At 43.9% G+C, this 142131-nt stretch overlaps 4 protein-coding genes across 5 annotated transcripts; all 4 read left to right on the top strand.

The window, feature by feature from the left end:
• Positions 1–24380: 24380 nt before the first annotated feature.
• CPA2 (carboxypeptidase A2) lies at positions 24381–45628 on the top strand. The gene is given in 16 exon segments (XM_053743471.1): positions 24381–24395; positions 24398–24447; positions 26301–26358; positions 26360–26383; positions 27026–27044; positions 27047–27159; positions 27762–27848; positions 29604–29655; positions 29658–29704; positions 31613–31711; positions 33037–33151; positions 34273–34361; position 35284; positions 36068–36249; positions 38572–38671; positions 45465–45628. Coding segments are annotated over 16 exon segments (1215 nt in total).
• A 3405-nt stretch (positions 45629–49033) lies between these two features.
• CPA4 (carboxypeptidase A4) lies at positions 49034–71342 on the top strand. The gene is given in 15 exon segments (XM_047762973.1): positions 49034–49350; positions 54178–54259; positions 54687–54711; positions 54714–54820; positions 55910–55933; positions 55935–55980; positions 55983–56008; positions 59021–59122; positions 60401–60505; positions 61245–61296; positions 61299–61358; positions 63006–63095; positions 64530–64729; positions 66331–66415; positions 70691–71342. Coding segments are annotated over 15 exon segments (1260 nt in total). The 5' UTR covers positions 49034–49282; the 3' UTR covers positions 70879–71342.
• Positions 66354–120612, top strand: CPA5 (carboxypeptidase A5). 2 transcript variants are annotated; one of them, XM_047762970.1, is made up of 13 exons: positions 66354–66415; positions 94952–95162; positions 96343–96424; positions 97411–97545; positions 106571–106669; positions 107850–107951; positions 109139–109240; positions 109591–109701; positions 110130–110220; positions 114661–114860; positions 115097–115181; positions 115640–115841; positions 120550–120612. In XM_047762970.1, the coding sequence occupies exons 2-12, from the start codon at positions 95047–95049 to the stop codon at positions 115825–115827; spliced, it is 1311 nt and encodes a 436-aa protein (XP_047618926.1). In that variant the 5' UTR covers positions 66354–66415; positions 94952–95046; the 3' UTR covers positions 115828–115841; positions 120550–120612. The 2 variants fall into 2 exon arrangements, with proteins under 2 accessions (XP_047618926.1, XP_047618925.1); XM_047762969.1 differs by lacking the exon at positions 120550–120612 and having other exon boundaries at positions 115640–115958.
• A 5207-nt stretch (positions 120613–125819) lies between these two features.
• Positions 125820–132361, top strand: CPA1 (carboxypeptidase A1). The gene is made up of 10 exons (XM_047762974.1): positions 125820–126013; positions 126477–126558; positions 127030–127263; positions 127510–127611; positions 128148–128249; positions 128442–128552; positions 129149–129239; positions 129763–129962; positions 130488–130572; positions 132112–132361. Exons 1-10 carry the CDS (start codon positions 125949–125951, stop codon positions 132297–132299), a joined length of 1260 nt encoding a protein of 419 aa, XP_047618930.1. The 5' UTR covers positions 125820–125948; the 3' UTR covers positions 132300–132361.
• The last annotated feature ends 9770 nt before the right edge of the window (positions 132362–142131 follow it).

Raw genomic sequence — 142131 nt, 5'->3', positions numbered from 1 at the left:
TTATTGTCCAAAGAGCATGACAAGTGTTAAACAATTATTCTGATACATGAAAATGGCATGGAAGACTTTAAGGCTATTGTAACAGTCCCATCTAATGCAGTTGAGGAGAGAAAGCAAGCTCAACTCCAAATACGAACAAGGACAAGTAGTAGGGTAACGGGGGTTAGTGAGCAGTGGCTGGAAAATTACTAAGAAGGCCATTAAGGGTAGGGGAATTTCTGCTAAACTGACTTAGTAGGATTCTTGTTACGGACAGACCAAGGACTTCTACATCAAAGATGGAGGACGAGGAACTTGATCCCGTGTCAATGTCAGGGTGGGGGATTCTCACTAAACTTAGCAGGATTGTTGTTAAAACTGGGCTGGGCAGCCAGAGACAGGATGGGCACCAAGACTGAGATCTCTTGGAGAAGAGGGCTCAGAGGAGCCTGACAAAAATTGTCAGAGAAAGACTCTTTATTGAAAGTTAGCCATAGGGAGTTCCTGTTGTGGCTTAGCAGTAACGACCTGACTAGTATCGATTAGGTTGCGAATTGGATCCCTGGGCCTGCTCAGTGGGTTAAGGATCCGGTGTTGCTGTGAGCTATGGTGTAGGTCACAGACATGGCTTGGATCCCTTGTTCCTGTGGCTGTGGTTGTAGGCTGGCAACTGTAGCTCCAATTCGACCTCTAGCCTGGGAACCTCCATATGCTGCAGGGGTGGCCCTAAAAAGCAAAATAAAGATTAGTTACAACACAGACTTAGTTGGACCTGGGTTTTCCAGTTAAGTGGGGACCCCAGCGGTGGGGAATTCAAGCAGGCCTAGGTAGATGGGTGCCCATTCTGAAGGATGGCAAAACCCCAATTGGGATATAAAACAAGGCTCAGATCCCAGAAAAGAGGGCTGGGAAGGACAAAATAAGAGGCAGGGACTCTGGTCACTGGGCCAGAGTTCAAAGAAAGGCTTAAGTCCTGAGGAGGACTTTGATACAACTTTGATAAAGACTGCAGCTTAATGCTAAGAACTGAGCCTTTTATGGGGCTTTGGGAGAGATATCACGGAGCTATGACTTTGGGCTCAGGAGTTACTCCTGATAATTTCAAGTTCCTTAATGAATGGCAACAGAGACCTAGGAGACAATGTGGGAGCCCCAGCCCGGGAACTAGGCCTCTAGAATCCAGGACATGGGTGACATTTCCGAACTTATTTGTGGAGACTGTCTTACTCAGATTTCCTTATGATTAGAACAGGTCTGAGGTTCCAAGTGAAAAGCAGGACAACTTCAAGATTCAAATCAAGCATCAACATTTCCTTTCTTTCTTTCTTTTTTTTTTGTCTTTTGTCTTTTTGAGGGTTGTACCTGCGGTATATGGAGGTTCCCAGGCTAGGGTTCTAATTGGAGCCTATGCCACAGCCACAGCAACGCCAGATCCGAGCTGTGTCTTCTACCTACACCACAGCTCACGGCAACACCAGATCCTTAACCCACTGAGCGAGGCCAGGGATCGAACCTACAACCTCATGGTTCCTAGTCGGATTTGTTTCTGCTGCTCCACGATGGGAACTCCAGGCATCAACATTTTCCATGAAGGCTTCTTTTACTTTTTTTCAATAGTAAAATAATTACTAAATTTTTTTAATTAAAATTTTTTTAAAATTGAAGTTTAGTTGATTTACAATGTTGTGTTAGTTTCAGATGTACAGCACAGTGATTCAGTCATATATATATATTCCTTTTCAGATTATTTTCCCTTATAGGATGTTATAAAATATTGAATAGAGTTCCCTGTGTTATACTCTAGGTCCTTGTTGGTTATCTACTTTAAATGCATTTATATTTATATTTATATTCATTTACTTCTTGATACCCTCCTCCACTTTGTCCTCACAGAACTTGCAGTATCCTCCCTTATGCTTTGATATACCTTGAAACATTCTCTATCTCAGCACCCTTAACATTTTAATGCAAGTCTCTCTGCTGTATATATATAAATATATATGTATATTTTATCCACTCTTAAAGGTAGAGTCATGACTTATCTTTGTATCTCTATGATTCAGCACAACCTGAATCATAGAGACAACCTGACAGATAAATAATGCAATTGAATCAATATGAAGAGGGATTCATGAATGCAAAAGGGAGTTGCTGAGAAAAGCCAAGGTGGAGAAAACAGGGCAGGGACCAATAGCTAAAATTTAGTGAATGATTCTGATATTTCTAATTTGATATGATCGAGATGCTTGTTATCTTGTTTATTTAAATAGCACCAAAACCCAAATACCAAAAAACAACAAGCTCAAAAGTAGTAAGTTGCAGGGGCAGGACTGCAAGTCATCTGACTTCAGAGTTTGGGCTCTTAAACTGTGATCTTAGCCATTAGTCTCTGAAGGTGGAAGATTCTAATTTCAGAGTAAGTCAGTCATCACCTCCCATGCCCCAAGGATATCTGAGCTGATATAACTTCATCAGCAAAAGGAGGACAATGACTCTTTTCCAGATAACAGAGCAAAGACCACGCCCCAAATGTTTTGCTTATGGATCTAACATATAACCAATGAATTATTATCTGAAAAGTCATTTATGTCGAAGACTGCTGCTTTTTTTTTTTTTTTTTTTGGCTATACCCATAACATGTGGGATCCAACACAGGGATCCAACCTGTGCCTCAGCAGTGACGTGAGCCACATCTTTGATAATGCCAGGTCCTAAACCTGCTGAGTCACAAGGGAACTCTAAGACTGTTACTTTCCATCCATGGCCACATCCATGGGGTTAGAATAGATCAGAGTTGGGGGCAGGGAGATAGCTACCCTTTAGAGAAAGGAATCACAGATAGAGTTAAACCAGGGGCTATAAATATGAGGGGATTGACTACGGTAATTTGTAAATACATTAACTTCAAAACAAAGACCACACAACAGCTGGGAGGACAGCCAAAGCCAAGGAGAAAAATACGCTGAATCAAAGGAATAAGGGAGTTCCCGTCATGGCACAATGGTTAACGAATCCGACTAGGAACCATGAGGTTGCGGGTTCGGTCCCTGCCCTTGCTCAGTGGGTTAACAATCCGGCGTTGCCGTGAGCTGTGGTGTAGGTTGCAGACGTGGCTCGGATCCTGCGTTGCTGTGGCTCTGGCGTAGGCCGGAGGCTACAGCTCTGATTAGACCCCTAGCCTGGGAACCTCCATATGCCTTGGGAGTGGCCCAAGAAATAGCAAAAAAAAAAAAAAGAGAGACAAAGGAATAAGGCAAGGACTTGGTAGGATGAGGAGGAAAATCATGGCCAGGTCCATTGGAGCTAGATTAATGAGCAAGGTATAGAATATATGAAGTGGGAGCTAGTTCATGAAACTAGGGCTGCAAACACTAGTTGAGGCCTGGCGTTGATTTTGTGCAGAGCTTGGTATGAGCTGTCAGGGTGAGCTCCCTGGGCTGTGTAACATTGCCTTCTTCAGTCTTCCTTGCTGAATGGGATAAACTTGTGCATCCCTGGTTTTTATGGTAAAAGGTTGTAACTTGTTTATGTAGCTTGCTTGAGGGGAAGCATGGAATTCTTGGACTTGCCTCCTATCTGTGGTCCATCCATGCAGCTAAATGTTCAGAACTGACCTTTGCGTCACCAATGTTCACCTCCATCAAGCATCACAGTTCTTGTCAGGAACTGTGAAGGATGGGACAAGGCGATGCAGGAAAGATTCTGAGATAGCTATGTCAAAGAATGAGAGTATACAGGAGTTCAGGTGTGTCTCAGTAGGTTAAGGATTCAGGGTTGTCATTGCATGGCTCAGATGGCTGCTGTGGTGTGAGTTTGATCCCAGGCCTGGAAACTTCTGTATGTGACAGGTGTGGCCAAAAAAGAAAGAAAAAAGAGAAGTATGAGAGTATATACATAGGAAGTGTTTGGAGAGGGGCTGGGGAGTAGGGGAACTGGAAACCATGGCTACTTGGTAGATAGTCTCAAACTCTAAACCTCTGCCCTCCAAGACTGGGTGGTGTGGTTCTGGTGGAAAGAGAGACAAACCAGTAGGTTAAATTTAAACCAATAATAACAGCAATAATAATAATACCGATAATACATGACATTTAGAGCTCGCTATATGCAAGGCACCAAAGTAGGCCTTTTACAAGGATTAATTTACCCTTCACAAGCCTGCATCCAATCTTACGGGTGATGAAACTGAGGCTCAGAGAAATGAAATGATGTAATCAAGGTCATACAGCTGGTGTGTGTCAAGGACCGGGTCTTGGGATTTGTCTGATCACTAAGATTTTATTTTTGCCACGATAACACATTATCCATGTTCTCTTTTTTGTTTGCTTTTGTCTTTTCAGGCCTGCACCTGCAACATATGGAGGTTCCCAGGCTAGGGGTCAAATCAGAGCTACACTGCCAGCGTACACCACAGCCACAGCAATGCCAGATCTGAGCTGCATCTGCGACCTACACCGCAGCTCACAGCAATGCTGGATCCCTAAACCCACTGAGCGAGGCCAGGGATTGAACCCGCAACCTCATGGTTCCTAGTCAGATTTATTTCCGCTGTGCCACGACGGGAACTCCATATTATCCATGTTCTTTTTTTGTTTGTTTTTTTCTAGGGCTGTGCCTGCGGCATATGGAGGTTCCCAGGCTAGGGGTCTAATCGGAGCTGCAGCTGCCAAGCCTACACCAAAGCCACAGCAACGCGGGATCCGAGCCGTCTGCAACCTACACCACAGCTCATACAATGCCGGATCCTTAACCCACTGAGCAAGGGCAGGGACCAAACCCGCAACCTCATGTTTCCTAGTCGGATTCGTTAACCACTGCGCCATGACAGGAACTCCTATCCGTGTTCTTAATGGAGAACAATTAGATAAGAACTTGAGTTTTCTCATGGTACAACATGAGGGTGAGGATCGGACATTGTCACTGCTGTGGCTCAGGTTCGATCCATGGCCCCGGAACTTCTGCATGCTGTAGATATGGCCGAAAATAAGAGAAAATAACTTGAAAGACCAGACACGAAATACCAAACTAAGCCCAGAGACTAGTGAAGGACTGTTAATGGAAAATGGAGCCAAGAGTCAGAAACTGAGCTGAGATGGGAGCAGTTGAGTAAGGCTGGGGAGGGTTCACGCTGTTGAGTGGAGAGGCCTTACAGGATCATCTTGCCTCATCTGCAGTGGTTAAGCCTGGTCAACTATCGGTAGGTCAGGCAGAAACACAGCCTGGGCTTTTGAAGAAAAAAGGGGAAATGGAAACTTAGCTGGTAGGGTTGGAGAAGGCAAGAACGAGATTTGCACTGAATGTTGAGGAACAGGAGGCAGTAGTGACTAGAGCAGTGAGAGAGATGGCCAAGAATTTGAGAGAAGAATGGGGAGGGCACTGTGGGAAAACAAGATAGATACAGCTCTTCCCCACTGTTACTCACCCTCCCGAGTTGTGTCGGGTGTCGTCGGCGCCAATAGAATGAGACTGAGTTTGGTTTAGAAGGAAAGGAGAGCTTTACTCTTTGATCAAGTAACGGAGAGGTGCAAATCGCGCTCTAGAGTCCCCACGACCCTAACAGGCCGTGGGCGGGGCTGCTTTATAGGGATCTCTCCGCAGGGAGGGGGTTGGAGAGCTTGCAGCGGGGCACAGCTGCTCGGCCTAAGGCTCCAGATTGCGGTGCCGATGCCGGGCGCAACGTCTCTGCGCACCGCCCAGCATCTCTGCGCACGGCCCGCCGCCGCCGCCGCCGCCGCCGCCGCCGCCACCGCCCTGTTGACCTGCGGTTCGTGTGCAGCGCTTCTTCACACGGCCCTCCGAGCTGAGGCATCCCTGCTGCCGTTTTGTACTTGGAACTCTGGGCTGAAGTGCTGGGTGCGAGGTCCCTGCAAGCGGCGCCCTTTGAGCATTTGAAACTAGATTAAGCACAGCACAAAGGAAACGAAAGGAAAAAAAAGGTTAGACTTTATTACCCAGATTCTATTTTCATTTCCCGCGAATTTTTAGTGAGCTTTCCTGGTGAAACCACCACCAACCCTTTCTCTGACGAAAAATCGCTCAACAGATTCTAGGGTAGTGTTTTCAAAACAGCGACCCGTTAATAGGTTGTGAAATCAATTTAGTGAGTAGTGACTAGCATTTATTTAAAAATAAGTAGAAAATAACAGACCATCGCACGTAATAAGGATTAGTTTTGTTTCAGTGTGTGTGTACGGAGTCTAATCAGTGTAAAATGTGTTTCTGACTATGGTAGGCTGGAAAAAGTCACTGCTCTGGAGTTGTTTTCTTTGTGGACTTTCTGTAATAGCCAACTAGTCCATGAAGTTAGTGAAGGCAGGTGTGTCACTCCATGCATCCCTGATGGTTGTGTGCTAGTAATTAGTAAATCCTCACCCACACTGTAGGATGGACTGTCTAGATTAGTGAAAAGCTTGAATTAAATTGTACAACTTTAAAAGAACTTCAGATTTATTATTTTCCAATAAAGTGGAAGCAAGCTAACCAACTGTTGCCTGGTACACAGGGGTGGATTTTGCCTTGGTGAATAAACAAGAGTAATTTGTAAGTGACATTTCAAAGAAGCCTTAGAAACAGGCCAGCCTTTGTTTAAATCATAATTACCCTGTTTGTATGTAAAAGGATACTTCTAAAGCTTTTCAAAACAACTGGTTCTTTTAAGTAGATAATTATTCCCTTTCCAATCTTGTTTACACTATTCAGAACTGCAGTGAACTCTTTTTTTTTTTCCATAGATAGTACAAAGGTTAAGTTCAGCCAGCCCTTCCTCAAATTATCACAAATTCCCAATTAGTGAATTCTAAACAGGGTTTCCCTGTAACAATATACCAAAGACTTGTATGATGTGTTCTTTATTGCTTTGAATAACATCTGACAAGTTTCCAAGTACCAGGCCACCTGGATATTCTCTATCTGTCAGGAACATGTGGTCACGGAGGCGCAAGAGAGGGTAAGAGGAAATACAGTCGGGCACAAACATGCAGAGACAGTGAAGGAGACAAAAGGGAGAAAATGCCCCTCCTCTTTTTTTTTTTCTTCCCTTTTAAAGTATCTAATACATGTCAAGTGAATAGTACATTTATAGGCACTTTTTAGTATAAAAAGAGCTGCCCTTTCTATCTAAATTTAACAAAGCTACAGATGAAAATAGATAACTGAGCTTTTTCGTATGTAGACTGGAAGTTATTAGAGAGGCCAGAGAAGTTGGCAGAAAAAAGGTGTAATATGAAAAAAAATTATAATTGTCTTTTTTTGCTTAACTTATTTCCCACTGCAGATTTCCACTCAGGGCACTCAGTGCAAAAGGAAATGCATGAAATACTTAAAAAACAAAACCAAAAGTGTTATAGTCCCAGGTAATAGTGTTTTCTAGTTCTTTTATCTTCTGAGCTTGGCCTCTTTCACAGGCGGATCCTCAAGCTGCCTGATTACAGGGGCCTGTTGTCTATAATTGTCTTTGTTTATTAGGACTCTCTGTCACTATGAAGTTTCATGTGCTCAAAATCTTGATTTAACATCGAGAACATCAGGCAGGAAGCCAACTCTGCTGCTAATTAGTGTAAATCAAAAGGGGGAAGCAGGGAGATAAAAACCAGGTCCCAGTGGAGGGGTCTGCAGCCAGGGTTAGTAAGCCCAAATGGCAGGTCAGAGAGTTGAATGAGACAAAAGGGCTTGGAGAAAGGCGATTTAGGGCCAGAGTTTTTTTGGTCTCTTTTCTCTGAGCACACCCCCTTGAGATGCAGTAAGGGTCTGTGGTAGCCTCCATTGATTGTTTTCCTTCTGTTCCAGCAGCTCCCCCTTTTGTTCCATTGTTGCTCTTCCCTTCCAAGACTTAGGTCCCTCTTGGTCTAAGTCAACCAAGGCAGTGCCATTCCGCTTGTCAGGAAGTTGTTCATGCATGGGCATGTCATCTCATTCTGGAAAGTGAAGTTTGATGGTGGGGACATTCTGAGAAAAGTTTTTTCAAACTTAAAAAAGACCTGCACAGGAACAAAATGGTCCCTTTTCATTTGGTGGATGATATTGAGTCTGCACATGATAACTGCAACTGTGACAGCTACCTGTGTCCATGAGGGCGTTACTCTAAACCTGTTGTAGAGAATATGAAAAAGCCTAGGTCCTGAGCTATTGAATTAGCAAATTCTGGAATCATTCTACTTTTGTTTTCTTTTTTCATGGGTGCTCCTGTGGCATGTGGACATTCCCAGGCAAAAGGTCAAACTGGAGCTGCCGCTGCCAGCCTACGCCACAGCAACTCGGCATCTGAGCTACATCTGCTATCTATGCTGCAGCTTAACTCACTGAGTGAGGCCAGGGTTCGAAGCCGTATCCTCAGGGACACTATGTTGTGTTCTTAACCTGCTGAGCCACAACAGGAACTCCAGAAATCATCCTACTTTTATTTTATTTTATTTTATTTATTTCTTTTTGCCATTTTCTTGGGCCGCTCCCGCGGCATATAGAGGTTCCCAGGCTAGGGGTTGAATTGGAGCTTTATCCACTGGCCTATGCCAGAGCCACAGCAACGCGGGATCTGAGCCACATCTGCAGCCTACATCACAGCTCATGGCAATGCCGAATCCTTAACCCACTGAGCGAGGCCAGGAATCGAACCCGAAACCTCATAGTTCCTAGTCAGATTCGTTAACCACTGAGCCACGACGGGAACTCCTCATCCTACTTTTAAACTTCTTGTTGGGCAAGAAAATTTCCCTTATTAATAGTATTTTAGGAGTTCCTGTCATGGCTTACTGGTTAATGAATCTGATGAGCATCCATGAGGATGCAGGTTTGATCCCTGCCCAGTGGGTTAAAGATCTGGTGTTGCCGTGAACTGTGGTGTAGATCGCAGATGCGACCCGGATCCTGCATTGCTGTGGCTGTGGTATAGGCTGGCAGCTACAGCTCCCATTCAATCCCTAGCCTGGGAACCTCCATATGCCTCTGTCTTGGCCCTAAAAAGCAAATAAATAAATAAATAAATAATTTAAGTTGGCTTTTCTGTTACTTGAAGCTGTTATGGGGTCTCAGTCATCTTTTACACTCTATAATTTTTAGAGCAGCTCCTTTCGCCTATTATAAGGTGCTCAGATGTTAAATAAATACTGAAAAAGTACATGTACTCCTTTGATGGGGCCTGTGGTGCTTATGGTGAGAGCTGTTAATAACTGAGAAAAGGTCTTTATAAATGTGGACTTTTTGGATCGACTGCCTCATCCCATTTCTTTTCCAGGAGCTTCCCCCTGACCCCCCACCCCTATCATCATGCATGTTGTTACAGTGTGTTCCTTCCTGTTTCCATCCCTTCCTCCTGTCCAGGCATTGATTACAGTAGGACTTTCCGAATTTCCTTCCTTTCACATAGATTGGGGACCGGGGAAAGCAGCAGCAGAAAAAAATAAAGCAAAAAAGGACAGAGAGATGCCATGGAAAAGTTCTGATGGTTTTCAAGTCTCTGGTTCCAGTTAATTTCTAAGGCCCATCTCTACCCACTAGTAGGCATCATGACACTTCACTAGCAGACTCTTCTAAGTCCCCCTTTTGGTTTATGCTAGCCCAAGTGAATTTCTATCACTGGAAACCAAAAGAATCCTTAAAACAGTGGTGTGCTGGTAAATGTTTAACAATCAGTTCTGATTGTTAAAAGCCCTGATTTTATAGCCTTTGCTTATTTCTATGATATAAATACTCCCACTGTTGCTTATTTCAAGCTACCAAAGTGATATCACTGAACGTGGAGCTGGGAAGAGACGAGCACATTGGCTCTGCTGAGCTGGTCTGAGACAGCTCTAGCACACCACTGCCTAAAGAATACAGCATACAACATGCTTTTCAGAAAGTCCATGTTAAACAAGAGCTTCAGAAATATATACTGATGGCTGCTAAACTTGGAATTCTGGTGTTAAAATCTTTTGATTAATATTAAATGTACAGAGTCTTGGGGCTCAGGGAGTAAAGGAAATAGGATTAAATTTTTAAGTATTGAAAAAATACTTTTTTTTTTTTTTTAGTATAATAATAATTTGGGTGTATTGGGACTAGGTGAGAAGTATGGATCTTGGACTAAGGAAAGGAAAGAGGCTGGGAGTGTAGCCTGGAAGATGTGGAAGAAGGTGGCCAGGCCTTGACAAAAAGGAGAATATCACCTTCTGCAGGTGAGGAGGGACATTCTAGGGGTTTCTCATCCTAGCCGATGCTACCTGGTTGGTACCCCAGGCCACCACACCAGACAAAGGACTAAATTAAGTCATTTGGCTATCTCCTATAAAATCTCCTGCCCTGCCCTGCTTTTGTCTGGAGTTCCTTTAAAGAGGGAAAAGCCTTTTTTTTTTTTTTTTTTTTGGTCTTTTTGCCATTTCTTGGGCCGCTCCCGCGGCATATGGAGGTTCCCAGGCTAGGGGTCTAATCGGAGCTGTAGCTGCCAGCCTACCTACGCCAGAGCCACAGCAACGCTGGATCTGAGCCACATCTGCAACCTATACCACAGCTCACGGCAACGCCGGATCGTTAACCCACTGAGCAAGGGCAGGGATGGAAGCCACAACCTCATGGTTCCTAGGCGGATTCGTTAACCACTGAGCCGCGACGGGAACTCCGGGAAAAGCCTTTTTATTACACAATTAAAGATAAGAAAGTGTTACATGTATATGCAGAGTTGGAGTAACACTTTATTGTGAATGAAATCTAATCATCAGTAAGTCTGGCATCAGATCCCTCCTTTTGAAAAGAGGAAGTTGGGAAGGGTGGGGAAAGATGGTATCAGGATCTTAAGAAGCCCCTGCCAGCCTAGCCTCCTTCCCACATTTGATTCCTCTGCCTGAAATGCCAGTTACCAAGTCTTCAAATGTAGGACTCTTCAAATGTTGAACCGATTCTCAATTTTAAGACGAATCTTGAAGATCACCTTTCTAACATTTTCTGTAGATCTCCTAGAAAAGTTGGGTTCCCACAGTTGAGAATTCAAATAACACAATTATGTTAAAAATATAAAAAAATTCTACCCCAAATATGATAACTGCTGGCAGTTCAATGTATATTTATTTCTTTAGCCTATCATATCTTGTTGTCATGAACCCTAATCCTTCCTCTCATGCTTTTGCTATTCAAAAACTGGAATGTTTGAGGAGTTCCCGTTGTGGCTCAGCAGAAACAAGTCTGACTAGTAGCCATGAGGTTCTGGGTTTGATCCCTGGCCTCACTCAGTGGGTTAAGGATCCGGTGTTGCTGTGAGCTGTGGTGTAGGTCACAGATTCGGCATGGATCCCTTGTTGCTGTAGCTATGGTGTAGGCCCCTAGCCTGGGAACCTCCATATGCGTGGGTGCTGCCCTAAAAGGCAAAAACAAAACAAAACAACAACAAAAAAACTGGACTATTTGGACATTATTCACTGACACTCATGAATCCCAGAACTCGGATTTTTATATTTGGGCTCATGAGTGAAATTTCAGATAATTGCATTGTTTAGTTTCAGTGACATCAATAACTTTGTGCACTAGTGTTTGTACCTCTATTTGAATAGTTAGTCCTTGACATTTATACGTAGAAAAATGAATGTGTTGATGTTAGTGATAAGGAGAGTAGATTTTATAAATTTAGTTCACTTGAGACAAAGCTGGAAATCATTAGACATGCTGGAAGGGGTGCATTTTAATATCACATATTTGGCCTTAAGCCTATAGACTCTGTTCATTTGTGGGAAAAAAAAAGATCAAAATTAAAGAGCATATATAATATACTGAAAAACATATTCCTGAAGAATACATCTGAAAGGCAATGAGAACTAATTCCTTATATAAAAATTAATTCCAGATGGAACAACAATGAGAGATTAAATAAGGAAACTATAAAAATACTAGAAAATGCACTAGTAAAAAGTTTCTTGGAGTTCCCGTCATGGCTCAGTGGTTAACAAATCTGACTAGGAACTGTGAGGTTTCGGGTTCGATCCCTGACCTCGATCAGTGGGTTAAGGATCCGGTGTTGCCGTGAGATGTGGTATAGGTTGAAGAGGTGGCTTGGATCCCGGGTTGCTGTGGCTCTGGCGTTGGCCGGCGCCTACAGCTCCCATTAGACCCTAGCCTGATGGTGCAGCCCGACAAAAAGACAAAAAAGTTTCCTAATCTCAAGTAGGGAAGACTTTTCCAAGCACAGTATAAATATGCCACAGGTGCAGAGCAACAAAAAGACAAAAAGACAAAAAAAAGTTTCCTAATCTCAAGTAGGGAAGACTTTTCCAAGCTCAGTATAAATATGCTGCAGGTGCAGAGCAACAAAAAGACAAAAAGACAAAAAAAAAAAGTTTCCTAATCTCAAGTAGGGAAGACTTTTCTAAGCACAGTATAAATAAAATCCCAGAAGCCTTAAAAGAGAAGACCAATATTTGGACTGAATAAAAATATTTAAACTTTTGGAGAGAAAGAGGATAAAATAAATCTCAGTAAGTGAAGTGAAAAGACAAACTGGGAAAAATTTTTGTAACAAAATTGGGGCAACCCTAATATCCCCAGTATATAAAGAGTTTTAAAAATAAAACCAAACCAGTTAGTAGAAGGATGGTCAGGGTATGTGAATAGAAAGTTGACAGAAGAGGAATGACAGATGACCAAAAAATACATAAAAAGGTGCTCAACCTCACAAAGAAATACAAAATAAAATGGTAAAATATTTTTATTTTAGATTGGCATAGATCCAATATTTGATTATACCAGTATTGGGAAGCTGGGGGAAGCAGGCCCCTGCAAACAATGTTGGTGGGAAAGAAAATTCATATAATCATTTATATTCCTAGGTTTATTTGCAGTAAAACCTAGGAATATAAAAAAAATGCTCACACTCTGTGACCTAGCAGTTCCATTCATAAGAATTGGTCCAAAGGAAATATCCTTTTATATGTACAAAAAAATGTGGATACATACTTAAGAAATTTTTTTTGTGTGTGTGTCTTCTCTAGGGCTTCTCCCGTGGCACATGGAGGTTCCCAGGCTAGGGGTCTAATTGGAGCTGTAGCCGCCAGTCTACAGCTGGCAGCCCGGGATCTGAGCTGTATCTGTGACCTACACCATAGCTCACGGAAACGCTGGATCCTTAACCCACTGACTAACCCATGGATGCCAGTCAGGTTCATTAACCGCTGAGCTACGATGGGAACTCCCAAATAATTTTTTTTTTTTTTGGTCTTTTTGCCTTTTCTAGGGCCGCTCCCGTGGCATATGGAGGTTCCCAGGCTAGGGGTCTAATCGGAGCTGTAGCTGCCGGCCTATACCAGAGCCACAGCAATGCAGGATCCGAGCCAAGTCTGTGACCTACACCACAGCTCATGGCAACGCCAGATCCTTAACCCACTGAGCAAGGGCAGGGATCGAACCCGCAACCTCATGGTTCCTAGTCAGATTTGTCAACCATTGCGCCACAACGGGAACTCCCCAAATAATTTTTTTAAACAAATCAGGAGATTGTTTTTATTCTTCAAAAAACAAGTTTCTTGACATTAAAAAAAAATCTTGATGAAAATCTTCAAAGGAAATTTCTAATTACAAGCCATGTCACTATCATCTTTTTAAAAATTTTGATTCTGTAAACTGCGTATTCAAATGAAATGACTGCTAAATTCTACAGCTTTTTAAAATTACATACCTATTGCTATCATTTGGAAAATTCATTGAGAGAGTATAGATGAGAACTTACCCCAAAATTTAAAAATACATCTTTTTGGATTTTCTCAGGGAAAATAGCCTTCAGCATTGCATTTTCTGTTTGAGCATATATGGTATCTCCCCTGGGCCTGGTATTCTCCATGTATGACAGGAATAAGTGTGGAAAAGTAAATGTAGCAAGTATTTGTTTTATTGAAACCTTTAGAATCTATATCTGAGGCTAGGTTGACACTAAGCCCAGGGATTTGTAAAGGCCAAGCCTTCCCTCTCAGGTTTCAACCCTTGGTATTCCCTATGAGTTGAGAAAAATCATGATTTTGCCTTTGTGTATACGTAAATGTATGTGTTTTTTTCCTCTCATTTAAAAATTATAGTTGATTTACAATATTGTGTTTGTTTCAAATGTACAGCATAGTGATTCAGTGTTTTTGGAGATTATATACTCCATTATAATTAATTACAATATAATGGGTATAATTCCTGGTGCTGTATAGTATGTCCTTGTTGCTTACTAAATATATTTTTAAGTTAAAAAGCAAGTTGGACATTATGTATAGTCTCAAATTTTGTAAAAGAAGAAAATAAGCTAATTAATATAGGCACGAAACAATTCTGATAAAAATATATATACCTAGCTGGTAATAATCATCAGAGATACAGATTGGGACCAGGAGGAGGGGCAACAAGAGAGATAGTCACTTTTTTGCTATAATTTTCAGCAATATTTGAATGTTTTAACCATGAGAATATTACTTTAGAAGAAGAAATATAAAAATTATACAAAGGTAATACAGGAGTGTTCCTTATGCTTTAAAATAGTGAAAAATTAGATGCTATAAATAAGGAATTGGTTCAATAAGTTACAGTATATCCACATTGTGGAATATAATTTAGCTCTCCCTGAAATATGGTGTCATTTTGCACTTATAAAAATAACCGGTAATAACAGTATGTTTTTTTATAGCTCAAATTATTAATTATCTCTGGGGATAACTTAACATTCTGAGTTATTTCAGTAATGTTTCAATTCTTAATGAACAACATGAATTACTTTTGTAGTTGGAATAAAGGGCCATTATTTAATGCACATTGAAATTAGGGACTTTGGAGTTCCTGTTGTGGCTGAGCGGGTTAAAAGCCTGACATAGTGTCCATGAGGATGAGGGTTCTATACTTAGTCTTGCTCTATAGGTTAAGGAGCTGGTGTTGCCACAATGCAGATTGGATCTGGCATGGCTGTGGCTGTGGCATAGGCTGGCAGCTACAGCTCTGATTGGACCCCTAGCTAGAGAACTTCCATATGCCACAGTTGCAGCTGTAAAAAGAAAAAAAAAGATGAAAGTAAAAATAAATATAGAGAAGAAAAAAATAGGAAAAAAAATCAACAAAACCAAAAGTTGATTCTTTGAAAGATTAAATAATCAGAAAACCATAAAAAGAAAAAAATTAGGGACTTTTTGGTATTTTTTGGCTCTTGAGAATGAACTACCTCACTGTTTTATCAGGTTAAGTCTATTGTTTAATTTTTATGTATTAAGCTTTTATATACATTTCCAGGAACATATAATGTGTTTGTTTAGATAGCACTTTCTTTTTTCTCTAGACCAGCGCTGTCCAATAGAAATTTAATGTAGGCGTTCCCGTCGTGGCGCAGTGGTTAATGAATCCGACTAGGAACCATGAGGTTGAGGCTTCCATCCCTGCCCTTGCTCAGTGGGTTAACGATCCGGCGTTGCCGTGAGCTGTGGTATAGGTCGCAGACGTGGCTCAGATCCAGTGTTGCTGTGGCTCTGGCGTAGGTAGGCTGGCAGCTACAGCTCCGATTAGACCTCTAACCTGGGAACCTCCATATGCCATGGGAGTGTCCCAGAAATGGCAAAAAGATGAAAAAAAAAAAAAGAAATTTAATGCAAGCCACATAGGTCATTTTAAATTATCTAGTAACTACATTAAAAAATGGTAAAAGGAAACAAGTGAAATTAATTTTAATAATGTAATTCATTAACTCAGTATATCCAAAATGCTATCATTTCGACATGTAATGAATATAAAAATTATTAATGACATATTTTACCTTCTTATTTTCATACTCTGAAATCTGGTGTGTATTTTACACTTGAAGCATATCTCAACTTGGATGCTAAATTTTCAACCGTTAAGATGCCCTACCAAAACATTAAATTGTTTTTGAAGGAAGAATATTTTAGTCTGCTTCAGTTTTTAAATTTGAGTTAAAGGTAATTAAAATTAGTCATATTTTATTTTTTTCACTTTTTAATGATTTTTATTTTTTCCATTATCGTTGGTTTAGTGTTCTGTCAATTTTCTACTGTACAGCAGAGTGACCCAGTCACACATGTGCGTGCACACACACACACATACATATATATATACATTCTTTTTCTCATATTATCCTCCATCATGATCCATCACAAGTGAAAATTAGTCCTATTTTAAGTGGTCAATAGCCATGTATGACTAGTGGCTACAATCTTAAAAAAAAATTTTTTTTTAGAGTCGAGTTACAATGTTGTGCCAATTTCTGCTGTACAGCAAAGTGACATATATATATGTCACTCTACACATTCCTTTTCTTATAATATCTTCCGTCATGGTCTATACCAAGAGACCAGATATAGTTCCCAGTGCCATGCAGTAGGACCTCATTGCTTATCCATTCTAAGTGTAGTAGTTTACATATACTAACCCTGAACTCCCAGTCCATCCCATTCCCTCCCCCCTCCCTTGGTAACTACAGATCTGGTCTGAATATCTGCGAGTCTGTTTCTGTTTTGTAGATAGGTTCATTTGTGCCATATTTTAGGTTCCACATATAAGTAATATCATATGGTATTTATCTTCTGCGAGTCTGTTTCTGTTTTGTAGATAGGTTCATTTGTGCCATATTTTAGGTTCCACATATAAGTAATATCATATGGTATTTATCTTTCTCCTTCTGGCTTACTTCACTTGGTTTGATAATCTCTAGTTGCATCCATGTTGCTGAAAATGGCATTATTTCATTCTTTTTTATGGCTGAGTAGTATTCCATTGTATATATGTACCATATCTTCTTAATCCATTCACCTGTTGATGGACATTTAGGTTGCTTCCATGTCTTGTCTATTATGACTAGTACTGCTATGAACATACAGGTGAATGTATCTTTTTGAATGAAAGTTTTGTCCAGATATATGCACAGGAGTGGGATTGCTGGATTATATGATAGTTTTGTATTTAGGTGGTTGTTTGCTGGTGGCAGGTGAGGGCAGCAGAGAGCTGCAAGGGCGGCGAGCTCTGGGGAACCCCAATCTACAGGAAGGTGGGAAAATGGAGTGTTAAGGTGAACCCACACTGGGGACTCACAACCAAAATGAAAGCCAGGCTAGAAAGCACAGCATCAGAAGGGAATGACAGACCCAGCAGGGACCAAGGTATAAGGAAAGAGGCCAGGATCTGTGGTTTTCCACCCCACCTTAGAGGGAGGTTTCATCTTTTCTTTCTTTCTTTTGTGTACATTATAAGCAAGTTGAAGAAAATTAAAGTTACTGTTAACCACACAGAAAGGTATAGACAAATCATTGGTTTAAATTTTTGTTGTATTTCTTTCCTTTATAATCATCCTTTGAGTGCAAGTTTTATTTTGAAAGTGGCTTAAAAAAACACCTTAGTATTCTGTAACCATCTTCCCATGCTTTTACATATTCTTAGTATTCTTTCTTTTTTTTTTGTCTTTTTTTGTTGTTGTTGTTGTTGCTATTTCTTGGGCCGCTCCCGCGGCATATGGAGGTTCCCAGGCCAGGGGTCGAATCGGAGCTGTAGCCACCAGCCTATACCAGAGCCACAGCAACGTGGGATCCGAGCCGCGTCTGCAACCTACACCACAGCTCACGGCAGCGCCGGATCGTTAACCCACTGAGCAAGGGCAGGGACCGAACCCGCAACCTCATGGTTCCTAGTCGGATTCGTTAACCACTGCGCCACGACGGGAACTCCCCTTCTTAGTATTCTTATAAATTATTTTTAATGGCCCCTCATCTTTGGTTGGTATGGATTTGTTCTGTTTGATTTAACCAGTTGCTAATTAGAAGACACTAGGATTTTTCTGATTTTTCACCATTTGAAACAATATAAGCATTAGGTAAATCTTTGTGTGTATCCATGATGATCTTCATAGAATAAATTCCTAAAAGCAGAATGGGTGAGAGCCTCATATCTGTAAGTTATGGATTTGAATTGCTAAATCCCCCTCTTGGAAGGCTGTAACAGTGTACATTACACTAGAGCCCATTTTCCCAAACCCTCATCAATTCTGGGTGATATTAAAAACAAGCAAACAAAGACCCACTATAAACAAAAAACTGAACAACTTTACCAATTTAATTGGTTGAAAAAAGAATGGCATCTCATTTTAAAAATAGCATTTCTTGGAGTTCTCATCGTGGCTCAGTGGAATCAATTATCTGACTAGCATCCATGAGGACACAGGTTCAGTCCCTGGCCTTGCTCAGTGAGTTGGGGATCTGGCGATGCTGTGAGCTGTGATGTAAGTCGTAGGTGCAGCTTGAATCCTGCATTGCTGTGGCTGTGGTGTAGGCCGGCAGCTATAGGTCCAATTAGCCTGGGAACCCCTCTATGCTTGGGTGCGGCCCTAAAAAGACAAAATAGATAAATAAATAAATAAAAGTATTTCTTGGGAGTTCCCATTGTGGCTCAGGGTTAATGAACCTGACTAGTATCCATGAGGGTATGGGTTTGATCCCTGGCCTTGCTCAGTGGGTTAAGTATCTGGCATTTCCATAAACTATGGTGTAGATCGCAGATGCAGCTCGGATCCTGAGAGGCTGTGGCTGCAGCTGTTATATAGACTGGCAGCTCATAGACCGGCAGCTGTAGCTCTGATTTGACCCCTAACCCAGGAAGTTCCATATCCTGCATGTTTGGCCCTAAAAACAAACAAAAAAGCATTTCTTTGGTTACTATAGATGTTGGACTTAAAAAAACCAATTTTGTCATCTATTTGTGTGTTTGTGTATGTTTGTTTGACCTGCCTTTTTTTTTTCCTTTATCTTTTTTGCTTCCCTGTGGCATGTGGCGTTCCTGGGCTAGGGATCAGATCCGAGCTGCAGTTGTGACCTAAGCTGAAACTTTGGCAATGCTGGATCCTTAACCCACTGTACCAGGCTGAGGATCAAACCTGCATCCTAGTGCTCCCAAGATGCCACTGATCCTGTTGCACTACAGCAGAAACTCACCTGTTTTTGTTATTGCCCATTTTCTTCAAGGTACTTTCTTGTGGAGTTTGTAAGTGCCGTCCACATAGTGAGAATATTAAACCATTTGAGTACATGCTGCAGATGTTTCCCACTTGCCCCTTGTTTGCCTTTTCATTGTTTTTGCATGTGACTTCCACAAGTTTTTTTATACCTTTTTTTTTTTTGCCTTTTAGGGCTGCACCTGCAGTATATGGAGGTTCCCAGGATCGGGGATGAATTGGAGCTGCAGCTGCTGGCCTAAGCCACAGCCATAGCAATGCAGGAGCCTAGCAGCGTCTGCAACCTACACCACAGCTCACAGCAACACGGGATCCTTAACCCACTGAACAAGACCAGGGATCAAACCTGCATTCTCATGGGTACTAGTCGGGTTTGTTACTACAGGGCCAAAATGGGAACTACCCAGAAGTTTTTTTGTTTTTGTTTTTTTTTTTTTGCTTTTTAAGGCCATACCCACATCATATGGAGGTTCTCAGGCTAGGGGTCCAGTTGGACCTGTAGCTGCTGGCCTACACCACAGCCATAGCAATGCTGGATCTTTAACCCACTGAACAAGACTAGGAATCGAACCTGTGTCCTCATGAATGCTAGTCAGATTCATTAACTGCTGAACCAAGATGGGAACTCCTTCAGAAGGTAGGTTTGTTTGTTTGTTTATTTATTTATTAGTTTTTAGTTTATCTATTTTTACTTTTTAGGGCCGCATCCTTGGCACATGGATGTTCCCAGGTTAGGGGTCGAATTGGAGCTGTAGCTCCTGGCCTATGCCACAGCAATGCCAGATCCTAGCCGCATCTGCAACCTACACCACAGCTCACAGCAATGCTGGATCCTTAATCTACTGAGCAAGGCCAGGGATTGAAGCTGTGTCCTCATGGATACTAGTCGGGTTGGTTAACTGCAGAGCCACAAGGGAACTCTGGGGGGTTTTTTGTAAATAAATGTTTTATTTTGGAGTAATGTTTGGAATAATTTTAGCTTTACAGAAAAGTTTCTGAGATGGTATTGAGAGTTCATGTGTACCTCTCATCCCACTTGTTCTAGTGTTAATAGCTTACAGTAGTTCTCCCCCACCCTTATCCATGGGGGATATGCTATAAGACCCCCTGTGGATGCCTGAAACTGTGGATAATACTGAACCCTTTATATAGTATGTTTTTTCCTGTACATACATACCCATGATAAAATTTTTTTTTTTTGTCTTTTTGCTATTTCTTGGGCCGCTCCCGTGGCATATGGAGGTTCCCAGGCTAGGGATCTGCCTACGCCAGAGCCACAGCAATGCAGGATCGAGCCGTGTCTGCAACCTACACCACAGCTCACGGATCGTTAACCCACTAAGCAAGGGCAGGGACCGAACCCGCAACCTCATGGTTCCTAGTCGGATTCATTACCACTGCACCACGACGGGAACTCCCCCATGATAAAATTTAATTTACAAATTAGGCACAGTAAGATGGTAACAATAATTAATAATAAAATAGAAAAATTATAACAATAGACTAATAAAAGTTATGTGAATGTGGTCTTTCTCAAAATATTTTGTAAAATTTAACTTTTTCCATCTCAGCTAAGCACTTATTGTGCACTGTGGCCTAGCTTTGAGGTGCAGCATCAAAACTAGCAGGAATTTTCCTTTTTCCTTTTTCACAATTTAATGGAGAGAAGATTCATTCTTACTGTAGACCTTAGCAACTTCAGCACACAATTTATTTCTCTCCTTATTAGGTGGGAACTTTCATTTTTTCGCTTAAAGGAAGCAACTTTCATCTTCTCTTTGGTATATCCCAATTGCCAGTAGCACTCCTGTACTTTGGAGCCATTATTAAGTAAAATAAGGGTTACTTGAGCATAAGCACTGCAATGTTGTGACAGTCCCCCTGACAATTGAGGTGGCTACTATGCGACTAACGGTCAGGTTGCCCTGGACCAAGGGTGATTCATGAATTGGGTGGGATGGAGCAGAATGACAAGAGGCTTTTCTAGCTGCTCAGGATGGCATGCAATTTAAAATTATGAATCATTTATTTCTTCAAATTTCCATTTAAAATCTTTGGGCCTTGGTTGACCTCAGGTAGCTGAAACCTTGGAAAAAGAAACTGCAGATAAGGGGAAACTACTGTACATAACCATGGGATATTTGTCAAAACAAAGCAATACTGTAAGTTCTAAATGTTGCCTTGTTCATGTGTGGCAGAAAATCAAGCAATTCTGATATAATATTCATTTTCCTTTGGTGGAAAATTTGTTTTAAAGTTTGGTTGATTGAAACTTGGAAGACACTTTTTTCAGACACTGATTTTGTGCATTTTCTAGTCAGAACACAGAAGTCTATGTAATCCATAATGTTCTAAAATGTATCATTAATAGTTTACTGATAGAGTTGTAGAACTCTTTTTACTATGAGTAATAATGTTTCTATGTCCAAAGGTATTCAGAGTTTTGATTTTGAAGTACTTTGGAGTCTGGTAACTCTACTGAAGGGTTTAATTTATAGTCCTGTCTCCTATGATTCCATTCAGTGTCTTACTTTCCTTATTAGGCTACTCACTTTCTCCGGTTAAAGGGCAGAAGTGAGAAGTGTGCCTAACATCGTCCTTAATAAGAAGTAACATGCGGTGAGAGCACTTTTCTACAGAGAGCTATCATCTTTCTCTTTCTGAATTGCAGCTTCCCCAGGGATAGGGGAAAGCTGGTCTAAAATGGTCTAAAATGGCCTTTTCCTAGAGCTGAGTGGAAATACCTTGGATGAATGGATAGCCCCGAGTGCCTGAGTTGTGACCCCTGGGTCTGAGGATGCCTGCTCTCCCCCTGACCACCCCAGGGCTTTGTACAAGTCACTTCTCACCCTGGGGTCTCATTTCCTCATCTGCAAAACAAGGGAGCTTCAATGATCTCTCTCCATCTGGAGAGTTTCTCAGTGATTCCCAAAAACAGATCTTATGGGGGTTGATGGATATGTTCGAGATGTGTGGATTGTGGTGATGGTTTCCTGGGGTGTATACATGTATCAAAACTTTTCAAATGGCATATTTAAAATATATGCAGTTTATTGTATCCATATATATCTCAATATACCTATCTAAAAAAACCTGGAAGTTCCCATTGTGGCTCAGCGGTTAACCATCCCAGCTGGGATCCATGAGCATGAGGGTTTGATCCCTGGCCTCGCTCAATGCGTTAAGGATCTGGCATTGCTGTGAGCTGTGGTGTAGGTCATAGACGCCGCTCAGATCTGGCGTTGCTGTGGCTGTGGCGTAGACCGTAGCTGTGGCTCCAGTTCAACCCCTAGCCTGGGAACTTCCGTATGCCGTGAGTGCGGCCCTAAAAAGCAAAAATAAATAAAAAATAAATGATTTCAACCCATCTTTTAAAAAGATGAGGCAATAGAAAAGATGAATACTCTATTCTGGTAAGGATCTGTTAATATTGTCAGTAACAGAAGCAATAGTGATTTCTGGAGTTTCCCCACAGCCTCCTACTAAGGCTTGTGCTTTCTCCTCCTCCAATTTCTTTTTCTTTTTTTTTTTTTCTTTTTAGGGTCACACTTGCAGCATATGGAGGTTCCCAGGCTAGGGGTCTAATCGGAGCTACAGTTGCCAGCCTATGCCACAGCCGTAGCAACATCAGATCTGAGCCATGTCTGGAACCTACACCACAGCTCATGGCAATGCCAGATCCTTAACCCACTGAGTGAGGCCAGGGATCAAATCTGTAACCTCATGGTTCCTAGTTGGATTATTTCCACTGCGCCATGAGGAGAACTCCTAAAATTACTGTTTTCATCCATTCCAGGAAATGTTTATTTTCTTCATCTCAGGAATCATCTCTGGGTCTTCCTTCTTTTTTAGAATGCCTGAGGCTCAGGAATGAGGGATCACCCCAGGGCTTTGTACAAGTCACTTCTCAAGAGATCCAAGCTTCAGTTGGATCCCAACTGTGGCTCCCACTATCTTTTTCAGGGAGAAAAGAGAGCTATCATGTTCCTAACACTTATAGTGAACTCAACTCATTGGGTAGTATCTCTTAGTAAAAATTTCCTTTTGAAAGTGTATTGTAGGGGAGATAAATTCCTATAGTGTACCATTAAACCCCCACCCTGAGTTCTCTACCTTTCTCATAGTTTCTTACCTCCAGAAATCCATACTCTTCTCAGCAAACCATACCTACCCTAAGACTCAGTTCAGGCTCCATCTTTTCCAAGAAGATTTTATTGATTCTCTAAGTTAAATTAATTTCAGTGACTACTGTCTACTTGATAGGTGCTGGGGACATGAGGATGCATTATGGCCTCTGCCTTTTGGTTTCTTCTTCCCAATACCCAAAAGAATGAAAAAAACCAGAAACATCATATGTATACCTTTCCTCAGGTACTTCAGATTCTAACCTATGGATTTAAAATGTGTGCATATAAAGAATATAACACACAAAGAACAGATGAAAATTTCCTTGTGTCTGTTGGTTGATACTTGCTAGGCTGAATATAATGTATGTGAATGACTAAAATACAATGAAGTATTATTCCTAAAAACAGAATGGTGTATTTTCTATTTTCTCCTTTTGCAATGAAGAATAAGTCAGATTAATGTAGATCTGTGTTTCCAGACAAGGAAAAATCACACTTATTTAAAAAAATTTTTGCTTAAAAATCAGATATATGTTATTGTCTAATCTTTGTTTAGGAAAAAGCTCTAAAACATAGAAGTTTGGAAAGATATATACCACATGACTTTCTTTGAGTGGAGGAATTATTGGTGATTAAATAAAACACTTCCTTTTAATCCAAACTTTCTATAACAAGCAATTTCATTATAATTAGAAAGACATTTTCATTTTAGGAAAAAAGCACAGAAACAGGGACATCAATTTAGTACAAATGCAGATGGATCACTTTAGAAAGAGTTCAAAATTGAATATTAAAAGGCCTTCTGTTTTGTTTTAATATTGAGTGAGGACTGGAACAGCCATATCTACAGGGAGATTCAGCAGATGTGGACTAAGTAAGTGATTGCAGTGTTTTAGGGTAAACATTATAAAAATAAACAAATGAGCCAACTAATGGAATGTGATAGACAGGATGCCTGAGTAATTACTATAAATGCTGTGCCCTTTTTCTGTCAGAGACCCAGAAAGGACTTTAACCTCTAGGTCTATTAATCTGGTTTCTATCACTGGTCAGAGTTAGTGGCACTTTGTGTTCTAAATCATATATGCACGATTGCCCTTGATATGCTCTAGCAATTTTGTTTTCTTTCCATCAAAGTTTGTTGTCTCATTATAGGAATGGAAAATGTATGGATTGGTGATATCACACAGGTGGGTGTCTACAACCTTGAGAATTTGACGTGCAGGTGGGAATTTTACCATGTGGTAATTGACTTGTGTTCTTTGACTGCCAAAAGATCTGCTCAGCCATGGTCCCTATAAATCAAGTTCAGGAGTGACACTGAATTTTGAACTCTTAGAAGACCCTTGACGATGAGATTAATCCTGTTTTTTTTGGTGCCCTTTTGGGGCACATCTACTGTTGAGAACCATTTGTGGGATAAGTTGTGCTTACTGGTGTCTGCTTGAATTTTGCACATCTGATTCACAGAGTCTCTCACTGGATTGTTGCAGAATAGTGAGTGTAAGTGGCATTTTCAGAGTTCTTTTAGATTCAGAGAGGGGATAGAGGAAATAATAGGAATGAGTGACTTTAAAAAAAGAGAGCTGAATGACATTTAAAGGAGGAAAGCAAAAGTGAAAACTGCATCCTATTTCTCTTTGTTCTTAATCATTTTCCTGCTGATGATCCAGAGAGACATGTGTGAAAATAAAGCTGTTTGGTCATTTGTCTCAGTGTCATCTCAGCAGGTGATGGGTTATTCCCACACCCTCCTCCCTGGCTTTCTGGGCTTCATCCTCCATGTCAGCCCAGGTCCTCGTCATCTTCAGATCTAGCGTCCAGGCAGTGGGAGTTCATGAAGTGGGAGGACCAGGGCTGCAGACTTCAGCCCAAATCCAAGCCTCATGGATCCATCTTTGCTCCAAAGTACTTTGGTTTCAAAATTCTACAGAGCTTTAGGCAGCATTTCTTGAAGAGTGTCCCAGGGAACTAATGAAGTGGCCAAATAAATTTGGACCCCCAAAGAGTGGGCATTCCCAAAATAAATTTGGGAATCAGAGGGTTAAACAAATTACAGAATTTCTAGGAATGTTCACTAAATTAATGTGCACTGTAAATCTATAAGAGGAGATCTATGTGGCTGCAGGTCTCCTTGACTTTTTTTTTTTTTTTTGATCATTGAACTCGCCCCACCTCTTATTTTTTTTTTTTTTATGCTGAACAACCGAAAGGGCTACTACGCCTTAGAACACACACCAGGAAATATTAGCCCGCTGTATTACTTTTCCCAGTGCCTTCTCATTTTAAAGGAGGACTCCTGGGAGTTTATGCATTAACCAAAGGAATGAGACTCAAATGGAAGAATTTTCAGACCATCTGTGGCCGGTGGATACTGGGAGGCAGGAGAGCCTTGAAGAGCTCACTTGTGTATTCTGCAGGAGTTCACTGAAAATTGTGTGGTACTTTGTTTCAGATGATCGGGATTCTGGTCCTTTATTATGGCTCTTGTACCAGTTCCTTCTCCACTGCACATACGGGCAGGGCAGTGACTAGGGAAGTCAGCCTACTCAGAGAAGGGGAGAGAGGAAAAACCGTTGCCATCAAGGAAGGGCTGCAAGAATCTAGCTCTGCCACTCAACTTTTTTCTAAGAATGTGTATTTTTCTTATTTTACAACTTCTCTTTGCTGCCAAGGTGTCTGTCCTTGATATCCTTTATTCCTCATTGTGTGTCTCTCTTTCACACACACACCACCATGATTTATTGTCTTTAGCCATATCACAAATTTGGGCCACATGAATGGGATTTAGAGATGGAACTCTGATACACTTTAGTTAACAACAAAAACACCTTAGGTCTACCCAGATGTAAATTTAATTCTTTGAACACTTACAAGCACCAAATTAATTATTCTACTTTTTTTTTTAGTTCTGGAAAACAGGAACAGACAAGTTTTAAAAGCCAATGCTTTATGAGCAGCAGGTGTTGTTTGATAAATAATCATTAACTAAAGGAAAGGTAACTTAACTGGCAAACTTCCTCCTAGAAGTAGGTACAGCTTTTAATTATTACTTAGATAACATTTCCTTAGGGAAGTAAAGCCGTTCTATTAACTGCTCATTCTGGGGGATGTGGGTCAGTACACTATTTATTAGTTTCTCAGTTGTCAAAGAGATTATTGACTGCTGCATTAACCTCTTATATGTAAAAACTAATAGGAGCAGAAAGCAGCAGGAGGAACAGTGTCTAGGTTTTGTTTTCAAGGTCATGTCTGTGGTTAATATTCTTTACAGACCAAGTTCTTGAGATTATACTAGGGAATGAAGAACAAATAAAAAGTCTGGTGGAAACTGGAGGCTGAAGAACATCTTCAGGCTTCTGTTTTCCAGAGTAGGTACTCCCCTGTTAGACATGACGATTGAGGTCTCTTACTTTGCATTGTGCCTTGTCTTCTCTGATGAGATGTGTGGATTGCTAACTCATGGAGCTGGACCTCAGAAAATCTAGGCTGTAGGCCCCAATTATGTGAAATCGGGCAAGTCACCTACTTCCTTGTGTCTCACTTTCTCAATATAGAGAGGATAAATACACCATTCTTCTATCTCACATGTGTTTTGTAAGAATGACAAGAAAGTTGAATATGAAAGTTATTTTGAAAAATTGTTGAACACCTTTAATGCATTATTTTCCTCCTAAATAATTTAGAGTATTAATATTCTTGTTATGAAATGAATTGGATCACTTGAATGTCAGTTGTTTAAAAAAAAACTGCCATAGTTTTAAATAATCTTTATCTTCTGCCAGTGTTAATACCTAACCATATGGGGAAAAACAATATAACACATATGCTGATGCTTGGATATTGAAAAACCCTTTTTGCAATATCATAATGATTCCACAGTGATTCTAGTCTTGAAGGCTTGCGGTAAAGTAGATAGGAACTGATTTCTTGACATCTGTCCATGTCTGTTTTCCTGGAATGACCCAGCGATGCCTTGGCCTTTCACCCCTTTCAGCTTGATTTCTGGAAATCACCACCATCCCAGGAGAGACAGCCCATGTCCAAGTTCCGTTTGTCAGCGTCCAAGCAGTCAAAGGTTTCTTAGAGTCCCAGGGAATTGTTTATTCCATCATGATTGAAGATGTTCAGGTAATTATCCCACAGCCCCCCTGTTCAGAGGCTTGCTGGTCCATGTACAAAAAAAGTTCACCCTCTTTTACCTTTGGGTACCCTCTGCCAGGGAAGGGATCTGTGGGTGCCACTATGGCCTTCCTACGGTTTGGGCTTCCCTGCAGAGTGGGTAGGAAGGCTTGTCCCTCTTTTTCGGCATTGGCACAAAAGGGATACGGTGATAAAAAAATGTAATGGAAAGGGCAAAGAGAGTATCTGACATGAATAAAAGTACAAACTGAAGGGTTTAGTAAAAGTGGGTAAAGTAAGATACTATTCACTTAGTTTTTAATTGGAGGTTACCTCAGACCCTGGGTTCTCAAAGAGGGAGAATGAGCCATAAGACAACCACAGGACTGACTGTCATCCTATATTTGCAGCATCCGGCTAGATTAGAGTCCCACTAATGCCCCATCTCCTTTCAGGGTGCTGCAGAATAAGCGAAAGGTATGACCCTAAAGTCTTTGGGACAAGAAGAAGAATGCTTGGGACTGGGCACGTGAATGTCACCATTTCCTTCATGATTGCAGATTCAAATGCATGGCCATAAACTAATCACATGGATGATTGATTTATCCTAGGTTCTGCTGGACAAGGAGTATGAAGAAATGTTAATCAGAGAATGGAATGGTAACTTCAACTTTGAGGCTTATCATATCTTGGAAGAGGTAGGTGTTTCAAAATGAACATCAGAGAAATGGGCCATACTCTCCTCTGATTCCCAAGGCCTATACTTCCACTTGCTGATTTAATGGAAATAACTGTCATGTTATTTCCTAACTTTTCCAAGTTTTCCTAGGATTTTACAACCAATATCTGTGCCACTGCCCTAAGGCAGGATCTAAAGTCCACCTTCCCATCCAGCAGCCACCCCATTATTTGGAACTGTCCAGGAGGGGTTAAGTGAGCACAAAACAGCCTCTCCCTCGCTCCTCTCAAGGCCCCCCCTTGCTAATTTCTTACCTGCGCCACCATAAAGCCATTTGAGAGCTGTGCTTCATGGCTGCCATTGATGATGGAATCAGGGAACACCCTGATAACCTCTTACTTCCAGCCAAGGGGAGGGGAGGGGGAGGGGGAGGGGGGAGGGGGGGGGTGTTCTCCCAACCTGGCAAATGCTCCTAGACGTCATGGCGCTAAAGTCTTGTGCAGTCTCTCTGCTGTCTTTCCCCAGTTTTGGGTAAAGAATGCCCCTTCCTTCTCCTGGGTCACCAGGATAGTGCTGTGCTTGCCTCTTGGTGACACAGAAGTTTTCTTGGGACCCACAGGGGTCTACATGCACTGATTTGGAGGGGAGATTGGAGGGGAGGGGCTAAGGAAATGGGGCTTGGAAAATTAAGGGAGAGATGGAGGAGTGGAAAGAGCCAGAGAGGAGATATTTAGTAGGTACTGATTCCCCAAATCAGCCATTCTAAAGTGCAAAGAACTCTGAAAACAAAATTTTCCCCCTGAGTTTATTTGGTGGCAAACCTTGCTCTGACCTAAACTCATTTAGGGGCAAAATCTGACCAGAATTTACTTGCTACTCATTTTTTTTCACTGCCAGAAATATTAACATGCTTCAATTAGGAGCACTGCCACATGTGTAAAATACAATGTATCTTCCTACCTTCCTAAATTTGCAAAAAAGAAGAAGAAAAAAAATTTTTTTTTTTAATTTTAGCTATGTATGGCCCCTAAGGGTTTCAAATTAGGGATTCTGGACCAGTACAGAGAGTCAGGGAGAAAAAAGGAAGTGAAGGAAACAGGATTTTCTCTCTGCTTTGCCTGGCTTCACAAATTGCTGTCTGTGTCCCACGGAGAGCAAGGCTGACAACAGCTGGAGGAACCCTTTTCATGCTGGTCATTCTCCACACACGCCCAGACGTGTCTCCACCCAGCAGTGGGCACAGCTTGGGTGCCCCAGCTGCAGAGAATTGCAATCAGCCTGAAAATAGGAGCCGGAATAGCTGGTGGCAGAAGTGCCTGAGGCAGCACTGCATTGTCCCAGTCTGAACCAGCACAGCTGTTTTGCAGCGCCTGCCTCTAAATCCACTTTTTTTTTTTTCTTTTTTTGGTGCCACTACAATTTGTGTTCCTCTGCTAGTGAATGCAGGAAGCTTTCTGGCTGGGGGAAGTTCCACCTCAGGACTGGGCTGAGGCAAACCACGGGCAAACCAGAGCCAGTGCCATTTTGTTTGAAGCATAAAAACTGGAAAGAACCAGCTCTGCTGTAGCAAAATGGCTTCCCCTTTTCCAGCCCCTGCAGATGCCCAGTGATCATCTCTTAAAGGCTTTAATTCCAGCGTCCCCAGTCCCACAGCATTTGCCACGCTGTCCTCTCCATCCCCAAGGGGATGGAAATGGAGGAGAGAGAAAAATCACTAACGGATTGCATTCAGATTATTTATTTGCAAATGTCTATTTCATCTTAAACATTTCAGATTTTCCAAGAAATGAATACCCTAATTGCGGAGCACCCTGGTCTAGTGAGCAAGTGAACATTGGCTATGCTTTTGAAAACTGGTCCATAAATGTGTTCAAGGTACACAGATGCAGTGGTGATTTTTCCTCTAGACGCTTCTAGAATTCCGCTCCTCCCAGGCGGGCGGTTTGTCCCGGCTCTGCCTGCGGAGCTGTTCCTCCCTCCCCCCACCCCAACCGGTCCTTGCTGGTTTTGAGTATCCGCCCCCACCCCAAAACCCCCAGCCCCCTTTCTTTTTCTTTTTCTCTTAACTGCGCAAGCTGACGCAGGTCTGCGGGAGTGAATTAAGGCTCTCATCTTGATAGATTTGCTCGCAGGGAAACAGAGGAATTTTCGCCAATAGGAACAGAGGAAGGGGGAGGTGGTGTGGGCCCCAGGGTGAGCGGGGGATGGGGTATTCTGTAATTAATCAAGGTAGGAGTTTGTTGTTTTTCTTTCTTTTCCTCTTTTCTTTCCTCTTTTTCCCCTTTAAAACACAGGGTTTTTTTTTTTTTTTTTCCTTTTTTCTTTTTTCCTTAAAGAAACGCTCCAAGTATTTGCTGGAGCCGCATTTTAAACCAAGAGTTCTCGAGATTTGCAGGATGAAGGCCAACTAATCGGCAAAGGCGAATGCTCAGAAGCGCAGGCTTTTTTTTTTTTTTTTTTTTAAGGTGCTAGTTTGTAAAGGTTATGGTTTTACTCCAACCTGTAACCTCTGACAGCAGTCTTAGCGCTGATAATTTCAAGCTTTTTTAAACCTTGCTTTGAGAAAGAGTGAAAATTATTTCCTCAGATTTCCTAGAAAGAGTTTAAGGGAAAAAAAAAAAAAAAGATAATGTCACAACTCTTTGCTAAATTTGGAAATGTTATGGCTGAGCGCCAGCGGACTCACTGGACAGATGGATTTCTCCAGAGCAGTTCCCTCAAAGCAGGCTTGCGAGGAGTGGTGTGCCTACATTGTGACACCGTGGCACATGTGCTCATATTTACTACCTTCTTTTCTTTTTATTTCCTTTCCCCTATTTCTTATACAACTGGGTCAGGAAACCCCCAAATTCTCCTCCTGCTTGGATTTTCCTGGACTTTCCTTTTCCCAGGTGGTTTGGTGGTTTGTGGTTGAGAATGTTGTTTTCCAAAGTTCACCACTTTTTATTTTAAAGCTCTTTGAAGGAAAAAGAACAAAACACTTTAAAACTGTCAAAACGTGTGAAAAGTAATTTTTAGCAAGGATTGCATTTCTCATTTACCTTATCTGTGATGTTAGAGTGCTGCACAAAGATAGAAGTTGATGGTGCAAAAATAATCTTTTCCTCCTCATTTACTGATCCAATTGGCAAAGCTGCTGTTCCAAATAAAACTAAGTCACTTAGATCATAAAATTTTAAACTCTGGAAAGCACCCCCAAAGCCTGCCATCCTGATTTTATAAAGGACCTCAATAGGTTATCACAAGAATTTTTATTACAAAAATAACACAATCATTGCAAAAAATGAAAAAATCCCTGTTTTACCAACTCTACAACTACAGGATGATAGCTATTAACATTCTGTTGTATATCTCTCTATTTCTCCTTCTTTTTTCTTTTTTCATCACCTTTCCCTTTTTCTCCACACACACACACACACACACACACACACACGCACACACACAAGCTAGCCTTTTAAAAAATAAAAATGCCGTCATACTATTCTGTAATCTGTTTTTAAAAATTTACATGTGATGAACATATTTTCATGTCATCGCATTATCCACAATGTTTTTTTACAAACATCAAAAGATGCCTCTCATGTAAGTGCATTTAAGTTCCCATTAAAAGAAGGGGACCAAAAAAAAAAAAAACAAAAAACCTTTAAATGAGAAGAGTTAATCAACAGCACCAGTGACCAGTGGCTACACCTTCTCCCTCTCCACTATATCTAGTACAAAAAGAGGAACCAACAAGGGGTCCTCAGTGGTGGAACGGTTTGCATTTCCACTCTTGTTTTGCAGTTCAGCACCGGAGGAGACAAGTCGGCCATCTGGCTAGATGCTGCCATCCATGCCCGTCAGTGGGTTACACAAGCTACTGCGCTGTGGATCTCAAATAAGGTCGTTTTGCCTGGAATTCCCTGATTTGTCTTTCTGGGGTCAGGCCCCACCTAACTTGACAACAGTCTTTGTGGTCCTAATGGTTGATGCTCTCATCCCAAGCCCTGTCACACAGGCAGGAAACAGACCCATTCAAACCCTTTTTTGGTCTTGCCCCCACCAAGTACCCTAGCATACACCCCCTCCAACCCCCTACCCTGCTGGCCATTGTGAGCTCTGTTAAAAGATAGTAAGAGTTAGAAGAGATTGAGAGGGTGGCAAGTAAGGACCCCAGGAGTCAGATTTCAGCATGAGAATGGACTAGAGAAAAATTGCTTTGCTGCCTGGAGCTCTGAGAGCTGTAGCATGATGTACTAGAAATCTATAAAATCACAAAAGGGCTTCAAGATAGAAATATAAACAGGTATTAGAATAGTTTACTTTGACCTGCAGATCCAAAGTGGAACTTGTTAAGGGTTCTGGGGTGGTTCTGAAAATTTTCCATATCTGATTTTGAAGTTAAGGTGTGTAGCAATATCTCCCTTCCAACATGTTTCATTGGAATTAGAGTCAGGATACCACGCTGGGTGTGACCTAGGCTGGTATTCTTAAGTAATTCAAAAATGACATGCTATAAATCAGAATGTTAATTCATGAGCAAAGGAAATCAATCCACATCAGATCATTCAAGCATGTGCAACCACGTGCATACTGGCTGATAGATTTTTCCCTTCAATTAAAATGCGGTTACCTTTAGGGTATTATGAAATGGATATTTAACAGTTGAATAATAATGCCTTAGGATGGCTGAGCACAGGAAATGAATAAATTTTAATCCGGCAGAAACTTCAACTTTGCTGCAATTGATCATAAGTAGAAATGTAATTCCCCAAATGGAATTTAACCGGTTCTCTGGATCTTTAGAAAAGTCTCTGCATATTTAAGTAATCTGATGTTGGTCTGGAGTACTTTTGGGAAACTACAGCCTGTGTGGTGATTAAGGAAACTGAAAATACTTATTCGGTTCATATCCCTAATAAGCCACATACACCGTTGCCCACCATTGCAAAATGTATCACCAAAATTAATAGGAAAAGTTCTGCTTTTGAGAGAGAAAGAGTAAATGATATTCATTTTTACTTAATGTAAGTGAATTATTCTGACTGGAAATTAAAGTATCGACACTGGCATATTAAACTCATTAACAGGAGATTGGGCCGTAGTCTTGGACCAGACATGATATCTTGTGCATGTTTGGAAAAAACACATTGCCTTTATATCTCTTCCCGTGTTTCCTGGTGAAAGGGGAGTGTGAAACTGACATACATGTTGTTGTCTCTGCTCAGATTGCCTCTGATTATGGAAATGATCCGTCCATAGCTTTGATTTTGGATGTGATGGATATCTTCCTGCTGCCAGTCACCAACCCTGATGGCTCTGTGTTCCCTCATACCCAAGTAAGCCTGGACTTTGCTCTTCCACAAAAATCTAAGGAGATGTGTAGGAACTTCAAAACAAAATAAAGTGGTCTTTGTGTTCTTGATTTATCCTAAACGGAATGCCTAATCTCTCAGTAGTGGCCCTGAATGGAGGCATAGAGTGGTGTTTATAATCATTTCTTTTTCCAACACACGGTATCTTCCAAATTGCCTCGGTCAGAGCCCATTTCAATTGTTAGGCTGGGCTGTTAGAGTTCACTGTTCACTGTGAGTCACCTAGGAGATTTGTTCCAATTATCTCTGCGTTTTTGTGGTAGATTGATAGAAAAGAGGAGGCGGATGTTACCTGCTGACAATTAGATTGCTGTAGGATTTAGGTAGGCAGTACAATGCATCTGGCATTTTACTTAAAACTGTAGAAGAAATCCTCGGTAATATCACAAAAAAGAGGAGGTTTTTTTTTTCTTTCTCCTTTTAAAATCTCATTACGCTACACTATTACGGCAACTGTGACCACACATATATTTAAAATGAATCAGAGCTTCAAGTTTATTTTTGTGGAGAGCCGACTACAATAGCGTTTTTTCAACGTGTGATCAAAAGGAACTCGTACAAACACTAGTACTCATCTCATGAGATACCCTGTGAATAAAGGGTTCCACAGTCAAGTTTGGGAAATATCGCCTACTATACCCCTCTCTTGGCGCTTCATAAAAATATTAAAGCACTGAAAAAAACCTTTAGAAGTTACAAAGTAAATTAGCCAATTTTACCCTATATTTCCCCAAAATATTCTATACAGAACCCATTACACTCTTCACACGTTTTTTTGTTTTTAAAATTTTGTTTGTGACGGTTAACATTTAACAGAACTGGGTTTCTATGGAACATAGTTTGGCGGGTATCCATTTGAGGAGGACGGGGGATTATTTACTTCTCGCCTCAGTGAGATGGTGGAGAAGCTTGATCACCTCTGCGGGCAAGGAAATCAGTGCAATTCCAAAGTGGCCTTTCTGGGAGGGAGCAGAGGAGATAACAGAATTCTAAAGGGTCCTTCCTAGTGGACTGTAATGACCATCTTTTTTTTTTTTTTTTTTTCTTTCTTTTCCTTCCCCCATATTCTCTTTCTGTTCCATTTTAAAGAATTGTATTGGCAGAAGACCCAGTCCAAGGTACCTGGCAGCCTCTGTATTGTGGTGGATCCTAGCCGGAACTGGGATGCAGGTTTGGAGGTTGAGCACAGGGATGTGTCCCCAGCAACCCTCGGATGTGTCTGTCTGGTCAACTAGTGTGGCTCTGCAGTGTTACCAGCCTACTAAGCCCATTCAGGATTGAAGCCATTTAAAAACCTATTTGAAAAACACTTAGACTGAATTCCCTTCATAGGCGCCCAGAGCTGTCACTGAGCTCTGAGGGCATTTAATATATTTTGTCTCACATCTTGGTTTTCCCACAGCTGTATCCAGGCTCAGCTTCTCAGCTTCCAGAGCAAGACTGCACCGAGGAGGGAGGCCTCAGGAAGCCCTGAACCAACCACTAGAGGGGGTTGGGATCTAGTCAGAGGAGAAACATTACATCATCTATGGATGCTTCGAGAAAGAAAACTAAAATGAAGTATAAAGATCAAGAAATTGATTTTCAAGATAGATTCAGAAAGAAAATACTCACTTCCTGCTCTGCCTTTGTTGACCTGCAGCTCTAATTTTTGGAGGAGTCCAGTGCCAGGCTGTTTGGGAGGATCCTTTATCTTCAGGCACTGGTTGAAAACCTCTTTTGTTTCTCTAATACAGAATTGAATTTTGTTTGGTTTTCCCTTATTAGGTATGATAACAGTGAGGTTAGAAACTGTCTTTTTCACTGTAGTATTCCTAACACCTAGCTAGCACAGTTGTCTGGCGCATCACTAATGTTTGTAAGACAAACGAATTAATGAGAATCATTGAACCAAGAAAGGACACACTAACGAACTGTGACAGGTTGTGGATGCGTGGCAACTTCATTCATTGCTTTTACAATAGTATGTGTATGTGTTTGTGTGTACATAGGAAAGAAGAAAAATCAGAAGCCTCGGATCCAAAATATTGAACAATGTCTAGCAATTCAAAGCCAGATTTTTCCTGGAATCTTGTTGTTATTAAATAATCTTAAAATGAGGGTGACAGGTTGTATATGTACTTTGTTGATATCATTTAGAGACCCTGCAGAGTCCTAGCTCTACCTGTCCCTTCAGAGTTCCTCTAGCACTCAGAGCCCTGGCCAGACCACAGTGTGCCCACTTGAGTGTCATGATTAACTCCAGGAGCTGAGGAAAATGAAGGCCAAAGGTGGCTTTCTGTCAAAGGTAGTTGTGACTTCTTTACCACAGAAGGGGTATCAGAGGCTCCTTGCATTGTAGCTTTGTGACTTAGAAGTACAGACACATAGAATCTTCTACTCTTGGGCTCTAAGAATTGGAAGAAATCCCAGAAAATCAGCTTGCTAACTCCTACCCAATTCGGGAATTCCATCTATAATATTAAATCTAACTTTTCTTCCAACAGCTCCACAGAGAGGAGATGATCTAATGTGATAACTCCTTCTGCTATAGAGAGGAACCTTTTTTTTTTTTTTTAAAGGTGCACCCAAGGCATATGGAAGTTCCTGGGCCAGGGATTGAACTCATGCCTCCACAGTGACCTGAGCTGCTGCAGTTGATTCTTAATCCACTGCACCACAGTGGGAACTCTGGGAACACTATGTTTTTGAGAAGAGATATATGTCCAGAATCTCTTGTGTTAGGTCTCCTGATTGTGTCTTTAGGTAGCACTTCAATCTAATACAGTGACAATCATGCTCTGGTTTCCACAGGAGGGACTGAGTGAAGCATTGGTAACTGCCTGTATATGTTTGTCTCCTTAAAGCTCACTGTTCTTACTTGGTTTCTTCTGCATTCCATTAGGACCTGGAGCCAGCAACAACCTTTGTTCCTATTCATATCATGGACCCGGTGCCAACTCTGAAGTTGAAGTGAAATCCGTAGTGGACTTTATCAAGAGTCATGGAAACTTTAAGGCCTTCATATCCTTCCACAGCTATTCCCAGCTACTGTTGTTCCCCTATGGGTATACATGTGATAGGGCGGTATACATTTGATGAGCTGGTAAGTTTCTGAAACTTCATTTCAGTTCAGACACAAGCATCCATGGTGTGGACAGGTGACTTTCAGCCGTAAAGATAGGTATTGAGGTGGAGGTGTTCTAGTGATAGGTTACAAAGAGGAATGACACATAGCATATTTAACCACTGAGAAGATTGTGACACAGGCAAAGGTTTGAAAGACTGGTTATGGATTTTCCTAAATTAAGTTTTCTTGGGAAATAGAATTCATGAAATCATTGTTGCCTTAATCTAGATGAGTAGGAGCCTGATTTGACCACAAATTACCAAGATATGTTTTCTGTTGCTTAGAAAATAACCACTTGGATTTGGAGCTGGGGCTTTGGATCTGTTGTCAGTTGCTCTGTGCTGAGCAATGCTGCCTCCCAGGGTCTTTGCCTCATACCTTCCTGGTGTCTTTGGCTCTGTGGTCTGTCGTCATGCTGCACTGGTGTATGTTGGGTGTAAAACACTCACTTTCTTAAGGTATCATTTGATATCCCCTGTCATCTTTCCTGTTTCAAGAATGAGCAAACTGGTGGCAGCCTTAAGTCAGATGGTGACATCTTTGGGGGCTGCTTACAATTGAGCAAGAGCTATCCCAGCTGAAGAGAATGTGCATGTATTTCCAATTTGGCTTTTAGGCTTGGTTTTTGAAACACATATGTTAAAGATAAGCCCTGGGATGGGAATTTTTGTCAATTTACTGTTAAGTAGACTGTTGTCAGCAGCTAGCAGAAATAGAATATTCCAAATTTAGGTGTATCTTTCATCTCATCAGTTGCATTTTAACCCCTGTTAGGTGGTTTTCAGGGTTTTGATGGTGAATATTACCATTCAGGGTTGAATCAGGGAAAAAAAGAATGTCAGGGTTGAATGTCAAAGGTACTTTCAGTAGATCGAGATAAGCTTAAATTATCCAAGCCTGGTGCTTAATTCTCTGCCAGATAGTCATCCAGTGAATAGCTCCTTGCCTCCAAGGGAGCCTATTCAAAGTCGGGGCAGATTTGATTGTTTGCATTCTTTTTTTTTTTTTGTCTTTTTGCTATTTCTTGGGCCGCTCCGCCGCATATGGAGGTTCCCAGGCTAGGGGTCCAGTCGGAGCTGTAGCCACCGGCCTACACCAGAGCCACAGCAACGTGGGATCCGAGCCTCGTCTGCAACCTACACCACAGCTCATGGCAACATCGGATTGTTAACCCACTGAGCAAGGGCAGGGACCGAACCCGAAGCCTCATGGTTCCTAGTCGGATTCATTAACCACTGCGCCACGACGGGAACTCCTGCATCTTGATTTAGAGAGCTCAAACCTTCTTCTTTCAGTTTTCACATACAGCCCTGGTTTATCATCTTTGCTCCAGCAAGTTTATTTCCTTTAGAGAAACAAATTCATTGATTACTTGAAGATGAGTCATCTGCTTCTCTTAGGTTTTTCCTTGTCCCTGCTAAATACCCCCATCCCTTCAAGCACTCAGAATATGGCCCCGACTTCCTTACTCTTCTGGCTGCTATTTTCCCACCATGCTTTGGTTTGTCTGTATTCTTCAAGAGTGGCTCCCAGAAGTAAATGTAAAACGTGTGGGTTCACAAGCACAGTGCAGAGCATAACCACAACTGCCCTCATCCAGACTGTGCACGTCTGCTTATGCAGTTGAGGGTCACATTAGTTTTTTTGGCAGTGGTGTCATGCCATTGACTCATGCTGGGCTCAGTGACAACTGAAACCCCCAGGCTCTCTGAGGATTCTGCCGAGCCAGGTTTCCCCATCTGGTAATTGTACGGTTGTTTTCCTGGACCCAAGTTCAGGACCTTACATTTATCCCTAGCAAGGACAGTAAAGCCTCAATCAGTCAAATTGGAACCCTCAAATAATGGAAAATATTTTGCTGAGCTCTACTTTTTGTAAAAAGAGACAATCATAGGGAAAAAGCCAATGTGGGATCTGGTTTAAAAAAGAACAAAATCAACTTCCTGGGTACATCCTTGGGTCAGTACACATTCTCTTTAGTGCCTCATTTCCACCCACCCTCCTGAACAAGGAGAGCTGGTGGCAGAATGACCCTGGTGTGTTATTGCAAATACCTGGATGTTCAATAAACAATGAGGGTCTTCATTTTGTATTTTCGGTCACCAGAATTGAACTTGTGCTTGCTTCTCAATGAAAATGTTTGTAATAAAAAGGGCATTGTGCTTAATTAACCAGAAAGCAGTTCATCAGACTGTCCCGTTCTGTACTCTGCTCTTTGGCTCTGTTCTTCCAAGAGACACGCACCATCCATCCTCCTTTCCTTGGTTCTCTTGCTCAAGAATAAAGTGGCCCAGAAGGCTGCCCAATCTCTGACAAGCCTGCACGGCACCAAGTACGAAGTGGGACCTATCTGCTCAGTCATCTCTAAGTATCTAATATGTTTTTACAAATGACCCACTCAGATAGCAGGCACCATGTGATTTTGGGTCAAAGCCTTTAAATGTCCTGATGTGAAATGGATAGACCTTAAAAATGCACGGAAGCCAGCCTTACCCAATTTTCCTCAGTGAGATTACGTCTTCCCCATGAGGTACTTACTAGTGGTATGTAGAACAAAGGACTTCTTAAATATTTGAGCTGTGTGCTCTCTGCTCTCCTGATCTTTACAACTCACTCTCAGGTGGAATCTCTTTGCCTGAAAACAGGCCTTTATCAAGACTTGGTCCTCTAAGCGATGACACTTGTATTAACAATCCATTTCTTGGTTAAGAGAGGCTCATACTTTAAGTAAACTGTGTGTGGGAATAGAATGACCCAGAGGTTTCAGTAAATAGACTCTGTTGCAGGCATGTGTCCATGCAAATTTAGGAAGACAAAGAGGAGGCCAAGTCAGGAATAATGACAATGGCAGGAATAAAGCTGGGGACCCTGCTGTCAGATTTGCTGAGGCTCCTCTCTTCCACAGCAACTTGGGGATAAGAAAAAGAATGACCACCGTTCTGTGGTAGACTCTTAGTCCCTCACTTCCTTATGGACAAAGCCACAGAATTAGGACCACACAGTTGAATGCCCAGGAGTTCCTTAGTAGCTCCTATGCCTGTGGATCCTTTGGAAACAAATGCCTGTTGTAGGCACCCACTGTGTTCAGCACACTTTTATTGAGCATATACTATGTACTTATCACTGTATATGATTATATATATGTCTCCAAGTTCTGGAAGCATAATGAATGTACAGAGGACTCACTGTTTAATATGGGAGGTGAAAGGGAAGACAAATTAACTTCAGTATATATGTGTAATAGTAGGCTATATATGGTACAAAAGTATTAGAAGTTGGGATTTGATTTCATCTAGGAATAGGGAAGGATTTTTTTTTTTCCTTTTTATGGCCACACTTGCTGCATATGGAAGTTCCTGGGCTAGGGGTCGAATTGGAACTACAGCTATTGGCCTATGCTCAGCCACATTAGATCCAGGCCACATCTGCAGCCTGTACTACAGCTTGTGGCAATGCCAGATCCTTAACCCACTGAGCGAAGCCAGGGATCAAAACCCGTGTCCTCAGGGGACACTATGTTGCGTTCTTAAACTCACTGAGTCACAACGGGCAGCAGGATTTTGAAGGCTAGAGAAACGGAAGAGGAATGGGGCATTCTGGCTCAATAAAGGCACATGCGAAAGCTCAGATGTATGAAACTGCAGGGTGGGCTCTGTGAACTACAAGGAGGAATGCAAGTGGTAATAAGAGAAGCGGGGGAGTTCAGGGTTTTGTGTGTCATGTTAAGAATCTAGGTTTTAATCCTAAGGATTCTGGAAGCCGTTGGGAGAGTTTTCAGCAGAAGCAGTGAGCACATTGAGGCATTGTGTCGATGCGGTGATGACAGGCTAGAAGTAGGAACATCCCACAAGGCGAGTGGAAGAATTCAGAGGAGAGATGATAGCCTACCCCACAGCAGTGCCAGCGAGGATGGAAGCGGGGAGACATTTAGGAGGTTAAAATCAAAAGACTTTTGTCCTTTACCAGAAGTGGGGAGTTTCTTACTGATGGTCATTGAAAGGTGCCATTAACTGAGGGAGACAACCAGGAAGGTGCAGAAAGGGTGAGTTGGAAATACAGTGAGTTCAGCTCTGGACATATTGAGGGTGAGATAACTGTGGTGTTTTTAAGTGGAGATGTCCTGTAGGCTTTGGGCTCATGGCTCTGGGATGTTGCAGAAGGGAGAGAGATTTTGGGGCAGTTGTCATAGAGGGGATGGTTGGAACAGGAGAGTAAGGAGATCATTTGAAGTGGGAAAACCCTTGAGTGGAGGAGGGAGCAAGATGTTAGACAGCAGAAAGAGTTAGCCAGAAGGGAGGACACACAGTAGGGCTGGGCAGAGAGGCTGAAAAGCTCGCATTTCAGAAACCAGGGAAAGAAAGTTGTTGGGAAGAAGGCAGTGGTTAATGACAAAAAGTTCACAAAAAGGTCAAATGTGACAAGGACAGAACATTTACCATTGGATTTTCATCACTAGCTATGGTTGCCTTAAGCAGAGCAGTTTCAGAGGAGTGAGGTTAACTGGAGGAGCATATGGGGTGGGAGAAAGGGGAGGCCGGGGGTGAGTGGATTCCTCTTTAGGGGAGCCTGGATGATATGGGAAGGAGAGGGAGGAAGGAACGGAGGGAGGGTCATGTTTTGTGATAAGAGGTTTTTTTTTTTTTTTTTTTCCCCCTGTTTATGGCATGTGGAAGTACCTGGGCCAGGGATTGAACCTGTGCCACAGCAGTGACAACACTGGGTCCTTACCTGTTGAGTCACCAGGGAACTCCAAAAGATTTGTTTACTGACTGAGAAAAGGATCAATAGTGAGGCGGAAGAGAAAGATACAGGAGAGAGAAAAAATGACCAAGGCAGTGCTATTCCAGACAGAGGGAGAAGAGGACAGGAAAAGGATAAGCAGAGGTGGGCAGATCGATCCTGAACAAGAGGCGAGAGTCAGCAGACACGTGGGGGCACCGACATAGCTCTGTCTGTAGGAGAATGGCGGTGGGAATCTGGGAGAGTGTGTACTTACTAGTCATGGTTTTTTTTTTTTGTCTTTTGCCTTTTCTAGGGCCGCTCCCTTGGCATGTGGAGGTTCCCAGGCTAGGGGTCGAATTGGAGCTGTAGCCGCCAGCCTACGCCATAGCCATAGCAATGCAGGATCCGAGCCTCGGCTGCGACCTACACCACAGCTCACGGCAACGCTGGATCATTAACCCACTGAGCAAGGGCAGGGACCGAACCCGCAGCCTCATGGTTCCTAGTCGGATTCATTAACCACTGAGCCATGATAGGAACTCCACTAGTCATGGTTTTTTAAATGGAGTCTTGGAGAGCAGAGGAGTAATATCTAGTAATGTCTAGTATCTAGAACACTTAATGGAAATCCCAAAACTACTGATCTGGTAGTATTTCAGATCATGAAAGTTTCTTCCCCCCCCCCTCCAAATTGTGGTTTCCCTTCTCTCTTTCTCTTTGTGCTATTATGATGCATTTTAAAAACTTCATAGATGGAGTTCCCTTCGTGGCTCAGCAGTTAATGAACCCAACTAGTATCCATGAGGATGTGGGTTCAATCCCTGACCTTGCTCAGTGGGTTAAGGATCTGGACTTGCCAAGAGCTGTGGTGTAGGTTGCAGTCATGGCTCGGATCTGGCGTTGCTGTGGCTGTACCATAGGCTGGCAGCTGTAGCTCCGATTTGACCCCAGCCTGGGAACCTCCATGTGCTGAGGGTGCGGCCCTAAAAACAACAACAAAAACAAACAAAAAGACAGAAAAAAAATCTAATAAATAATCATACTTTATTATCAGTTTCAATTTCATTAATGTTTTGTTGATGAACTCATACACGTGTTTATCTAGTTGTATTCAATGTTTGTGTTCTATTTTGTGTCCAGCTTTTTTCATTTAACATCATTTCCTATATAGTTTTATGTATTTCCACCCTAGGTATTCGTTATTCTGTTCTATTGCTATGTCCCAGTTGTTGCGCCTTTGAATTGTTTCAACTTTTTGCTGACTAGTACTACTGTGAATATATTGGTACAAACCCCTTTTTCTTTTAGGTGACCCCTAGCCAAATGTAATGTGCAGCTTTGGAGCTCTTGCTACATATCTTTTTTTTTTTTTTTTTTTCAAGGGCCAAACCTGCGGCATGTGGAGATTCCCAGACTAGGGGTCTAATTGGAGCTGTAGCCACTGGCCTATGCCAGAGGCACAGCAATGCCAGGTCCAAGCTGCGTCTGTGACCTACACCACAGCTCATGGCAACACCAGATCCTTAACCCACTGAGTGAGGCCAGGGATCGAACCCGCAACCTCATGGATACTAGTTAGGCTCTTAACCCCCTGAGCCACAATGGGAACTCCACAGAGGGCCTTCTGAGTGGTAGCAGTGGTGTGGAAGGCTGTGATAGCCACTTGAAACTGAGGAATGCGTATTTTCTCTGGTTGGCTGACTCTGCGTGGAGGCTGGAGTTTAGAATATCAGCAGAATGGCTTCATTTGCCCTAAGACGTGCACTTGGGGTCTCTGACACTTTTTTTTTTACAAGGAATCCAGTTTTCCACCTTCCTTATCTGAAGTGTTTACAAGTAAAGACCTTGAAAAGCTGACATTTAGTGTGTTTTTCTGGGTAAAGTCGCAGATGTTGAAGGTATGGATAATAAGCAAATGTCAGACAAGTATAGTGCTGTCTAATACCATTAATGGTCAAGCAAGTTCTGGCCGCATCTCTGTCCTGAGCCTACTCTGTTATCCTTTTTTTTTTTTTGTCTTTGTCTTTTCTGTCTTTTTAGGGCCACACCCATGCCACATGGATGTTCCCAGGCTAGGGGTCTAATCAGAGCTGTTGCCGCTGGCCTACACCACAGCCATAGCAACACCAGATCTGAGCTGCATCTGTGACCTACACCACAGCTCATGGCAATGCCAGATCCTTAACACACTGAGCGAGGCCAGGGATCGAACCTGCAACCTTATGGTCCTAGTCAAATTCATTTCCGCTGCTCCACGGCAGGAACTCCATACTCTGTTTTCCTTGATCCTGGCCTTGTTACAGGTTGGACAAGGACTGCCTCTTAGAACTATTCCCAATTAAGTACTTTTTGCTTCCTGCCCCAGGTTGGTATGTAGCTCTGGGCTAAATACCTGCTTTACTCCACCCGAGAGGTGGCTGGACCTCTGATGGGTGAGACATTTCCTGGACAGTTTCTCATCTGGAAAGGGCTGTGAGGAACACACAGCAGGTGTTTGGTTCAGGAGAAGTTGTTACTTGACTTCTTTCTCAGAGAGGTGTAGGGGAAAAAAACAGACCTTGGGGAGAGAGGTCTGAGTTTGAGTTATTGTTTTGTCACTTTGGAACTAAGTAACCTTGGGCAGGGCACTTGTCTTCCCTTTAGTTCTTCATTTGTGAAATGAGTTGTCGAGATGCTCTGAAGATAGACTAAAAGAGTTCACTAACTCCAAGGCACTATATAAATATTGCTTGTTAGTTTTCTGGTGAATTACTCTCCTCTAGATACTTCTGATCCTTCAAGTGCTCCAATTTTTTGATGGAATCCTAGTCATTTATTGATAATGATGATTATAATCACAGCTGACATTTACTGAATGCCTATTCCACATGTTATCCCCAGCTTCTTCACTTACTCTCTCTGAACCTCAGTTTCCTTATCTGTAAAAGGTGAATAATGCTAATACCTATCTCATGACCCAGGTGGGGATTAAATGAACCAAATTAGCACAATGTCTAACACATTTAGTAAGCACTCAACAAGTGATGGAATCATAAACATTATATTATCCCATTTAATTCTCACTGCCCTATGAAATAAGTAGTGCTGTTATCCCTATTTGATGGATGAAGCATTTGGGGACTCAGATTAGTGACTGCTGCAGGTCACCCAGCTAATGATTTGCAGTGAGGATTCAATCTGAAGCCAATTATTTGGTCCACTAGGGACCTCTTAGTGGGATCATCTGTGTTGTGTGGCCACAACCAAATAATTTTGGTATCCAGGAAGATTCATTTCAAGTCAGCAACAATTTGGTGTTTGTTATTTACCAGGTGATATCACAGCTGCTGTGGGTGAAGGCAAAGACAGACATGAGAGTTCATAGTGTTAATTCCTAATATTAACCACTAGTCCTTCTTTTCCCTGGTTTAGGCCCCCAGTCTTCTCTTTGCCCAGCACGTCCTTAGGAACTGTGTGATTTCCTCCATCTCTGCCCCAGCCATTATTTCCTCCATTTGACCTCTACCTGCCCTCTCCAGGAGGGCCTTCAGAGCTGGTCCATTGCTCAGCTCTTCTGAGTCATGCTTACTATGAGACTTTGTGGGCTAATGCCACCTTCCTTTATTATCTGTCACATCAGCTGCCACACATTACACAGGTGTATATTACTCTATTGGTTTAACCCATCACATATAGGTGCTGGGCAACAAAGCCTGCTCCACCCTTATGCTGAAAGTCCTTTGAGGGCAGGGACCAAATCTCTTCCTCTGTTTGTAATCCCTCCTCTCTCACAAAGAGAAAACAATGTCTATACCTAGCACTTAACTAAAGAAGGTAGTGGTGTGGCCTCCCTAAGGGGCAGGAGATGCCAGTTAGGAGAGCAGGCAGGATTCTAAATAGGTGGATGAAGCCACAGGCTCCTAAGAACACCAAAGGAAGGCTAAGTACAGTGTCCATATGTATAACACCTTTTGCTTTTCAACTAATCTTTTATTTATTTATTTATTTTAAATTTTATTTATTTATTTTATTTATTTTTTGTCTTTTTGCCATTTCTTGGGCCGCTCCCGCAGCATATGGGAGGTTCCCAGGCTAGGGTCTAATTGGAGCTGTAGCTGCCAGCCTACGCCAGAGCCACAGCAACGCAGGATCCAAGCCGCATCTGCAACCTACACCACAGCTCACGGCAACGCCGGATCATTAACCCACTGAGCAAGGGCAGGGATCGAACCCGCAACCTCATAGTTCCTAGTCAGATTCGTTAACCACTGCGCCACGACAGGAACTCCCTCAACTAATCTTTTCTTTTTTCATATGTATGGCCCTCACTAAGCTATCCTTATTCTTAGGATCCATGCAGATAGGGACCTGACTTACTTTTGATTGTGGTAGAACTTACCATAGAGGTTACATAATTGTGAGTGGCCAGTGGGAATAACATAACCAGACTTTATTCTCGTTTGACCTTCAGACCAAGCTAGTGGAGGAAGCATTGACTGGTCCTATGACTCTGGCATCAAATACTCATTTGCCTTTGAGCTGAGAGAAGCAGCCAATCAGATCTTACCCATAGCGGAAGAGACCTGGCTTGGCTTGAAGGCAATCCTAGGGCATGTGTGAGACCACCCCTATTAGGGTTCTGGGGGATAAACACCATTAAAAGCTCTTTGATGTGAAGCAAAGTTGGGTTGTGATTATTCCTTTTTCTAATCATAATCTTGGAGCATTATTTCTTTCATTTATGTTCCCCTAAAACATAGCAAACCACTAAGCTACACCCTTTTTATCTTTTTTTTTTTTTAAATCCCATATTGAGCAAAATGCTCCCAACACCTTTTAAAAAATAAAATAATATGATAAAATGTATTTCATAAAATTTATATTGTGTACAATTCAGTGGGATTAAGTACATTCACAATGTTGTGCAATCATCACCACCGCCCATCTTCAGAAATTTCCTTTTTAAAAATTTTTTTAATAATTTTTATTTTTTCCATTATAGCTGATTTACAGTGTTCTGTCAATTTTCTGCTGTACAGCAAGGTGACCTAGTCACACATACATGTATAATTTTTTTTTCACATTATCATGCTCCATCATAAGTGACTAGATATAGTTCCCAGTGCTATGCAGCAGGATCTCATTGCTTATCCATTCCAAAGGCAATCCCACTCCCTCTCCCTTAGCAACCACAAGCCTTTTCTCCATGTCCATGGTTTTCTTTTCTGTGGGAAGATTCATTTGTGCCATATATTAGTTCCAGATATGTGATATCATATGGTATTTGTCTTTCTCTTTCTGACTTACTTCACTTAGTATGAGAGTCTCTAGTTCCACCCATGTTGCTGCAAAAGGCATTATTTTGTTCTTTGTTATAGCTGAGTAGTATTCCATTGTGTGTATATACCACATCTTGTTACTCCATTCATCTGTTGATGGCCATCCAGGTTGTTTCCATGTCTTGGCTATTGTCAATAGTGCTGCAGTGGACATGCAGATGCATGTGTCCTTTTCAAGGAAAGTTTTATCCAGATACATCTTCGGAAATTTTCTATCATCCCAAACAGAAATTCTGTACCCATTAAGCAATAGCTCCCTGTTCTCCCTCCCTCCAGCCCCTTTTCTACTTTCTATGAATTTGCCTATTCTTGGTACCATGTATAAATGGAATCATATAATGGCTTATTTCACTTAGTTTAATGTTTTTAAGATTCACTGATGCTGTGGCATGTGTCTGCTCCTTCATCTTAAAGTAGCATTTTAACTGTAGAAAGGGAACTTTCAAGTTTATTTATTTTCAATAAATACTAGGTAAGCAACTACGGTGTGCCAAGCATCATGCTAGGTGCTGTATCCTCTAGATGCGTTGTTGCCTTTTGCTTTTCCATTTCTGGTATGCTGCATTATAAAAACTAGTGGAGACCCAAACCAGTAACACTCCTTCTTCCTGGTTGCCTTGTCAAGTCTGGGTCTCAGATTCTACATAGTTTCTCTTCAGACATTCATTTCCATTGGGGATTTAGATTTTCTTCATGTTGATGGCTTTCCCTGGAAAAAGGGTGGGAAATGAATTTCAGTTTGCATAGAATTTTGGTTACTTGATTCTTTAGTTCATATTTCTTACAGATTCAGGTCTCAGCTTTTTTTGTTACTAATTTCAAAGCTGAAATCTATCTTGGTGAAGTGAAGTGTTGGAAGGACAAAAGAGCCTGATAGAGGCCCCCCAGCTCTACGACTTCTGACAAATACCCTTGCTGAACAAACCTTAGATAGGTTTCCCTGAGTCCTCTTTCCCACTAGGCCTTTTCCTTGGGCCTTCAGCCAGTCTTAGCAGAGAATCCTGCTAAGTCATCCCCAGTCCTTGATATCTGATCGGTTCCTCATCCTCCACCATTGATGTCTAAGTCCTTTTTTTTTTTTTTTGGTCTTTTTAGGCATATGGAGGTTCCCAGGCTAGGGATTGAATTGGAGCTACAGCTGCCAGCCTACGCCAGAGCCGCAGCAACAGCAGATCTGAGCCAAATCTGCCACCTACACCACAGCTCACGGCAACACTGGATCCTTAACTCACTGAGAAAGGCCAGGGATCGAACCTGCAACCTCATGGTTCCTTGTTGGATTGGTTTCCGCTGCACCATGATGGGAACTCCGATGTCTAAGTCCTTGACCTGTCTTTATCGAGAATTCTTTTAGGCCAATTAAGCAAGAATCTCCCCGTTCTTTGATGTCTCCTCTTAACAATTTTCTATCTTCACCCCCTTGTTCTGCTGTCTTTACTGTATTCAAAATTGAACACAGTTACTCCTATTTTATGACCCCTGTTGTAGTAATCTTGAATAAAGTCTTCCTTATAGTTGTAATAAATGTAAGAATAATATTCCTTTAAGACTCTCAATCATAACCCTTTGTTGAACCCAATCCCCTTGAGTAAGTTCAGTAAGTATGTTGACAGTGGGGACAGTGGAGTGGGGGGGACTTTGGGATTTGGGCCTTCTAGGAGAGACTGAAAGGCCCTGGAGTCCTTGAAGGAGCTGTGAAAATCGTGAGTGTCTTCCATTTGTTCTGCTGTGATTTGGTGGAAAGGACATCGGACTCAGAGTCTAGTAAATGGAAGGAAGTCTTATTATTAATAATTCCTTTACCTTTAGCTCAGATTCCAAGGAAAATGGATAATTTATTCAGACTAACTTTTCTTCTTATGCCATTTACTTCATGTAGTTCTACCTTTTTTTTGTGTGTGTGGAATCATAAGAATTAGGTGTTCGATTCATAACAGAAGCTACAAATTTTCATCAAGACTTGTCACCAGAGAAGAGTTTGTCAAGTGTGTGAAGTATGTGGTCTTGGAGTTGGCTTGGGGTTTCCTTCTTTTTTGCCTTTTTAAGTCCACACCCAAGGCATATGGAAGGCCAGGGGTCAAATTGGAGCTACAGCCACTAACCTACACCACAGCCACAGCAACGCGGGATCTGAGCCGAATCTGTGACCTACACCAAAGCTCACAGCAACACCAGATCCTTAACCCACTGAGCGAGGCCAGGGATTGAACTTGAATCTGCATGGATCCTAGTTGGGTTTGTTAACCACTGAACCATGAAGGGAACTCTGATGGGGTTCCTTCCTTCCTTCCTTTCCTTCTTTTCCTTCTTAGTTTTTTTTTTTTTTTTTTTAGGGCCACACTCTCAGCATATAGAAGTTCCCAGGCTAGGGGTTGAATTGGAGCTACAGCTGCCAGTCTACACCACAGCCAGAGCAACACGGCATCTGAGTCGCATCTGCGACCTACACCACAGCTCATGGCAACGCCAGATCCTTAATCCACTGAGCAAGGCCAGGTATCAAACTCACATCCTCATGGTTCGTTAACCACTGAGCCACAAAGGAAACTCCCGTCTTTCTGTCTTTTTACTCTAGAGGTAGTTTCATCTCAGGTTTACAATCTTGCTTCTTCAGTCAGTGTAAATTATCAGTATAAATTCTATCTAGCACTGTGGGACTTTCCTGTTTACTAAAAAAACACTATTTAAATACCAAATGATGAGCAATACAGCACTCTTGGCACAGACTTTTCCAGCCAGAGGAGCAAGTTCCTGACCTTGTAAATCAAGAGGCTTGGCCTCTATCATTCAAAAGGAATGGAAGAGGCATCAGTAGGGGCCCACCTGTTGTACTGTCAGAGTTGCAAGAGTGCTTGGGAATCACATTAGCATTTTTGAGGACATGAGTCTGCCTCAGACTCCTTATAAATACAGCCTGACTCAGCCACTCTTTGACTGACACCCTTGGGACATGAAGTGGATACTGTTCTTTGGGGCCCTTATTGGGTCTGGCATCTGTGGCCGAGAAAAGTTTTTTGGGTGAGTTCCTTTTGGACTTAATATTATTATTACTTGGTTAGTTCAGAGATATAGGAACCAGATGGATTTGGAAATGAATAGCTGATTATTCTTCAAGTGGTATGGTGTTGGGAAGGAAGACCTGGGCTCCTGTTTCGGCTCTGCCCCTGTATCATTTTGGACCAATTACTTCTCTCTCAGGCTCAGTTTTATCTGTGATATCAGGACTAGGTCTCTGCAGTCCCTCCCCAGGTCCCTAATTCATGCTTGTTCTTTCCCCTCCTAGTTTTTATTTGTAAGGTCAGTTCTAGGCATCTCCTATTTTCTTACTCTTTTTATTATGCACTGCTAAGAATTACCAGAAATTATTTCTAATTTCAACCATACTTAAAGGAAAACCTGGGTCTTGGATTTTGACTCCACCTCTTTTTTTTTGTCTTTTGTCTTTTTTTGTTGTTGTTGTTGTTGTTGCTATTTCTTAGGCCGCTCCCGCGGCATATGGAGGTTCCCAGGCTAGGGGTTGAATCGGAGCTGTAGCCACCAGCCTACGCCAGAGCCACAGCAAACGCGGGATCCGAGCCGTGTCTGCAACCTACACCACAGGTCACGGCAACGCCGGATCGTTAACCCACTGAGCAAGGGCAGGGACCGAACCCGCAACCTCATGGTTCCTAGTCGGATTCGTTAACCACTGCGCCACGACGGGAACTCCTCCACCTCTTTGTTAACGGTGAAGGTTCAGTAGCGCAGAGCTTTCTTATCAGTATTTGGCACATGGAGATTTTGATGGGTCTTGCCTAGCCTTTGCTATGAAAATGGACATACAAGGATATGCTTTGTGTATGTGTGTATGCATGCACACACATGCTTCACACAGAATTCTGTGCAGTCTGCAAAGGATGGGACATTTGGGAGGTAGGAGAGATGAAAGGATGCCATGGTACCCTGCTAGAAGACTGAATTCTAGTAACTCATTACTGCATAATGCTTTGCCATTTGCAAAGAGCTTTCATGTACATTATCTTTTGGATCACACAACTCTGCCAGGCAGGGATATTATTTTCCTCAATTTAAACATGAAAAAAATTCAGCCTTAGAAAAGTTAAGGAACCTGCCCAAGGCCATTTAGCTGGTAAGCAGGGGAGTTGGAACTCTGAATGCAAAACCATATGCTTTTGCTATAACACAAGTTAATCTCCAGCTAGAATGCTGTATCTCCCTGATCTATCTGTATCTGTTAGTTTACTCTCCCTTATACTATCTGGCTAAAGATTAGTTTATTGGGGTAATTACTTATTATGTATTGGGTAGTTTTTATGGTGATGACTTCTGTTTGCACCTGGTCTGTACTGCCAAATAGCTCAGAGAGCTTAGGCATAGCAGGTGGTCAGGGAAGATTTTTCCACAGGCAACTCAGTGGTAAGTGTTTCATAACTACACTTGCTGCCATGTGGGCTGAAGTGTAGAGCTCTCAGTCCCCACTGCAGCTATTCACTTGAAAAATCTTGATTTCTCAGGATACAGACTTATCTTATAATGCAGCAGACCCCTGGATTAAGACAGCTGGGCCTGGTTCTGGAGTGCTCACCACATAGTGCTTGCACAGAAAGGGCTGTGTGTGTGAGCTAATTGCAGATGGTTTTAACCAATAGCTTCATCCTTACCCCCAAATCTTTTCTTGCCTCATAGTAGAGAACCAAGCAAAAGTGGTGGGATTCTTCCTGAGATCCATAGACATGTCCTAGACACCCAGCTTGGTGAACATTTAAAGAAAGGGGAAGCTGGCCTCTGAGCCTTCAAGTGGTTGGGGAAGCCAGGATTCAGATTGGCTTGGAGAAAGGACGATGCTGATGGAGATGAAGATGATGGTTTCTCTCCCCACCAGCCATCACCACACACCCCCTAGTCTCTGTTTCTTCCACCTAACTCACCTTCTCAGTCTCTTTCACTTTGCTGATGTCTTCTGTCCTGGTCTTCACTCATCTTAAGGATAGGATGGTGACTAGGGTACCTAAAGGTTCAGGGCAAGATAACAAGAAGATAGTTGCAGAACTTGTAGCATCAGCAGTAAGGTAGGCATTTAAGGGTTCTGTGAAATCATCTCTTGTGGTAGCTTCTAAGCTTCACTGGGCATGAAGTGAGAAAGGCACAACGAACAGGCCACCTGGCCACCCATGTGGTAAGGGGGGAAAGATAGAAGCTTAGCACCCTGGAGACTCTTGACTATTTAGAACATGGGATGAGTGTGAGAGTGAATGAGAGTAGATCACCAGTCATTGTATTGGCAGCAGCTGGCCAGCCCTGGTATTGGAGGGCTTCAGAGTTAAGAAGACCTGTAGGAACACCTACCTGAGTGGAATAGGAGGGGTGAATGTGGCAGCTTTCAAACCCCAACATGTTCCTCTTCCCAGACCAGTCGTCCATTTTAAAAAGGAGCACAAGGTCTTTGGATTTCCAGATTGTAGGGATAGGTTGTATTCAGCCACTCACACTCTCAAGAGGGCATTTTCTGAATAGAGACACACATGGTGAGGGCAAGAGAAAGACTGCCCTTCACCTGGCACCCACTTATGTTCTCTGCGTTTCTAGGTGTTGGTGGACTTGTGTTCATGAGAATAGTGTTAGATCCTGCCACTCCACCCCCATCCCTGACCAACTTTTAGCACCATCTAAACACTGCCCCTAACTTTGCCTTCGCTGGTTGGGGAAAACCTCATGGGTGATGGTCGTTGGTCATAAAGCCTGGGTGGTGGATTGACTAAAGAAAAGGGATGGATATCCAGGCAGAGGGAATAGCAAGTGCAAAGACGTAAAACACAAAGTACCTGGTGAATTTGGGATTTCAATGATGATGGAGCCAAGAATGTATAGAAGAGGAGAGGCAAATGGGGAAAGACTCCATTCTGCACCAGTCTTTCTACCCTACCTCTCTGCCTCTACAGATGTGTCTTTATCCTTTGGAATGGGACTAATTAGTGCATTATGAAATGGGCTGTTGGGTTTCATCATCAGCAGGGCCAGTTAGATTCCCTGTGTTCCATTGTCATGGCTGTGTACAGGAATGTGAAAGTTTCTGTTGTGAAATTACTGCTTATGGAGAATTAAAGCATGTGCTATGGATGAATGTGTAGCATTTTCATATGCCTAAGAGCCCCTTATTTTTATGTTCCTCTTTTTTCTGTTCTCTCCTGTTCCTTGTTCCTCCTCTTTTCTTTGTGATTAGTCAGTGCTAACATTACAGATGCCTTATTTTGCTAACAGAGATGTTAATGCACAGGCCCATTCCAGAACAACCGTTTTTAAGATGCCCCTTTTTTTCTGCAGTGTTGAGGATGGGTTGTGACAGAGCATGAGTTCTGGACATGGGTCCTGGTACTCAGCCTGGAGGAAGTTTTCCCTTCTGTTTAAAACCGGCTGCTTTTGCATGGCTGCTTGTCTGCAACAGGGAAATGGTAGTTTGATTCCCCATCTTCCCTAGGGCTGCAGTCCAACCCACTAGCAAGCCTGTGGCTTCTCCACTATGGCCTAAGCAGCTCCCATGCTCACCTCCCAGGACCCTGTGGAGACCGGATGAGCTGGGAAAAAGTGAGGCTTTGGCACTGGCATTTCCTCCATATCTGCCACCTTGCAACGGAAACAACTGTGCAGTGGACCTTGCTTCCTTGGGGCCCGGACTAGCCCCCCCTCAAAAAACTCCCAAAGAAAAGTTAAAGTCTGAAAGTCCATCCGGATTGAGCTGGTTTTCTGATGAGAAGATGGTGATCTGCCACGTGAGGCTGCACGTTTAGCTCCCTGTGACAGAACCATTTTCTCTGTCAACAGGTCCTTCAGCCCACAGCCCTCTCTAGCAGCTCTTCCTGCATTCATTCGTGTCAAAGGGATGACGCATGTGACAGTGTTGAGTAGGAATTCATTCTGGCCGTCACCTAGCAACAGCCTAATGGCTCCCCTGGCTCTCTGAACCGGCTGAGAGCACAAAAGCAGCTTTTCAGGCTTGGCCTTCTCCCACCCACACACAGGACTTTGGGGGCCTCTACCCTGCTGCTGCCTCAGGAGCTAAGTGGTGGTGTATAGAAAACAAGTGCAGGACAAACAACAAAGGGGGCTCGGGACTGGCCGGCTCCCTTCTGGCTCTATCAGGGCCCCCTTGGGAGGATGAATCCTAAGTTTAGCCCCAGCACCATGCGTGTGTATAGGGTTCTGGAGGTGGAAGGGGTTGGGAGAGCACCCAGCCTCTCCCCTTTGTGCAAAGAAGAAAAATAGCTAACCTTCCAACGATGGAAGGCTTGTTCTCTTTTCTACCTCTTCCCGGCATGGACATTCAGCCAGAGTTTCAGTCCTAGACCCTGACAGTGAAGAAGTGCTTCTTTATGTCTGAGTTAGCTTGCGTGTAGCTCAGGAACATATCCTTTCTGCAAAATATATATGTTTTTCATTATAAAGTAATATGACCACATTACAGAAAGCAGATATGGGGGGGGAAAAGTAAGTCATCCATAATCCCATGACCCCGAACATAAGCACTGTCAGCATTGCTATATTTCTGTTGTCTGTTTTTCTTCCAATGCATCTGCTTTTTCCATACTTACAGTCATGGCATACATACAATTTTGGGTCTGGTCTTTCACTTAATATTTCCCTTAAAGTTATACCATAAGCACTTTTTCATATTTGCCACGTAGTCTTATTTTTAATGGCTATACATTATAACCCAAGACTAGACCATTTCCGCTCATTCAGCCCTGTTATATCTGGGAGAGTAGGCTTGGGTTTTTGTTTGTTTTGCTTTGTTTTTTGCCAGCCAAAAGCTCACGATTATCTTTTGCTTTTTTTCCCCACTTTCTCCAGGGACCAAGTTTTCAGGATTAACGTCAGAAATGGAGATGAGATCAGCAAACTAAATCAGCTTGTGAATTCAGACAACTTTAAGGTACATAGTTCTCCTTAGTCCTCTTGGGTATCAATTAACCTTGGGGGGAGAAGACTCTTGCTGCACTGGTATTGCTCTCCTGAAGAGTGTCTGTGAATAATCCTGTGTTAGTCAACTTGCGTTTACACAGTTGAGAAAGTCGGTGGGGAGAAGTACAGAGGTGCTGTCTGGGGAGATGGGAGGCCTCAGCAGAGAGCCCCATCATTCTATCTGCTGTGGACATATTAACTTCCTAGACTTTGCCAGGTATTGCCTGCTGGGAAACCGGACCAGATGCAATTGTGAAATGGCTTAAGTTTTCCCTGTGTGGAACCCAGCCCCTCATGGATCACCCAGGCTTTTTGGCAATTGTTCTAGAAGAATGAACTCATTGTGCCTTTTACCTGAACTGTCCTATAACCCGGGTTTTTATTTCTGTTTTCTTCAGCTCAACTTCTGGAAATATCCTTCTACCTTGGTCGTCCTGTGGATGTCCTGGTTCCTTCTGTCAATCTGCAGCCAGTCAAATCCTTTCTGAAGTCCCAGGGGTTAGAATACTCGGTGACTATTGAAGACCTGCAGGTGGGCAGGCCAAGGTCCCTCACTGGTCTTGCATAGGACCAAGCAGCCAGAGTGGACTGACTTGAGGCATTTTCAAGTTCTGGTCTTACCCTTCTTCATGTAACAAATGAAGACACTGAGGCTTATGAAAGTAAAGTACAGTGATTTGTTAGAGTCTGTTGTACTGGAAAGGGCTAAGAAACCAGTCAAGTCTGGATCCAAGTCCTGGTTTTGTTAACTGCTAGCTGTGTGACTTTGGATAAGCTGTTAACCTCTTGAGACACTTTCTTCACTGGTAAAATGGTAATAGTTATACCTACTTCATAGGATTTATTGAGAAGATTAAGTGGTTAAATGTACATAAAATGTCTAATAGTGCCTGGTATGTCATAGATGCCCCAGAAATATTAAGTCTCTCTCCCTTTCCTTGTTTGAAGTCAGCAGGAAGGACAGCATGTGGTGGGGTAGAAGAAGGTGGGACGCTGGTGGGGAGGTGCTAAATAGCATCCTTTGAGAAAGGGAGTATGTCACCAGTAGCCCCCAGTGGAGGGAACATCACTGCCCCCAGCCAGACACCAGCCTCACAAGCTGTATCTGAACAGCAGGACAGTGTCTGGCTCATGGTTCTCTCCTTTACCCGAGGTGGGTTGTGGACTAATTTGTGATTTGGCCTGGGAGTTCCTGATGGCGTGAGCAGCTGTGAGCTTATTAATCATCCTCACATGTCACAGACATCTGCCAGGAACCTTCAAAGTATGAGTAGTTATAAGAATTCTTTGTTTCTGAATGGTTTCCCAAGCTGGGTAGTTCAGAGACACTGGGATACCAGAATGCGGACTGATGTCTAGAAAATTTGTAGTAAAGAATAACCAGATAGCACATATGCTGCTTCAGGGAGTAAGGGGCTTTGAATAAGGTGATGTACATTGAACTCCAAGAAGTAAGATTTTATAGATATGTGGAGAAACCTGGGCCTCCTTTTCCACCTTGACAAGTTGTGTTTCTTGATATGTGTGCTGAGGGTGCTGCCATCTTGGCCAGCCCATGTCCCAAGACGTGAACCTCCATCCCCAGTGGGTCACTTCGTAATGTTGCCCCATGTCGGTTTAGGCCCTTTTAGATAATGAAGATGATAGAAATGCAACACAATAAAGGTCAAGAACGGAGCAGTAAGAACTTCAACTTGGGGCCTACCATTCCCTGGAAGCTGTAAGTATTTCAGAGCAGGTTAAGATCAGGTCACTGGCCTCTTGAGTTTTATAACCCCTCTTGTTTCTTTCCAGGAGATATTAGTTCCTATGACAATACCCCTACACTGAGGGTTAAAATGTGTGCACTTCAATTTCTTTCTAATTCTTAGGTTATTTATCTCCCACTAGCACCTAAGAGCATAGGGAAACACAAAGCAAACACATTTTCTCCTACGTGCATCCTTCCTTTCTTAAGCAACCTCTCAAAGAAAACCATGAAATAATTGCAGTCAGTTCCAGTCCTTGTAATTCAGCCTTCTTCTATCCCACCATAATCCCTGTATTTTATTTACCCAGAATTAAAATGTTACTTATTCCAGGCAACTAGGGCAAGTGATTATTTCCAACGTTAACCAGATATTTCCACTCATTTATCATGACTACTTATAGCAGATATTTATTTCATAAAGCATTTTGGTGCTGTGTTTAGTTAGAAATCACTTATATAGATGACTGACTTTCAAGGTAAGCCAGCCCTTCAGATAAGAAACATGGAGCAGAATACTTTAATATTGGAATTTGAGGAACCAAGAGGGACTGGAATGGGAACTGAATCACATAGTATACAGTTTTCTTAAGTCCCTCAATGTCTTCTTCCTTAGTCCAGAAACTCCACTAGCTCAGGAACACACCCAAATCTAAATTGGTATTCTCCTTCCTGGATATATGTTGGGTATGTGTTGGTCCTTATATTCTAAAGATAGAGTTCCTGGCATGCTTTCTATGAGGCATATACTTCGAATTTTTTTTTTTCTCGATGAAAGTTTTTTTCAAGTTTGACTAGCTAGTTCCACTTCTTTCCCAGGATTGTCAGTAGCTTTGTTTATTGTGTAACACTTCCAGCTGCACTGCCCCTTGATCCTTCTTGTAACCAAAGACAGACATCTGCAAAACAGCTGGATATAAAGTAGGAGTTCAGTCCAGGGCCGTGGATGAAAGCAGAGCTGAGGACCCACACAGGGCTCACACCCATGACGTTAGCTTGCTAATATGAGACGCTCTCTAGCTGAGCTAACCAGTTGCAAATGTCACCCAAGACTCTGGAAACTCCATCCCATCGTCTACCTGCTGCATACAGGAGGCCTCACGTTCCCATCCACTCACTTTTGTTCTCTGGCTTTAGGTGTCATTGTCCTCTGGCTCACAGCTATCTCTTGTTCTTGCAAGGCCTTTAGCTGTGGATTGGTGTACCATCTCCCTCCTGACTTGTTCATTTTCAGTTCTTTCTAAAAACAGCTTTTTAAGAGCTCATCTCCCACAACCACTTAGGCCTTCTAGGTCTCTGTAGGGAATGTCATGTTTGTGTGTGCCATGGTTTTCTTGTGTGTATGGTTATAGTTGCTGTTATTTTTGTCAGTTTTGTGGGTGACTTTTCTCCTGATGTTGGCAGCGTGAATTTGGATCCCGCATCTGGAGACAGCTTAATGTTTTAATTTTATACTAGGTGAGTGTTTCCCCTTATGGCTCAGGCCAGACATTCAGCTTTTGCTACACTGTCAGCATTGGCAGGTAGAGTTTCCAGACCCCTTTCATGGCCAGAATTACCAGTTCCCAGCTCTCAAGTTCCAGCTTCTTGCCCTACACAGGGTGCAATGCCCTCTTCTCCTATCCTGGTTGCTGTAAACCGCTCAGTGCTGAAGGCCTTATAGCTGGTTCCAGGCTGCATCTTCTGCCTTCCACGCTGCTAGCGTAGCTTTGATCCCTCTTTACTTCTGGCACCCACAGTTTTTTTCCTTTTTTGGCTTGGAATCATTTTCATTGTATTTTATCTGGTTTGCCTATATATTTAGGAGGTGATTTCTTGTTTCTGTTCGGTCTCCCATATTGGCTGCAAGTCTGATAAATCCTTTAAGCTTGATTTCACTCTATATTGATTGCACGTTTCCCTCTCTGTGAAGCTGCTTCTTTTGGTTTTAAGGTCCAAATAAAAATTTGTTTATTTCCTTCTTTTGACCCTTAAAAGGTTTGAACAACTAAGGTGGATGAACTCTATTTAAATCAAAAATTTTTTTTTAACTGAAAGCAAACGGAAACATTCATCGTTATGATTTATACAGCTCTTGCCTTCTCAAAGCCTTTAGAAGACTCATTTATTATATTGTTTTTTTGGGGGGGGGGCACTGTACCCACCATATGGATCTAACCTGAACTTCTGCAGTGACTAGAGCTGCTGCAGTTGGGTTCTTAACCCACTGCGCCACCGTGAGAACTCTTACTTATGTTTATTATTAATGCAATGATTTTGTTTCTATTTTTTGTTTCATAGTGTATATAATATATTTGGTGTTACATATATTTGTGATGTATGTTGATTTTTTTTGACTGATGTAGAAAGTGATCAAAAAAGTTTGGAGAGCAATGCTTTCAAAGAACCTTCTCTAAATGGGGCCCTTGCTGATGATCCAGCCTTGTATGGTGCAAAGGGCCACAGTGTTGGAGCAGTATCTGCACAAGTCTATCTACCCTAGTTTAATAGACTATACTTTTGTGGACAAATAAAATGTGCTTTTTTTCCTAGAAAACTAAAAATGGATTCTTTAGGCAGCTCCTTAAGAACAAACATTCCGTGCCGATAATATTGTCAACCCCAAGGTTAGAGGACTGTAAGAAATCATTGAGGTCAACAAGATAAAGTTCACAGATACCCACCCAGAGCTGAACAGAATTTAATTTAATTATATTTATTTATTTAGGGTTGCACCAGCAGCATATGCAAGTTCCCAGGCTAGTGGTCAAATTGGAGCTGCAGCTGCCGGCCTTTGCCACAGCCACCACAACACCAGATCCAAGCCACCTCGTCTGTGACCTACATCACAGCTTGTGGCAACACTGGATCCTTAACCCACTGAGTGAGGCCAGGGATCAAAGCCACATCCTCATGGATACTAGTTGGGTTTGTTTCTGCTGAGCCACAGTGGAACTCCCTGAACAAAATTTTAAAATGCCCCTCTTTTACTTTTTCACCCTTCAGATTTACCATGAGATGGAAAGCATTGCCAGAGATTTTCCTAACTTGGCGAGCCGGGTGAAGATTGGGCATTCATTTGAAAACCGGTCCATGTATGTACTGAAGGTAAGGCCCATGTACTTTGAAGGGCCTGACTGGACTCAGGCTCTTGGTTCCTTGTGTCCAGGACTCAGCCCTCACGCCTCTTGAAAGAGGCAGCTTTGTAGGACTTCCTTGATTTCAGGGAGAGGCTGATGTTGGGAGACATCTACCTGGGTTCAAATTTGGTCTGCCAGAGGGTCTCTTGCTTGTGCCTAATGTGTATGGGGGGAGTTAGAAAGCACACAACCCCATTCTAAATTTTGGCCAAAAGGCAGGATCAAGAAAAAAGCAGCAGATGATTAAAGTGCACAGATTGGCTGCTTTTGCCTCCATTCCCATCTTTCCCCCAACAATTGGGGTCAGTCTACAAATCCTGTTCTGCTTTTTAGGGGTTCTTATTGGAAAAGCAATCTAGGAAGCTAATTTTAGGGTTGATAGAATTTTAAAGCCAGGTCTATATGATCCTTGGCTGTGCAAAGTTCTAATTTCCAGATATTTATAACAGATTTCAGCTCTGTATTGGCAAAAGAGGTAGAGAATTTATGGCCATGACATAAATTATATAAATAATCCAGCAAAAGAGTAAAAAGGAATTTGGAGATACAAACCATGGAACGGCTGATGGTGCCTTAGCCTTAGCTCTGTACAAGCCCTGAAGAACCCAGGCCTATAGCAATGGTGAAATTACCAGTAGGAGAAGACCTGGCATCGAGCTGTTTGCTATAAAGTAATCTACATAAATTTATATTATTTGCCAACTGATGGAGACCCTGGCTTGCTTCATTAGCACCAAGCTCTGACCCAAGGGGGCCCCACACTAAAAGGCAGCAGCCAGAATTCATTTCATGCTGTTTACAAAGAGCTATAGTGAACCCTCCCTTCTTCATTTTAAAACTGATTTCATTTATTGCATCAACTACAATAGGCTGGTTCATGCACTTTTGTGTCTCTCTCTGTTGGGGTACCATTTGAGGTCTTTCAAGAGACATAATATTATCTCTAATCACCCTGGCATTATAATTCACAATAGCAATTGTTTCCCCTTCCCATTTGCTTCAAACCCTGGAGCGGCTCAAGCTTCCCAGAGCTGCGGAGCTGCGGCTGGGCCCTGCCAGCCAACCAATTAAACTCCCTGGTCACGGAGAAGCCTGATAAATAGATGGTGCCCTCAGGAACATTTGGTCTCTGAATGATCTTAAATGGATTAAATGAATAGGGGCGAGCTGGGAAGAGGAAAGGAGAGGTGAGGGGAGACCCGGGCGGGCAGGAGGGTCATTTTCTGGCCTCTTTTTCTTTCCACAGTTCAGCACTGGAGAAGGCAGGCCACGGCCGGCCATTTGGCTGAATGCAGGCATCCATTCCCGGGAGTGGATCTCACAGGCCACAGCAATGTGGACCTCGAGGAAGGTCATGTCGCCTGGTATTAGCCCAGAATTCTGGTGGACTCAGGGTGTCCCTGCAGTGTCCCATGTGGCTGAGCTCCTTGGACAAGTTGGGAAAGCCCTCTGCACAGATGCAGTAGGCTGGGAGTCCTTTCTGATCAGAGAAGCAAAAGATCAGAACCCACAGTCAGGCCACTGTGGCTAAATGACAAAGTACATTTGTGGCAGCGAGCAAGCTAATGAGCTGCAGAAGTGGCCCCGAAACACTGACCCGTAGTGAGACCCACAGGAAAGGAGCTGGGCCTTCTCAGATAAGCTTTGCCTTCAGCCCCTTCCAGGCCCCCTAGGCCCCCAGGGACCTCATGCTATCTCCATATCCCTCTGGAAAGTCTGCTTTAAGCCAGCACTGGGGGAGGACGGGTGGTGCAAGCGGAGGATCCATCTTCCCTACCCTTCGCATGGAGGCCCAGATTCCTAGTAATCACTGTGATGGGTGGCTCTTCCCTCCCATGTTCCTACCCCCTGGAAGGAATAATAGACCAGGCAGGCCAGGACTCATTGAATTTGATGTCATTAAGCAGCCAGGTTCCCCAGGTTTGGACGTGCTTCGTGGGCTTTGCAGAGAGCTGTACCCGTGAGGGTGGCAGGGAGCAGCAGAGGGTGGGTGCTGTTCCGGGAGCTGGGCATCTGGGGAAGAGCCACAGGCTGAGACCCAGCACCCCAGCCTGCAGTGGCATTGCTGACAAGCTTGTTGTCCTGCTCAGATTGTATCTGATTATGGGAAGGATCCAGCCATCACCTCCATCTTGGAGAAAATGGTATTTTCTTGTTGCCTGTGGCCAATCCTGATGGATATGTATACACACAAACTCAAGTGAGTATTACTGACAGAAGTTAGAGTTAAGACTTGTTTGTTGAATTCCTTGCTTTGCCGCTGAATTGTTGCATGACCTTAGAGAAAACTTCTACAAAATATGAATGTTAGACGTTTCCTTGGGACTCATTTTCTAGTCATTCTCTGAGCTGAAAGGCACCAGAGAATATTTTTCTTAGAGAGAGTAGTCTAATGAACTCCCTGTTATGGATCTTGCACAATTATCAACACTTTACCAATCTTCTTTTCATTTCTTTCCCTCCCACACACTTTTTTCCCTGACGTATTTTAAAGCAAATTCCAGACGTCAAGTTTTATTCCATTCAAAACTTCTTTGGTATTCATCTCTGGCTGATGATAATTAAAACAACCAACAATATACCACTATCAACTGTAAAAAAATAATGGAAGTTCTTTAACATTATCTGATATCCCTAATTATTTTTAAAATGTCTTTGAGTCAGTTTGTTGAAATCAGAATCCAGATAAGTTCTGTATCTGCCTTTGGTTGTTATGGCTCTGCAGTTTTCTTTTTATTCTACAACAGTTCCCTCCTTCCCCCATCCCTTGCCCCCATGTATCTTTTTTTTTTTTTTTAATTTAATGGCCACACTTGCAGCATATGGAAGTTCCTGGGCCAGGGATTGAATCTGAGCTGCTACCTGCAGCAATGCTGGATCCATAACCCACTGCACTGGGCTGGGGATAGAACCTGTACATTTGCAGTGACCCGAGCTGCTGCAGTCAGATTCTTAACCCACTGTGCTATAGCCAGAACTCCTCCCACATATCTTTATTTTTATTTTCATTTTTTTTTTACTTTCTAGGGCTGCACCTGTGGCATATGGACGTTCCTACACTAGAGGTCGAATCAGAGCTGCAGCTGCTGGCCTACTGTAGCCACAGCCACAGCAACGCTGTGGGATCCAAGCTGTGTCTGTGACCTACACCACAGCTCATGGTGAGGGCCGGTTCCTTAACCCATTGAGCACGGCCAGAAAATTGAACCCACATCTTCATGAATACTAGTTGGGTTCATTACTGCTGAGCCACAATGGGAACTCCCTCCCACGTAGCTCTTAAAATACCATTCATTTGTTGTAGAAACCAAGTAAATTGTCCTGTAGAAGTGTCACATTCTGAATTTCCTGGGTGGCTTCTTTGTTGTGTGGCATTTAATTTATCCCCATCATCCTCTGTATTCTCTGTTCACTTGTGGTTAGATCTAGATGCTTGATTGGATTCAGGTTAATTTTAAGGCACTGTGCCTTTTTAGTTGCTGTGTTCTCCCTATCACATCCGTGATCCATAATGTCCATTTGTTCCTCTTTTACCGAAGCCCCAAATTTTTCAGTGGATTTAGGTGGTGTAAGACTAGATCTTGCAATTATCAGCTTCTTATCAGGACATTTTGGAGAAGTCCTTTTTATGGAGCCAGAAGGGCTAAGCCTCCTCCCTCTGGGGGATGAGAGGAGTAAGTGAGGGCTGAAACCCCAATGATCCTCCACATTTCTGGAGTTGCTTCCAGAAGTGCAGGCAGCTTGCCCCATCCATGGTGCCATCTCCAGCATAAGCCTCCAAAGAAAACCTTCACCTCTCCTGTGTTCTGACCCACCTCTGAATGTTGTTTCTTCCTTGGTGGATTTTTCAGAACCGATTTGGAGGAAGACACGGTCTCTCAATCCTGGAACCCACTGCATTGGTACTGATCCAAATAGAAATTGGAATGTTAGTTTTGCAGGTAAGTGAGGGGACAGTTTTTAAATCCTACTACCCCTGGGTAGCCTGGTCACAGGACTTTGAGCTGGCAGTCGGGGAGCTGGTTTCCAGGCTAGCTCTATTGCTGGTTCATTGAGAACTTGGGTATATCCTTTACTCTCACTATGTACTGTTTTTTTATTATTATTATTTTTTTGTAATTTTGAAAGGGGATGACGCAGCAATTCCTGTCTTCCAGGAGAATGCTAGTATTTTAAAAAACTGTTCTATCTTAAGTATACAAATACATGGGCCTACCTTAGACCCTGGTCATCCGGCTTTTGGGCAAGTTACTGGGTGGGTGGAAGGCTCTTGGTGGCAACTCAGAAGAGCAATTAGCACTGTTACCCCAACAAGCAAGATGACATTGTGAAGATTAAACTACAGTAGTTTACCCTTAGATGTGTAAATACGAACCTCAGCCCTTTGATGTCATGGAAAGGGAAGGAGAATTAGGAGAGCTGGATTCTCAGTTCCAGCCATTTAAAAATCATCCCCACAATAGTGCCAACTGTGGGCCAGGTACTTTCCCATATATTATCTTATTTAATTCTTCTGACCTAGAGAGTGAGTTTTCTTATCTAAAGTGAGACAGTTAAAGCTCAGAGACAATCTCAAGAACATGTGGTTGATAAGAATTAGGATCTAAACTCACCAATTCCAGATCTTGATAGTTCACTTTCACTTTTCCACAACTGTACTGATGTTTGTTTTCAATGTAATGTTTAATGTAATGGTTTGGTTTAATGTCATGGTTTTAACTCTCTTTCTTGCAGAGAAATACCACACAAACCATTGGGGGAAAAATAATGTGACGTGGGAAAAGAGCTGATATAAATGTGGGAATTGAGGGCATCAGAGTTAAGTCACAAGGGGGTGGTTTCACACACACATCAGATACCTTAGGGGCTGTATTGTGAGGTAATACAGAAGGCAATAATTCTAAATACCTGTCAAATAATCAAGAGATTTAAGCTACAATAATAGATTACTTTTGGCAGCACTTGGCCAATAAGATCTGAACCAAGAGACTCAGCTGACACCAGAATAAATGGAGTCATTTTCATTATTAATTGGTATTCATATTAATTATCTAGAATACTTATTAATTATACCTCATTGTCAAGTATGATATTAATTATTTATGACAACTGTTAGTAATACAATACAAGGTCAGCTCTGTCCATTTAAAGGAGTCCTACCAGTTTTCCTGCTCAGCTGTGGCAGATCCAACACTCCGACCACCCACTTCCACACCCTCCCTACAATATACACACACTGTGAACCGAGTTCTCAGGGGACAGGGGTGGCCAGCAGTGGCCTACCCATACCTTCTCCCCCTCCTCTGGGTTGAGTCTCCTGCATTTCTGTTTTCTTAGCCTATAGGTTAATGTTTCTACTTGGGCCACCCCCACAGGAGAAGGAGCCAGTAACAACCCTTGCTCTGAAGTATACCATGGAGCCCATGCCAGTTCAGAAGTGGAGGTGAAATCAGTGGTAGATTTCATCCAAGGACATGGGAATTTCAAATCCTTCATTGACCTGCACAGTTACTCACAGCTGCTGATGTATCCATATGGGTACACAGTCAAAAAGGCCCCAGATGCTGAAGAGTTGGTAAGTGGTGGGACTGCTGCCCACCCAGCCCTGGGTGCCACTGCAGTAGTGGTTCTTGAGCTTTATAGGGAAAGTTTAGGAGCTGGGCTTGTTTCATTAAAGGCCCGATCTTCTCTCCCTGTTCTTTGCCATGGGCCCTCAGACCTACTGGGAACAGGAAGAAGATGATGCCTCTTATTTGTGTGTTTGCTATGAGTTCTAAGAACCACGCCTGACCCCGTCTGCCCTTCTCACTCGTTTTTCTGCCCAAAATATATTGCGGACCCACTGCATGCCAAGAACTTTGTGTGGCATTGTGGTGGGCAAGTGGGAGGTACTCCTCACTTGGGTAAGGTAGAGTCTAAGTAGGGTGCAGGCCACAGCCTAGGGGTGCCCTGTGTCACATGCAGTGACTCACCCCAGGGTGTGAGCAGGCACTTAGGGTGGACCAACTGGAGGGGGCTGGCATCTGCAGAGTGATTGCAGGCCCCTCTCTCTATGGTGGTTTGCTTGACTGTGCTCCTCTGCCCTGGGCCACAGGTAGCTCATAAGCCTCCTGGCACATGTAGCCCCACCCAGGGCTTATGGCTAGGCATGGGCTAGATTCTGGTCTCAAGCAGGTGCTCTGTGTAGGGCACAGCCATGCATGGCATTTCTGTCCTCACCATGGGAACACCCAACTGTTAGAAGATTTTTCTCTTGGAAGTTTCCACTGTGGTGCATCTGGCGTTGTCTCTGTGGTGGTGTGAGTTCGATCCCCAGCCTGGCACAGTGAGTTAAAGGTCTGGCATTGCTGCAACTGTGGCATAGGTTTCAGTTGTGGCTTGGATTCGGTCCCTGACCTAGGAACTTATATATGCTGTGAATGTGGCCAAAAAAAAAAAAAAGAAATATATGTATATTTTCTCTCGAACATACTTGCCCTTTCCTTGTTCTTGAACATGACGTTCTCCTCCCTGATAGGTGAAGATGGTGGTGCTTTTTCTTGATTTATCTTTTATTTATTATTATTATTATTATTTGTCTTTTAAGGGCTGCTGCCACAGCATATGGAAGTTCCCAAGCTGGGATCAAATTGGAGCTGAAGCTGCTGGCCTACACCACAGCCACAGCAATGTGGAATCAAGCCACATCTATGACCTACACCACAGCTCACAGCAACGCAAGATCCTTAACCCACTGAGCAAGGCCAGGGATCAAACCTGCATCCTCATGGATGCTAGTCTGGTTCATTACTGCTGAGCCACATGGGAACTCCTGCTTTTTCTTGATTTCTAATGGGGTGATGAGTAGCCCTCCAGATCTGTGAAGAGCTTGAATATGGTTCCTCCCACTTGAGTTTATAATATGAATGCTTTCAGATTGCTTATCTGGTCCTCTTCCACCTCTCTTCTTTTCCCCTTCCCCAGAATGGAAGTCAAGAGGGTATTGGAGGAATCATGCCATCTTCCTCATTTTATAGTCAGGGCTTGGTTCTGGTTGGATGGGAAAGAAGAAGGGACCAGTAGGGAACATCGGGAGTGGGGTGGGGAATCTTCCAAACTATTGTCATACGGAGCGGCTGAGGAATGTCTGGCTTTGGGATCCATTCTTTCTCACTCTCCTGATTTCCTCGCTTCTAGGATGAGGTGGCAAGGCGTGCAGCCAAAGCTCTGGCTTCCCTGTCGGGCACTGAGTACCAAGTGGGTCCCACCTGCACCACTGTCTGTAAGTACTCACTGTGGTTGTTGGTTATTAGGAAACACTTTTGGGAGTGGGGGGAACACTTGAATTGGAGTGGGAGAAGAGCTGCCAGCCAGCCTTCCGATGTTGTAAGTCGGCTTTTGTTGTTAATGATGGGCGGAGCTTGTGTCTAGCCTGTATGATGATAGCTGTCTCAGGCAGCCTTTATCAGTGTCATCATCACTCTCATGCTCACTATCATGTGTCCCTGATGAGTAAAGTCCTGTCAACATGGTAGAATCTGTGACCTGAAAGATCCTGACATTTTATCAAAAATTCCTATACCTCCTCATTCCATCCTCAAAGGAAACCCACCTTTGGCTTGGCCAGCTAAGGTGGTGGTACAGGGGACCCCCTCACCTTCCTGTCAGAAATGAGCATGTGTTGAATTAGGGGTTCCTCTTGACAATGGTTAACATTGAGCTGAAAAAACAAAAACAAAAACAAACTCTATACCAAGACTCCAGAGTTGAAGATGATCTTGCGGCTCATTACCCCAAACTCAACCTCTATTTGAGGAAATACCTTTGTTTTGGTTTCTTACTGAAATATTTCATCTGAGCATTTCCCTCTGTTCCTGATGAGATCCTTCTAGTTCCCTTATTCTGTGAGTCTGATCTTTAAATTTTAAGATCAAATTGAAGGGCATGCTTATTCTCTCAGACCCTAGATATAAATGGGAAGCAGAAACACAAAATGTGAGGAACAAAGCTCCTTTTAAGCAAGTTCCCTTCATTTCCCTTCTGGTGCCTCCTCTATAAATAGTTTTCTAGTCCACCCTCAAAGCCCCTGCAAACTTGCTGACACTTCTTTCCTCTTCCATACTGTACCTTGCTCTCCCATCCTACCTACTTTGTCCTCAACTCACTGTCCCCCTCAGTCTTCTTCTGTGAAGATTCTCCATCCCACCTCCCAGGTCCTCCTCTGCACTCTGGTCTCAGCACTCCTGTCTGTGATTTGCATGCCACCAAGCTGCATAAAGCACTTAGCATGGTGTTGATGTTTGTGTTGCTAATTGCGACAACAACCATTAATTATTCATGGTTTATTATTATCAGTGTTGTTGAATGGGAACTCCTCAGAATAAACGTCTCAGGAGAGGTTCTCCACCCTTTGTTTCATTAGTCAGAACTGAGTGCTATACTAAAAAGAGCTAAAGGGACTTGGCAGGAGCCTCTAAGGAGGTCCTCTCAGAAGCTCTGCAGGTTACCAGGGGCCTGGCTTTTGGGTCAGACACCGATTTAAAGAATGGTGAAGAGGAAGGGAAATGTCAAAAATATTCTTCACATGACAAAAACATTCTTCTCCCCATTATAAGCTGTGCCAAAATCTAGAGCTACTCATCATATTCCCCCAACAAAAGAGAAAGGCTCTCCTGAGTGTTGTCCAGGAAATGGAATATTTCCTACCTTTTCAAGAGCCCATCTCATGTATTTTTTTATAGGGTTTGTCTGCCCTCCTTTCTTCCCAAAAATGAAATCAATTTTTGTATTAAATACACCCCAACTCCCTAGGTTATGGTATGCACTACATAGTTGATATTTGTCCCTTCAAGTGCTGGATTTTATCTTAGATTAATCATTTTAGATGAAAATAATTCTAAAATAGATTTTCATACTTTCCTGCCTTCTTCATGACCTAGTGGCCTTCTGAATGTCAGTTGTTGTATCTTGAAGGCTCTGTGCTATATCTGACTGTTCAATCCTTATGCTTTTTAGCCTGTTTTGCTTCTTTAATTCTTTTTTTTTTTCTTCCTTTTTCCCTTTTTAGGGCCACATGTGCGGCATGTGAAAGTTTTCAGGATAGGGGTTGAATTGAAGCTACAGCTGCTGTCCTATACCACAGCCACAGCAATTCGGGAACCCGAGCCGTGTCTTCAACCTACACCATAGCTTACGGCAACGCCAGATCCTTAACCCGATGAGTGAGGCCAGGGATCGAACCCACATCCTTATGGATCCCTAGTCGGGTTTGTTAACCTCTAAGCCACGAAGGGAACTCCCTGCTTCTTTTATTCTTGTGCCTGCTTTTTGGAGTTTTCATGTCTGCTTCTTTAGCCACCCTTTCCTTTCTTCTTCACTGATTCTGATCCACTAAGGACTTCAAAACAAGTTCTTTGGGTTTGTTTGGCTTGTACATAGATCGTATTAAGGATGTTCATGACAGCATTATTTATAGTCATAAAAAATTGGTAAGGGAGTTCCCATTGTGGCTCAGTGGTAATGAATCTGACTAGTAGTATCCATGAGGGCGTGGGTTTGACCTCTGTCCTTGCTCAGTGGATGAAAAACCCAGCATTGCCATGAGCTGTGATGTAGGTCACAAATGGCTCGGATCTTGCATTACTGTGGCTGTGGTGTAGGCCGGCAGCTGCAGCTCCGATTTAGCCTCTAGCCTGGGAACTTCCATTTGCTGCAAGTATGGCCCTAAAAAGACAAAAAAACAAAACAAAACAAGACTGGCAAGTACCTAAATGTTCATTAGTAAGTGCTGGTTAAAAACACATTTGGTACATTCATACAATGAAACACTATGCCCTTAAATGAACAAGGTGGATCTATGTGTGCTAATAAGGAACAATCTTCAAATATTAATTAAAAATACAGTGTGCAGAACAGTGTTGATAGTATGTTCCTATATTTTTATTTTTTTTTTAAAGAGTAGGTAGACTTAGCAAGGACCCAAGTAAGGTGAGGTTCATGAACTCGATCGTTTTGCTCAACATAGGGCTTCTTGCCTTCTTCCTGAATTTAAAATCTGTTCTGAAATTCTTGAGCTTGCCATATAAATAACTTCTATAAACCCCTGGTGCCATGGTCTTTTTTTTTTAATTCAACATTTCCTTAGGGTAGAGAAAGGCTGTGGGACCTATGCAAGGATTTCAGAGAGCACAGGAGAGCCTGTTCCATAACTTCAGGAAGCATGTAATCACAGCAGAAGCAGCATCTCTGGAAAATCACAAATGGTATCATATCATGGGAAACCCCCTCAGGAACAAAGGGAGAATCAGGGATCCATATTTTCATTTAACAGACATGTATATACTGAATGGACCAGGAGTAGGCTGAAGAAAGCATGGGCTTTGTCAGATGGATCTGGGTTTAAATTCCAGCCCTGCTAGTTTCTACCTGTATTTTCTTAGATAAATTATTCATTCTGAGCCTGGATTTTCTCATCTGAAAAACAAGAACAATAATACCTACCTCACTAGTTTCTTAAAGATTAAATGAGATCATAGATGTAAGCTTTCCGGTATGATTATTGGCTCACAGTAGATGTTCATTAAATGATAGCTGCTATCGACGACATCATTTTATTGTTTGGTATCATCTACACTTTGCACTTTGGCCAATTTCTGCCCTAGTAGAGATCAAGTGAGAAGCAGCAGGAAAACAGGCCTCTTGCCTCTCCTTAGCTTTTTGGCAAAGGGAAGTCCCAAGGGCTATGCTTCTTTCTCTCTGTGCATCAGTTATCTCTTGCGATGTAAAAAGTTATTCTAAAATTTAGCAGCTTAAAGCAATGAATGCTAATTTTCTTAAACAGTTTCTGTTGGTCAGGGACTCAAGAACAGCCTAGCTGGGTGTCTCTGGCTCAGGGTCTCTTGGAAGGTTGTAGTCCAGGTGTATTCCAGGGCTATAGTCATTTGAAGGCTTAAGGGGGCTGAGGATCTGCATCTCAGATGGCTCGCTCAGTTACCTGGCAAGAGAGTGGTAATTATTGGCAGTGAGTTGGTCACCCTATAGACCTCTTTATAGGGCTGCTTGAGTGACCTTACAACATGACAGCTGGCTCACCCCAGAGCGAATGATTCAAGAGAGAGCCAAACAGAAGTCACAGTATTTGTGATGGAGCTGTGAAGGCCACACACCTTCATTCCTGTAGCCTCCTATTAGTTGCACGGGTCAGGCCAGCCCTATCCAGTGTAATAGGGCACTAAAGAGGATATGAATACCATGCGACAGGGATCATTGTGTCTGCCTAACACACTCTATGAAGATTGGCTTTGAGTGACTGAAGGAGTCTACACGGTGAGTTGGTGATAAGATGGAAATAAAGATTTAAAATTTCTTGGTTGAGACTAGTGAATACCCTCAAAGTGCAGGACAATCTGAAGATCAAGCCAAGGTTTATGTATTGTAGGCTTTTCACGAGGAACTCTGGATTGCTAAGAAACCACAGGTCAGTAGAGCTTCTGGCCCCTTTTCATCTCACCTTGAAAGGAACTAGGCTTCAAAGATGTTTTCTCTTTTGACTTAACAGATCCAGCTAGTGGGAGCAGCATTGACTGGGCATATGATAATGGCATCAAATATGCATTCACTTTTGAGTTGAGAGATACTGGGCACTATGGCTTCCTCCTGCCAGCCAACCAGATCATCCCCACTGCAGAGGAGACCTGGCTGGGGCTGAAGACCATCATGGAGCATGTGCGGGACAACCTCTACTAGATGAGGAGCGCAGCTCTATCTACATTTGTCTATCCCTGTGTACACCCACACACACACTAGAGCCACTGTCAAAGGGAGCTTGTTCCTTCACAAGTGAGTGAAGCCTCTGGCTTTGAAGAGAATGCTGGTCAGCTTCTCTCCAGCCCTATTCCTTGAAGTTGGTGCGTCCTGATGGTGCACTGGGAGGAGCTCTCCTGTCGTCCTCTTGTATTTTGGTTCTGCCTGTTTTGTTGATCCCTTTGTGTATGTCTTTCATTCCATATAGCTAGTTGGGCAGGCCACACTTAGGGTGGCACATTTCTACCTCAGTTTTGGAACAAAAGGACTTCTGAAATGATTCTCTAGTCCATCCAGTTTAGCCACACGTGTGACCTTACTCTAATGGGGGCCCCAAGACAAGTGCTGTGGGAGATAATGCCTTTCTTTTTTAGATCAGTTTCAAAGATGACACAGAACTTCCTTTAATTTATCTCTCTTTTTTGGACATGTATTTCTTTGAAAAATGAATCCCAAAAGGTCATCAGTATAGGTCATCTCCTCTTTTTTTTGTTTGTTTGTTTTCAGTCTGAATACAAAGTAGATCACTTTTCATCACTTGGCCCCAAAATTCCTAGCTAATATGGTCCTGATCACATTCTTCCCCTTGTTACTCAGTGTAACTGGGATTCCAGAAGGGAAACTATGTCACTATAGGTACTGCTCACTCAGAAACCCTAGATGAAGTGGTGATCTAATAGCGGGATTGCTAAATTATCCCCATCTGTCCTAATGGGCTCACCTCCACTTTGCCTTTTGAACTTACTTCAGAGATCTTGCTCTCACCCTACTGGTCCTAAATCACTCCTCTGGCCTGGATAGTCTCACTACCCTGAGACCACATTCCAATTTTACTCTGGTGTAACTTGTATTTCCTTCTCTTGGTTTGTGTGTGTGTGTTGTTTTTGGTCTTTAAAGTTGCCTTTTTATGTGTTGCATCCTGGACTGTGAGTACCAATGTGGAGCAAGGATTCACTGGTCAGGCTCCTCTTGTTTCATTCCTTCTCAGCATGTACCATCTGCCCTTTTTCTTTTTTCTTTCTTTTTTTTTAAATTTGCTTTTACCAAACATGTCTGTAAATCTTATCCTTCTGCCTAGGATTTGTGCAGCATCTGGTGTGTGCTCATAAGCCAATAAATATTCAATATGAGTCTCCTGATCATCTTCTATTCTTCATCTTCACCTGAATGGAACCAAGCCATGATTTTGAATATGCAGCTCTTTATAATGTCAAAAGTCAATTTTAATCCCTCCGTATCACATGACATGTAGGAAGGCCTTCTTCATCAGGCTGAGGGGCCCCCAGGGTAATGTTACCTTGGTGATTTTGCCCCAGTCCTAGGTCTAGTTCTTAGTTTTTCAACTCAGAAGCTTGATATTCTCCATGTCCATATTGATTAGACTTGGGGATGCTGACTCACGCCTACAGAGCTCAGATAAGGCAGATGATAAAATCAGAATACGAATTTATTAATTTACATCATGGCATGTAACTGTTTAGTGGATTGGATCCTCACGTCAGCCTGAACAGTACATTCTCTCCCTGTAGGCACAAATACATGGAAAGCCAAATTATAATCAAAAGGTTGTTTAGTGAGCAGGGCGTCAGAGCACGGAAAGTTAATTACAGTCTATGATTAGAATTTTTAATGGTATCCAGCTCTAATAACATGATACATCCAATTCTATAACCAGAACACACCTGCCAGCCAGCTGGTCGCTTGTGCTGGCTAGTCTGAGCTGCCTCAGACCAGATAAGGCCTCAGTAGATGTGACAATACTTGCCTTTGTGACATGCCTGTAACCTGGCTCTATTTGTGGAACCCCCTTGCCCCAAAGACTGAGCTTGTCCTTTAGATTCCTTAAATAAGACATAAAAAACCATGGAGGAATACCTGTGGGTATAATAACATTAAGTCTTCATATCTGTGACTATAATAAAATTAAGAGCTAATAAAATTCATTAAGAGACCCCATAAAAACTTGAGAAGACAAGTTGCAAACTAGGAGAAGATAGTCACAATATTCATAGTACACTCAACAAGGGACATAAAAAGAACTCCTACAGATCATAAGAAATGCACAAATAATCCAATAGAAAAACAGACAAAAGATGTGAACAAGCATTTCACTTAGGAGGTAACAGGTATTCTGATAAACAGGTATTCTGATAAAGAGATGGTTATTGATGGAAGACATGCAAATCAAGACTGCAATGAAATGCCATTTTATACTCATTCGTTTTCCAAAAGTTAAAAAGTTGGAGAGAAGGTAGATAATGGGATCTCTTATACATTATTGGTGGGTTGTGAATTAGTAAAACACTTTGGAAAATAGTTTGGCATGATCTTCTGAAGTTCACACTTTATGATCCACCTATTCCACTCCAGGCGTAAACCCAAGAAATTCTTGCAATATGCAGCAGGAGACATACGTGAGAATGTTCACAGCAACACTGTTCGGGTTTAGCAAAAACCTAAAACACTGTTTAGGTTTGGCAAAAACCTAAAAACAAAAGTCCACCGGTAGGAGAATGGGTGAATAAGGTATGTGTATATATTTTATATATACACACTTATAAGGAAGACATATAAAATTTGATGAAACTGAATTAAAAAGGGAAGCAGTAGTGAAATAAGTCAGCAGAGAAAACTACTGTGTATTATCACTTATATGTGGAATCTAAAAAATTCCACAAACTAGGGAATATAACAAAAAAGAAACAGGCTTAGATATAGAGACCAAACTAGAGATTAACAGTGGTGAGAGGAAAGAGGGAGGAGCAAGACAGGAGTAGGAGATCAAGATGTACAAATTATGTATAAAATAAGCCACAAGTGGGAGGGGGAGGGAGTGGGAGGGATCGGGAGCTTGGGTTTATCAGACACAATTTAGAATAGATTTACAAGGAGATCCTGCTGAGTAGCATTGAGAACTTTGTCTAGATACTCATGTTGCAACAGAACAAAGGGTGGGGAAAAAAAAATGTAATCGTAATGTATACATGTAAGGATAACTTGATCCCCTTGCTGTACAGTGGGAAAATTAAAAAAAAAAAAAAGCCACAAGGGTATTGTACAGCACTGGGAATATAGCCAATGTTTTATAATAACTATAAATGGAGTATTATCTTTAAAAATTGTATCACTTTGTACATCTAAAACTTATGCAATATTGTAAATCAATTATAACTCAAAAAAGGGAAGGTGGAGTTCCCATTATGGCTCAGCAGGTTAAGAACTAGTATCCATGAGGATGCAGGTTTGATTCCTGGCCTCCCTCAGTGGGTTAAGGATCTGGCATTGCCCCAAGCTGTGGCAAAGGTTGTGGATGCAGCCAGGATCTGGCATTGGGGGCGGGGGTGGGAATGGGGGAAGGAAAGCAAGATATAGCAGACATGCCTGGACCTTTTTTCCTGGTCCAGTGCACTCATGCCCAGCTGCCAAGAGTGTTGGCTGTCAACAGCTCAAGGCTACATCCTTCTCTGGAGAATCGCCAAATGGGGGCTGCTTTTCCCAGAAAACTATGCAGCTACTTTCTTTCTATCACCTCCCCAGATGCCAGCCACTGACTGCCTGACTCAAGGGTACAAAAAGCTAGTCTTTTGCTTCAAAGTGGAGTCATTGCTGTGGTTCAATGTATGCTCCAGAGCTCCAAATCCAGTCTCCAGCTGATTCCACATCCTTGCTTAGCTTTCTCCCTGCCCCACCCTGCTTCCCAAAACTCCCTTTCTCCTGAGAACTCCCTCAGTAAATCACCAAGGCAAGAATCCCATCTCAGCCTCTTCTAGGGAAATAAATTGGAATTCAGAATGATGATTACCTTAGATAGGGAGGGACTGGGAGATAAGAGTCAAGACCTTCTGATGACCCTAGCTTTGGTTTTACGTTCCTGTTCCCCCCACCACTCCAGCTATTTATTACTTGATTGAAAAAAACCAAACAAACTAATTCAATGGCTAAAAGATAACAAAAGACGTGCTATTAATCAAAGACTATAATTAGTCTATTTCTGTGGACCTAATATCCAGTTCTCAAAATGTTTACAAAGGCATAGATTAAAAAAAAAAAAGATTTTACTATTCAACATGCACTTATTGAGACTTTAGTGTGTGCCAGGGACAGTTTAATATGCTGGCAATGCAGTGACAAACAAGAAGACAGAAACCCTCCTTGCATGGAATTTCACAGTAGTTAGGAAGTTCTCAAGTAAACAATTAAATTAATTTTAATTTGGGTAATGAGAGCTGCTATAAGTAAAAGAAAACTGGCTGCTATCAGGAGAGAGATGGGTGGGGGGGCCTCTAGATTGGGAATATTAGAGAAGATGGCATTTGTCTTGTATTATAAATTATTCTTCTCTTCTTTGTATATTTTTATACTCCCCAAAGCCACATGTAAAAAATGAGCTAAATGTTATTATCCACATTTTACAGGTAGAAAATCTCAAGAGCAATAGGTTTTTTGTCTAAGACAAGTAATCGATAACTTCTATTAAGTGAAGACCCCACTGAAAAAGATCTGAGTCATAAACAATCATGGACACAACTTAAGATTCTGAAACACATTTCTTATACCTCATCAAACCAGTCTCCATGGAATTTCCCACCATTAAGGGAAATGGGATAGAAAAGAGATAATCCATTGTTAGTGGAAAAAAGTATTTCGAATTTTTTTTTTTTTTTTTTCGTTATTGGGCAGGGCTTTTGAGCTGTTTTCAGGTCTTATACCCAGTCCTATTGGGGACCAAAAGAAGACCTTCTATGATGTAACTGATAGGATGGAGGGATACAGTCCATGGTTGTGCGTAGAATTAGCTGTCATCCATGTGCTGCCCACTTGAAACCAGAGCCACTTATTGAGCAGCAGCTACCTGGGGACTGAAAGGCAGCCCACACCCACTTCCATCTGGTTACAGATGGTGAGGAGCTGCGTAATAGCCCAACTCCTTCTCAGTCAAGTGACCTTGGGCCATGATATAACCTCTGGGAGCGCTGGTTTCCTCATTTTTAAGATGAGAATAATGACCATCTTTACAACAGCTTATCCAGAGAATTCAGTAAGCCAGTGTATTAAAATACTCAGCACCTTACCTGGAAGTAGAAATACTCAGTGTGTGTTAGCTTGAATTGTTACTATTATTTTTGTCTTTTTAGGGCTGCACCGTGGCATATGGAGGTTACCAGGCTAGGGGTCGAATCGGAGCTGTTGCCGCTGGCCTGTGCCACAGCAATGCCAGATCTGAGTCGTGTCTGTGACTTACACCACAGCTCATAGCAGTACCAGATCCTTAACCCACTGATCAAGGCCAGGGATTGAAACTGAGGTGCTAGTCAGATTCGTTTCTGCTGAGTCACTGCGGGAACTCCCTTGAATTGTTATTCTTACCAAGTACTGAAAATTCACTTATGAATAAGGACATTGGCATTTTCCCTTATTAGAAGCCTTATGTACTTTAGAGTTATCTTGAGACTTAATGACAAAGATCTCAACAGTTCACGGACAAGCACTAGTTGTCATTTTTTGTATTATTTGGGTTTGAAATTTTGGGATTCTTTCTCTGGGAGCTTTCCTATGTTAAACAGGTATTGATGGCCTTTTACTGGATTAATCAAAGGAACATTGCCTGAAACTTTCACAGGTCCAGCTTCCAAGCATAACTGTGTCAAGTATGTAGGGTCACCTTTGATTTTTACAGGTGCTAGGAAGGCCATGCCTGCTGTAAGTCTATTTTGGGTTAATCTGAGGGTATGTTTCAGCTTTGGAATGTCCTGTGTAGATTGCACTTTTTTGTTTCACTATCTTAAGACCAACTATGAAAAATCTTTTTTATCATTATCATCATCCTTAACTGATGAATTCTGGAATTCTGCCAAACCAGAGAGCTTGTAAAATAAATTCTCTCTACTATTTGAATTAAGCCTTAAATCACAAAGACCAGCTGTTACTTGTAGTTGAAGTACAGCTCCAGGTGTATTGGGGGCATTCAGAGAGCACAGGCAGTCTTTTCCTCCTCTAGAATATATGGGTACCATGGTGCAGCTGGGCAGTTTGCTCCTTTAATGCAGAAAGTGAATCTCATAGTTTTTTGTATCGCCTACAAAGCTGAACTCAGCAGCTACTAAATATTTGTTGATTTGATTTGCTGCAGGGCAGCAAGTTAACAGTCGCATAAGCCATACTCTCAACAAGTTAGGGCGGCAGAAAAAGAGTACATTTCCCAACAAATATTATCAGTGGAATTCTGGAAAATAGATCGGAATGTATGTCCTTAAGTTCTAAGAGAAACAGAGCATAAATTAAACATTCAGAGATAAGGAAGACTTGATATTGGTTAAATTGCTTGCATTTTTGTAATGATTTATAGTTTTAAAATGCTTTTATAGATAATTGGATAATTAAATCATCACAACCACCTAGGGATACGTACAGAATGGGTATTATTATTATCCCTATTTAACTAATGAGGAGTCAGAGAATTAAGGAGGTAAAGTAACATGTCCCAAACATAGATGTGAATGGCAAAGCAGATTCTCAAGGCCAGCTCTGCGGATGGTTTCTGAGAAAGCAATTTGAATGCATTTCAGATGCACAGAGTTCCTCCAGTGCCTTTGGTCACACAGCCCTGTATTATCTGCCTGGCCCCTGAAACCTTTGCATTTCCACGTTTGCAGTGATGAGAGGGAATTTAGGAAGGAAATGAGAACCAGGTCTCCCTCTCTGGCTCCATTGCTGGCTGATGATGACCACAATTGAGAGGCATTTGCCTGGTTCCTATGGGTCTGCCCCCTGTGTCTACACCCAACATTGTCATCAAGGGACTGTATTTTAAGTATTATGAAACATCTGGAATGGACCAAAGACCATTTCCATTCTTCAGTGACTTTGTGCCCTTTCATAGATTAGACAACCCATAGAACCACCTACTCCCATCTTTAACTATTATTAACCCTTTGAAATCTTGGATGACAAGATATATTATTTGAATATTTAAACAACTTGACTTAATCATAGAAATTCCCTCAAGGGCAGAGCCAAGGCTTTGTTTATTTTGGATCCTCAGTGCCTAAGCCCAAATTGGCAATACCAGCAGCCATGTTAGCTTCTCATCTGATCCACTTAGCTAACTGACTGAGGCATCTCCCTTCCTAAGCTCTGAGTACCTTGCCATGGTATTGTTCTTTTCTCATGGATGTAAGAAACACAGAGGTCAGGGGAAGCAAAGACCTTCTGCTCTAATTTCAGTAAATCTGTATTGGAAAACTCAGAAGTCAGGCTCAGTGGGAAAGGAAGAATGACCTGTCTCATCATTGTGAAGTGGTATTTCCAAAATGCTTCTAGAGGCAGCTGGTGGTGAACAGGTATATAACAGGTATGTTAAGGAGGCAGGTCAAAGAAGCAGGCAACAGATCTTCCTCCTCCCTTGCACCCCAGGGCCATCAATGGGTTGAATATCTAACAGGCATGTTTCTCTATGTCCTCCAGTCTCCCTGGTGCCTGGCAGGAGGTCTAGGAAGCTTTCATTTACTCAGAAAAACAAATGAGGAACTCATGGAGCCAGAAGGATGTTTGTTCAAGCTGGAAAATGGACAAATTGCTAAGCTAGGGAAGGCCTGCTAATGAATAGCACTGGCCTGGAAGAGGGTATTTCCTCTCCACTCTTTGCCAGGGCTGCAGGGTGGTGGAGGAATATAGGTGCCAACCCTGCAGTCTCAGAGGCAGTAGTATCATGACCTTTGGAAATTAAACCAGAAGATTGAGAGAAGGCAGTACAGAGAGGATTTTCCTTACTCCAAACAGAAGGAGAAATAATAACAAGTTAATCAGTGTTTTCCTGAGTTGTTCAAACCTGATGAAGCTTTTGCTCTAGTAATATCAAGATTTTACTTTTTATTTCTCTGACACTCTCTGATCCAAATTTGTGGACCCTTCCTAAACTATTATCATTAATATTTGAGCAATGTAAGGTTCAGAGTAAAGATGTTGCTTAGGATGTAATGACCCTGTGTTCTAAATTTCTGTTTTTTTTTTTTTTTTTTTTTAACCACCCCAAAGTGTCTGTCCGGTTTCTTGGGATCTCAACACCCAAAGTGTTTCTGTGATCCTGGAAAGGATAGGCCTCACTCTTACTGCAAAACCATCTTCCAGAGTCAGGCTGTCTTCTCATTTCATACATGATAAATTCCTGAGCATGTATGTATATGAAAGTAATCAGTAGACACAGATTATAATTCTCCGTGGAGTCAAATAACAGCATCAGGCTATACCAGGAAGATTGTCAGAAACAGAATCTCTGGCTCCTTTCCAGACATACTGAATCAGAATTTGCATTGCACATGATTCCCAAGGAATTCACATGCCCAGCAAACTTTGGGAAGCACTGAGCTAAAAATATATATTACTTATCACACTTTGCTGCATCATCTTTTAGACAGGTGTTCTCCACCCTGCTATACATTAGAATCACCAGGGGGCTTTTGGAAACTACCGATGCTTGGGTTCCATCCCAGACAATTGAAACAGAATCTGTGGATATTGGTTTGTAAAGATTTGCTTAGGCGATACTAAAGGACAACCAAGGCTGAGGGCACTGTTTTAAACTCAATTTCCAGTGCCATTTTCCCAGTGTTTTATATATGGGTAAATTCTCCGTGGATCTCTTAAGTTTCTGCACATCCAGATTTTTCCAGATTATCTTTTCAAGGATGTTTACACAATAAATAGCTCTGTAAGACAGAGATAATCTTCTCTCTGGAGTGAAGGGAAGATTTGTTTACTGGTCAGTGTAATAAAAATATCATATATAAAATGCAAAAAAAAAATGAAGACAGAAAATTTTGAAAGAAGCTGCGGGGGTAGGGGTTACCTTACTACGTACCGTAAGGAAGAAGATAGCAGAGTGAAACATGTAAAGTGTTGAAGAAAAAAACCCCACATTTATAGAATTCCTACTCTGAGTTTATCTTTCAAGGCTGAAGAGATTCACATAGCCAAAACAATCTTGGGAAAGAAGAACCGTGGCTAGAGATATCACACCCCCTGAATTCAACCTATACTACAAAGCTATAGTAAACATGGTACTGGCAAAAACAAACTTGCAGGTGAATGGAACAGAATTGAGAGCTCAGAAATAAACCCACACATATAGAGAGAATTAATTTATGGCAAGGGAGCAAAGAACATAAAATGGAAAAATGATAGTCTCTTCAATAAACAGTGTTGGGAAAGCTGGACAGTCACCTGCAAAAGAATGAAACTAGATCCCTGTTTCATACTGTACACAAAAATCAACTCAAAATGGATTAAATACTTGAATGTAAGGCCTGAAACCACAAAATTCCTAGAAGGAAACATGGGTGGTAACCTCATTGACATCTTACTTAGTGATATCTTACTGATGTTTTTGTGGATTGACTCCAAAGTCAAGGGAAACAAAAGCAAAAATAAACAAATGGAACTATATCAAACTAAAAGCTTCTTTACAGTGAAGGAAACCATCATCAAAATGGAAATGCAACCTATTGAATGGGAAAAGATATTTGCAAGTCATATATCTCAAAAGAGCTAATATCCAAAATATGTAAAGAACTCATATAATGCAACAAAAATAGACAACTTTGATTAAAAAATTGGCAGTGGATTTGAATAGACATTTTTCCCAAGGAAGGCATACAGATGACCAACAGGCACATGAAGAGATGTTCAACATCACTAATTACTGGGGAAATGCACATCAAAACCACAATAATAGATTACCTCACATCTGTTAGAATGGTTGTTATTGAAAAGACAACAAACATTGCAGAAGATATGGAAAAAAAAGAAACCTCATACACTGTTGGTGGGACTATAAATGAGTGTAGCCATCATGGGGAGCAATGTGCCATCTTCTCAAAAATTTAAGAATAGAACTACCATTTAACCCAATTGTTTCACCTCTGGTTATTCATCCTAAGAACATGAAAACATTAATTCAAAAATATATATGCGCCCCTATGTTCACTACAGTGTTATGTACAATAGCCAAGATATGGAAACAACCTAAGGGTCCATGGATGGATGAATGGATAAAGATGATGTAACAAATGCAAAAAATGAAATATACTCAGCCATGAAAAAGAATTAAATCCTGCCATTTGCAACAACATAGAGGGACCTTGAAGGTATTATGAAATAAGTCAGTGGGAGAACAATAAATACCCTATAATTTCACTCACATGTGGAAGCTAAAAAAATAAATGAACGAATGAAACAAACCTAAAACTCATAGATACTGAGATCAGATGCCAGAGGGGAAGTGGATTGAGGGGTGGGTGAAATAAAGTGAAGGGGAGTCCACTGCATGATGATGGCTGGTAACCAGACTTGTGGTGATGATCATTTTGTAGTGTTGTATACTGATGTTGAATTATAACACTATATACCTGAAACTTCTATGATAAAATACAGTAATAAATATTAATATTAAAAGAGAGTGAAGAACAAATACTTTCTTAAATGAAATAGGGAATTCATCCCAGCAGATCTGTTCTGTGAGAAATATTAAGTTTTTCAGGGAGTAGGAAAATGACATAGGTCAAAAATTTGTATCTAAATAAAAACAAGAAAGGGGAAGGAACAAATGAAGGAGAAGTAAAATCTTTTATTTTTCTTATTTTTAGTTGATCTAAAAGATAACAGTTTAAAAATAGTAACAATGAGGTTATAGTTTACAGGTAAAGGAAATATACTGTATTTCAGCAATTTGGGGGGTAAGAGAAAGGAATTGGAAATGTTCTATGGTACCCACACCACATGTGAAGTAGTGTAGTATTGTTTGAAGGCAGACATAGATTAGTTAAAAGTGTACTTTGCAGATTTTAGTGCATTTACTAAAATAATTTTTAAAAGAGGTGTACTTGATATGCCAAGGGAGAAGATAAAATGAAATTGTTTGAAATATTCAATTAAAACTTGAGAAAGCAGGAAAAAATGGAAATGAGAGAAATAAAAACAAGTATAATAAATAGAAAGCAGTTACAAACAGATACTACTCCAATATATCAGTAATAAATTTAAATGTGAATGGTCAAAATACACCAATTAAAAGAATGAGATTGTCAGACTGGATAAAGAAGACCCACCTCTTAAGTTACCTCCGAGAACTCTACCTTAAATGTAAAATTTCATGTATGTTAAAAGTGAAGTGATGGAGAAAGCTGTTCTATCCTCAAACCAATCAAAAGAAAATTGTAGTAGCTATCTTAGTTTCAGACAAAGCAGACTTCAGAAAAAGGAAAATTATCAAGGACCGAGAGGGGCATTATATAATAAGGGATTTAATTCTCCAAGAATATTAAACAATTCTTAGCATGTTTATACTTAACAGAGTAATAATTCATGAGGCAAAACCTGATAAAACTACAAGGAGAAACAGACAAGTCTACTATCTGGTTGGAAATTTAAGCACCCTTCTTTCAGTAATTTTTAGGTCCAACAGGCAGAAATGCAGAGTGTAGTTGACCTGAACAGCACTGTCAGCTGACTTGATCTAACTGACATTTATGGAACACTCCATCCAATGACAGTAGAATACACTTTCTTCCCAAGTGCTCATGAACTTTCACTAAGACAGACCACATTTGGGGCCATAAAAAAAATCTTAACAAAATTAAAAGAATAGAAATCATAGAAGGTTTCAGGTTCCCTACACTCAGGATTCCTTTCCAGTAATTCAGCCTATGGAGTGGGCAGGTGTCACCTGGTCCTCTTTGTGGAAAATGGGGCTCAGGGAACTGGCACCTGACTCAAAGGCTGATGTTGCCATGAATGATATAAAGTCCTTTCTCAGTGACCCAGGATTTTTGTGTCTTCTGCTGGCATCCATGAAAAGGTGGCAAGCCAACTTATTGAAGTCGGGGTAAGAATTTTGACCTTTTAGAGTTCTTGACAACATCTTCTATAGTTTTACTCTTTTCATGTCCAAATCAATACCTAGCAACCTATGCTAGTCCAAGTGAGGCTGTTTATTTTCAGAATGTTTATTTCCATCTTTATTTCAGTTGCGTCATTTATCTCAACTCTTTAATCGTTGACACTAATAATTTCAGTTTTCCATTTTCCACTAATTTTTACCAAATGTGGGCAAAATGGTCTTTTTGCTGTTGCACAGAAGTCTGCTGTGGTACAAGAGACTGAGCGCAGCACATACAGGAAGTGCTAGTGTGTAATCCATGTAAGTCAAGGAGAGCCTGAGAGTAAACATGGACCCAGCTGTAGTATTAAAATTCTTGATCCCGAAGGTTTGTTTTTTGGGGGGAAGATGGTTCTGACTTGATGTGACAAAAAGGAGCAGCAATGATTGAAAATCTCAACCAGACCTCAGATTCCAAAGGGAGAACCTTGCTCATAGCAGTGTTCAAATGGCCTTTCCCCCCTGTATTACATTTTTTTTTCCCCCTGTCTTTTTTTAGGGCCACACCCACAGCATATGCAAGTTCCCAGGCTAGGGGTCAAATCAGAGCTGTAGCTGCCAGCCTAACACCACAGCCACAGCAACACGGGATCCAAGCTGTGTCTGTGATCTACACCATGGCTCATGGCAACACCGGATCCTTAACTCACTGAGTGAGGCCAGGGATGGAACCTGCGTCCTCATGGATGCTAGTCAGATTCATTTCCACTGAGCCACAACGGGAACTCTTGTTTTTTCACATTGATTTCAAAGATAGGGAAATTCTTCAGTATCTGTCAACACTAATTTAAATAAATTTTAATTATAAAAATCAGATTTTGCCACTCAGCACTGTGAAAGAAGAGGTATTTAGAGAAACAAAGGCATGACAGCGTGAGACTTTTCAGAATTGACTGGTGCCAGATCATTAGGCCAGCATTCTTCAGATTTTTTTCCATCCTGTCCTCCTACAGTTAAAAAGTTTTAGCATGTCACACTCAACACATGTAATTGCGTATTTACAGACTCTGTATAAATACCATTGTACTCATATGTATTTTATAAAACACAAAATTGAAATAAAAAAGAGTGAGATAAAAATATATACTAGAAGTCATTAATTTCTTCCTTTACCCCCAGTTGGAGTGAACACTCACTTTGGACATCATTGGTTAACTCTTGTCTCTGATTTCCCTTGAGCTCTCTAGTAGTTTCTAATAGTCTTATAAATGAATGAATACCTGCCTCTTCAACTAGACCGGAGGTGGGCAAACTAAGGCCTGCTGGCCAAAGCTAGTTCCACTTATTTTTTTATTTTTTTGCTTTTTAGGGCCGTACCTGCGGCATATGGAGGTTCCCAGGCTAGGGGTTGAATTGGAGCTACAGCTGCTGGCCTACACCACAGCCATAGCAATGCTGGATCCTTAACCTACTGAGCGAAGTCAGGGATCCAACTGGCAACCTCATGGTTCCTAATTGGATTCATTTCTGTTATGCCACAATGGGAACTCCTAGTTCTACTTGTTTTTGTACAACGCAAAAGCTAAGAATGAGTTTTATATTTTTAAATATGAGAAAGACTATTCAGGAGTTCCTGCTGGGGCTCAATGGGATTGGCATCGTCTTAGGAGGGCTGGGACATTGGTTTGATCCCTGGCCTTGGCACAACGGGTTAAGGATTTCATGTTGCTGCAGCTTTGGTATAGGTCATGACTGTGGCTCGGATCTGATCCCGGGCCTAGGAATTCTATATGTCGTGGGGTGGCCAAAAAAGAAAAGAAAAGAAAAAAAAAAAACCCAACAAACTATTCAGTGAGACTACTTGCTCATGTTGCTTTTGAGCCCTCCAAAACGTAAAATATTTACTATTTGGTCCTTTCTGGAAAGATTTTGCTGGTCCACAGGGAAAAGGCCTGGTTGCCTTTGCCTTTCCTCCACACAGTGGGGACTTCGCCAACTCCTCTCAGGGCTGTAGGAATGGCTTCCCTGCCCCAGGGGCTGGCTTTGGCTTCAGCTGTACCCCTTGACCTCCAGAGAGTAGGAAGGGGCTTCTTGGGTGGTGGCCGCCAACCCTCTCCCTTACTGGGAGCAGGTTCTAGGGCTGTGGTCTAGGGTACCTCATCATTATCAGCTGAATGGTTCTGGTGTGGCCAGTCCCTCAGCCAGAGTGTGCTGAGACCTGTGGGCTGAAGGCCAAGGCCTGTTTCTGGGCAAATCCTCTCCCACTCAGGGACTGGGTGGAGGTGGGCTGAAGCTGGCAGCTCCCCAGTAGGTGTCTGGAACAGTGAGGAAGAGGGTGGATTACTGCAATAGAGAGGAGGCCACTTGTGGCAGAGGGTGGCCCAAGAGCCAATTACTGGGCCTAGGTTTGGGGATGGACACCAGTTCTAGGGGAGGGGAAGGCAGGACACTGGCGTTGGAGGGCTGCACTTAAGTATGACACCACATGAGGTCTCTGACTTGGGTGGTGAGGAAGGGATCCAGCAACTAAAAGTGAGAAGCAGGACAGCAGAGATTTAGGAGCTCTGAGCTGGTGGGTGCAGAGCTGGTGGGAACAGGCAAGGGCAAAAGCCTAGAAAGCAAAGGTTTGTTCCCCTGGGCTTTGGAGAGTGTTAGAATGAGTGGATCAACAAATCAATCAGTAAGTAGGTCCTGGGAAGTGCTGGGGCTGTATACAGGGTTCCTGGGGGGTCACACAGAGGAATGTGACCAGCTCCAGCCCGTGATGAGTGTTTCATGTTAGACTGATGCTTGTGAAGAATTAGATTTTATAAAATGTGTGACCAGCCCTAGCCCATGATGTGTGTTCCATGTTAGATTGATGCTTGTGAAGAATTAGACTTTATAAAATGTGTGGAGGGAGGCATGAGGTGTGCTCAGCTAAATTGGAGATATGGTCAGACAACTTACAGCTTCCCCTGCTGGGGTGGCCCGAATGTGGGATTTTTGAATGATGAAGTTGATTTAGAAACTCTAGTCTAGAGCAGCATTAGCCCACCTTTTGGTGGGTCATTGTTTTCTTGGATTTTCATTTTTCAATTTCCTTTGTAAGCACCTGTTTGGCATATTTCTGGAAGGTAGGAAAAGCCTGTTTTGTGTTAATTAAATCACATTTTGTATATCCCAGGGGAGGTAAGTTAAGAAACTGTAGTAAATCCTCTTGTTAGTGAAAGAATCCTTTTGCAGTGTGAATGATACCCTTATTTTTATGTTTTTTAAGATTACACTTGATATATTTATTTCCATTAAGCACCCAAAGGGGACTTTTTGGAAATTAAACATAATTTAGTTTGGGAGTTTTATTTGCAAATATTGGAGCACCTCCTGTGATCTCTGGAAACCCTTAGGGAAGTCTCCAACCAGAAGTGGGAATTAATACCTTTAATGAAGAATGGATTCAAGGCAAGAATCAGATTTCCTACAACCTCTTCACCCTGCCTTGGATGGTTAACTCCTTCATACCTTGCCTAACTCAGCTCAAGTGCCACTCTCTTTTTCTTCTGAGCTTTATTTTTTTGTGTGTGGTAAAATGTACATTAACATAAAATTTACCACTTTAATCATTTTAAAGTGTACAGTTTGGTAGCATTGGATACATTCACATTGTCGTTCAACCATTAGCACCATGCATCTCCAGAACTTTTCATCTTCCCCAACCGGAACTCTGTTAGTGTTAAACACTAACCCCTTCATGACCCCTTCCCCCCACCAGCCCTTGGCAACCACCACTCTACTTTCTACTGCTATGCGACTGACTAGTCTAGGTATTAAACTTCACTGTTATTTAAATCAGTTATATGTACACTGTTTAAGGAGGCCTATTGTTCCCATAAGACTGGATATAAAAAGCTGCTGAGTCCTGCTCCTGGATCCTTCTCCCTGTGTCTTGTTCTCCTGCAACAACTGTATTGAATTCTTTTAGCCTGGATATTCACATCCATAAATCTAAATATAGCGTTTATGTTACTACTTCTTGCTTTTTTCAGTTTTAGGCATTTTCTATTGATTTCTCACTATCAAAAATAAAAGTTTAGCTTTCCCATATTTCCTTTAAAGTACGTTTTATTGTGAAGTTTATCATCTGTATAAGAGGCTGAATAAAACTTTCATAACCTGTTAAAAATACAATTAACTCTCTTTTACCACTAATCAGCTTAAGAACAAGACATACCTCAGAAGCCTACAGGTGGCCCTCATTGCACTCCCTTCTCTTCCCCAGATGAAACCACAAATTCATGTTGATAATACCCTTCCTTTTCCTTGTAATTATCATCTGTGCACATATTCCTAACAACCTGTTGTTCAGTCTTATTGTTTGCGAACACGGAAACGTTCAGTGTGCATTGTGATTTGGCTTCTTTGATTCAACATCATGGTTTTGAGGTTTGTCCGCTGGATGCACATAGCTGGAATTGGTTCATTTTCTCTGCTCTGTTGCATTCTATATGAATACAATCACATCTCCATTTAAAAAAAACGCAATCTTAGAAATATATCTTGCTGCACGTGCCAAGAACATCTTCAGGGTGCATAGCTGGGAGTGGAATTGTTAGGCATAGGCTATACAACTTAGATAGGTAATAACTATTTTCTGAAGTGATTTCACCAGTTTAAAGCTCCACCAGGAGTGGATGAGAGGTGCTGTTGCCCCCATCCTTGTTAACTCTAGATATTGACTGACATTTAACACTTGACATTTCATTGTGGTTTTAATTTCCTTTTCCCTGATTACTAATTACAGTTTTCGTATGTTTAGATCCTTTGTGAGTCCTCTCTGTGAAATGGATTTTTTTTTTTTCTTTTTAGGACCGCACCCACAGCATATGAAAGTTCCCAGGGTAGAGGTCAAATTGGAGCTGCAGCTGCTGGCCTATGCCACAGCCACAGCAACACTAGATCTGAGCCACTGTGACCTACACCACAGCTTATGGGCAGCGCTGGATCCTTAAACCCACTGAGCGAGGCCAGGGATTGAACCCACATCCTCATGGATACTAGTCAGTTTCATTGCTACTGAGCCACAATGGAAACCCCTGTGAAATGGATTTTTGTGTCTTTTGCCCATTTAAAAATGATTCAGAAGTTCCCATTGTGGCTTAGTGGTAACAAACCGACTAGTATCCATGAGCATGTAGGTTCCATCCTTGGCCCTGCTCAGAGGGTTAAGGGTCCGGCATTGCCATGAGCCTCAGTGTAGGTCAAAGACACAGCTTGGATCTGGCGTTGCTGTGGCTATTGGGTAGGCTGGGCAGCTGTAGCTCCAGTTGGATCCCTAGCTTGGTAACTTCCATATGCTTCAGGTGTGGCCCTGAAAAGACAAAAAAAAAGATTCACAGATATTCTTTATGTATCATAGATATTGTTTCCAGCTTTATGTGTTACAAAAATGTCCTCTCAGGTTGAGGCTTACTTTCTACTCTCTGTTGAGAAGTTCTTAATTATAATGCAGTAGATTTTATCCATTTTTTCCCTTTATGGGCAACTTTATAGTTGTATTTATTTTATTTTTGCCTTTCATGTCTTATTTAGAAAAGTTATGACCAATGCCATTGTCATAAAAATATTCTCTATGTTGTCTTCTAAGAGTGTTCTAGTTTTGCCTTTTACATTTAAGTATTAAAAAATCTGGAATTAATATTTTTTGGCCATGCCTGAGACATGTAGAAATTCCTGGGCCAGGGATTGAACCCATGCCACAGCAGCAACCTGAGTGGCTACAGTGACAATGCCAGATCTGTAATCTTCTGCTCTACAAAGTAACTCCTGGAACTGAATTCCATATGTGGTATGATTGAAATTTAATTCCATTTTCTCAGCAACATTTATTGAATAGTCTTTCTGTTCCACCATGATCCGCTATGCTAAGTCTGCAAAAATGAAGTTTCCAAATATGCTTGAATTTGTTTCTGTGCTGTGTTCTCTTTATTGGTGCCAATACTGTACTGTCTCAATTACTGTAGCTTTATAACATGTTCTAATGTCTGATATAGACATTTCTCCTACTTTGTTCTTCTAGGATGTTTTGATTCTTCTTAGGATTTGTATTTTTTCACTGTATTTATGTCAGCTTATGAAGTTGTGTGGCTATTGGGTTTTTGACTGGAATTATTGCATCTCTCAGTCTATTTTGGGAGAATGGATAATTTGATGACATGAATTCTCTTATCTAAGAATAAAGTATAGCTTCAGATTTATTTAGAATTTTCTCATTTTTCAATAAAGTTTTTATACTTGTCTCCAGGAGGGATTGTACATTATTTGGTTTGTTTTTGTTTTTGTTTTTTTTTGTCTTTTGCTATTTCTTGGGCTGCTCCCATGACATATGGAAGTTCCCACGCTAGGGGTCAAATCAGAGCTGTAGCCACCGGCCAACGCCAGAGCCACAGCAACACGAGATCCGAGCTGTGTCTGCAACCTACACCACAGCTCATAGCAATGCCGGATCGTCAACCTACTGAGCAAGGGCAGGGACCGAACCCACAACCTCATGGTTCCTAGTCGGGTTCGTTAACCACTGCGTCATGACGGGAACTCCTGTACATTATTTGTTTAGAATTATTCTTGAATGTTTTTATATGTTAAATATTCTTGGGAAATTGAAAGCAGTAGTGTTATATAGGGACCTTTTTATTTTCAATAATGCCTTTTACTTTAAAGTTTACTTTATCTTATATGAATAAAGCTACAGGAGTTTTCTTTTGGTTAACATTTACTGGGCATATCTTTTTCCACCTTTGTCTTTTAGTTTCTCTTTGTTCTTACGCTTTAAGCATAGCTCTTGTGAATACATATAGCTAGGTTAAAAGAGAATCTATTCTGATAATTTTTGTCTTATACCAGAAAGTTAAAATCATTTACATTTAGTACAACTGAAAAAAAAATTGTTTCTTCTTTTAATGTTCTTTCTACTTGTCCTAATTTTAACCCACACCCACACCCAGTTTTTTTAAACTTTCCTGTCTCATTTTTGTTATTTTTCCCCATTTTTCATTTCATCCTTACTCTTTCTGTTTGGAAATGATTAGCAATTTGAACATGTATACTTAACCTAAGTCAGGAAATTATCACTATCTATCCTTCCAACAATTCTGGGACCTTAAGACTCTGATTACCTACTTGTGAATAATCTGCTATTATTGTGCAGGTTTTAAAATCTTGGTTGTTAGGTGATCTAGAGAAAAATATCTCCTGAGAATTCATAACCACAAGTATGCCCCTACATTAGTTTGTGGTCTAAATTTATACCAGCTATGTAGTCCATAATAACTCAAGCAAATAATTTAATTTAGATGGTCTCAGGTTTGTAGTGCCCCCAGGCAACTTATAAAACTAAATGCAAATCCTTTCTGGAAGAACTCACCTTCAATCTGGGCCTCAAAGGACTTCCACAGATAAAGGTCCAAGGAAAATGATGGGCTCACAGATAAGTAGCACAAGAAAATAATGCACCATGAATGAGAACCAGCAGAAATAATATGCAACAGAAATAGATTTGCACGGTCTGCAGATATTGTGCTTATCTGACACAGAATGTAAAATTAATTACTGTTTTATACATTTAAAAAAAAAAGTTCTAAATAGGTAAGAAATTCAAGTCATTTGGGCCCGAAAAGAATCAAATAGAACTTCCAAAAAGAAAAATGAATATCATATTATGTTGACTATAAAACAAGATTGATTGTAAGATGCACCATAATTTTATGTGCCATCAAAAACACTGCCAGTTATCATTGAAGATGCTAGTGATTGTAAGATGCTCCTGGATTCAGGGATGTTAAATCAGAAAAGAGTTGTTTCAGAATTGATGAACTGTAGAATTTAAAGTTTAGCAGATTGATTAAAGTACAGATTAAACTGAGCTGATGAATTAGTTAATTGGAATAAAGAGACAAATATTTGATACAAGTAAATTATCCAGATTGTAGCCCAGAGAGACAACAAAATACAAATATAACAGAATGACTTGAGCCTTGGAGGATAGAATTAGAGCACATAACTTATACCTAATCAAATTTCCAGAAGGTAATAAAGAGATTGGACAAAAGCCAGTGTTGGAGTTCCCACTGTGGCTCAGTGGGTATGAACCTGACTATTATCCACTGAGGATGTGGTGTTCAATCTCTGGCCTCCCTCAGTAGGTTAAGTATCTGATGTTGCCACAAGGCTGTAGTGTCTCAGATGTGCCTTGGATCTAGTGTTGCGGTGGCTGTGATGTAGGCCAGCAGCTACAGCTCCATTTTGACCCCTAACCTGGGACCTTCCATACGCATGGGTGTGGCCCTAAAGAGAAAAAGAAAAGAAAAAAGCCCAATGTGAGGGAGTTCCCATCGTGGTGCAGTGGAAACGAATCCACTAGGAACCATGAGGTTGCAGGTTCGCTGCCTGGCCTCACTTAGTGGGTTTAAGGATCCAGGTTGCCTTGAGCTGTGGTGTGTAGGTCATAGACATGGCTTGGATCTGGTGTTGCTGTGGCTATGGTGTAGGCCGGCACCTGTAGCTCTGATTAGACCCGTAGCCTGGGAACTTCCACATGCCGTGGGTATGCCCTAAAAGACAAAAGACAAAAAAAAAAAAAAAAGCCAATGTTAAAGAATATAATGATGAAAAATTTGTGAAATTTTGTGGAAGGAGAGCTACCCCCAGGTATAGGAATCCAATCGCAAGCAGGATAAACTAAAAGAAATTTATACCTAAAACACATTAGGTGTATCTGAAACATACAAAAGATAAAACTGCAGAACATCAGAGACCAAGAAATCTTCAAAGCAACCAAGGATAAGAAAAGATCACATACTAAAGGAAGTAAATAGACTAATTGATTACCTTTTAACAGCAAAAGTGGAATTTGGATGACTGTGGGATAATGTTTTTAATGAACTGAGAGAAAAACTATAATCAACCTCAAATATATATCCAGTACAACTGAATGAAATAAAGGAAATAAGAATTTTCAAGCAAATAGAAACAGTGAGCTTCACTAAAGCAAAAATTTAGATGTATACTTCAAGCAGGAGGAAAATGATTCCTAGATACAAGATGTATTCTTCTAGGAGGAATATCAAGAACTCTAGGGTTCAGGGAACTCTTCAGGGGTTCTTTTGGGATCTGTAGATCCTTTTTGTCAACCCAGTAAAACATTTAAAAAATTATTTAAAATTATTTATCTAGCATGTTAGTTATTTCATTTAGGTAGGATTAGTTAAGTATCTAAGCTACTCACCTGCAGGAGATGAAAGTCCTTTGCACAACTTCTTTAGGCTAACTCTCCTTGCCTCTTCATCTATATGGAGGCCACGTTACCTGTCCTCCATGGCATGTTGTACCTTTCCTTTGAGCACATATATCAGCTATATTTTTACATTTATTTGGAGCTCCTGGGATCTCAGAGGGTTAAGGATCCAAGCCTTGTCACTGCTGTGGTGCGGGTTTGATCCCTGGCCCAGGAACTTCCAGATGGCACAGGCATGGTCAAAAATACATTTGTTTGTATGCTCTTTTTTGTTTTTTTTTTCTTTTCCTTTCTTTCCTTTTTCTTTTAGGGCCTCACTGCTGCATATGGAAGTTACCAGGCTAGGATTGGAATTGGAGCTGCAGCTGCTGGCTTACACAGCCACAGCAATGTGGGATCCAAGCCACATCTGCAACCTCTACCACAGCTCATGGCAATGCTGGATCCCCAACCCACTGATCGAGGCCAGGGATGGAACCCCACATCCTCATGGATGCTAGTCAGATTCATTTCTGCTGCATCACAATGGGAGCTCCTATTTGTATGTTCTTTAAATCAGTTGTCTACTTATTGCATTAGAAATCTAAGGGCCAGGGAGTTCCCGTCCTGGTTCAGTGGAATGAATCTGATTAGCATCTATGATGACGCAGGTTTGATCCCTGGCCTGGCCCCAGTGGATTAAGGATTTGGAGTTGCCGTGAATTGTGGTATAGGTCGCAGATGCGGCTTGGATCTGGAGTTGCTGTGGCTGTGGTGTAAGCTAGCAGCTACAGCTCCGATTAACCTGGGAACCGTCATATGCTGTGGGTGTGGCCCTAAAAAGACTAAATAAATAAATAAACTAAATAAGAAATATAAGGGCCAGGTCTATATTACTCCATATTTTATTCTTAGACCCTGGAAAGTACACATAGTAGGTATTCAGTAAACATTTAATGTCTATTTAATTACATATCTTATAATGTCTAAAAATAGCAATTAATTAATGAGTAATTAATGTTTGAGTGGGAAGTCACTATTAGGTATTGTTAGATCAAACACAGCTGTGTGTCTCTGGGTTTGATCCAGCCTTAGAGGCAGTCTTTGGGGGCTGGTGAATTCCCATAGAACTTTACTGTTTAATATGACAGTCATTAGCCACATGTGGCCCTTTAAATTATTTAAATTAACTAAAATTAATTAAAATTAAAAATTCCTCAGTCACACTAGCACTGGTGGGTGTCCTATTGGATAGCACATTAGCACATAGAACGTTTCCATTATCACAGAAAGTTCCACTGGAAGTGCTGCTATAGAATTCTCAAGAATTCTTAGCTGCTCCTCTCTCTCTTTTGCTCTTGCTCTCCACCTCTCTCTCTCACTCTCCCCCCAACCCTAAACCAAGTACAGGGATAGTTGTCTTATTATTAGTGACTTAAAATGATGCTTTTGAACAAGAGGATGCTGGGTACTTTGGATGACTAGCACCATCCCACTATTTTTCCTTTTAAATTCCTAAGCTATTGTTTACTAGTACATTCTTTTCTCCCTATTTCTCCCGAAGCTGAATGTTACTTGGGTGGAAAGCCTAATTGCTTTCTTTTCTAGGTCTTTAGCCCCTTTGCTAACGTTTCTGTCTGAGAGTTCCCAAAGCCAGGGTTCTAGGAGAGTTTGGCGTGTCTGAACAGCTGAACCACGAGATAATGGAGTAGGTCCGGTGGGGTGTGGGAGCAGGGCATTCTCTCAACAAAAGAGCTCCCCTCTCTGCACACATGGCCAGTTAATTGGCCTTTCTGGGAGAGCATGGATGGGGAGGGGGCTTCTGAGAATTGCCGGTGACAGTTAAGTGGCCTTTTGTTGATGTCCTCTGCTGAACAACTTGTTGGATTTAGTCTCTGCCTTTCCTCCACCTCCTGTGGATTTTCTGTTAAGATTCATCATTTACCATTCAGGCATCATCTTTCACTTTCTCCTTCTAATATGACTGCTTTGTGTGCTGGCCTCTGCTTTATTCTTAGTGTTCCCAGACCGTAAAGGGGGCTGTGTGGGGCTTCAGCAGCACCAAGAAATTGACTCTGCTCTCTGTTGAGAAGCATAATAATGACCAGGGTGCCCTTCATGTCTACAGAAAGTGCACTTCCTATCCCGGCATAATGATGACCACCTGAAGACTGAAGATGGAGAGAAGGGACCCTTCACTGAATTCCTTCTCATAGAATAGACATTTCCTTTGTTCCCCTCTCCATTCTCTTCTCTCCCCTTCCCTCTACTGCAACTAGAGCCCTGAACTGAGATGCAGCTGTGACGAAGATCTACCGCTTTCAGTTAATAAGACATTCTATTTTGCAGGCTTTGCCAAGCCACTTCACCCAGGTCGCCTCATCTAATACGCACCGCCCTCCCCAAACCCTGTGAGGTGGGGAGGGGAGGTATTATTAACCCCATTTGACTGATGAGTAAGTTGAGATTTAGATCTGGTCAGTTGCTCCAGATCTTTTAGACAGGAAGTGAGCACCCAGCTCTCTGTGTCTAAACCTGGCCTTTTTTCAGTGGCATCCACTCCCTTATGTGTCAGGAGGATATCTGTGAGTGGATGGGGAGGGAGAAGAAGAGCAAAAGAAAAGATCAGGAGGAGGGAGGAAAGGAGGGGCTTCCTTGGGCCTCTGGCTTCTCTCGTCTTTCCCCGATGATGGAGGATTTGATGTTCACGAGAGGCTGGCCCAGCAAAGCCCCAGGGAGGAAAACAGCTGAGGGCCTTGTCTTCCCCTTCTCCTCTCTCCCTCCCAGGAGAGGACCTGGCCAGAAGTGGGGAGGGGTGCCCCAGCTCTCCAAGGCCCAGCGTGTGCTGGGAGTCACACGCAGGGTCTCCCTGGAGAGAGCCTAATGCACGTTCTCAGGCCGGGCCTGCCGGCCTTTAGGTGCTGTGCTGTCCTGAGACCTGGCCATGCCTGTAGGGGAGGAAAACGCCTGAAGCTCACCTGGAGGAAGAATCATGCCAGGCTCCCCCAGAGGAGGTGCGGGCCACGGGCTGTCCCCAGTGGACAGGCGAATGCTCCTGGTCTGCAGCTTTGTCCTAGCAGCAGCTTTGGGCCAAATGAATTTCACAGGGTGAGTGGCTGCTCCAGAGTTGGAGGGAGGCTTGCTGGGAGCCAGGTGACCGGGTGATCCGGTGGGGAGGTGGCTGTCCTGCTGGGACCTGATCAAGGTGGAGAGATTCAGGATTTCTTTTCCCATCCTGAACCCATTTCTAACTCTGCCATCTCCCACTTTCATGTGCAAGGGCATGACACACAGCGGTATTATTATCCCTCCCTAAAACTGGAGTTCCTAGTCTGGGGTCCACGGGTAAGCTTTCAGGGCTCCATGAATCTCCTGAAGTTATATGTAAATTTTTTATGTACTTAGTTTTTTTCTGGAGAAAGTGTTCATAACTTTCGTTCAATTCTTAGGAATGTTATCCTGTTACCCACCCCCCCAAAGACCCCTAATGCATGGGTGTGGTATTGTCCTCCATTGAGTAACAATAAGCATGAGTAGTATACATCAGGCCCTCTATGGACATGATTTCTTAGCTTCCCAAAGATCCCTCAAGATACTACTCCATAGTATCTGCGTGGTAGAGAACAGGAGACACAAGCTTAGAGATGGGGTTCCTCGTCCAGGGTATCAGAGTCGGTCAGGGAGGGAGCCATCAGCATCCCAGGCTCAGACCTGGCTCAGATGCAGAGGTCACACTGGTCAGTTGTGCCACCTCCCACCCCCTCTAGCAGGACTGGCAGGAGCTCAGCTTCCCCCTGTAAGGTTGGATGGACTAATCTCTTCCCTGTCCTCTAGCTCTTGGGAGAAAGGAGGAGAGGGCACAGGGTTGGGGCAGACTTGGCCTTGGGCCCTTGTGTAAAGAGCATGTGGGGCCACCATGATGCTACTGGCTCCCGGTATGTCTTCCTTTATCTCCATTATTCCTTTTGTTCTCCCTCCCTCCTCCATCCCCACGTTCCTTTCCCATCCTTGCCCCCTCTCTTGGCACTGGGTTCTTTAGCAGCACTGACAGGCTCTGCTTAGTCCCCTGGGTGGTCTGTCCTTGGGACTGGAGAGACCGTTGTCCCCAGGCTGAAGGACTTTCATGCTTCCCAGAGTTACAGGTCCTTCTGCTGAGGAGTCCTCTAGCCTCCAGCCACCCGGCCAGTCCCCAGTGTCTGGCCTCTTTTGCACTCTGTCTTCTCCAAGCAGCACAGCCTTCCAGGAACCCCTCTCAGCAGCTCCCTCTGCCCTCCCTGTGTCTTTCCAGAGACCAGGTTCTTCGAGTCCTGGCTAAAAATGAAAAGGAGCTTTCACTTCTCAGGGATCTGGAGGGCCTGAAGCCCCAGAAGGTAAGGACCCCTCAAGGGTTTGGGGACATATCCACCCTTCCCTCACAGTGGCCTGCACCTTTGGCTCCTTGTCCTGCTCCCCCCACCCCAAACCTGCCCTCTGGATGTCTCTGCCAAAGATCTCACTCTGTGGGAAAATCAAGTGTGGTTCCCCTTTAGGCAAGGTTGGGAACACTCGCCCTGGAGGTTGGGTGGCCCTCCTTGGCTCTCCCCTCTGTCCCAACATGGGGGCTTGCTCTTAAAATGGCTGGAATTTTAAGGAGGTACATGTATCTCTGGGTGGGATGCCATACAGCACAGCAGGCTGGACTCATCTGTTTCCCAATTGAAATGGCTTAGCTTGGCAAACCTGTGTTTTATTTGGGTTTGTCCCTGTCAGCCTGCGCATCGGTTTCTGAGAACATTTGTCCTTTGCAAGTATTCCACAGTGGAAAATGTTTTCTTCAGCTATTGTAATAGAAGGGTTTTGTTTAAGGGCTGTTGAAACAACCAAGTATTTCAGGACATGGCTCCAAGTTCCCGTTCCTGTTTGTGCGAGTGCCCCACTCAGCTAGGACTCAGAAAGCTTTATAGTGATTCCAGTTTTAGAGCTGAAAAAATTCAGGTGGCAGCGGATGGGGATCCAGGTCAGGCCTCTCCTGTTCTTTGGGGTTGGGGAGGGAATGTGTCCCTCTTCTCACCAGGGTTCTTGTTCATGTTAATGTCCCAGATGATGAGCTGTCTCACCTTTAGAAACTGCTTTGGGCTCTTTGGATCTAGGTGAAGTTACATTGTGTGAGGATGGGAGACAAAGGTGCTTGATGTTAGAGAAGGAATCTCAGTGACTTGGTAATTTTGTCTGTCCCTGTCTTTATGCTGGGCCTTAGGGGTTTCATTTTGGAAGTGGGGCCCCTTTTAAAAACTGTATAGGAGAAGATCATGGGGCTCTCCAGGGTGTCTCCAGGACTGTGCGATAAACCTGCCCATTGTTCTTTCCTTTGATCAAGGTGGACTTCTGGCGTGGCCCAGCCAGGCCCAGTCTCCCTGTAGATATGCGGGTTCCTTTCTCTGAATTGAGAGACATCAAAGCTTACCTGGAGTCTCATGGCCTTGCTTACAGCATCATGATAAAGGACATCCAGGTGAGGTCCTGCCCCATTGCTGTGCCTGGGGTCTCACCTTCCATATCCCTTTCTGGTTTGAGTCTGACATGGAGGAAAAATACTCAGAGTTAAAATGGACATTTTCTTTCTGGAGTTAAACCTAACATTTTTGTGAACCTGGAAGGAATGAAACCTCATACTTCTCGAAGAAAATTTAAATCTAAGGCAGAGTTCATAACTCATAATGTGGTTGTGGCAAGGTGGCTTGTGGAGTCCTCTTTGTTTTGTTTTTGTTTTTTTCTTTTGGCCGCACCTGCGGCACTTAGGCATTCCTGGGCCAGGAATCAAACCCACGCCATAGCTGTGATCTGAGCTGCTGCAGTGACAATGCTGGATCCTTAACATGCTGCACCACAAGGGAACTCCTTTCTCTCTTTTTTAATTAAAAAAATTGAAAAGAAATTTTTATACAATTTTAAAGATTACTTTCCAATTGCAATTATTACAAAATATTGGCTATATTCCCCATGTTATACAATACATTTTTGAGCCTATCTTCCACCCAGTAGTTTGTGCCTCCCACTCTCCTACCTCTGTTTTGCTCCTCCTCCCCACTGGTAACTACTAGTTTGTTCTCTATATCTGTCCGTCTGCTCCTTTTTTGTTGCGTTCACTCATTCACTGCATTTTTTAGATTACTCGTGGAGTCCTCTAATGGAGGGATTTGCAGTTCATGGCAAAGGAGGCGACAGGAGAGAAGGGAGAGAGGAGGAAATAGCTCCAGTCTTTCCTAGGCACCATGGGGAGGGAGGCAGCTCTTCTGGATAGCTCCCTTTGCTTTCCCAGCTGCTCCCTCCTGTCTCTGATGTGTCTCAGACTTCCTTCATTCCAGAGAAGCAGAAGTGAGAGAAGCAGAGTGAGAGCCCTGCTGTGGTTTGCCTCCCGCCACCTCCACCACAGGCCCTCAGTTCTGGGTGCCTCTCCCAGAGGAACAGCTCTGTGAGAAGCCACTGCAGGCCAGCCCTGGGTCTGGTGAAGGGAGATTTCATCCCTGGCACCCATTCTCCCCACCCTCGCTTGTGGCTGCATCTTACAGCATCTTTTCTGAATATCATGAAATTCCATTTTAAAGATATCCCAAGGAGCCTCTTTCCTAAAATGATTCTTTTGAGTATCAATGGGTTGAATCTCTCTGGCTGCACCCCTCCGCAGATGCTGTCGTGTACCTGTAGATTTGTATCCACGCAGATTCCTGCCCAGCCGCAGTGCACTGCAGCTAAGGTCTTGTAAGGGCTCTGAGTGTGGGAACACACAGTCCCTGGAGCGCACACACTTGATGCTGCGTGCCGGGAGATAAACGCATTAGGTGTGTTCCTTCTCATTGAAGAGCAGGTTGGGGCACTAAGGTCCATTCAAAGGTCTTTCTTCCTCCTCAGCCAAATATGTTTCCCGATCAACACGTGGGGGTAGGCTCTTTCTCTAATGAAATCCCCCACAACAAAAGTGGGGAAACTTTCGCAGGCAAGAGAGGCTACCACATCGAAAGAAATAGTGCTCAATTCTCATTTTTCACCTGAGGCTGCATTTTTTTTTTTTTTTTTTTTTGTAACTTAGGCCTTCACCCACAGCATATGGAGGTTCCCAGGCTAGGGGTCACATTGGTGCTGCAGCTGCTGGCCTATGCCACAGCCATAGCAACGCCCTATGCCTGCATTTTGAAGTTGGCATTTCTCTGCTCCTGCCCTGCCCTGGAGATCCTGCAGCACTTGGAAAACAATTATGAAGAGGTCTCTAACATTTTTCTGTCGATTTCTTCTTATTAGGAATGGCCCAGAGGCACCTGTGAGCTTCCCCCTTCACTGGCTCCTCTGGACCTGTCCTTTCCTGCCATTCTCAGCCCTGGATTCCATCAAGGGTGGAGTGGGGGGAGGGGAGGGGCTTTTCACTCCCTCACAGTAAGATGCCCTGGCCTCTGGGCCCTGACTTAGTCAGGCACTATTTTCACCAACAGCTCACTGTCTGCAAGGCATCAAACTTTGATTGTCATATTTGAGATCACATTTTGGCTTCGAAGGAGCTGGGGCTGGGAGGAGGCTGCTGGTTGAGTTGCTGTGTGGCGACGATGGGGGAAGGTATCTGGGAGGAGGGAAGCTCAGAGGCACTAATAGGAAGGAAGGGCTTTGCACCACTCAGGTTCTTGGCCTCCAGCCTCATGTTTTAGTTGTTGAAATACATGTCTGATTGCTCCCTGTCTCCTGCATCTTCTCGCCCCAGTATTTGGCATGGCGTCTCCTGCCCGATGGGCCCTCAGCAACTGTGTGCTGAATGAATTGCTCTGTTGGTAGGTTCAGGAAGAGCACTGGGGGAGAGATGGGGCTGATATCTTGGTCTCTGTCTCCGGAGGCTGCCCTATGTCCCTCAAGGTGCAGGATCATTTGCCTTAGTTCTCTTTATATCCCAGTGCCTCCCACAGGACCTGCCACTTAAATGGGGCTTATTAGTAAATATTATTGACTTAATGGATGTGAGAAGGAAAGGAAAGGAGGTGTGTTTGCTTGTTAGTATCAGGCTAAGAGAAAGTGTGAAAAACCTTGGTGTCAGCTTTCACTTTGGCCAGAGACACTGGAGATTTTTGAGGAAGGGAAGTGCCCCCTACCCTAACCCCCATCTTGTGATCAGAGGGATGCTTGAGATAGAAGAGGTGGGTACCCACGGATACAGAGATACCTACTGTGTGCTGGGTATTGGGCAAGGCAGTGGAAATAGATGAACAATCTAGTCTCTGTATCCGCGGGGAGCTGGAGTGCTGTGGGGGTGGGGAGCGGAGGGGAGTAAATCAGTGATTACAATGGAGTGGATGATGTGCTGATGGAGTGGAGCAGGTTGCTATGGGAGCGAGTACAAGAGGCACCGCATGTCGCTCTGAGGCTCTGAGAAGGCGGTAATTACGGTGTGGCTGAAGAGCAGGAGGAGGGGTGGGGAGGGAGGGGGCCCATGATTGGCGATGAGGCCGGACCAGAGCACAAAGGGCATCCTCCGCTGGGTGAAAAGGTCGAGATTTTATCCTGAAAACCGTGGGGGAGCCATCGGAGGGCTCTGACATGATCGGATTTGCATTTCAGAAAAATCCCTCTGACAGTGACAGTGTTGACAATGTTGAGTTGGGGACAGGCGCAGGGAGAGACTGACAGGCAGGAGGGTGGTGAGGAAATTGCAGTGGGCCAGGGAAGAAATTATCTGATTCTGAGTGAGCTCTATTTGCATTTAATTTTTCTTCACCTCCTCATTCTTTTCAGCCCTTTGGTTTTTTTTTTTTTTTCCCTGGGATGAGTCACCATGGAAAAGCTTCACTTGAGCAATCAGCTCTGTGGATTTTAATGGCTTTTTTCTGATTACAAAATTAATAAATATTCATGGTAGATAATTTGGAAAATAGGGGAAAGCACAAAGGAGAAAACAAAAATCACCCATGCTCCGAGCACACTCTAGAGCAAAATATAATTTAGTGTAAATACTGCTTCGCCAATTTTCCCCTCTCTCCTGGATCATTTCCATTAGCATACAAATATAGAGTTATTTCTCTCATCTTAAAAAAAAAAAAATCCTCTCTTGATCCCTTCCCCCTACCTCCCGCTATCCCCCAATTTCTCTTCTCCATAGAGCTAAACGCATAGGAATAGTGGCTGAACTTGCTGTTTCTGTCCTTTCCCTCTGACCGACTGTCCACCCCCTGCTTCCCCACAGCTGCCCTCAACAGTGTCGCACAGCTCCCAGGTCCAGCTCAGTGGTCAGCTCTGAGCGCTCATCGCTCTTTCTCTCCTCTCTGGCACATGGCTCTTCTTTTGGCTTCCAGGACACTGCACTCTTTTGGCTTGTCCCACTTTACCAGCTGCATGTTTGCTTGTTTTCATGTTTCCCAGCTGCCTTTCTACCTCTCCTTTATCCCCTCATCTAGGATCATGGCATTGAATACCTTCAACCTCCTGAATTCTCCCACATTTATAGCTCCAAGTCAGACTCAATATATCCACCCTGAACTCCAGACTCATGTAGCTGACCATGTACCACCATCTACGTGGCATTTCCACCTGGGTGTCTAATGGGCATCTCAGACTTCCCAGGTCCAAACTGAGCTCCCCTGGCCTGCTCCTCCACAGCCTTTGCCAACTTGGGAAATGACAACACCCTCCTCCGGTCACTCAGACAGGAAACCTGGAGTTGTCCTTGCCTTCTTACATCCCACAGACAATCCCTCAGCAAATCCTATCAGTTCTCCCTTCAAAATATATCGTACCATATCCTATGCTACTACCACAGGCCAATACCCCATCAGCCCTCACCTGGATTATTCTAGTAGTTTCCTAACTGTTCTCCCCAATTTCATCCTTGCCTCCTTATTGCCTAGTCTCAAAACAGCAGCCAGAGGTGTCTTTTTAAAAATATGCAAGTCTCAGAATTCCCATCATGGCTCAGCGGAAACAAATCTGACTAGCATCCATGAAGATACAGGTTTGATCCCTGGCCTTGCTCAGTGGGTTAAGGATCAGGTGTTGCCATGAGCTGTGGTGTAGGTCACAGACGTGGCTCAGATCCCCTGTTGCTGTGGCTGTGGCATAGGCTGGCAGCTGCAGCTCCAATTTGACCCCTAGCCTGGGAACCTCCATATGCCATGGATGCAGCCCTAAAAAGACAAAAAAAAAAAAAAAAAAAGGCAAGTCTTATTATGCACTACTCTGCTTAAAATCTTCAGTGACTTCCCATCTCATTTAGAGTAATAGCCAAAGTTCTTGTAATGGCTATAAGGCTCTGTATGATCCATGCCCTGCCCTGCATCACTCACCATTCTCCCCTTGCTCAGTCTCCTCCAGGCACTGGAGGATGCCTCCAAAATCCAACTTGCCTGACCCATTCTTGACTAGGTTCATGCCTCAGGGCCTTTGCACTTGCTGGTCCTTTATAGCTGGAATGCTGCTTCTGCAGATATCTGTATGGCTTATTCCCTCACTGCTTTCAAAACTTTTCACCGTATTTTAAGTTGGTACCTTTCTTCTCCCACACTCCCCCTCATCCCCCTCCCCACTTTTCTCCTTAGCACCTTCTGCCTTCTGATATCCCCAGTGATTTACTTCTTTGTCTTGTTTATTCTCTGTCTTCCCTACCAGACTGTGTGCTCTATGAGGGCAGGCAATTTTGTTTCTTTGGCTGCCGTATCTTTAGTGCCCAGTGTATGCTTTACAAACACTGGTGTGCCGAATAGAAGAGATTAAAACGTGGGAGTGCTGTTGGGTTGGCTGGGGGTGAGTGGCAGCTCTAATGGGGAGAAGAGGATAGGAATAGGTGGGGAAAGGCAGGAACAATTGTGAGTCAGGCCCTGAGGGAGAGGCAGAGGCCAGCTGCACAGGGGTAGGCGTGGGGAGACAGGGACAGAAGAAGGACTGGTCCCTCTATTGGTCCCAGGAAGGGGCAGGGGCTGTCTGACTTACCCAAGTGACTGCTAATGGGGGCAGTCTGCTGTCCAAGTCCCGCAGACACCAATTCCCTCTGGAGGAATCCAGATTTCTTGGTCATACCCTGTAATGCTTATTCCACCACAGAGTCCTGGACTCACCCCAAGAGTTACTATTGTTGTCCTATCATTGTCATCATCATTGCAGATGGCATTTACTATGTGCTAGGCAATGTTCTAAGCATTTTACATGGATTAACCCTTTCAATCCTCACAAGAATAAAGTATGTGCAAAAGTACACGAGAACCTGATCCCTATTTTATGAAATCACAGAGAAATTCATAATTTGGTAAACTGAGGCGCAGAGAACCTTGTCATTTGCCCAAGGTAGTGACAGCATCAAGATTTGATCTGAGACAGCCTGGCTCCAGGCCCTGGACTCTTTACTCTTGTACCATCTCCCTCCTCAGCGTGTGTGGAGGTTATTTATGTGATCTTTTCACTTTGCCTTTGGGGCAGTGAAGCCCGGGTTCTGTCTGGAGTTCTGAGGAGTCCCTTCAAACAACTCCAGATCTGGACTCCCCACTACCCCAAAACAGGCATGGACCTTAATTGCCCCCAGCCATGCCCTTGCTACTACAAACAGGAGGCCTGGAAGAGGAGGCCAGGGACTCATGAGGAGAGCTGGCTGCTGTCGTCACAGAGTGGCAATGAGAACCCTTCTCCTGCTCCCCACCCACTGTTTCCCTGAGCTGCGTCTACTTTTCTGTGGTTGGAGCAAGCTGTGAATGCAGAGTCCCTTCCAGCATCAACTACACCTTTGGGGACCTTGGTCTCCTCCCTCCTCCATCCTGGAGTGCTGTTCTTTGCTTAATGTCCCCATCCTTCCTTACCTCCATCATAAATTAATTTACCCCAAAGTATTACTTTCCCTGTCAGGTTGTGGCTTCCAGGGAGGCAAATTGCTTACTTCTCAGTCTTTTTTTTGTTTTTGTTTTTGTTTTTTCTGAGAAGCCTGACAGGACTGTAATTAGGCATTCCTGAGCCTGTGGCAAGACCGCATTTTTAGTTCTCCCATCCCCTTCCCTCAGTCCTGTGAAGGGAGCAAACATCTGCCTATTTTTCAGGCCAGGGCAGATTAGTGTTCCTGGAATCGGGGCCCAGCTCTGAGGGCTGAGCATTCCCAATTTGTTGTCGGTGTTGTATCCATTCACAAGGCTGTGAGGGTGTTTGGAAGGTTCTTTGCAGTTTGGTGCCGACTTCCCATTTGCCTCCAAGCTGTTGTGTGGAACAAAGGACAGGCTTATGGGAACTCTTCTTGTAGGTGTCCTTAGGCTGTGTGAAAAGAACTGGTCCTTTGGTCCTGTCTTCCCATTTTTTCCTCCCTGTCTTCCACCTTCACCCAGCACTTCTATCCCTAGGAAGTTAGATTTATGGACTCTTAACCTTCATGGCAGGTGGGGCCATGTGGGCACCAGACTGGCCATGACTACAGGTACACTAGCCCAACCTGCTCTCTCCTCTGCAGCTGCTTGCCACAGCTGATGGTGCCTGGCCCACAGTGATGGGCATGCTTTAGTCATGGAGAGCTGTTTAGATTTCTATTGATTTCCTGGAAAGAAGACAAATTCCCTTTGTTGGAGTTTCAGGGTGGTGCTTGTGCCAATGAGGATCAGAGCTCCTCCAGCCATCTCTAACTAAACCAGCAATCCCAGCTTTGCCCAAGTGGGAATGTCCTCACCCTAGCCAGTTCAACTAGAAAACATTGCAATTACAGTTGCCTAGTGTGTGGTTGGTGCTCAAAAAGAAAACCAAAATGAGCTTCAAACATCCATTTCCACTTCCATTTAAAAATCTGTGAACTTGAGGGTTGTGAGCAAGCTGACAGGGGCCATAAGGTAAGATTGACACCTGGTAGTGGCCTTGGCTGCAGCAGGTGGGAGGTGGGGAGGGGCTCTCTTCCAACCCTGGAACCGAAAACTCCATGGCTGCTACTTTATTTTAGCCATTAGGGCATTTTGTCTTTGTTTTACTATTATTTATTCACTTAGAAGATTTTACTTGTGGAAATAGTATGATCACATTGCCAAAAGATGAGAGTAAAGGAAAAATCGCTGAAAATTGTAATATTTCTATCCTAAGAGGTATGTTAACATCTTGGTGTATTTTTTGGCTTTTTAGTGTCTTGTTTTCTTATGCTTGGGGTATTACTTTTTCATTATTTTAAAATACTTTTTAATTATAAGAATAGTATGATGGACTTTTTACCTGTCGTTAATGTTTTATACATGTGCTTGCTCTTTCTGTTTATACACACACACATAAGCATATAGTTATGTTTATCTGTGTGTGTCACATACACATAAACATGTACTTATGTATATTTGTGTGTGGTGTGTGTGTATGTGTGAGAGAGAGAGAGAGAGAGATAGAGATTCTGATTAGATTTTAGTTTTGATAGCTAGCTAGCCTTAAGGAACCCAGCACTAGAGACTAAGATATCCGTATTTTAAATCTCTCCTCTACCCCTTGTTAGCTCTTCTATTAAGTCCCTTTACTTATCTAATCTGCTTTATCTCTAAAACATGAATAGTTAATTCTTGCCATGTCATCGAGTCATCTGACCAGATCAACTGAGATGATGAGGATAGAGATGCTTGGTGAACTCAAAGACTCTGGCCTGAAACAGGGCATCATCAGGATTTACTTGTGACCCAGAGCTGCAAACCAGGGTGACTTTGGGTTGAAAGTTTCTGCTTTCCCAGCATGGACAGTGCTGAGTCCTGGGGTACCGCAGCCCCGGGTGCCAATGTAAGGGTGTGAGCTGGGGGTAAAGGGCACCTGCCCACCCCACTGAGTCCCGAGCTGGGGCAAATGCCCCAGAAGGGTGTGGGAGGTCAGTTCAGCCCAGGCACTATACTGCCTTCTCTGTGGGAGGACCACCTGAGGATTGAGTGCCAACTTGAAATTGCCATCCAAGGAAGGGCATTGCTTTGGCTCACCTGTACTTGTGTTTAGGAGGCAATTAAAATGAGAGTGAAAGACATTAATCATAAAGATTTGGATTGGCTTTCTGAATGGCTTAGATACCAATTGTATGGGCTACTTCCTGGGGTAGAGTGAATGCTGTGGTTCAGGGGAGCCTTCTTCTCCCCCAAGTTCAAGCTGTACATAGTTCAGCTTGAACTTGGGCTCAACAGAGTGTTTACAGAGGGCAAAAGCAATGTTGGCGATAACCCATGAGTATCTTTCCCGAAACACTTTTATATCTTATTATGTTTTGTCCTATTGAGATGGGCAAGGCGAGTCCCACTTTTCAAGCTGGGAAAAACTAAGGTCAGGGTTCCAATAACAAGTTAGTGGCAGTGGCAGACTTGGAACAAAGTTCTATGGACTCCTTGTTCTGTGAACATTTGGGAAATGGTGGTATGAATGCCATCTTGCCAAGCAGAAGATCACCCAGCAACCTGGCATCTTCCTGTTGCACAGCTTACACTCATGGTGGCTCATTCTCCTGTGTTGATGCTATCTTTGTGCAGCAAGCTGAGGCAGGACTCAGAAGAGGAATGCCTGGCCCAGCCTCCCCTTTTCTTCCAATATGTGCTCCTGCCTCCTAGGTGCTGCTGGATGAGGAGAGAGAGGCCATGGCAAAATCCCGCCGGCTAGAGCGCAGTGCCAGTAGCTTCAGTTACTCCTCTTACCACACCTTGGAGGAGGTAGGTCTGCCTGGTCAGGCTCTAGACTCTGTTTTCCTTTTGAGCCCTCAGGGTCTCCAGACTCAGGACTCTGGGGTCTTCATAAGACTGTGAGCTGATGCTTGAGGAGTGCAGAGCATACACTGGGGAGAGGTCTGTTATGTAGACAGTCAGCTCAAAGAGGTCCAGAAGCCAGGATTCAGGTAGAGGAGACTGTACCTCAACAGTACAGCCTGTAGCAGGTACAGGGCCAGGGTATGGGTCTATTAGGTGGAACACTAAGGCAGGGACCTATCACCAGCCAGAACAGAGCAGGTATAGACACCTTCATATCCAGTACTTTGGCAAGGGATACAAGGGTCTTACTTCTGTACAACCACTCCCGTGTTTAGTGGCCCCCACTGTGGGTATTAGAGCATAGAGGGGCAGGAGCTAGGTGCTTTAGAGAGCCATTTGTAGAGTAAAATAGAGTTGCCTTAAGTTGGAGAAAATTTATGATCACAGAGCCAGCAAGGGCTGGCATGACTGATTGTCACTTGTTTATAAAGAAGGAATATGCAAAGAGAGCATAGTGATGCCCAGTCCAGACAGAAACTACAGGCTCAGATTCTATTTCTAGGTAAAGGCTGACTTGATTGATATTGTCCATCTGTTATTCTCATCATCACTCTCCCCGTTTCACGAAGCCCATAACAGAGGATCCATTTTCTTTCATAATATTCGTTAATTCAGTTATACGTATTGGAAGAATAAGAGAATGAAGTAATATATTCCATTAGTATTGAGGTCAGAGATAAATAATCCTGCCTTCATGGGGCTTAGAGTCTAAAAGCGGCAACACTGTGGGGTATCTGAGATCTATCAAATGGATTGAAGGTGCCAAGAAAATAGAAGCAAGAGAAACTTCAAACCAGAGAGTCTTGGATTCTGACCCTGGGGACTGAGTAGGCTCAGCACATGCTGCTCTTCCAGGAAAAGGCTTAGTTCTGCACAGAGGTGAAAAGCCTTGGAATCCAGGCTGACCACAGCTGCTTCCTTAGGCTTGGAGGAAGTCTTTGATTTTTTGCAGTTTTTGTAGATCCTCAAGGGAGGTCGGAAAGTATTGAAGAGGGTGGTATGGGGGAAGGAGACTATTCAGAGAGATCCTGTGGTTGCCCCCTTCCTGTTTAACTGGCCATCTAAGAAACTTTATTCTTTTCAGATATATACCTGGATTGACAGTTTTGTAACTGAGCATTCAAATATTGTCTCAAAAATTCAGATTGGCCACAGCTTTGAAAATCGGTCCATTCTTGTTCTGAAGGTAAGAGCTGGCGGTGTTGACCATTAGACTGCCCAGTGAGTGCCTCTGGCATAAAGATTGAGCTCCTGTGGGGTGGGGTTGTGGCTGCGTGGAAGTTTTAGGGGCAGAGAAGTATGCACTACTGGTCTGTGGTGAGCTACAAGCTTTAGAACAGTGGTGTTCAGGGACCCACCCTTGTAGGTGTGAACAGGTGGCAGTGCAGTGACCTGGCATGTCCTGGGTCAGGAATCTGGTGGGAGGGTTAAGGAGATGAAACTGCAGAGTGGCCGTCATCACCTTGGCCTTGGGATATGAATGTGGGTTAGTCAGCATTCTCCTGTTACCTCGGTTGGTTCATCTATTAAATGGAAAGAGAAATGCACAGAGGCCTCATTTACAAATGACTGAGGTCATCTGGCTCAGGTATCCCCACAGATAGGCCCGAGTCTATGAGGAGACTTTCCAGCCCTTCACAGGGGCCACTGGAAACAGAGTTTGAGTAAACTTAACTGTAACAGTACCCTTAGCCATGAAGGAGGCAGGATGGCTGAGAGTGTGGAGCCTACTAGAAAATGATTCTTCTGGGCCCTAAAGGGCACTCAGGAGTGTGGACCACTCTGGGCGTTTGACATCCAGCTCTCAGAGAAGACAGGTGCTGCTGCTCTAAACAATGCCCTGGCGGACCCCTCTGAAGGATCAAGTGGTCTCACCTAACTTAGGACTTGACTTCACCTGTGCCTGCTTTGTTTCCCTAGAGGCTGTCCGTGTTCACCCTTTAATGTTGTCTAAGACCTTGCTACTCGGTGTGGTCCTTGGACTTGAAGCAGCAGCAGCATTCCTGGGAGTTTGTTAGAAATGTCTAACCTCAGTCCCCTTCCAGACCTACTGAATCAGAATCTGCATTTTAGTAAGATCTCTGAATGTCCTTTGATGTTTGAAAAGCACTAGTCTAAAATGTTTCCAAACCTGGGAAATTCTCTGCTTCTGGTTGTATCACTTTGTTCTCCACCAGCATCACTGTGTTGCCAGGGCCCCCATACATGGCACTTTATGGGCTCGTGCACAGGTTCCTGCACATACAGCCCTCCTCTTAGGAACATAGGGCTGCTCCAGGTAGTGAGGATACATCTGGAGCCTCGGTCCAGGCAGGGACAGCCCTGTAAGCTATCTTGGTCCAAACTTGTTTGGTGCCTTTTGCTTTTCCCCAGTTCAGCACTGGAGGTTCTCAACGCCCGGCCATCTGGATTGACACTGGAATCCACTCCCGGGAATGGATCACTCATGCCACTGGCATCTGGACTGCCAGGAAGGTCAGCACGGATAATGGGGGCTGGGGCTGGGGCTGGGGGATGCTCAACTATTTAAGGCCACCTCCAGTTGAAAACTTATACTTGGTTTGTCTAATTCAGGCCACTCTCTACCCTCCTGCCCTTTGGAACAGCTGCCATGTGCTCTGGCCTTTTGCAGCCCAGGGCCCCATTTATCCTCTGCTTTCTAGTATTTTAAAATCCACACCCTTGGTTCTGCACAAGATGTATCTGATGGCCTGATGCCATTCCTGTCTCCACCATTGGCTGTACAAATGTCCTGCTCTACCTGGGAGCAGAGCCCAGTAGGACCTCCAACCCTCACCCAGTACCCACTCTGCTCTTTCTTGCAGATTGTCAATAAATACGGCAAAGACCGCATCGTGACAGATGTACTGAACGCCATGGACATCTTCATGGAGATTGTGTCCAACCCTGATGGGTTTGCTTTTACTCATAGCATGGTGAGACCACCTGAGAGGGAGGGGCCCAGGGGTCAGCTCTGGGGGAATGGAGGAAAGGTCACTGTTGTTTTGGGCCGAAGTTCCCTGGGAGCAGGCCCCTCGGGGCTTCTTGCAGAGTCTCACTGAGGCAGGCAGGCTGCTCAGGTACCGAAGCCGCAGCTCTTACCCTCTAACCTCCCTCTTGCTGCCCAGGGAAGGCCACTGTTGGTTGGCTGGGCTCAGGCCTCTTTCTACACCCCAGCTTTAACCATAGAGCATCTGGTCTGCAGCCTTGGCCCAGCCCCATGCCAGCCCATTCTGCCCTAGAGATTCCTTCCCTTTGCCTCTCCCTCTCCCACCAGACCTCCCCTCCTGGACTAGGATGTCAGGGACTCCTACCCCTGGGAATGGGCCCAGTGAATGAGGTCACCTGCCCGGCACTTTTTCAGAACCGCTTATGGCGAAAGAACAAGTCCAGCAGACCTGGAATCTTCTGCATTGGCGTGGATCTTAACAGGAACTGGAATTCGGGCTTTGGAGGTACCGCAGCCTGATGTGCTTGGGGGCAGGGCTGGAGAGGACTTGGTCCTTGGCACGTATCCCACACAGTCAGATTATGTTGACTCATAACTGGGGAGGCAAGGCAGTTAGCTAATGCAAGTGAGTCATGGCCAGGGACAGGCAGGCACATGCCTAGGATTAGCCATGGGATATGAGGAGAGGTTGTATATGTGTATTAAATATGTGTGTGCGCTAGGCCTTCATGGGAAACAGGTCCCTGCAAGGGGACTAACTGCGAGGGTCAAATCCTAACTATGACAGAGAAAGGCTTAAAGAGGTCCAAAGTAGTCTTGCTCATTGTTCACATCCCACAACATATGGTGCCCCCTGCCCCAAACCTCGAGCTCTTCCTTAAAGGGAGCGTGCTATAAGAAAATACCTCGAAACTTATTCCCTGAGACCCTGTGACCTAAATTTTGTTCTGGGGAGGCCAGAACAAAATTTCAAATATAGGATAGGCTAGTTCTTATCATCAACATTGACTTGAGCCTGGCTTTTATTTTTGACCCAATTACTTTGTGACCCAGGGCTGTTGGACTGGTGTTTATGTGCAGGGCTGTGTGAAACAAGGGAGGGGTGAACAGTTTCCTCCTGAGTTCCCTTGGTGTTCCTCCTGATTATCTCCTTGCCACTCCAGGAGCATAGGAACTAGATGGGGAGGCCAAGGGCTCCAGAAAGCCCTGAGATGAGTATGTGGACCCTGGGAATACAGCAGTTTGATGGGTGGGGTGCTGGGTCTAGCCAAGACAGTCTCCAGAGCAGAGAGTTGTATGGGCACAGCCATGGGACTCCAGATGTGGCTCCCATACTATACTGGAAGATCAGGGTTTGGCTCTACAAGAGGTGGTGCCATTGTTGTTGAAAAGAACATCTGCAGATGGTGGCCAAACCAACAAGACAGAACATTCGAGATCTGGATGCCCATTGCCTTGAAAATCTGTCTTGAGTCTGTTTTCATTGAAAAATAAGGATAGTTCTGAAGCATCTAGAGTGAGGCTAGCAGCCCACAGTGTGGGGGTTGCCTAAAAGTCTGTGTTTTTAACTGTTTGTGTAAAATTAGGTGTTTTTGCCTTCAAATAACCATACATTGCATCCATGTGGGCCCCTCAGAACTGGCTAAAGTGTGTGTAGTGCCCATGGACACTGAGACAGACTGGCTAGAAGACAAATTACCTCTTAAAGAAAATAACTTTTGTGGGTTTCACCACAGGAAAAAAAAAATTGGTATATACACAATGTAAAAAAAAATGTGGAAAAAAAAGCCCAGGGGGGACAAAAAGCTCCCATAATCCCACTACCCAAAGATTACTGCTTTTAATAATTTACCACGTCCTTCCAGCAATTTCCCCTTGCTACAAATTACATTTTTAGAGAAGGAAAAATAAATAGCTAATGAATCCATTAGCAGGTACTTGTGAAACAGGCAGGCTCAGAGGACTTTGACTATGAACGTCAGTGAGAGGCAGGCAGCTAATTCCCATTTGGTCAGGGGAAGATTAGTTTATTCTGCTTAGCTCAAACCAGAACTAATGGCCTGAAGTGTTTCTCCATATTTGGGCAAAGCCACCTGGTCGTTGGCAGGGGAACCGCTTTCCATGCGTGGGCTGCAAACGCAGACAAAGCTTTCAGCCTCCCCCGCTCTGCTCATCTGTTGCTATTTGTCATTCATCAAGTGTAGCAGGTGCAGAAGCTCCCAGCAGACACAACAAACAAGGCCACTGTTAGCTGGACGCACTCCAGCCTGTGAGGCCGCTTCTTACCCCCTTGTTCCTTCCAGGCACATCCCCCTTCTAACCAGAGTCCATCCCTACCCCCTTCCATGAGGACTGGCAAACCAAGAGGGGGTCCACTCCCAGGTGACAGAATTGCCTCTGGGCCTGCCTGTGGCCAGAAATAGCAAGTGTCTTGTTGGTGACTCAGGCAGGAAGATTTTGTTTATAGTTTTATTATTGCCTTAATTTAATTGGAGCATAATGAGTAATTTGTAGACCGGCCCATCCACCCACACAGCCCTCACCTGCACCCTAGGGGGGACCTATTTGCTGCAGTCCTAGAGCAGCATCTGAACTGGCCCATGAGCCAGCCCCCCAGCTGTCCAGCCAGCTCATTGCCCTAGGGATCAAGTGAGGTGCTCTAGCATCCTCGGGGGCTTCTGAAGTTGGGGCGATTGCTGGCCTCTGACTGGGCTTCTGTGCAGTCATTTCAGGGATAAGGCGTGAGAGCAGGACTGGGATGGCTCTTTCCAAATGTGTTTGTTCCCAGCCCACAAATCTTGAGCAGCCTAGCCTAGCCCTCCACAACATGGTCCGTAGGAAGGGGAGGAAAACAGAAAAGGAAGAAAGGAGACGGGGAGCAAAGAATCTAGTAGGAGATGGGAACAAATTAAATTTGTAAACAGCTGCTCTAGGCCCTCTCTCCAATTTGGGTCAAGAAGTTTCATTTCAGTTACTTTATTTTGCATCTCTTCTTGTTTAAGTTTTATTTCTAGTATCTCTTTGCTCAATGCTTCCCGTAAATTATCCATCTTTGCCTCCAGTTTATTTCCAATGTCTTGCATCATCTTTAGCATCAACAGTCTGAAGTCTTTTTCCTGGAGGCTGAGAATCTCCTGATCACTTAGCTGATTTTCTGGGGTTTTTTTCTTTCTCCCTCATCTGAGTTATAGTTCTTTGTCTTTTCATTTTTATAGGTTTTTGGTGTGGTGACCTTTTTACAGATAATAGAGTTGTAGCCTCTCTTACCTCTGGCCTCTGCCTCCCTTGTGGCTGAAGTTGGTACAGGGGTTTGTTGTAGGCTTCCTGGTGGGAGGGACTGATGCCTGCCCACTGGTAGGTGGAGCTGATTCCTATCCCTCTGGTGGGTGGGTCTTTGTCTCTGGGTGAGATTAGAGGTGGCTGTGTGCCTGGGGGCGGGGCTCTTTAGGCAGCCTGATTATTGATGGGCGGAGCTGTGATCCCACCAGGATTGTTGTTTGGCCTGGGGCTTCTCAGTGCTGATGGGTGGGGCCTGATTTTCCCAAAATGGCCACCTCCAGAGAAAGGCACACTGCTGAATATTCCCAAGAGCTTTGCTTCCAGTGTCCTTCCTCCACAAAAAGTCACATTCACCCCTGTTTTCCCAGGAGGTGCTCAAAGAATTACAGTCAGGTTTGACCCAGATTCCTATGGAGACTTTGCTTTGCCCTGGAACCCAGGGCATGTGAAAGTCTGTGTGTGCCTTTTAAGAATGGGGTCTCCGTTTCCCCCAGTCCTGTGGAGCTCCTGCGCACAAGCCCCACTGGCCTTCAATGCCAGATGCTCTGGGGCCTCTTTCTCCCAGTGCCAGATCCCCACTGGTGGGAGTTTGATGTGGGGCTCAGAACTCTCACTCCTGTAGGTGAGTCTGTGTGAAACAGTTACTTTCCAGTCTGTGGGGCTTCCCACCCTGGAGGTATGGGGTTGCTTATATCGCATAATCACCCCTCCAGCCTCTTGATGTGGCCTCCTCTTTGTCTTCTGGAGTAGGATATCTTTTTTAAGGTTTCCAGTCCATTTAGTTGAAGATTGCTCAGCCTTTGATTGTAAATTTTGTTGTTTTTAGGAGAGAAGTTGAGCTCCAGTCCTTCTATTCTGCCATCTTAATCCCATCGCCCCAAGAATTTTCAAAGACTCTTAGCATCTGTGGTTCCCAGACCAGTCATGGGCAGCTATGCTAATCTGTTCTCTCTTTTCCTGGCCCCAAGTTCATGTTGCTTTTGGGGCCATGGCTGTGGTAAAGCTTGAAAAGACACTAAGTCTTAATGTTCAATTGACCCAAGTCTTCCCCATGGCAGTGGAGGGTGGTCAGAGAAGAGTCAGCTCATAGGGATCAGTGATCACAGGGGAAGCCAGGTTGGAGGCCTGGTGGCAACTGCTGACACAGGCCCGCCTTTCTCACAGAACCACAGTAAAGACTTAGCCAAAGGACAAACCAAGGGAGCTCCCTTGAAGGCCATAGATTTGCTGAGTCATGGTATATCTATACTCCTCTGATGTATTAGACTTGGGGATGCAGCAGTAACAAACATCCTTCCAAATCTCAGTGACTTAAAGTAATAAAAGTTTATTTTTCATGCACAGGAAGTCTAATATGGATAGAGCTCCTTGACAGCTCTTTTCCATTGGTGACAGAGGGATCCAGGACTCTTCCTTCATCTAGAGTTTATGCTTCAACCACACAGGCAGAAGAGAGTGTGGAGAAGCCATGCTTGCTCTTAGCCTTAAGCTAGAAGTCACACACCATTACTGCTCACATTCTCATTGGTCAACACTAGTCACACGACCTCCACCAAACTGCAAAGGGGGCAGAAATGTAGAGGAATGCAGATTATTTTGTGAGTACTAAATGTCTTTCCCATGCCTGGGAATTTGAACCATCAGGGTGTTTTTATTTTACTTCCAGGAAATGGTTCTAATGACAACCCCTGCTCAGAGACTTATCATGGGCCCTCCCCTCAGTCTGAGCCAGAAGTGGCTGCCGTTGTGAACTTTATCACATCCCACGGGAACATCAAGGCTCTGATCTCCATCCACAGCTACTCTCAGATGCTCATGTATCCTTATGGCCACTCTCTGGAGCCTGTTTCAAACCAGGAGGAGTTGGTGAGATTGGCTGCTTAGGGCTTGGGGAGGCATCCAGAAGACTCCCAGCTGGCGCAATGGTAGGCTGTTCTCACATGTGGTCAAGTTCGAAGCTGGAGGTGCTTGGGCTCCTTTCTCACAGGAACCATCTACACATTCAATTTCCAAGACTCCTAAATCTCTGCTTCTTAGCTGCTGGTGAGGGTATGTGGGTGTGGGGAGTCCTAGCCTCTCACTCTCTGGATTTAATCTTGCAGTACAATCTTGCCAAGGACGCAGTGCAGGCCCTGTATGAGGTCCATGGGATCAAGTACATTTATGGCAGCATCAGCACCACCCTCTGTGAGTGAGCCTTCCCCTGGCTGCTGCTGCTTTAGGCACCACATCTACCTGGGGTCAAGCAGGTCTAGGCTCTTTGATGACTGGCAGGCCTGGTTAGCGGCAGGGCTGTGCCATAGATCTAGCTGGGCTGGGCCAGAGCCGATTTCCACATCTGAATAGAAGAGTGGATTGTGGTACTTTGCAGCGCTAATTAATGCATAGTTCCCAATGCCTGGCTCACTGTGATGTTCCTTGAGGGTAAATATTCTAAGGCTGGTGGCCTCCAGGAGCTTTCTTTTTGTTGGGGCAGAGAGACAGCCTGGGTGAGCAGGTTGAAGCCTGGGCCAGGAAGCTTGGTATGGTCTGGGATGGGTTGGGGGTTGGCCCCCAAGGCCCACTGTCCTCTCAGGAAGCCTCTATACCTTGTGGCCACACCCTGTTCTTCCCTGGGGGGCATTTCTTTGCTCTTTCGTATCCAGATGTGGCCAGTGGGGTCACTGTCGACTGGGCTTATGACAGCGGCATCAAGTACTCCTTCAGCTTTGAGCTCCGTGACACCGGGCACTATGGCTTCCTGCTGCCGGCCACACAGATCATCCCCACAGCCCAGGAGACATGGATGGCCATTCGGACCATCATGGAGCACACGCTGAATCACCCCTACTGACGACACTGCCAAGGGTAGAGCGGGAGGGTTTGTTCTCTTACCAAGGCCTGGGGCTCCTCCTGAAACCCAAAGTATGCACCTCCCCTACCCCTGCCTAGCTCCTTAGGAAATAAAAACAAGTTTGAACTGGCTTGGCAGCCTCTGGTGTTGGCTGCCACCCCTTTGGATCAGCATTGAGGAGGGGACAGGAGTCTTAGAAATGTCTCTTTACTCCCTAGATATTCAGGAGGAAGGGGGGGGGGGGAATAGCAGGCCTTCCTTTTTCTCCTCTAACAATGTTCTTGGGGTCCAGAACAGATAATACACCCCCTGGAGCTGCTAATATACACATTGTCCCCTTGGTACTTACATTTTAAGATAACCCTGGAGGGGACAGTGTTTGATCTGAAGGAATGGATCTTCATCATGGCGTTTCTGGCACCTTGAGCAAGAGGCAGCCTTCTCTGCTTCTTGCTTCATTTCCCATGTTGGGTAGGGGACAGGCACACATTTCAGAGCCCCTCTCCCCCATTAACAAAAGCAAATAGGTTGCTAGTCTGTGACCTGTTCTTCCTGGGCAACTTACAGTCTCCCTTGGTCTCAGGAGCAGATTTGCAGCCAATCAGAGTAGCACAGCAAAGCACATCCACCTCCAGAGAGAAATCCTCTTTCTCCTCTTCCCCATAGGCATCATGGTTGTCGCACACTGAAAATTTAGTCCAGGCAAGACCATTTACTGAGGAAGCATTTTATCTCGGGGAGAGATTCTGAGATATACATGAGATGCCTGTCCACTTCCTCAGGCTTCCTGTACCTCCTGCCTTCATCATTGTGGAGCAGGGAGAGTGAGGCTGTTTGCTCTGCCTTCAGGGGAAAAAGGCAGGTACTCCCAAGAATAAGAGATCAACTGGGGTCCTGAATGGCTTTGTGTAAGTGTGAGGCAGAAACAAGATTTTGATTTGCAAAGGCTGGACTTTTGTTATTGTTGCTAAAGGAAAGGATGTGGGTACCCATGAGTCAGCCCCTGCAGGACCCACAGTGAAGGGTTTTACTGTAAATCACAGGGAAGAAAGCAAGGTGGGGCAGGGGATAAGAACAAGTCCACTTTTTCACCCAACCTGCAAAAAAAGATAGAGGCTGGACCAGTTAGTGGAAGGGGGCAGGTATCAGTGGTGATCAAAACTATAAGTATGGCCCATGTCCAGTATGGTACCTGAGCTGCAGATTAACAGTGGCTGAGTGAGGGCTCTGGACAGGTGACTAGAGGCAGCTTATGGCTGGGTATACATGAGTAATGGAGCTATTCAGAGCTCTGAGCAAAGGAATGAGAAGATTGGCAGGTGAGGAGGACTAGAGTAGAGGCAAGAAGGCTGAACCAAAGGGGCCATACACCAGTGGCATGATGGCATGGTAGGCATCAGCTGGGCATGCTTGTGCCCAGGACCAGCTCTGGGAGGCTGGAGAGGTCAGGGTAATGGATCCCCAAAGAACCTAGATCATCTCCAGGGAAAAAGTCTGCAATAGAGAAAGAAAGAATCCTGACTCAGGCTAGAGTTTCCCAAGAGAGACTGAAGTTTGTTTGTTTGTTTTAATGCTAGAAATGGTCCAAGTGAGCCAGAATTTCCAAGCTGAGGTCATGGGCTAAGTTAATGTAGGCAATATAGGTAAATAAAGGAAGTTATACTTTTGTTCACTGGAGTCTGTGATTATAATTTTTATGCCGTTTGCACAAATATTTTTATTTCATCCTCATGGGGAGAACATTACTGGTATAATTAAGCTCTTTAATAAGCTCAGATAAGGAAAGCACAATTTGGAGAGATTTTAGAGGTCACAAAAGGCCACACAGATTGAAAGGTGGGTTTGAACTCCAAAACCACCACATCACCATTTGTCCAGGTGTGGCCTCTGGCAGAATCCATCGGGAGGTGTTTAACATAAAGATATTTGTGTTCCATCCCCAGACTGAAACAATCTCTAGGGTAGACCCATAAAATCTGCATTTTTACCATCTTCCCCACGAGTTCTGAGTTCCTTTAAAGGCTGAGAACCACTGAGCCCTGCTCTCCTGCCTCTCAGAAGTTCATGTTCAAGTCTGCTAGGGAGAGTTGGGGCTCCCACCCTCTGTCATTGTCCATGAGAGCTGAAGGTGGCTGCGACAATGGGGGGCCAGTCATCCTCCAAATATTCCCAAGGGGCTGAGTTGCCCCTAGCCTAATGCAGTGTGGTCTGCATCACGCAGGCATCAGCATCATGGGCCCTTATTGGAAAAGCAAATTCTCAGGCCTCACCAGCTGTATTGAATCAGAATCTCTGAGGATGGGACTCAGGTGGTGCTAATGCCTCGTCAGAGAAGCGTTGCCCTAGAGGCAAGAGTATCTGGATTGATGGATTTCCTAGTAACAGTGAAAATAATAAATTCTTTTCTGGCACTTACTTTGTGCCCAGCATGGTTCCAAGGATTCAACACATTGCCTCCTCGCAGCTCCAAGAGGTAGGACTACTACTGTCCTTATTTTCAGGAAGTTCAGACTCAGAGAGGACAGTGGCTAAAAGGCACACAGCTACTGAGTGGCAGGCCTGAGACTGGCCTGCAGGTGAACCTGAGTCATGCCCAGAGCCCTTCAGGACCAGGACTAGGAGCTTGTTCTCACAGCCACGCTGGCAAGATCTCTGGGCAGCCAACAGACCCACAAAAGTTGGGGCTGAAACTTCTTCCCAGATGGGGGTCTTCTTACAAGGTAACTTTTCCCTTAAAATCCTTCAACGACTTAAAATCCACCCAAGGTGCCACAGCAATGGCTGGCCCTTCCAGGCTCTGTGAGGGGGCCAGCCTTCTCTCACCTTGTTTCAATATGCTTCGTTCATCAGCCGCAACCTCACCCAACCTCACCAACCTTCAGTTCCTTCCCAGCTAGAGGCCTTTGCATGTGCTGCTCCTTCAGTCTGGAGTATTCTTTCCTTAAAATTTTCCCTTCAATATCATTTCTTCACCATTACCTTCTAGGACCAACCACTGGAAGTAGATTTCTTCCTTTTCCCAGGCCTTTTTTTATTTCTTTGATAACAGTGATAATTAATTGACTTTATATGTTGTTGTCTCCACTGCTAGTTTGAGAGCCTGTGAGGGAAGCGAGCATGTCTGGGTTATTCACCCTCACTCAGTTCCTATCAGGCACACAGTAGGTACCTGGAATTTGTTAAAAGGGTTTTTGCTTCTCCTTGGCCTAGTACAAATTAGGACTAGGTTTAGTCTACCCACCTTATTGTGGCCTAACCAGATCAAGGTTTTGTTTCTGTTACATAGCAAGTTATCTGAGGTGGGTGGTCTAGGGCTAGTTCAGTGACCCCTTGATGCACTGGAAACCCAGACCCCTCTGGCCTGCCCTGTTTTGCCCCTCTGCTATCATTCTGATCTCTAGTCTGTCACCATCGTATGAATGAATTCCAGGCAGGAAGTGCAAGAGGCCGAAAAATAGATGTGAGTCCGTGAGTTGGCCATCTGTGGACTTAAACTTACAGCTTATTGGCTGGGACTGTGTCAGATGGCTGACCCAGCTGCCAAGGGAGGCTAGGAAATTGCTTTATAGCTGGGCACATTGCTGCCCACCCCACCCCACCCCCCAAAAAAACCCCAACCTGGAGTTCTGTTGGTAAGGAAGAAGGGGAGGATGGACATTGGGAAGGCAGCCAGCAGAGTCTGTGGCAGCTTCTCTGAGGGGAGGAGAGGATCTTGAAGGGGCCTCTGAATCTGTTTCTTTGCTCTAGTTCAAGTGACTTAATCCTAAAGCCATAGAACTTTCCAGATAAAAGGGTCTTTTGAAAGCTTCTAATCCAACCCTTTGCAGTTGTAAAGTCTTGGGGCCTCTGGATCATGCAGCTTACGCAAGGCCCCACAGGAGCCTGATGGCTGAGGAAAGCCAGGGATTGTCCTCCTAGGACTGAGGGGTCTCCTCAGCAAGCTCAGGGTGGAGCTCATGGCTGGGGGTTTACGCTCACAAGTAAAGGTGTAAAAGCTCAAGACTTATCATGCAAGTTTCAGATATATTACAGAATAATCTCTTTTTCATAAAACTTGAAATTTTCCCTCTGATTTCTTAGGTATATAATACTAAACAAGAATTTTTTCCCTCGCATTCTGCTTTTTTTTTTCTTCCAACAAACTGCTCTCTTTTAGGTGTGTTTTTTCATCCTTTTCACCAGTAAAATTTATGAGCATTTATTTAAAAGAAAAAAACATTGGAAAAACTGAGGAGAGAAAGAGCGATTATACCTATGGAAAGCTATAAAGAACCACAGTGAATGTGCTGTGGTTATTGCTTTCTTAAAAAAACAAACTAGGCAGGCAGTTTGGAATGCAAAAGAGTCCTGTGGGGGGCGGGGGTTGGCGAGGGTGATGGGCTAGTGACTGGGGACTCAGGAGTCCAGTAAGGCGCTCTTCACTTCCCCTTCCTCCTCTCTCTCCCCTCTGACCTCCCCAGACAGGGTCAGAAAGAAAATGACTTTACTGAAAAATTCAACTTTAAAAAGCTTCTTTAGAAAAATAAGAAGGCCCCAGGCAGTCACTTAGTACAAGCCAAGGGAGAAACCGGTGAACAAGGGGCCTGTCAGTGCTTGACAAACTGTGAAGGACAACTCCAGCCTGTTTGCCTTCAGAGGGTCTCCTTCCCCCGAGGATTAGGATTCAGGACAATCATGGGGAATGTTGATGTTTGCAATTCTAATTGTTTGATCCCTCCCTAGCCTCTCCCCAGGGCCTGTACTAGGCCTCTTGCTCTCTCCTAACCAGCTCTGCCAAGATCTGTGGTTCTCCATCCACTTCCCCGCCCTTCAGCCTGCCTCCTTCCACTCCCTGAAACATGGCCAAGGCCACAGGGTGACATCTCACAACATTTCTCTTGGGAACGCAGACGGGAAATGCAATGGAGAAAAGAAAGCACCCAAGCTGCATGCTGGCGATCACTGGTGCTGCGGTTGGTGGTTCCTGTTCCTCCATGAGGTAACCCCTACCGCCTTCACTCTCCTTGAGCCTCTGCCTGCTCCTGTGTTGCTGGGGCAGCCTCTTGTGCCCCCACTCCAGTGTAGGAATGCACCCCCAAGGCTTCCCAGCAACTCTCTCAGACTCAGAAGCAAACCTCCCCTTCACCCTTTCCCTTCTGCACATGGGACATGCCTGCTTAGTTCCTCTCTCTTCTGCATCTCTGTTCTGAGATTTGGGCTGTGACTTGACTTTCCTTCCTAAAGACCCACTGGAGTGCGACAATTCCTCCAAAGAAAAATTCTACTTCCATTTCTGAGAGCAAACAGTGCTAGCTACTTTATTCTATTATTATTATTATTATTATTGTGTCTTTTTTGGGGGCCACCCTCGTGGAATATGGAGGTTCCCAGGCTAAGGGTCGAATTGAAGCCATAGCTGCCAGCCTACCCCACAGCCACAGCAATGCTGTATTCCAGCCACCTCTGCAACCTACACCACAGCTCACGGCAACGCCAGATCCTTAATCCAATGAGTGAGGCCAGGGATCGAACCCTCATCCTCACGGATACTAGTCAGGTTTGTTAACCACTGAGCCACGAAGGGAACTCCGTGCTAGCTACTTTAAAGTGACAGTTCCACAGCTCCTCAAAGCTAGCAAATATTGGACACTCAGCTGTGAAAGCAAAACTCAAGGAGGCTGCTGACAGACTTCTTCCTCCCTGTCTCCCATGATTCCCCTCAACCCTGAGACCCCCTAGAACAGCCTTAGCAGGATGTGGTCCCTCTTGGCCTACCCTGCCCTGGGAACATTACCCATCTCGAGCCTCAGGGCCCAGAGGCCCTATTCTGATCTCCCCATAAACCTCTTCACCCTGCCCAGACCTGTCACTATGGCTGTGATTTGTTTAGGGGTAAAAAATATACATGCCCTAGAATCACATGGCCATCATTCTGACCAACTCCCTCATTTCATAGATGAGGAAACTGAGGCTCAGGGATATGCAGGGACCTGCACCTAATTGTGTACTGGGTTTGTGGCAGCCTACTTTTACAAGGCATCTCTCATTTTGCTCGCTTTTGAAGTTAGACAATGTCTTCGTGTTAACTGGGTACTTTTTGTAGTCATGTGACAGAAAACTGACTTGAAAAAGCTTGAGGAAAAATGTAGAATTTGTTAGCTCGTCCCTAGCACTGGGGTGGGGGTAGGGTGGCTAGGTCCACCTGAATCACATGGCCTCAGAGTCAGGAAGGGTGGCCCCTAAGGGAAGATGACGGTGCTGTTATCAGGAGGCGGATACTGGGAGGGGCATGTAAGAGACTGAGGAGTGCTCCATCGGCTCCTCAAATTCCCACCCACTTCTCACCCCATACACACACTGTCCCATGTACCACCTTAAACACACTTGCCCAAGGGAGACAGCTGAAGTCTGATCCATCTACTGCATCCAGCCGTTTGCACTCTCTTCAAAGATCTCCCTGGTGCACTCTTTGATCTCTGATGTGGACATGGGGGACTGCTCCTTCTGCCCCTTTAGCAATCCACTTTCTAGGTTTTAGTTTGGGGGGGGTCTCTAAGAACTGTCTTAGAGCCCATTTACCATGCTTGGGTGTTTGGCTGAATGCCCAGCAGGGCTGCCATGTCCAGTTTGTGCACTGGACAAAGGTATTCTGCTGAGGATAAGGGATAATGTCTGCCCATACTGAGAGGGGTGCCTTTCTCCATTTCACATAAAGCTTCCCCTGGGCTAAAACCTATTGTTTTCTGACAATACAAATATTTTCTTTTTCTTTTTTGTGTATGATAATACAAATATTTTAAAAGCTTAGTGCATCAGTTAGAATGATTTTTATAGCAACAACAGATATTTCAATTAATAAGAAGAAAATTTGTATTTCTTCAAATTATATGACCCAAAGGTAGGGCAACAGACTGGACAATATCTCGATATCCTTCTCTTGATAGCCAGAGAAAGGTACCTCCTTCTCAAGAGTAGGGAAATGTTTTCTAGAAGCTTCCTGATTGATCTCCCTTCATATCTCTTTTGACAAAACTGGGTCCCATGCCTACCTCTGAACCAGTCACTTACAAAAGAGAATGAGATTTCCTGAAGATTATCTTAGACCAATCTTACCAATCTATCCCTGAGCTGGGAATGAGGTGAACTTCCTGAAGTATAACATTTGTGTACATTCTGGGTTTGGAAGGAGGGAGGGACACTGAATGATAGTTGGTGTGACAACAGCAGGTCTGTGTCTGTTTGCACTCAGGCACTTACCCAGTGACCTGTCCTTGAATCTAGATGTCAGCCTGGTGGTTTCTTTCTCATGCTATTAGGTCTTGCAGCTCTGCCCGTTCCCCCAGCTTTCAACCCTATGGCCCTTATCTTTGCCCTTGCTCTGGGCGGATGTGAAACACATCCATTGGTAGAAAGGCAGACCTGTGGCCCTCTGCCCCAGGTTCCAGTCTAGCAATTTGGTCTTAAGCAAGAGGCCATTTTCAGCTTCCTGAGGTGCTTTGGAGGGACCCAGGAATTAGGCTTAACCTCTGCCTGAGACCTACATTCCTCTGCCAGTGTGCTTTCAGCTTCCTGCCAGTGCTGGCCCTAATGTCAGCTTGCAGCATTGAATTAATCTTTTCCAGCCTTGCAAGAAAATAGGTTATATGACCCTTGGACAGCTTAGATTGCTTACTGGAGGTAGCAAGAGACCCTCTTGGTGAGGCAGTTCCCCCCTCCCCCCGCTTTTCCCCCTTTTCCAATGGGCTTGTCTTTTCTGGAAAGCACAGAAGTCCCAAGAATTAGCCAACACCCCCCTTGCCATGTGTAGTGTTTGTGAAACATTAAAAATTACAGGACAGCTTCTGATTTGGAAACAGAAAAAGAAATATTGTTTTCATAATGCAAACTAAAGAAAGACTCTACAAAACCTTCTTTCCTGTTGGGGAACAGATTAGAATACCTTGAGAGCACTGCAGGGCACTAAGAGAGGAGGGGGACTGTGAGGGATGGGTGGGACATTGTTCCTGGTCTTAGGAAATGTCTAGTTTCACTGGGGAGACAGAAACGACACTCTAGGAACAATTCAGGAGAAATGAGTTTGTGTTTAAGCAGAAAGTAATGAGAGAAACACCCCTTCCCTTCCCTGCCTGGCAAAATCCAGTCATTAAGACCCAGGTGACTTTTCACTTTCTTGGTAAAGTCATAGTTCTGAGTCCATAAGCCCTACTCGCGCTTTTTGATCTAAGTCACAGAAAATGCACTGACTTCCCAGGTCTCCTCTGTCAAGGAGAGAAGCCCAATGAGTGTCCAGAATGTTTAATTCTGTTTTGGTGACAGCTTATTGGAGACCTGCTGGAAAACTAACATATTGGTTGGTTACTTCCATCTATCCCACTAGACTGTGAGCTCCCTCAGCTCCCTGACAGGTCAGTGGGGAGCATAGTTGACTGATGCCACCATTGCCGTGGTGCAACAAGGCCACACTTTCCACGGGCTCTTCCCAGCTAGTGACTGAGCTGAGCGCAGCACTAGTGCCAGCATGCCTGTGGGACATAGCGACCCCCTGAACTACAGCGTTGGCTTCAAGATTACGGATCAACCCGACTGAAATGTTCTTGGCACTGCACTGCTGCCTGAGTTCTTCCTGCCCAATCCTCCTTCCTTCCCTTTCCCCTCTCCCAGCTGTCAGACCTACAACTGGGTGAAAGCCCCTCTCTACCTCCCCTTTATCCTTCATGTTTAATCGTGTCTTGGTGACCAACAGCTCCTTGGAAATCTTGAAGAACGCAAGTGTGTTGGTTACTTCTCTCTTCCCTGCCGGACTGAGTTCCATGAGATCAGGGACCAGTCTGCCTTGGGCATCAGCCTGGGTGGGACCACAGAACCTGGCCCAGAAGGATGAATGTGCAAAGAGATGAGCATTCAGAGAAGGGGCAGATATGTGAAAGAGAAAGAAGCCAGAAGGAATTTCAGAGAAGAGGTAAGCCTTGCCTGGGGGCTGGAGGGCTGGCAATGCTGCTGGAGTAGAACAGTCTTCATGGAGGCTCAACATCTGTTGGGGGTTAATTCAGTGTTTGATCATCTTCCCAGAGCTATGCTCAGGAGAGAGTTGTGGTAAATGTAACGTGGTCACTCTGCCTTGGCACACGAAGGTTGGCCAGGTAGAGAGTGGATTGGAGAGGCAGAGGGAACAAATGGAAACCAGAAAGGGCTGCCTCGGGCTCTTGTCAGTGCCTAAGAGTGAGGCCCTGACATAGAGCAGGGCCCCCAGATGGTGCTGGGAACTGCTGGGGCCCCTGTGGATTAGGGTGGATTTGTGTCAGATGTCTCTGCAATGAGATCAGCAGCCAGAGCCAAAACAAATTCCTGTTTGTGAATTCCAGTTTCTCCTGTACACTGTGCAGTCCCAACAGGGGTCTGGCCCTGGTTCCCGCCACCACCCTATCTACTCAGATGACATCTGGTTATAGTTCCCATCAAGGGCAACCCTGATCCCAGAGCCCAGAGTGGTAGGGGTGGGGGGAAACTTTTCGCTTCTGCTGCTGTGTCCTGATTCCCACAAGGCCACTGAGACTAGTAGGAGTGGGGCTGGGAAGTTCCCTTCAAGGGGCTGTACCTAGGGGCCAGGCAGCCCTGGACAAAACCAATGTGGTGAGATGCCATCAAATTTGGAACCTGGCAGTGGGCAGGTGGTCCCAGCTTGCTCTGTCATAGGGACAGAAGAGCTGGCACTCAGGGATGTGGGAGAAGGGGATGCCTTGTATGAGGCCCTAGTTAATGTGGCCAGTAAAGAGTCCTAGCTCCTTCTACACTGCTTGGTCAGTAAACAGGACCTCAGGGGCTGTGGGCTACAGGGCTGTGGCAAGCGGGGTTCCAGCTTGGAGGCCTCAGCCCCAGCTGACCCTCAGGACCAGGCTGGCCCTTCATGGCCAGGGGTAGAGACCTGGCTTATCTCTCCAGCTGCCCTGTTCCCTGCCACTTTATCAGGGACAGGGGAAGGTGTCAGAGCTCAGAACTGCCACTTCTCCCTCCCCGTGGGATTGGACCCAGGTGCAAGCATAAGGACAGCTCTTGGGCACAAGCCAGAAAGCCTCTGCCCTGGGAGCGTTTAAAAGGCCACAGGACCTTCTCAGCCTCAGTTGAACTTCCTCACTGGCTTCAGCATGTGGGGGCTGCTGATTTTTAGTGTATTATTGGGGGGTGTCCTTGCCAAAGAGGATTTTGTGGGGTAGGAGCATGGAGAGGAGGGTGGATACTCGGAGGGGAGGTAGGGAGGACTCGGCCCCCAGCCAGCATCTTGAGAGATGGACAGACAGAGGCATGGGAAGATGGCCAGAGAGAAGCAGACTAGCTTATCCTGGAAGTCAGGCTGACTGGGGACCTGGGCTGAGAAGGGAGCTGGTCTCTTAGGACAGCCTTCTGGGCTCTGGAGAAATTTAAGCTCTGAGGAAGAATTTTCAGGAGAGGTGGCAACAGGAGGCTGGCTTTGGAGATGAGTTTAAACTTGAGTTTAAAGAGTTTGGGATGGGGATAGTAGCAGTGTCCAGAAGATTCCAAGGTGCTCAGGCCTCCCGTTGCTAGGATCCCTTGGCCCAAAGGACTGAGGCCCAGCCACCCTTCTCTCTCCTGGGGAGTGTGCATGGCCAGTGGGAGCTGCTGAGGCCCTCAGTCTCCCCTCTCACTCTGCCTAGGCATCAGGTGCTCCGAATCTCTGTGGATGATGAAGCCCAGGTACAGAAGGTGAAGGAGCTGGAGGACCTGGAGCATTTGCAGGTCAGAGGAAGTGGGAGTTACCCCGAGGCCCCAGGGTACCTTTCTGGGCTGATGGGCCTGTCCCAGGCCCCCACCCACCCAGGCCAACTGCGGTCTTGGCTCTCCCTAGCTACCCAGGAAGGAGCCATGGGGCTGATCCCTGTTAGGAGGTGACTTAAACCTCCCACTTCCAGAATCTTGCTGCCCTTGAGCATCTGCATAAAAGAGCACACATACACCCCCTCTCCAGCCCTCACTTTCTAGCTCTTCTCTCTCCCTTGCTGCCTCAAAGCCTCTCCACTCTGCTCCCTGGGCCATTTCCCTGACCAAACAGGACTTTGTCCAGTGCCCAGGGTTCCCTTCCTCCTCTGCTCCTAACACCTGTGCCCCATCCCCAATGGTATGGGAAATTGAGAAATTCCAGCATCAACATCCCTCCCAGGTGGGCCCTTTCCCAGCCTGCTGTGACAGTGCCGGCTTTTGTCCTCCCAGCTGGACTTCTGGCGGGGCCCTGCCAGGCCAGGCTTCCCCATCGACGTCCGAGTGCCCTTCCCCAGCATCCAGGCTGTCAAAGTCTTCCTGGAGGCCCATGGCATCAGATATACAATCATGATCGAGGATGTGCAGTTGCTGCTGGATGAGGAGCAGGAGCAGATGTTCGCTTCCCAGGGCCGAGCCCGCACCACCAGCACCTTTAACTACGCCACCTACCACACCCTGGAGGAGGTGAGGGTCCCAGGGGCCACTCCCTACAAACACCAAGCTCTTCATCAGACTGCCAGGGTGCAGCCAGAGCTAGCTAGGGCCAGCCCAGGTGTGCATGGCACCTGCTCTGTCTCCGCGGGGCATGGAGGCTCTGGGTCGTGGCTCCTCTGCATGCAGCGCTCTCAGTAGCTAGCTAACGGAGCTGCCAAGGGAGGTAGCCTGGTGTCTGGGAGCCATGAAGGCAGGCTTCCCTCTCTGCCTCCTCAGATCTATGACTTCATGGACATACTGGTGGCCGAGCACCCACAGCTTGTCAGCAAGCTCCAGATTGGCAGCAGCTACGAAGGCCGCCCCATCTACGTGCTGAAGGTAATGGGCACCTACAAGTGGACGCATGTGGACACATCTGCAAGAATGGGCACGCACATCTCTGCTTAGGCTCCCATGGGTGACCCCGAGGTTACAGAGAACACACTGTCATGCTACGGACTCCCTGTGTAGCATAGGTGTGTGCATACCTATACACATACAATTTAAACTTTTAAGTGACCCAAGTGTTTCCAATCAAGTGTCATGTTGTGGAAGGTATTGCAGAGTCTAGTAGTCCAGATAAAATATTTTGTTTGTGGCGTCCAACAGAGAACTATGTATGGGCATCAGAACAGGTGGGGCCTGAAAATCTGGCTGAGTCATGTTTGCCCCAAGCTTGAGCCAAGGGCAGAAGGCCAGGCTCTGCAGAATCCCTGTCCAGACCCACCGACACATCCCACCTGAGTAATGGCCCCTCCTCACAGAGCCTTAACTTGGGATACCAGAGAGTAGACAGCTTCTGGTATGGGGTGCACTCCCCTTCAAGGAGGCAAGACATGGTCCCAGCTGAGCTATTTGCTGCTCTTCTCTTTCAGTTCAGCACTGGGGGAAACAACCGTCCGGCCATCTGGATTGACACGGGCATCCATTCCCGGGAGTGGGTCACCCAGGCCAGTGGGGTCTGGTTTGCAAAGAAGGTAAGCCTGGGGAGGTGGGGAGGGCTCTTGACTGGTAGGGCATTGGTATCCAAGACCCACAAAAGCTTGACGCCTGCTTCCCATCTAGAAGCAATGACCACAGAGGGAGGCTGAAGACAGGCATCTGTTGCTCTAGCACGACAGATGCCTGGCCTGGCTCACTCTACCCATCTGCTCCCTAACTCCTATTAGATCACTGAAGACTATGGCCAGGACCCGGCTTTCACCGCCATTCTTGACAACTTGGACATCTTCCTGGAGATTGTCACCAACCCTGACGGTTTTGCCTTTACCCACAGTGAGGTATAGGACTTTCCTATTCTTGGGGAAAGCAGGGTAGACCTTGGGCCCAAAGCTGCTTACCCCTAATCTCAGCCCCCAGAAGCTGAGGGAGGGGCAGACAGACCTGTCCTCCTAGATCAGGGGTTCTTGACCTCGGCATTCTTCATATTTGGGGCAGATAATTCTGTGTGTGGAGGGGGAGGGCTGTCCATTGCAGTCAGCATCCTGACCTGTTCAACCCCATAGCTGAGACCAAGAACATCTTCAGATATTGCCAGATGTCCAGGTGTGAGGGGACAGAACTGTCCCCAGTGGAGACCCACTGTCTAGATCTTATTCTCTGGTTCTGTTTTATTTTTACGGGAGAGCAGCTCACCAATCAATTGTGTAAGGGGGGTTGGGGAGATGTCACATACCCTCTTCACTTTGCACTAGTAGAACCCGCTGGCCAAATACCATCCATAGTCTCCTCCATTCTCCTTCATCCAAGAGCCCCCCCTTGCAGATCTTGCTCCTTGACAAACAGCTGAAAGTAGTTTCTGATCCCACGTCATGTCCGAACCCAGGCTTTGGGTTGTGCCTCCTGTGGGGTGGCTAATCCACTTTTCCTTTCTCAGAATCGAATGTGGCGCAAGACTCGATCCCGCACGTTGGGCTCTCTCTGTGTTGGGGTGGACCCCAACAGGAACTGGGATGCCGGCTTTGGGGGTAAGGCCCGGTGTGGTTTGGGGAGCAGGGATGGGACACCCTGGAATGGCTCCTTGCCATCCTTTGTCCTGCTGGCCCCACTCCTCTCCTGCCCTAACAATGGGGGCACAGGGGGAATGTCGGCCCCTCCTCCAAGGTGCCCAGTGAGGAAGGTGGCCCTCTGAGATCTGCTTGTCCCTTGCTTATAAAGTCCCTCCCAGTGGAACCGAAGTCTGAAACCTGTCTGGGGGTTTTCTAGCATAACTTCAGCTCCTTCCATCTGTGGTCACTTCACTACAAGAACTGGTCTCACATGAGGAGCCCTTCTTACCTCTCTGGGCATGTCCATTAGCTTTGTTTAAGCTTGGCTGGGGAGGGAGGCAGGACCCCCAGGTTATAAAAGCCTTCTGCCCTTCCCTAATCCAGGGTGGGAGTGAGCCTTCTTGCATCTCATCTCACCCCGAATTCCATGCAAAGACCAGAGCCATGGAAGCCACATTGCTTGGGTGTAAGGAATGCAGACTACTCCCCTCCCTTCCCACAGGGGCAGGAGCCAGCAGCAACCCCTGCTCGGAAACTTACCGTGGCAAGTTTCCAAATTCTGAAGTGGAAGTCAAGTCCATCGTGGACTTTGTGAATGACCATGGGAACATCAAGGCCTTCATCTCCATCCACAGCTACTCCCAGCTCCTCCTCTATCCCTATGGCTACAAAAAAGAAGCACCTGCGGACAAGGATGAGCTGGTATGTGCTGACCCCTGCTTCTCCTCCCATCCCCAGAGCAGCTTTGGGCAAGCCTAGGTTTTCATCCATCAAAGCTGTTTAAGCCAAGAGGGCTTACACTGTGCCTAGCATCCTTTTTCCCATGGACCCCCTTATGGCTTGGGAAGACCAGCAAGGCAGACTAGCCTTTCTGTCTTCAAAGCTGAGGCACAGAGTAGTTGAGTCACTTCTGTCACATGACAGAACAAGGAGCAGGGCTGAACTTTGAGCTTGTACCACAAGTTCATACTTGGAACTGCAGGGTGACCAACGGGCAGGGAAGTACCAGCCAGACATCCTGAAAGGTCAGAGGATCATGGGGCTGCTGAGTTCCCGGGGTTGAATCTGCAGGCCCTACCCAGCTCCTTGCTCTCTGCTGGGGGCCGACTTCTGCAGGGTATTTGCTCCTAGGTTACCTCCCAGCCCCCAGGACACCCTGGCTCTGCTGCTCTGGGGGGTCTGGTGTTGCTGGCACTTACAAGTGGTCTTGCTTGGTGTTTTCTCCAGGATCAGTTATCTAAGTCTGCTGTTGCCGCCCTGACCTCTCTGTATGGGACCAAGTTCCAGTATGGCAGCATCATCACTACAATTTGTAAGTGGGTGCATGGTCTCTGTGGGTGGTCCTGGGAGGAAGCTCAGCTGGCTTTCCATGCCAGGGGAGTGTCCCTCCTGGAGGAGGTGCCTTGATCTGGGAGCATGGGCAAGAAGAACGGCCCTAGCTGTGCCTGACAACTGCTGGCTTGGTGGGCAGTTTCCTGATGTGAACTCTGCCTTCCTCCATAGCTTCAAACACTTCAGCTTAACTTCTTCTAAGAACCTCTGTCCTCTTATCTTGCGGTTAAGTCCAGCTTCATGCCTAGAGGGGGTGGAGAGTTTTGCTGGCCTTTGTAGATCTGCAAGAAATCCAACTTAAAAAAATGTTCCTCCTCCAAAGCCCTTCAATTAGAGGATAGGTAGCCTGTATTTTCCCCTGGGGGAAGCACTGCTATATCAAAATGGAATTAGGCCAACAAATGTTTACTGAACACCTACTATGTGCCAGGCATTGTTTTGTGTGCTTGGGATACAGTTGGGAATAAGGTAAACAAAGACCAGGAAACTGTCATCATAGCCAGGGAGACCGACAATAAACATGAATAAGGAAATGATACGGTATGTTAGGTGCTAAGTGCTAGGGAGGAAAAGAACTGCTAGGACAGGGTGAGGGGCCTCAGGAGTACTAGGGGTGCAAGCAGGGCAGGTGGGCTGGAGGGAAGGCTTCCTTGAGAGAGCAGCATTTGGACAAGTGCTGAAGGAAATGAGGGATGGAGTCAAGAGGCTATCTGAGGAAGAGTCTTCTAGATGGAAATCTTCTAGAACGAAGGCCCTACCATGTGCCCTGGCCTAGCAGGAAGAGCACAGCGACCCAGTGGCTGTAGCGGAGAGGTGGGGCGAGTGTGTGAGGGACTGACAGGAGTCAAGAGAACTGACAAAGCAGGGGATGGGGACACATACCTCAGACTTCCTGGAGCACCTGGTGTTGGGGGCTAAGCAGGCCACAGTCTTACCTGGGGCTGGCCTTGGTTTTGGCCTCCAGGCCTTCTTTGGAAACTGTTTCAACCCTGATCAAAAGGTTTTTGCTTCGTTCAATATTGTCAGGTTAAATTCTGACACGCAGCTACTTCCCTCTCCCCAGCCTAATTCCACAGCATCGCATTACCTACTGCAAATCTGGGCAGACAGACGAGGGGCTTTTGCTTTGACTCTGGCCCCTGCACTTTTGCCCTGCAGACCAGCGCCCTGGAAGACAATCCCGGTTACCAAAGTGGGCAAGTCTGGTATATTTAGGGCCTTGACCCAAGTGGCTGTTCAGTGGAGGTGGTTTTCAGTAGGGCTTTCAAAATCTCGGGAACTTCCTGCATCCCCAGTGAGAGGAGAACCATTGCTGGTCTGCCTCTCTGGGCCTCTTGGACTGAGATCCTTAGGGGAGCTTCTTGGGTAAAGCCAGGCTGCTTGATCAACACGAGGAACTCAGCAGATGCTGACTCCAGCCAGCACTGCACAAGGCTCTGGGCTTTGGACCATTAGCCTGGCCCACACAAATGTTTCCAAGGGAGTGACCTTTGTTCTCCTGTTTCTACTCCTGCCCCAGACCAAGCCAGTGGAGGCACCATTGACTGGACGTACAACCAGGGCATCAAGTACTCCTTCTCCTTCGAGCTCCGGGACACTGGGCGCTATGGCTTCCTGTTGCCAGCCTCCCAGATCATCCCCACAGCCCAGGAGACATGGCTGGCACTTCTGACCATCATGGAGCACACTCTGAAACACCCCTACTGACCTGGCTCTCCTCCTCTCCAGCCCCGTGCAGGCAACCAAATAAAGTTTGAGTGTACATGGAACAGAATGGGGTTCGTGCATGAGAATGCGTATGGTGTGTCTGCCTGTTCAAGCTGGGGCAGAAGTGATTTAGTTCTTGCAGGTCTCACTGGAAATGTGTGGGTGGTTGGACTAGATGACCCCTAAACTCCCCTGCATTCCAAGGTCCTGTGAAGTTGAATCCAAGTGGTGTCTGTTTTAATTAGACCACCCTGAGCTCAGCTCGTCAGTGGGGTGATTTGTTCATACCTTAGCAGTAAGCAGCAGCCACAGCTGCTAACCAAATGCCCGGCACCCCACAGCGATGAGGAATTCAGCTTATACAATAGTCTAGCTAGCTGGATCCATCCATCTACTAAAGCAATAACCTCAAGTATGAAATAGAGTAATCCTGGTGGCCACTGTTGTCCCAAATCAGTGTTGCAGCCAGGCAAAGCAAACTTTTGTAAAGGAAAATATGGTCTACTCTTGAATAAATTGGAAGAAAACAATTGGGGTAAATGGAATCATTTAGTGAGGATAAAGAACAAACACCAATCCCAGGGCATTTTATTAATTGTAGTATATCATGATGACTTTGTCTTTAGGGACAAAAGTAGTTTACTTTTCATCGCCACATCCTTTCTAGCATCCCTGGTACACTGTCTCCACTGCCTCCTTTCCACCCGCCAGCACTCCTTACTGTGTGCAAAATTTCTCAAACATAAGGCTCCCCTCTTGATAACCCTCCACAGCTCCTAGAATTTGGCTTCTCTCCTTTGGCTTGGTGATTCTGATGCTGTAGTGTCACACATGGTGGCTAGCACCACAAGAGCATATATCTCAACTTTTTTTTTCAAAGCAAGAACCTACATTCTGTTTCTTCCAAATTTAAGTTATGACTGCGGAGCAGGGGGTTACTCCCATGGAAGCTGCTGGTGATGGATGGGGGTGTCTTGGTAGCTCTGGAAACAGGGGTGCTAGGGGGAAGGATGGCAGTCTCTCCCTGTATCAGCCAGATGAAGTGTCAGAATGCATCTAACTCCGCCGAATTAACATTGATGCCTTTTCCACATAAGATACCCTGAAAGTCAAGTCCTTTAAAAAAAAAAAAAAGGGCCCAATGGGGAATTTTCATCTTGGAGCGTTTTAAAAAATAATTTTTAATTAAAAAATTGAAGTATAGTTGAATTATATATTAGTTTCAGGTGTACAATAACAGAGTGATTCAAAGTGTTTATACATTATACTCCATTCATTAAAAAATTTTTTTGGCTACCAAACATTCTAAAAAAAAAAAAAGATGGAGTTCCCATTGTGGCTCAGCAATAATGAACCTGACTAGTATCCATGAGGATGCAGGTTTGATTCCTGGCCTCACTCAGTGGGTTGGGGATCCAGTGTTGCTGTGAGCTGTGGTGTAGATTTCATACATGGCTCAGATCTGGCGTTGCTGTGGCTGTGGCGTAGGTCGGCAGCTGCAGCTCAGATTCAACCCCTAGCCTGGGAACTTCCATATGCCTATGTGTGGCCCTAAATAAACTGTACTCCCCTGATACAGGACCACTTGGTTTTACATTTGGATCTCTAAAAACATCAACAATACTTGACATAAGATGCCCAGTAAATATTTACTGAATGAATATTGCTAGAGAACTCATACATTTTATATTCTCTATTTTGTAGGCTTGCAAGTTGTGAATTTCCCTGAATTATAGTTTAGAAACTAAGGTTCTGAACAAGTAAGAGTCTTAAGAAAGCTGAAAAGACAAGGAATCACCAGAATGAAAATTCCATGAGGGCAGGGATTATGTTGTTTTGTTCAACACTTACTTCTATTGGTTGGCTCAAGTACGTGACACACAGCAGGCACTTAATTAATGCCTGTTAAATAGAGGCATGGAAGTTGTTAATTTTTTTTTTGGTATTTTCAGCTATAGAAGGAATTTTACATTTTGTTTGCAGATATATATTTTTATAAATCTATAGGTAAATTTCATTTTATAAATAAAAACAAAGCTAAAAGAGAAAGTAATGCAGTTTATATAAAAAAAGTATTAATAACCTTGAGGGGGAAAAAAAAAAAAAGACTAACTTTTCTTTTTTTTTTTTTTGTCTTTTTGCTATTTCTTGGGCCGCTCCTGCGGCATATGGAGGTTCCCAGGCTAGGGGTTGAATCGGAGCTGTAGCCACCAGCCTACGCCAGGGCCACAGCAACGCGGGATCCAAGCCGCGTCTGCAACCTACACCACAGCTCATGGCAACGCCGGATCGTTAACCCACTGAGCAAGGCCAGGGACCGAACCTGCAACCTCATGGTTCCTAGTCGGATTCGTTAACCACTGCGCCATGACGGGAACTCCAAGACTAACTTTTCAAAAGAAAAATAGGCAATTCCCCAAAGAAGAAACAAAAACAGCCAATAAACTTATGAAAAACACAGATCCTCTCAGTGATATTTTGTACATTAAAGAAAAAATATTTTTTAAAAAATAGAAATAAATAAAGAAAAAATAAAATATTAATATTTAATTAATATTTATTTAATAAAATAAAAATATTTTATTAAAAATAGAAATAAATAAAGAAAAATATATTATTTTTCTCCCATCAGACTGACAAAGACTAAAAAGACTGACAACTCAGTATTATCAAGAGTATGAAGAAAGAAGACCTGTCATCTACTGCTGGTGGGAGATGAAATTTACACCACCTTTCTGGAGGAGAATTCTGGCAATATAAATAAAAAACTTCACTGGATTGCCACTTGGACCCTGTAAGTCCACCTGGAAAATTGATTTTATAAAAATATTTGGACGATTTCAAATAAATGTATTACAAGTTTGTAATAATAAAATCTTAAAAGAACCTAGATAGACACCAGTATTGATATGGATATGACACATTTACACAATGGAATATCCAAAAGCCATTGTGGTCTGTGTTGATACGGAAAAACGGTCACAATATACTAAGCAAAAGAAACTGGCCACATGATGGAAATATTCTAAAATAGGATTGTAGTGATGGTGGCTCAATTCTGTAAATTTACTAAAAATCACTGAATTGTATCCTTAAAATGGTGAATTTTATAGTATGTGATTTATATTTCCATACAGTTGTTAAAAAAAAAAACAGGCTACAACATAGTATATTGAGTATGAATCTTTTTCGTTTGAAAGATACATACCACTATGCATGGAAGTAGATATCCCCCAATAATAATTGTGGTTATCCTAGGCAGCAGAGATGATTTTCCTCTTTATATTTTTGTGAATTTCTTGCAATGAGCTTGTATAATCAGGGAAAAGGAAAAAAAAAAAAAAAAACTATTCCAAATACACCAGATAACTTGTGGGTAAAGTTATCTACTATCAATGTGTTACCAAAATCAAATATCTATCTAAATGGCTGTCCTAATTTATGCCCAGATTCCTTTTCATAATTTGACTTATTTCTGCTGTTGTGCAGAAAATGCAGTTGTCTTATTTTTAGAAAAATTTACATTCCAGATAGAGCTGAAAGCAAGTGTTTCTACCAAGGGAAGGGTGCTAAGGTCTTCCCTTGGTAGAAATACTACCAAGGTCTCCTGGTTGGGGGCATTCCCAGGGCACTCTACAGGAGCTCTTGCTGCTCACATTCAGTTCCCCCAGCAGTCTGGGGAGTTGATTTTGCTAATGTCTATTCTCCAGGACTTTTCAAAAAATCTTTATTTTTAAAATTTTTTTTGACTTTTTAGGGCTGTGCCCGTAGCATGTGGAAGTTCCCAGGCTAGGGGTCGAATTGGAGCTGCAGCTGCCGGACTACACCACAGCCATAGCAACGCAGGAGCCAGGCCACATCTGTGACCTACACCACAGCTCATGACAACACCTGTGTTCTCATGGATACTAGTAAGGTTTGTTAACTGCTGAGCCATGCCAGGAACTCCTATTTTTTTAATTACAAAATTTTTTAATTATAGTTGATTTACAATGTTGTGCTAATCTCTGCTGTACAGAAAAATCTTTATTTTTTATTTTTATTTTTTGGGGGGGTCTTTTTGTCTTTTTAGGGCCACACCCATGGCATATGGAGGTTCCCAGGCTAGGGGTCTAATTGGAGCTGTAGCCGCCAGCCTATGCCAGAGCCACAGCAATGCGGGATCCAAGCCGTGTCTGTGACCTACACTACAGCTCACAGCTACACTGGATCCTTAACCCACTGAGTGAGGCCAAGGATTGAACCCGCAACCTCATGGTTCCTAGTCGGATAAAAAAATCTTTATTTTTAAATTAACTCATTTTACTTTGTTTTCAGACCATTCTCTATGGTTCTCAGAGTGGCCTGTGGGCCATTGGTGGTCCATGAGAATCCTTCAGATAGTCTTTTGAATTAACACTAAGATACATGTCTAGCTTTCTGGCTGTGGCCTGAAGTTAAAATTGAAATGTCATTGAATTCAATCCAGATATGACCTCACTGGTCCCTCATCCAGTGCAGGGCTATTCATCATCTCAGCAGTTGTTTTGCAAGGGCAAGTGGGACTAGGTGAATGTGAAGATGCAGATGGACTTTTGCTCGAAGGACTCTAAGGACAGAAACATCATTCTGTGAACACACTAAGACCCAGATGCTCCTTACAGGAAACTGATGTGACCAACCATAACATTCAGATTGTCCAGGTGAAGGAAGAACTCTGAGAAAGTAGCACAGAGCACCTGTCAAATCTGAAAAACTGTCAGAGGGTAATGAGTTCTCCCCAAAGCTCTCAGGATCTACATTAATTTGGCAACTCAAACTGTGAGCGCCATCTAACAACCCCAGATATGGAGATTGCCAGATGTTTACTGCCAAACTAAAGGAAGAAAATTAAAAGTCTTCTGTTTAACCACAGTGGTGTGTTCAGCAACGTTTTTAGAAGAGTGAAGTGGAACAAGAGCTCTGCTAACGTGGACTGAGGCACAGGAGTTTGCTGCTGCTTCCTTCCCTGAAGCCCAGGCCTGTGGCCATGAGCCAAAATCACACAATTTATGTTTCAGCCTAAATCAGAAACATCACCACAGAGGAAAGAGAAGATCAGACACAAATCATATCAATAGAATTTTATTGAAGGACTAGTTCAACCAATCAGGAAAACAGACTGCCTTTTTCTCCTATGAAAAGTCTGTAACTCTCATTCCCTATGTGGTACACCTCATTAGGTGCTCATTAAAAAACAAAACAAATCTCAGAAACCCAGAGCACTTGTCTTCAAGATAGGTCACCAGACACAGACCATGGAATTTGGAGATATATGTTCCCAGGAGCAGATGTTTCAGTCCCTGATTTCCCAGGTAGAGAAAGAAGGCTTTCAGTGGGCTCTCTGGGAACCAGGAGGGAAGGGAAGCCAACAGCCAAGGGAAAGTTTCCATTGGTGAATTAGCAGCCTGACCAGGGAGAGAGTGGCTGTGTCCACCCAGAGTGGAAAGCACAGAGCAGAGTGGCTTTTCCACCCTCCAGCTGAGTGACTCAGGGCAAGTTGGTTAATTTCCAGTCAACCCTCAGTCTCCTCACCTGAAAATGGGGGTGCCTACCTCATAGGGATGTTGTGAGAATCACAACATAAAATGAATCTAGGTACACTGCCTAACACATAGTAAGCTCTCCATAAATGTTTGCTAGTATTGTGACCTGGAAATCTTCAAGAACTGAAACAAAAGAGAAAAAATAACCCATCTCAGATGGGGCTGGTGTTCAATCTGTAACCAATGAGTTCTGAAGATGACTTTGAGTCTGAGGGGACCAGCAAAACAGACTGCAGACAGCCAGGGTAATAATGATGGCCCAGACAGCTTCCTGCAGAGGGTAGTCTAACAATCTCAGGGTTGTGAATGCCTCTCCTACAAAAGTAGGATGTACAAGGGGACAAGAGATAAGAGGCTTTCCGGGTCTCCAGAATGGCAAACCAGTGCTGAGTGGCCACCACAAGGGGCTTTACAGCCCAGACTTCAGTCTCGACAGGTTCAATTCATTTATTTGCACACCCTTATTAAGGGCCACTGTCATGTAGCTGCTGATTTTCACCCTCTGGGAGCTTAGATCAAAATAATTTTAAACAATTAATAAATGTAGCCCATCAAACAACAGTGTTTAATAAGTGACCTCTGTTTGCCACACATTCACCAGGTGCCCCGAGATGTTATGCAGGTGAAGAGACTTTGCATCTGCATTTGGAACAAAGGAGATCAACATCAGAGAGTGAGACCATAAGGGGATGGGGTGGGGGTGGGGCAGTATAGTTTTGTAAACACATAAAATCATGCACTGAATCCCATTCTGTCAGAATTTTCAATGCTGACAAATTGCCACCATTACATATTTTATGCTATAGCTGACCTGTGTACCAATTTAAGGACGTGACAATAGCAATTTCAATAATTACTGCAATTTTAGGAAAATATTACTACCCAAATGTATTCTGAACACTTTGGAAGCACAGTGTGTCTTATTCATTGGTTTTATAGGAAAAAATAATTAAAAAATTGAGTAATGTATACATGTAAGGATAACCTGACCCCCTTGCTGTACAGTGGGAAAATAAAAAAAATTATATATATAAAAAAAAATTGAACCGCCAGTAAGCATATCATCATGCTCACATAAACTGATGTATTAAAATCTACATTTTTGATGTTTCTTGAAAAAAGAAAAAAGAAAGCATTATGGGAATTACAGCTTTGAAAAAACTGAAAAAAATAATTGCACATTAAAGACACTGGGAATATTTTGGAACCAGGGAAAGAAAGGTTCTTAATGATTATCTTCCAAGTAGAACAGGAAGGGAGTCATGCATTTAAATCCAGGTGGACAGAAATTAATTATCCCCCTTAAAAAAGTCAGATAACATAAAAGACAGAATCTATAACCAATATATAACATGACAGAAACCAAAACCAACACAAGAAAAACTGCCTACATATTTCTTCCTAGCCTAGGCTTCTGATTTCACTTATATTCCACAAGGGAATTAGAGAAAAGAAGGGTTTGTGTTGTTCTGTGCTCTTGGTGAGTAGCCAAAGGTCTTACAAATTTTTGCACAATCTCAATAGCACCACAGGAAAAATCTCTCAGCAACTAATGAACATTATTTGTTCTCTTTAATTCTGAGTTACATCCCAGGTTCAATATGATTGTGCTAGTTCTGCTTTTCTACTAAAGGTAAAAAATAAAATTACTTTTAGGCCATTTGAATCATTCTGTGCCTTTCAATAGATTAAACCTGATGTTATTACAGCCAGGATGTTCTTTTTGTTCTCCAGTGAGTAATGTCATCTTGCCATTCTTCCCTCCCTCCCCACTTCTTGCCGCTTTGCTTCTCTCCTTCCTTCCCTCCTTTCTTTCTTAAATACATACCCCTTTAAAGTACTGAACGTATTATTTAGACCACGGCCATCACTGTCACTCAGGAGTGGTAGGCACATTGATAAGGCACTTTCCATCCAGGGGGTTATAAGTTCCCAGGCAAGCTGCTCATCAACCCCTGCAACACCGACAAGAAAGTCCTGCTGCAGTGTGTTTAAGGTGCACCACGAAGAAAGACCCAGGCCTTTTGGCTAGAGAGTCAAAAAAAGGTCCCCTGCCCTAATTGGAATGATTGCCTGATTCATTTCTATGAAGCAATTATGCATTCCTAGGAGATGCGGCAAAAAGAGGTACTCTTTCAAATCACCCCAGTCTCATGTGACTTCCCCAGATCATCTCAACAGAGAGGAGGAGAGTCACTGGCAGATCTCGGTGTAGTAACGGCAAACAACAAATTAAGAACTATGTACTTTAATCTTTGACATTCATAATTGCACAAAGTGTCACAGATCACTTAAATAATACATGCCCGTTAATCTAATGAAGAAACTAGTAAAGCAAAACATTGAAAGCAATAGCTTGAGCATGTAAAAACTGTCTGCAAGTGATATTTAACACACAAAATGCAGAATCAGGAAAGGTCTTTGAGGAGTAGTTATTTAAAATTCTTACCAACAGGCAAAGCACTATGGAGAAACACACATAAACATAGTCAACCTGCCAGATCTCTCAACTAAATGCACAGCAACTCTAATAGGTTCGGCTACAATGACTTTGCATATATACACAGTAGTTTCTAAGACACTAGTGTTGTGTGGTGATGGGAATGCAAAATAGGAACGAAGCGGGGGACTATCATTTATTTTCAAAATAGAGTGGGGGAAATCTAAACTCCTGACTAGTCAACTTGAAAATGGCATAACCAGAACTCTGTCACACAGAAAAAAAGAAATTTTTTTTCTTAAAAATGTATGTGTGTCCAAAATGGCTGAAAATCATGTCCGTGCTAAGGGAAAGTTGAGTGTGGAAAAAAATATGCATTTTAAAAAATCTATGCTGTAAAGAAAATAAAAAGCCAGAGCATTTTGGCATTAGCAAAAGGCTGAACTTAGTTCTCAGGCAATAAATTTATGGGGAAACACGACAGGCTCCTCATTAAAGCTATGTGTACGTTGGCTGAATTTTATACAAGATTCTTGAATCTTGTGGAAAACTGGGCACGGCTTGACATCTGAACAATGTCCCTGGTTTGTTTGATTTCTAAAGCATCGGAAAATGTTACACTTTGGAAATCAAGTAGAGAAGAATAAACACACTAAAACAGAACTGGGCTGAATCTGGAAGTTATTTTTCCATATGTCTCTATAAGATATTTATTACCTTTATTTCTCCTAGAAACACAGCCCCCCACGCTGGAAATACTGTGATACTTTTTTTTTTTTTTTTTTGGTGGCGAGAAAATAGTCCCGTTAAGACAAATCTTACCCAGCAGCAATAACCACCTAAGGATAGGCAATTTTCAGCTGGCTTTTCAGAAGCTGGTTGCCATGACAAAGAGCACAATTTATTCCTTAGTCCCTTATCACAGCTACAGATCACAGACCATAAAAATTAACAAGGCTCTTTTTCCTTTTCCTGATGATTTCAGAGTTCCTTATGCTTACCTGAGGTCTTTTGCTCCCCCAATTAAATGGAATGAATGTCAGTCATCTAGCAATTCAATTAATGCTGATTCAAAATTCTGGCCCAAACAAGAATCTATAATCACAAGCTCCTAATCACAGCTCAGTCATGAGAATGAAAAGTAAGCAGGAAATTGCACTAATTACTCTATTAGACTAATACTGTATTTTTAAGCAAGGGTTTAAGGGGTTGTCAGCTCTGACAAAGGACTGTGGAGTCGTCCTCACCTAGTGTGCTGGTAGTGGCCCAATCAAAGCTGATGTTTTCAAGTGGCCGTAACTTCTACCCATCTAAGATGGTTGGGCCTGAGCTGGGGAATGGGAATTTACAGCTAATAAAGCAACCACGAATGAGGGACGGCTCCAGGGGGCTTCAATAGCTCGCAGCCTAGCCCTGTGCAGTGGACAGGGCTTTCCTGTGAAGGCAGCGGAGCACACAGCATCACTGTGCTGGCTCCAGGAAAACATCCAGTGAGGAGGGGCATCGTGGAGCATGTGAGCTGCTACTAAGGCTTCAAACTGGGTGATGCTCACAGACACCAGCCTCCAAACTCAAGACAGAGCCTGCAGCGGGTGCTGGGGAAAGAGTTCCTCAGCCAGCAGGTCCATGCCTGGATGGGGGTGGGGGGCTGGGGGCAGCTGAAAACTCAGATCATGTGCACCCCAGGGACAGATTCTTGGACTGCAAAGCCTACCTGCAGAACCTTCATGAAACCGAGAACACTGAGTAAAAAAGAAGTAGCTGGGATGGGCACACCAGATGTGCCTGAAGTATTTACAAAACAATGCAGGACATAGACCCAAACAAG

The sequence above is a fragment of the Phacochoerus africanus genome, chromosome 16 (genome assembly GCF_016906955.1).
Source record: "Phacochoerus africanus isolate WHEZ1 chromosome 16, ROS_Pafr_v1, whole genome shotgun sequence".
Classification (NCBI taxonomy): domain Eukaryota; kingdom Metazoa; phylum Chordata; class Mammalia; order Artiodactyla; family Suidae; genus Phacochoerus; species Phacochoerus africanus.
The sequence above is the reverse complement of the archived record's forward strand: the minus strand, read 5'-3'. Positions and strand labels throughout refer to the sequence as shown.

Coding starts and splice junctions, on each gene's coding strand:
- CPA1 (XM_047762974.1), top strand. CDS start 125,949: ATGTGGGGGCTGCTGATTTTTAGTGTATTATTGGGGGGTGTCCTTGCC. Junction 128,553..129,148: donor TTGCCTTTACCCACAGTGAG/GTATAGGACTTT, acceptor TTCCTTTCTCAG/AATCGAATGTGGCGCAAGAC. Junction 129,240..129,762: donor CTGGGATGCCGGCTTTGGGG/GTAAGGCCCGGT, acceptor CCCTTCCCACAG/GGGCAGGAGCCAGCAGCAAC.
- CPA5 (XM_047762970.1), top strand. CDS start 95,047: ATGCCAGGCTCCCCCAGAGGAGGTGCGGGCCACGGGCTGTCCCCAGTG. Junction 96,425..97,410: donor AGGGCCTGAAGCCCCAGAAG/GTAAGGACCCCT, acceptor CCTTTGATCAAG/GTGGACTTCTGGCGTGGCCC. Junction 107,952..109,138: donor GGTCCATTCTTGTTCTGAAG/GTAAGAGCTGGC, acceptor GCTTTTCCCCAG/TTCAGCACTGGAGGTTCTCA.